The sequence below is a fragment of the Dendrobates tinctorius genome, unplaced genomic scaffold, assembly GCF_039654945.1.
Source record: "Dendrobates tinctorius isolate UK_male_01 unplaced genomic scaffold, ASM3965494v1 ptg000060l, whole genome shotgun sequence".
Lineage (NCBI taxonomy): Eukaryota > Metazoa > Chordata > Amphibia > Anura > Dendrobatidae > Dendrobates > Dendrobates tinctorius.
Window position 1 is genome coordinate 46,915,184 of NW_027361728.1, and position 144,179 is coordinate 47,059,362.

At 44.6% G+C, this 144,179-nt stretch overlaps 1 long non-coding RNA gene across 1 annotated transcript; it reads left to right on the forward strand.

Annotated features, from left to right (window-relative positions):
• The first annotated feature begins 27,109 nt into the window (after nucleotides 1–27,109).
• On the forward strand, nucleotides 27,110–89,653 carry LOC141092770 (uncharacterized). Its single transcript, XR_012232907.1, has 2 exons — nucleotides 27,110–27,488; nucleotides 89,022–89,653. It is a non-coding gene; the product is annotated as an uncharacterized lncRNA (long non-coding RNA).
• The last annotated feature ends 54,526 nt before the right edge of the window (nucleotides 89,654–144,179 follow it).

The window sequence follows — 144,179 nt, forward strand, 5'->3', positions numbered from 1 at the left end:
AGAAAGGGTACCGTATCCCTGGATAACAAGTATGGATAGCGTACACATTCAAAATATATGTCTATACAGCATGAGGCAGGCTCAGACGGTGTTAGGCCCAGTATGGATTGCACGTGATTGCACAAAGGTTAGAAAGGGTACTGTATCCCTGGATAACATGTATGGATAGCGTACACATTCAAAATATATGTCTATACAGCATGAGGCAGGCTCAGACGGTGTTAGGCCCAGTATGGATTGCACGTGATTGCACAAAGGTTAGAAAGGGTACCGTATCCCTGGATAACAAGTATGGATAGCGTACACATTCAAAATATATGTCTCAGGAGGCAGGCTCAGACGGTGTTAGGCCCAGTATGGATCGCACGTGATTGCACAAAGGTTAGAAAGGGTACCGTATCCCTGGATAACAAGTATGGATAGCGTACACATTCAAAATATATGTCTCAGGAGGCAGGCTCAGACGGTGTTAGGCCCAGTATGGATTGCACGTGATTGCACAAAGGTTAGAAAGGGTACCGTATCCCTGGATAACATGTATGGATAGCGTACACATTCAAAATATATGTCTCAGGAGGCAGGCTCAGACAGTGTTAGGCCCAGTATGCATTGCACGTGATTGCACAAAGGTTAGAAAGGGTACCGTATCCCTGGATAACATGTATGGATAGCGTACACATTCAAAATATATGTCTATACAGCATGAGGCAGGCTCAGACAGTGTTAGGCCCAGTATGGATTGCACGTGATTGCACAAAGGTTAGAAAGGGTACCGTATCCCTGGATAACATGTATGGATAGCGTACACATTCAAAATATATGTCTATACAGCATGAGGCAGGCTCAGACGGTGTTAGGCCCAGTATGGATTGCACGTGATTGCACAAAGGTTAGAAAGGGTACCGTATCCCTGGATAACATGTATGGATAGGGTACACATTCAAAATATATGTCTCAGGAGGCAGGCTCAGACGGTGTCAGGCACAGTATGGATTTGACGGCCCAGATTACACAGCGGAGGAGCAGGGAGAGGTAAAGATTGCAAATGCTGGGGCCCTGCCCAAGCAAGGGGGGCCCACTCGTGGGCGTCGGTACTGGCACTGGGCCCCTCATAGTACAGCGGTGTGTCTGACGGCGGGTGTGCACCACCACCGTCAGAGACACTTGATTGCACTATGAGGGACCCTGTGCCAGTGCCCGCGCCCAAGAGTCGGCCTACCCACCTGTCCAGGGCAACGGCACTCGCACGGTGTCGTGCGGTAGGTGGTGACCCCGGCCATGGGGGGGGAGGCAGCACAGTTAGGGAGTTTTAGAAAGTGGCATATGTTGATGTTGGACATTCAGCTGATGCAAAAGGCAAAATAGGTCAAGTCCCAGGAAGAGGTGGACCAAAGCAAGCCATTTTTCTATCACCCTATGTGTCATCAGGGGAAGGTGGGACAAAATCCTTGGAAACCCATGCATGGTTCATTTTAATGAAGGTTAGATCATCCACATTTTGGGTTGACAGACGGGTCCTTTTTTCTGTCAGGATTGATCCAGCTGCACTGAAGACTCTTTCCGATAGCACACTTGCAGCTGGGCAAGCGAGCTCCTGTAAGGCATATTGTGCCAATTCAGGCCAGGTGTCCAGTTTAGCGGCCCAATAGTCAAAGGGGAATGACCTGTGTGGGAGAACATCGATATGGGAGGAAAAGTAGTTTGTTACCATAGTTGACAACTGCTGTCTCCTGTCACTTTCCATCGATGCAGTATTACCAGTTGTGTGAGCGGTATTTGAAAAATCAGTCCACAACATTGTCATGAAACCCCTGTCTCCAACGCCACTTCTGCTGTGTGCACCACGAACACCTCTGCCAAGCTGCCCCCGGCCCGTACGGCTCGTGTGAGAACCATCACCGCTGCTGTGTGCTGGGAATGCCTCAAGCAACCGATTTACCAGAGTTGCTTGTTTATTAGCCAATATTAGGTCAAGGTTCTCCTGTGGCATGATGTTTTGTAATTTGCCTTTATAGCGTGGATCCACGATGCTGGCCAAACAGTAGTCGTCATCGTTCATCATTTTGGCAATGCGGGGGTCCCTTTTTAGGATCCGCAAGGCATAATCTGACATGTGGGCCAATGTTCCCGGTGTCAATGATGCACTGCGAGTGCTGGGTGGAGGAGCACTTTCTGGCAAATCCACATCCCTCAGTCACGCACAAACCCTGTACCAGACCTTGCCACGCCAACATTTTCACTTGCCCCACGAGATGCATCCTCCTCCCCTAAGTAATCATCCCCATCATCATCCTCCTCCTCCTCTTCTTCCTCCACCTCGTCCAGGAGAGGTCCCTGAGCAGACAATGGCTGAATGTCATCAAGGATTCCCTCCTCCTCTTCCTCCTCATCAACATTGGCTGCAGACGCCTGCTCCTTAAGGTGCGTCAAAGTTTGCATGAGCAGACGCATAAGTGGGATGCTCATGCTTAGGATGGCGTCGTCTGCGCATACCAGCCGTGTGCATTCCTCAAAACACTGAAGGACTTTACAAAGGTCTTTCAGCTTCGACCACTGCACACCTGTCAACTCCATGTCTGCTCTCAAAGTGCCTGGCCGTGTATCCTCCCACAAATGCATTATGGCCTGCCTCTGCTCGCACAGCCGCTCCACCATGTGCAGGGTGTAGTTCCACCTTGTTGCAATGTCGATAATGAGGCGGTGGTTGGGAAGGTGGAGCAATCGCTGCAGCTTCTGCATACGAACGGAGTGTACAGGCGACCGGCGGATGTGCGCGCACAGTCTTCGCACCTTCTGGAGCAGGGCTGTTAACTCCGGATAATTTTTGAGGAAGCACTGCACCACCAGGTTCAAGGTGTGAGCCAAGCAAGGTATATGGCTGAGTTTTGAAAGGGCTATGGCTGCCACAAATTTACGGCCGTTATCACTAACTACCTTGCCTGCCTCAAGATGTACACTGCCCAGCCATGACTCAGTTTGTCGCTTCAAGTACTCGGCCAGCACCTCGACGGTGTGTCTGTCGCCCAAACACATCATCTGCAACACAGCCTGCTGACGCTTTCCACTAGCTGCTCGATAGGGGGACACATCGTGTGCAACAGTGGCAGCTGCAGATGGAGTGCTCGTACGACTGCGCTCTGTGGACGAGCTTTCGCTTCTGGAGGAGGAGGAGGAGGAGGGTCGAACGCCTACAGCCAACTGTTTCCTATACCGTGGGCTAGGCAGCACTGTCCCACCACCGCTGTCCCCTGTGGACCCTGCATCCACCACATTAACCCAGTGCGCAGTGATGGACACGTAACGGCCCTGGCCATGCCGACTGGACCATGCATCAGTTGTGAGGTGCACCTTTCCGCTCACTGACTGCTTGAGTGCATGGACAATGCGGTCTTTCACATGATGGTGGAGGGCTGGGATGGCTTTGCGAGAGAAGAAGTGGCGACTGGGTAGGTCATAGCGTGGTACTGCATAGGCCATGAGTTCGCGGAAAGCTGTGCTTTCCACCAACCGAAAGGGCATCATCTCAAACGAGATTAGTTTGGCAATGTGGGCGTTCAAACCCAGTGTACGCGGTTGAGAGACTGAGCACTTTCTTGACCTACTCATAGTGTCTGGGAGGGTGAGCTGGACTTGAGAGCTGCATATGGTGGAAGTAGCGGTGGACAGGGCGGACTGAGAGAGGGTTGATGATGGTGATGGAGTTGGTGTTCTTTCTGATGGCCTAGAATCAGTCTTTCGTTGATATAACAGTGGGATTCCCTGACTGCTGTGGCCTTGCAACGACACCTCAACATTTGCTGCTGTGCTAACCGGTGGGCTTACAGTGGGGGAAACAATGTAGCGTTGCTGACTACCTTCGTTGTGATCAGTTGCACATGTGGCACTTGAGGTTTGGTGTTGTGTCCACGCTTGCAAGTGCATGCTGGTTAAATGTCTAAGCATGCAACTGGTATTCAAATTTTTCAGATTTTTCCCTCGGCTAAAGGTCTTTGCGCACTTCTTACAGATAACCTTGGCCTGATCATGAGGATTTTGTTCAAAAAAGTGCCACACTGCACTCTTCCTACTTTGGCAGACATTGTGCGGCCTAGCACGCTGTGATCTTTTGACCCTCTGGACAAGCTGTCCAGCAACTCTTTTGATGTTTGGAACCTGTCTTTGGAGTGCTCCGGGCCTGCCAGATAACAGCTGTTGCGATGTCGATGTCTGCTGTGGATGCTCCTCATCTGAGCTATTGGAAGCAGCACCCTCTTCCCCCAATGGATGCCAATCTGGGTCAACAACTGGGTCATCCATCACCTCCTCTTCTATGTCATGTGCACCTTCCTCTGTGTCACCGTGTATGGTGGTATAGTGTGCGGGAAGGGGCACCTGAGTCTCATCAGTGTCAGAATCTGGCTCTGTACACTGCGAGGACAATGTAGTGATCTGAGTGAATGTACCAGCAGAATCATCCATCAGCGGCTGTGCATCAGTGCACTCCATGTCAGATTCATCTTGGCCTGGGTAATTCACCATTTCACTTGATAATCCAGGCATGGTATGTGAAAACAGCTCCATGGAGTAATCAGTAGTATGGCCTGCATCATCCTTCAATCTTGGTTGGGGTGAAGGACACAAGGAAAGGTGTGGTTCATGAACATGAGCCTCCAATGATGACTCAGTGCTTTTACTTTTTACAACTGAAGAAGAGGAGGCGATAGAGCTGGAGGCTGAGTCAGCAATGTAAGACAAAACTTTTTCCTGATGCTCTGGCTTTAAAAGCGGTTTGCCAACTCCTAGAAAACTAAGCGTTCGAGGCCTTATGTAGCCAGACGATGACGCAGGCTCAACACCTCCTGCATTCGGTCCTATTTTGCTCTTGCCACTACCATCAGATCCAACACCATCATTACCAGCTGCCAACCCCCGCCCAATTCCACGGCCTCTTCCACCAGCCTTCCTCATTTTTGGTAGAAATGTAGACAAAATCCAATAAACTATATAGTATGTAGAACAAGGTGTCTATAGGACAGGGGAGATTTTGAATTTCTGCACACACTTTTGGACACTGGACACTTTTGGATTGTGTGAGGCCCACTGATATCTGAGCGCTGTGACAGGCTCGATGGCACAGCTGTGACCTAAGTGACTAGAGAATAAGTGAGATTTTGAATCTCTGCACACACTTTTGGACACTGGACACTTTTGGATTGTGTGAGGCCCACTGATATCTGAGCGCTATGTGACAGGCTCGATGGCACAGCTGTGACCTAAGTGACTAGAGAATAAGTGAGATTTTGAATCTCTGCACACACTTTTGGACACTGGACACTTTTGGATTGTGTGAGGCCCAATGAATATCTGAGCGCTATGTGACAAGCTCGATGGCACAGCTGTGACCTAAGTGACTAGAGGATAAGTGAGAGTTTGAATCTCTGCACACACTTTTGGACACTGGACACTTTTGGATTGTGTGAGGCCCAATGAATATCTGAGCGCTATGTGACAGGCTCGATGGCACAGCTGTGACCTAAGTGACTAGAGAATAAGTGAGATTTTAAATCTCTGCACACACTTTTGGACACTGGACACTTTTGGATTGTGTGAGGCCCAATGAATATCTGAGCGCTATGTGACAAGCTCGATGGCACAGCTGTGACCTAAGTGACTAGAGGATAAGTGAGAGTTTGAATCTCTGCACACACTTTTGGACACTGGACACTTTTGGATTGTGTGAGGCCCAATGAATATCTGAGCGCTATGTGACAAGCTCGATGGCACAGCTGTGACCTAAGTGACTAGAGGATAAGGGAGATTGGATTGCTTTTAAAAAAGCAGTTTGCGGAGCAGTGGGTAAACAGCAATGCCAGCCTGTCAGGAAGCCTTAAAAGGCAGCCCAACAACCAACACCACTGATACACCACTATATAGCCTCTCCTTGCACTGCACACAGTGACTGGTGTGTTGTGCAGGCCAAATTGCTATCAGCAGCAGAAGCAGTTTTTTTTTCTTCTCAGCAGGACAAAAAAAAAAATTGGGATTGCTTTTAAAAAAGCAGTTTGAGGCCCAATGAATATCTGAGCGCTATGTGACATGCTCGATGGCACAGCTGTGACCAAAGTGACTAGAGGATAAGGTTGATTGGATTGCTTTTAAAAAAGCAGTTTGCGGAGCAGTGGGTAAACAGCAATGCCAGCCTGTCAGGAAGCCTTAGAAGGCAGCCCAACAACCAACACCACTGATACACCACTATATAGCCTCCCCTTGCACTGCACTCACAGTGACTGGTGTGTTGTGCAGGCCAAATCGCTAGCAGCAGAAGCAGTTTTTTGGTCTTCTTCCCTGCCTAACGCTCTCCCTACAGAATCAGCAGCAACCTCTCCCTATACTGAGATCGGCAGAAGTAAGATGGCGGTCGGCATGCACGCCCTTTTATACCCCCTGTGGCGCCCACCAAAGCAAGCCAATCACTTGCATGCCCTTCTGAAAGATGGTGGTGACCCGTGCCTATGTCATCACGTTGCCCACAGTGTCCGTGGATCCCGATTGGCTGAAAAAGAGCGCAAAACAAACTTTTGAAACGCGACTTTGGCGCGTAAGTCGCCGACCTCGTGGCCGACCTCATCCTAGGGTCGGGTTTCGTTTCATGAAACCCGACTTTGCCAAAAGTCGGCGACTTTTGAATTTTTTCGACCCGTTTCGCTCAACTCTAGTCTTCAGTGCTTCTTGGGGTTCGCCAATTATTACCGCAAATTTATCCGGGGGTTTTCGCAAGTGGTCAAACCTCTCACGGATCTTACATGCAAAGGTGCGGATGTGAGAAATTGGTCCTCGCTCGCAAAAGAGGCCTTTGCAACGCTGAAAAAATGTTTTATGTCTGCTCCTGTGTAAGTGCAGCCAGATCCGTCCAAACCATTCATCGTGGAAGTGGATGCCTCTGAAGTGGGGGTGGGGGCGGTGTTGTCCCAAGGGCCTGCCACTCTAACCAACCTCAGGCCATGTGCTTTCTTTTCCAAGAAATTCTCTGCTGCGGAAAGAAATTACGACGTAGGCAATAGAGAGCTTCTTGCGGTCAAATTGGCGTTTGAAGAATGGAGGCACTTTTTGGAGGGGGCCAGTCACCCGGTTACGTTGATCACGGATCACAAAAATTTGTCGTACATTGAGTCTGCTAAAAGACTAACGCCCAGACAGGCCCGTTGGTCACTTTTTTTTTCCCGTTTTCAGTTTACGATTACGTTTCGTCCAGGGTCTAAGAATGTCAAGGCTGACGCCTTATCAAGCAGTTTTCAGCCGGTGTCGCCCCCTGTGCCACGTCCTCCATTCTTCACCCTGGGGTTGTGATAGCAGAGGTCTCATCTGAATTGGAACGGGAGATTCAGGGAGCCCAGTCGCTGGCCCCGGCGGCCAAAACGGAGGGGAAGTTGTTTGTCCCAGAGGAACTTCGCCTGAAACTCTTGCAGGAGTTCCATGAATCCAAGCTGAGTGCTCACCCTGGTATTTCGGCCACATGTCTGGCGGTGGCTAGGATCTTTAGGTGGCCTACCCTTGGTTCGGACATAAAAAAATTCATTGCTGATTGTGGGGTCTGCGCTCGTTCTAAAAGCTCTCATAGCCGGCCGGCAGGGGAGCTGATACCCTTGGCAGTGCCCGAAAGGCCATGGACTCACTTATCCATGGATTTTATTACCAATCTCCCTCCATCTAAGGGTAATACAGTGGTATGGGTTGTGGTGGACAGGTTTTCTAAGCAGGCTCATTTCGTACCCCTGTCCGCACTACCATCAGCTGAGACGTTGTCCAGGTTGTTTGTGCAGCATGTGATCCGGTTGCATGGGGTACCCCTGAATGTGGGGTCTGATCATGGTGTGCAGTTTGTGGCTAAGTTTTGGCATGCTTTCTGCAAAAAATTAGGTATGTCTCTGTCCTTTTCGTCTGCATACCATCCTGAGAGCAATGGGCAGACGGAGCGCACTAACCAGTCCCTGGAACAGATCCTCAGGTGTCTAACCTCTGCTAGACAGAATGACTGGTGCGATGCACTGCCGTTGGCTGAATTTGCCTTCAATAGTCGGGTGAGTCAATCCACGGGTAAGACTCCTTTTTTGATCAATTATGGGTTCAGTCCTCATTTTGGTGAGTTTTCTCGTCTGGATTCGGGGTGTCCCGGGGTTGAGGACTCTGTTCAGCGGATAAAAGATACATGGGCAGAAGTCCAGCGGCGTATATCTAGGTCTCAAGGCAGGTATAAGTTTTTTGCGGACAGGAAACGAACACCTGGTCCCATGTTTCGGGTGGGAGAGAAAGTTTGGCTCTCCACGCGAAACATTAAGTTAAAGATTCCGTCAGCCAAGTTGGGCCCCAAATTCATTGGCCCGTACAAGATTGTGGAAAAAATCAATCCAGTGGCGTATAGGCTGTGCCTTCCACCCTCTTTCAAGATCCCTAACGTCTTCCACAAATCTCTACTGAAACCTTTTGAAGCAGTCCGGGGTGACTCCGAGCCTGCTGCTCCTCCTGTTTTGGTCGAGGGGCAGGTGGAGTACGAGGTTGGTCATATCGTAGATTCCAGGTTGGTACGGCGGTCGGTACAGTACCTGGTTCATTGGAAGGGGTATGGACCGGAGGACAGGTCCTGGGTACCGGCCCGGTTGATACATGCTGATCACCTGGTGTGGGCTTTCCATGCTAAGTACCCGGGCAAGCCTGGGGGTCCAGAGGCCCCCCGTTGAGAGGGGGGTACTGTCATGATCTCAGTGCGGGTTTGACTTGCACACGTGGGGTTAATGTATGGAACCAGTACTCATGACTGGCATTTCTGGGGTTAAAGGTTGTGATCCCGGTGCAGGCTTACCTGCACACCTGGGGCTATGATTGTGGCCTCTCCCTGGTTCTGGGGGGGAGGCTTCTTATAGCCTCAGAACGCTCCAATCCCTGTCAGTTATACTTTCGCCCTTGGCATTGTGTGGTGACCCCTGAGTGTGTTAGTGCTGTGTTCTGGTTACTTGATTCTCTGTGTATGACTCGGTCTGTTCTCTGGATATCGCTTTGGATTCTGCCTGGTACCTCCTATGTCTGTTTGGTTTTGATCTCTGCTTGGCCCTGATTATCCGCTCTGTCTCATCCCTGGTACTGTACTGTGATCCTGTGTATGACCTTTGGCTTTGTCTGACCTCTCATTTGTTTATCCCTCCTGTACCTCGTTTAGCACTGCTTCTGTACTCAGGACACGCGCACTGGCTCTATGAGCAAGTGTAGTGCGGTGTCTCTGACACGCTTGAGGAAAAAAGAAGACAAACTCTAGTAACATGTATTATAATTTGAAATCCAAAAATCCATTTTCGGATTTGTCCCTCATCAGTGCAAAGTATTCGATCTGGCTTAGCTGGATGAGTGGACTCTGACAGGAATCTAATGGGGCAACGTCTTTCTTGTGGAGAGTGGCATGTCGGACATGCCAGTGTAGGGAGAATTTTATAGCCCATATAATGCTATTCTCAAACATTAAATCTGAACATATCCTCATTGCAACACTGTTCTCCATTCCCATCCATACAGAGATGCTGGCATACTCCCTGTTCTGGCCATGTGGCATGGTCCCCTTCTGCTGGCAAGTCTCCTCCTTGTGAACTCCCCACTTCCTGACAGCACACCTAGTGTGCACACATGTGCTCCCCCATTCTTAAAGTTACAGCACCTGCAAATAGTAAAATGCCGCAAGATAAATGCTGGGAGGCATTTAATATTAGAGTACATCTGCCAGATGGCTTACAGCCAATAGCTGGGAGGCATCTTGGATAAAATGCTCCCCCCCAAAAGGAGTTGCTGAAACAACAGTATTCATTAGTGTGTATTTTCTCCTGCTAATGAGTTATGAGGTCCCCTGGTCCTGTTGGGGTCATTGTCCTGAACCCAATCCCCTGGTGTGTGTGTGGCTTGTTTCTCAACCTGCCCCTTAGCAGTGTGCGATCAGTGTCTGAACCTGCTCCCTTAGTCCATGTGCAACCAGTGTCTGAACCTTCTCCCCTGGTTCTTGTGCAGACAGGGCCTGAATCTGCTCTCCTCATCCATGAGTTGCCAAGGCCTGAAACTGCTCCCATGGTCTGTGTATGGCCAACCCTGAATCTGATCTGTCTGAGGCTAATGCCCAAAACCTCATCCCCTGTTCCATTTGTATTGAGTCTGCTAAAACTAGTCTCCAAATCAGTCTGAATGTAGCCCAAATCCATGTCAGTAATCATTCTTAAAAGGAGCCAAAAATTATTAGTCTGAATGGAGAACCTTCCACCAAAACAGACCTAAAATATAACTTTTATTTGTAATTATAAAAAGCTTTTAAAATAAAGGCATAAATCATTGAGTAGATCAGACATTGGTGCCAGATAAACTCAAGGCCAGGTCATAATATTAAATAGAAAATAATCTAAGGGAACATATCAACAATACTCCATTTTTGTCACAGTCCTGCTAAGGTTGGCGTGCCGCCATCGCTGAGCAAGGGCTCACCCACACTGCAGAGGGGTCCGGGGTCAGACACGGCCGGATAGTTCAAGCAAACAGGACCTGGAGAAGCTAAAGTCAGTGAGCAGTGAAGAACCTAAGGTCATGTGACCACAAGGGGGTGGGGCTTAGCGTCCTGCTGTCAGAGATAGGCAGAACACTAATACAGGAATTCTCAAAGTCAGACAAACCGGGTCGTACACAGAGATAACAGTAAAGTACAAGGGATGAGACAGAACGGAGAGTCGGGGCCAAGCAGAGATCAAAACCAAACAGACATAGAAGATACCAAGCAGAATCCAACAAGCAGTATCCAGAGAACAGACCGAGTCATACACAGAGTATCAGATAAACAAGAACACAGCACAAACACACTCAGGGGTCACCACACTATGCCAAGGGCAAAAGTATAACTGACGGGGATAGGAGCTTCCTGAGGCTTTAAGAAGCCTCTCCCAGAACCAGGGAGAGGCCACAATCATAGCCCCAGGTGTGCAGGTAAGCCTGCACTGGGATCACAACCTTTAACCCCAGAAATGCCAGTCATCAGCACTGGTTCCAGACATTAACCCCACGTGTGCGAGTCAAGCCCGCACTGAGATCATGACAATTTCCTCACCTGGCAGAGGAGGTTGGCTCCCTAGGAGGAAGTGTTATGGTGCCCCCGTTCAACGTCGGCTAGCCCTATCTGACCATATAAGGAAATTCATCACCACAGTGCTTTAATTAATGATCATATATTTATGTATATCATGTTGTCTTTAATTGAACTAATCATATCTGAAGGTAATCTGCCAATACTTCATACCTAGACCACCTCTCAAGAGAGTACACCCCAAATCGAGTGTTAATGCAAGCTATATCTGACAAGATATTTTTTCACAATATATTTTTTCACATGTGTTTACTTGGAGGCATTTTATCCCTTAGTGTACCATTGCTCACAGAGCATTACAGACAAGTTCAGCAGCACATGAAACCATTAAGAAATTTTCATTTAGCTTATAGAAGAATGTGTCCCAGCCGACATGTTTTCCCCTTCTTTTAAATGAATTCGGGAGTTCATTAGGGGATTCAAGGATTTAGGGGCTCCAATCAGCACCCAATCACTCTGATTGCATAAATAAATTTCTGCCATAGTGTGCCACACTGGAGCCCCTCACTCCAGTGTGGCACTTACTAACAGTAATGTTATTTTTTATCTTCAGTTTCCTAAAATGTATCTCTTTCCACTTGTATGACTTGCTTCTTTAAAAAAATATATCTTCTTTGGGGCCTTTTGGAAGAGGGTCTTCTATTTCAATCTGATCTTACCCCCAGTAAAAAAAATAATTTCCTTTTTTTCGTGATGGTGGGTTGAAGTTTTTTGTTTGGGGATGGTGCATACATTTTAAAACATCTTAAGCATTTTTTGTGTATATACGTAGTAACTGTTATTTAACGTTTTTCAACAGTCAATCATTATTAAACTGTTGACCCTAAATCAACTAAAGAAAAATAATCTGAAGTGGCAGTGATGGCCTCAGCACTCGGACCCCATCAATCGGCAGGCAAATAAAGTGCAAGCCAAATATGAAAAGATGTGTTCAAAGTTTAGTTTCTTTTTAAGGAGCATTAAGGCTATGTACAGATGGCATCGCACAGACACTGGCGTACCTGCATTGTTTATTAAGCAGAAAGCGCGTCAGTAAAAAGCTAGCCATGTTTTTCCTGCAGCATCTTTGAAATTGTGTTTTTTGTCATTTTTTCCAATTGTGTCCTCTTTCTTTTCTTTTTAAATGTATATATAAAATAGTGATGGATTTCAATTGGAAGCCACCTGATGAATCATCAGATCCTTTCTTTTAGCTGCTTCACTGCTTTTGAGGGATAAAGCAGTTAAAAGTCTTTACAAAAGATGGAACATATGCACAGCAAGTCATTTTGACATTTCTGTGCATATGTTCATTCTTTTTTATGTTTTTTAGTGCATTTTCAGGCAGGTTATAGGCGGAATCTGCCTGAAAAGACACATTATGCACATAGTGTCACCTTAGGAAAAATATGTGGTTAAAGTTTTGATAGGCATATCTGTGATTAGCTATTATAGAGACGTCTACTACGGCTGTCATTCCGTGCTCTATTTCATGGGTCATTAAAAAATGTCAGCTTCTTGAATGCATTTCCTTTGCACAACAGCAGATAAAAGGTTATTTATATACTCTAAAAAATAATCAAGAATGTTTTTTTCTTTTTAAGAAGACACCGATGTTTCAATAAACATGCATATGTGCTAGGCAATGCAAAGTGTAACAAAATAAAAAAGTACCAAAAAGTGATGCTTTCAGCTTAGAAAAAAAAAGACAACACTTCTGGGCCAATAAGTCACCCTTTAGTTATACTTGCTATTTACTGCCTTTGTCAAGTGCTATCAATCTGTAACAACAGAGACACTTAAATGGATGTTTCCACGTGGCATATTTGCTGCGGACTAGACGCTGCGGGAAGGGGCGAGTATCCACTGTGTTCAAAGCACTGCCAATCCGGAACATGGAGACAAATGCCGGAGTCAGACACGACGTATAAAAATACGGTCCGTATTTTACAGTCGTAATACGCAGAAATGTTCCCTGAACAGTGATCCGTATGTCATCTGTTGGCAAGGCGTGGCTGCGTTTTTTGCATATGTAAGCATCCATATGAAATCCGTATTGCGTCCGTATGTCGAAATTTTTTCGCCGGCTTGCAAAATGGACATATTATGGATCCCAATGACAGGTTAAAACACAAACGAAAGAATAGATATAGACACATATATATATATATATATATATAATATATAAAGCTGAATGTGTGTGTCTGTATGTTTGTATGTATGTATGTGTGTATGTCCAGGATTGGCATCTGCACCGTCGCAGCTACAGCCACAAAACTTTGCACAGTCAAACGTCTGGACCCCGAGAGCTTCATAGGCTATGTTGTGATGTGAAATTTTAACCCTGCGCGTTCCAGTTCACCAAACAATTTTGCCCCTAGGTACATAATGGGGAAAAAGTGTATGTATGTATGTATGTGTGTATGTCCAGGATTGGCATCTCCACAGTCGCAGCTACAGCCACAAAACTTTGCACAGTCACACGACTGGACCCCGAAAGCATCATAGGCTATGTTGTGAGGCGAAATTTTAACCCTCCGCATTCCAATTCACCAGACAATTTGGCCTATTATTCTTATCATTTCTATGGTGCTATCGTCCTTCTGTAAAGCTGGAAATAACACAATTTATTACCGTGCCAACACAGACCACCCTCTGACACAGACTGCAGGGGGAGCTCAGTATCACACATGATAGGATTAGATACACGGCTCAGCAGTCAGTATCACACAGGAGAGGATTAGACACATGGCTCAGCAGTCAGTATCACACAGGATAGGATTAGATACACAGCTCAGCACACAGTATCACACAGGATAGGATTAGATACACAGCTCAACAGTCAGTATCGCACAGAATAGGATTAGATACACAGCTCAGCAGTCAGTATCACACAGGATAGGAACAGATACATGGCTCAGCAGACAGTATCACACAGGATAGGATTAGATGCACGGTTTTTATGTGCAATATAATCATTATAATTTGTTATAACTAACTACAGTTGGTTACTATGCCCAGGCAACGCTGGGCTCTTCAGCTAGTCAGTTATAAAATCCATAGAAATGTCTGTCCATGGTTGAGTGGAATACTCAAAGGGTACAAACACCCTCTAGCATGAGAACGAGATACCTTAGAACGTGGACATGTGGCACAGGTGGAAATATAGAATATCACATCCCCCTGAATTTTGGGCCATCAAGAGCAACCCATCAAGAGTTCCTTTAACCCCAGGGTGACCAACGAGTACTGATTCATGATGTTCCTCCAATAACTTAAGATGAAGATTCAGGGAAACAAATAATATGCCCCTCGGGACCCCAGATGGCACACTATATTGAGATTTTTCAAACTCAGACTCCACATCAGTACAAAGTGCCAACTCCACCACTTACTTCTGAAGGATAGGCACAGGTTTTTCTCAGGATTGTCCCTCAGAAAAACTCCTAGAATAAGCGTCAGCCTTAATGTTTTTAGAACCAGGGCGAACAGTAATGAAAAAGTAAAAACCTATTGAAAAACAATTACCAACGAGCTTGTCACATTGTAAGTCATTTTGCAGACTCAAGGTACAGGAGATTGTTATGGACTGTAATCAGAGGGTAGATAGCGCCCTTCAAAAAGTGCCGCCAGTCCTCAAATGCTAGTCTAATATATAAAGCTCAATGTGGGTGTGTATGTATGTATGTCCGGGATTGGCATCTGCACCGTCATAGCTACAGCCACAAAAATTTGGCACAGTCACACGTCTGGACCCCAAGAGCATCATAGGCTATGCTGTGTAGCAAAATTTTAACCTCGCGCATTCCAATTCAGCAAACAATTTTGCCCCTATGTACATAATGGGGAAAAAGTGAAAGGAAAAGTGTTGGGAGCAAATTGACAGCTGCCAGATGTGAACAAGGGGGACTTAAAGAATGAGCGCGATGGCGCCAAACAGTATATACCGTACAGTTGCTAAGGTGGGCCCTGACATGGGATACTCACCACACACGGTGATATGAACACACACACAAAATGCGCCACACACTACCACCTGCTTCAACACATATACCACCCTCAGCACACATTTCACCACACATACACCAACCTCACCACCTAAAAGTCGAAACACAAAAGTCGCCACTCAAAACTCGCCACACTGTCCCAGAGCTGTTTAAAAGATGAAAAATGAGCTGTGATTGGTTGTTTTCTTTGTAGACAGTTGTGGTAACTGAGGCCAATTATTCTTATCATTTCTATGGTGTTATCGTCCTTCTGTAAAGCTGGAAATAACACAATTTATTACCGTGCCAACACAGACCACACTCTGATACTGACTGCAGGGGGAGCCCAGTATCACACAGGATAGGATTAGATACACGGCTCAGCACTCAGTATCACACAGGATAGGATGAGATACACAGCTCAGCAGTTAGGATCACACAGGAGAGGATTAGATACACGGCTCAGCAGTCAGTATCACACAGGAGAGGATTAGACACATGGCTCAGCAGGCAGTATCACACAGGATAGGATTAGATACACGGCTCAGCACTCAGTATCACACAGGATAGGATTAGATGCACAGCTCAGCAGTCAGTATCACACAGGAGAGGATTATACACATGGCTCAGCAGACAGTATCACACAGGATAGGATTAGATACACAGCTCAGCAGTCAGTATCACAGGATAGGATTAGATACGCAGCTCAGCACACAGCATCACACAGAATAGTATTAGATACACGGCTCAGCAGATAATATCACAGAATAGGATTAGATACACAGCTCAGCAGACAGTATCACACAGAATAGGATTTGATACATGGCTCAGCAGTCAGTATCACACAGGATAGGATTAGATGCACGGTTTTTATGTGCAATATAATCATTATAATTTGTTATAACTAACCACAGTTGGTTACTATGCCCAGGCAACGCCGGGCTCTTCAGCTAGTATATATATATATACACTCACTGGCCACTTTATTAGGTACACCTGTCCAACTGTGTGTTAAGACTTAATTTCTAATCAGCCAATCACATGGCGGCAACTCAGTGCATTTAGGCATGTAGACATGGTCAAGACAATCTCCTGCAGTTCAAACCGAGCATCAGTATGGGGAAGAAAGGTGATTTGAGTGCCTTTGAACGTGGCATGATTGTTGGTGCCAGAAGGGCTGGTCTGAGTATTTCAGAAACTGCTGATCTACTGGGATTTTCACGCACAACCATCTCTAGGGTTTACAGAGAATGGTCCGAAAAAGAAAAAAAATCCAGTGAGCGGCAGTTCTGTGGCCGGAAATGCCTTGTTGATGCCAGAGGTCAGAGGAGAATGGGCAGACTGGTTCGAGCTGATAGAAAGGCAACAGTGACTCAAATTGCCCCCCGTTACAACCAAGGTAGGCAGAAGAGCATCTCTGAACGCACAGTGCGTCGAACTTTGAGGCAGATGGGCTACAGCAGCAGAAGACCACACTGGGTACCACTCCTCTCAGCTAAGAACAGGAAACTGAGGCTACAATTTGCACAAGCTCATCGAAATTGGCCAGTAGAAGATTGGAAAAACGTTGCCTGGTCTGATGAGTCTCGATTTCTGCTGCGACATTCGGATGGTAGGGTCAGAATTTGGCGTAAACAACATGAAAGCATGGATCCATCCTGCCTTGTATCAACGGTTCAGGCTGGTGGTGGTGGTGTCATGGTGTGGGGAATTTTTTCTTGGCACTCTTTGGGCCCCTTGGTACCAATTGAGCATCGTTGCAACGCCACAGCCTACCTGAGTATTGTTGCTGACCATGTCCATCCCTTTATGACCACAATGTACCCAACATCTGATGGCTACTTTCAGCAGGATAATGCGCCATGTCATAAAGCTCGAATCATCTCAGATTGGTTTCTTGAACATGACAATGAGTTCACTGTACTCAAATGGCCTCCTCAGTCACCAGATCTCAATCCAATAGAGCATCTTTGGGATGTGGTGGAACGGGAGATTCACATCAGGGATGTGCAGCCGACAAATCTGCGCCAACTGTGTGATGCCATCATGTCAATATGGTCCAAAATCTCTGAGGAATGCTTCCAGCACCTTGTTGAATCTCTGCCACGAAGAATTGAGGCAGTTCTGAAGGCAAAAGGTGGTCCAACCCGTTACTAGCATGGTGTACCTAATAAAGTGGCCAGTGAGTGTATATATATATATATATATATATATATGTATTATATGTGTATATATATATTCTTTCTATTCTTTATTAAACCTGTCAGTATGATTTTACTGTATTGCAAAATGAATTGCCGGCTTTTGTTAAAGGACACTGGGGCATGTTTCTCGCAAGTCACACGTCTGGTCCGTGTGTAATCCGTAGTTTTCTCGCCCCCATAGACTTGCATTGGCATATTTTTGGAGGAATAGAATGACAATCGCAGCATGCTGCGATTTTCTTAGCCTGTAAAATAAGGCCAAGAAAAAAAAATCAGCTGATGGGAGCTGCCCCATAGATTAACATTGGTCCTTGTGCAATGCGTGGTTTTTGCGCCTCTCACTTGTCCGTGTTTCTCTCTAGTGTGACTCCGGCCATACCCTACTCGTCAGATGTGTTTGTGTCATTGTTTTTGCTTTGTTTAATTGCAAACAGGCATAATGGAGAAGAAATCTCAAACTCCGGCCTGATTAGCCATTGTACAATGTCAGAAGCAGTGCATGCCAGTAAGTGCAACAAATGTTCAAGCACCTACTGTACTGGCAGAATGATGAAAAGCAAAGGACAAAATACAGAGGAATCAAATACTGATATATCTTGAACATGTTTCTTATCTAAAAGAAGTTTTACTCCTCGTGAATGAGGGCAACAAGACCATGTTTTTAATTTGGCCATAGGTGAAATGTCCAGGGCATTTTTTAAAACTTTTTTCTTTATTTTTCACATTACAATATGCAACAGTTATCGAGAATGAGATATATTATAACATTGCTATTATGGTAGAAAATTAGTAAGTTGTTATTTCAAAGTAAAGATTAAGTTACTGAGGATATTATTATTATTATTAATTTATATAGCAATTGATTTGACAGTTCCTTTATTGTAAAAGGCATCCAGTTAAATATACTTCTTTTACTTCTTTAAACGTTTTCGGTCATACAATTGACCTTCATCAGAAACGGAATTTTTTCACAGTTGGTTTTAACTGAGAGGAACTGTAATGGAAAATTCCATATATTATTATTAAAGAACCGCTGTCATAAGTAGGCACTATTCAGTACTGGGTATATTCATTAATAATGTGGAGAAACAGACGTCTGGGAAGCAGCAGCTACTGAGGATGAAAGGACACCATTCATGTAGGAAATCACCAGACCCACGGGTTTGACACCTTGGGTTATACAGGGACCGGTAGATCCAATAATTGGTGTGGGTGTCCAGAAATTTGTACTGTAATATATTCATGAAACTATCCTGTATTGTTTGTGACAGGCATGAATGTCCACAACTTGGTGCTTTGATTATCCAAATGGCCTGTCCTGCCCAGGGAGGCAAGTGTGTCACAGGGAGAGTGAACGCACTGTTCAGGAGAAGCACTGAGGGTGCAGAGGAATAGCGCTTGGTCTGTGGCTGGACGCTTGTGCTGCTGGTATGAGAGACGTCTCTCATGGAATTTTCCATTACAGTTCCTCTCACTTAAAACCAACTGTGAAAAAATTCCGTTTCTGATGAAGGTCAATTGTATGACCGAAAACGTTTAAAGAAGTAAAAGAAGTATATTTAACTGGATGCCTTTTACAATAAATGAACTGTCAAATCAATTTTTCTTTTGAGTGCCAAGTTTTTGTACTACATTGTTAGTTGGCTGGATACCCGACTTGTGCACCTCTCTCCTCATTGAGTGCCGTGTTTTTTCTATTTTACCATTAGGCTGTGTGCCCACGTAGCGATTTTTAAGCGTTTTTGCCGCGATTTTCGGCGCGAAAACGCTGCGAAAATGTTTAAAAATCGTGTACAGAACGCCCCCCATGCATTCCTGTGGCATTCCGCACATGCTGTGCTAATGCTGCGCTCTTTTTCCGCTGCGGAATCGCATCGCGGAAAAAATTGCAGCATGGTCATTCTTTTGTGCGGAATCGCAAAGAATTGCCGCGATTCCGCACCCATAGGAATGCATGAAATCACTTACTTTCCGCATGTGGCTATGCCCACCATGCGGGAAGTTAAGCGTCTCATGTGCAGTTGGTACCCACGGTGTGGAGGAGAGGAGACTGTCCTCCAGGCCCTGGGTACCATACCCCTGTAAAAAAAAGAATAAAAAATAAAAAATCGGGTTATATTTACCTTCTGACGTCCCGCGCTGCATTCCCGGTCTAAGCGTTCCCTGTAATGCCTTGCAGCAAGGTGCTGTGATGACGTGGTCTCGCGAGATCGCTATAGTAACGCGAGACAACGTCATCACAGGTCTCGCAAGGCATTACTGGGAACGCTGAGGCCCGGGATGGCAGCGTGGGACGTCGGAAGGTAAATATACCCTGATTTTTTATTTTTTTATCATTTTTAACATTCTATCTTTTACTATTGATGCCGCATAGGCAGCCTCATTAGTAAAAAGCTGGTCACACCTGTCAAACACTATGTTTGACGAGTGTGACCAACCTGTCAATCAATTTCCAAGCGATGCTTCAAATCGCTTGGAAAGTGCTTGAGAAAATCGCGGCATAATCGTGAACAGAATCGCGGTAAAATCGCAGTGAAATCGCGTGGAAGGAGTCTGGTTTCCAATGTGCGTTTTAACACGCAACGTGGGCACATAGCCTTACTGTAATTCCATGGTGCTGTACATGAGAAGGGGTTACATACAAAGTTATAGATATCATTAACAGTAAACAAATTTACAATGACAGACTGGTGCAGAGGGGAGAGGACCCGGTCCTTGCGGACTTACATTCTATGGGATATCTGACAATAGCTTTCACAATTGTCATGAGTTCTGTTTGATGGGTTAGGCTGTCCAACACTGCCTGATAGAAGAGATCGTGGAAAGTACTTGGGAGTATCATCTGTCAGTGTCGACATCTTACTCCTGTCCTCCATGTCTCGTGTTGATGTGAGCGGGGCCATTACCATTATCATGTGTGCAGCTGCTGCGTCCATCTGCAGAAAGTCTTCCAGAGGTCCAGAAACTGGGATACCGGATGTAGATGACAGAAGCTTCATCTGTAGACATTGCACTGTAATTCAGACCTTCTTTTGGATTAGTAGGTTGGCTTCTTTGTGAAAAACAATGATTAGAGAAGTGAAGCTCAGCGCCACACGTCTTACTCCATCAGCTTCCGGGAACGCCGGATGGGAACATTTTGCATACATTTAATTTGCCTATTGAAATGATTTTTCTGAGCAGTAATAATTTAATTTTACATATTATTGCTCAGAACACTGTTGGTAATAGTGTAGCATGCCTACACAATTTACATAGCATTCAAAGAGAATAGAATAGCCATGCTACTGTGATGGCTCCGAATACCAAAGCCAGCTATGCTATTAGTGTAGCGCAGCAACTGTCATGTTGGCGGCTACTACATACATTTTTAAAACACACTAGTAGCAAAGAGCAGTTAATACTGTCATAGAAATTAGTCTTCCCTGCTGCTTATTGTGTTAAACTAATGCAAAACCGTAAAATTCTCAATAATTGAGTAACATCTATATTTATTACACATGTGCGAGCCTGATATAGCCTGCATTACTTGCTGGCGTCGCGAAAGATGTAATGATTTTCTTACAGCCATAAGGAGCTTACACAGAACTCAGGTAAGCTTCTTTTCCACAAGTAAATATCAGAGCCAGCTAGGCAAATCTTTTCTGCAAAGATAGACAACAAATATTTGTGTGCCAAGATTACTGTAAAGGTTACTGTAAAGACTACAATCATATTATGAGTTATATAACATTCCGCAGAAATATCAAACGATCACGTTTCTCAAGTATAATCCAAATGGAGAGATCACAGAGCAATTTCTCTTGACACATATGGATTAAGGGCAAAATAACTGTTTATCTAGCCAATTCAGATAGATAGAGAGATAGATAGAAAAGCTAGAGCAGCACCAGAACCATAGGGGTGCAAAGCAGGGGATGGCTGGCAAATTTTAGCCTGGGGTGCAAGCACATAGCACTGGCCCATGAGTTGCATTGGATCATCTTTTACCTGCTTACCTGAGACTGTTGCATAAAACAGAGGTATCAAGTAGAGTTGAGCGAAACAGGTCGGTCAGATTCAAAAGTCGCCGACTATCGCCAAAGCCGGGTTTCATGAAACGAAACCCGACCACAGTGTGAAGTTGGCCATGCGGTCGGCGACCCAAGCGTCAAAGTCGGGTTTCGTCGAATGCTTGCACGTGACTTTTTTCAGCCAATGAGAGAAGTGGAGCGTAGCGTAGCGGGAGTGTAGGGAGAAGGAGAGGGTGAGGGAGAAGAGAGAGATTTTACCGCCTCTGGGGTTAAAATTCATGCCAGGTGTGTTTACAGTCCTCCACTCACTGCCGACTTTTCTCCCCATTGACTTGCATTGGGTTTCGTGTTTCACGACTTTTCCCTATAGTCGGCCGATTTCGTTCGACTCGACTTTTGAGAAAATCGGGTTTCATGAAACCCGACTCGACCCTAAAAAAGGCAAAGTCGCTCATCTCTAGTATCAAGGCTTTAAAAAATGGAGGATGGTGCTGTTTTCATATTGGGATCTACACACAATTGTCATTCTATATACATTATTGAGCTCACTCACATAGAAGGACTAAGAATTAGTATTTCCATTTATATCGCTTTAGATGTAGTTGGTGCAGCATATTGCAGTGATATAAGACCATAATAACACTATAGTATAACTAGTTGTCTCTCTCAGACACGGTAAATCATCAACCCTAATACAAATCTAGTAGTCCACTACACCACAGTCACAACTGAGTGGACTCGATACATCACACTCTTACAAAATCATAAGAAAAATCTCTCTACCACCATTGAAAAACATAGCAAAAACGCATCCATCTGAAAAAGCTTATAATTTACAAACAGTGCTTCTTGTCTGCAGGAAACTTGGGATACAATTAAAAGCGTGGAGCAAATCTAGAATAACGGGTTCTCTACTTTACAGTTTCAGCATCAGACAAGTGAATATATTTGGAAAAACCCATAAAAACGTATTCAAAGTTAACACTCTGGAAACAGAATCAATCCTGCCAATAATGCTTACATCCAATTATCTTTATGCCAGGTATATGTTTTCTTTAGCAGTTTAGTAGATGATGTTTTACTATACTTTTATGACTAAACGTATACCCGGCGCAAGGAAAGTCAAACATAAGCTTTTGTGTATTATGTCTGATCATCACAGTCAATGGCTCCTCGGTGCTTCTGAATACTCCATTTGTATCTTTTCAAGCATACATGTTCGGCCAAAGGGAGATAATAATGTGTTTTCTATATTAGGAACAGGCCGGTGGAATTAATATGTAAAATCGAGAACCCCAAAGCGTTCATTTGTGCCAGTGCCGGTTTGGGCATTAATTACACTTGTCTGTTCCTAAAACAAATTTCATCATTCCCACATTTGTGTGTTAAACCCATACATGAAAACATGGTACTGATGTCATGAGTGTATGTGCTGTGTTTCCGTTTTTACCATCAGTGTTTTTCTCGTATAGATACAGTACGAAGCTTCTTCCATCCTTTGCAATGTTAAAGATATATTGCCCACAGATGGTACACTGATGCCATGCCTCTGCAGGACGGGGTTTTCATGGACCCATAGCCATATATTAGCACTTTTAGTCTGTGATACCAGAAGAAAAACAGACATGTCTCCATGAGTTTTGCATGGACACGCGGGCTGTGAAAAAAGTGCTGTATCTGCGAAAAAAAAAGGATAGAACATGCACGTGCAACATGGATGTCTGAATGAGGCCAAAGGCAGATACCAAAGAGAATTTACAGATTTCCTAAATGTGCTCCAAACATGTGAATTTGCTTTTATACTCAAACTGTTCTAGCCACACGCTTCCACACACCACAATGCACTATTACATACAGATGCACAGCGACAAACATATACAGTATGGAAACAATTCAGGGTCAGACTGGAACTAAAGAGCCGCCCTAGATACAAACCAACAACAGTCCACATACAATATCATCCTTGCATAATGAGTGGTGAAAAAGAATTGTTTTATTTGGTCATTTACCCAGAAACAAAGATAATTAGAAGAAAAGTTAATTTAGATAAAGTGCTTTGCTATCTCTAGCACTCGCATTGAGAATGAATAGAGTAGAAAGTGCACATGCACGACCTCCGCTCCATTCAGATGGGAGTTATTGATGAGCGAGTATGCTCGCTACTCGAGTTTTCTGAGCATGCTCGGGTGTTCGAGTATTTTGGGAGCACTCGGAGATTTAGTTTGTGTCGCCGCAGCTGCATGATTTGCGGCTGCTAGACAGCATGAAGACATGTGGAAATTGTCTGTTTGCTATGTTTGTCATAGAGTAAGGGATCTGAATTTTAAAAAGTTTGTAGCATCTAGTGTGTTATTGGCCACAAAAAAGTCTTCTGCTATCAACGACATACAGTAAGGGACCTGGCTTTAAAAATAGTTGATAGCATCTAGTATGTTATAGAGGCCTATCCATAGGACACCAAAAAGTCTTCTATTATTAACATCAGTAGCATAGCTACCGGGGGGCAGAGGGGGCAGTTGTCCCGGGCCCCGCACTCTGAGGGGGGTCACCCCATGCTCATCGAGCTGATACAGTTACATTCTGCGGCAAAGCAAGGAGAATCGATCTCTCTGCACTGACGCCCGGCCGCTATGGGCCCCTAAGCAGGTGGGGAGGCCCTATGCCAGCAGTGGGCCACCCGTCCATCAACGCAGGGTCAGCTGTATTGGCTAGATGCCAATACAGCTGACTGCAGTGATGAGCTTTAGGCCGGGGTCACACTAACCGATGCAAAATATGGTCAGTATTTTACATGCGCAATACGGATGACAGACCCCTAAATAGTGCTCCGTATGTCATCCGTAATCAAGGTGTGGTCGCATATTTTGCGCATGTCAGCATCCGTATGTAATCCGTATGGCATCTGTATGCAATCCGTATGGCGAGATTTTCTCGCAGCCTTGCAAAATGGACATATAATGGAGCCCTATGACAGGGTTTCTAAAAGACACCGGGTGCGTATTTCTCGCAAGTCACATGTGTGGTCCGTGTGTAATCCGTATTTTTTGAGCGCCCATAGACTTGCATTGGCGTATTACGGCCGTAGTACGCTGACAATCGCAGCATGCTGCGAGTGGCACGGAGCGTAGGATATGGAGGAGAAATATACGCCTGGTGCGAGGGACCCCATAGAGAATCATTTGTCCGTGTCTAATGCGTGCTTTTTGCGCCTCTCACTCTCCCGTATTCCTCGCCAGTGTGACCCCGGTCTTACGCTCCCTCTACCATCATCCACTTGTCAGTGTCTGATGTCACTGACTCCGACACTGACAGCAGGCCCAATGATGTCAGTACTCGGCAGGGGCGGACACAGACTGTAGTGGGCCCCTGTGCAAGAAATTTTTCGGGGCCCCCCCTGCCCTTCATAGAGCAACAAAGTTATTTGTTGTTATCTAATATTGAGTCTATGCAGGGCTGGATATATCTGTAGGGTGCTGCTGGGCTGTGTTTATTATTTGCCAGTTGCAGCCTCCAAATTATATATACAGGCCAGCACAGCCTCCAAATAACATATGGTATACAGCTCAGCATAGCCTTCAGTTAATATATACAGCCCAGCACAGCATCCAAATAACATATACAGCCCAGCATAGCCTCCAGTTAATATATACAGTCCAGCAACAGCCTCCAGGTAATATATACAGCCCAGCACAGCCTCCAGTTAATATGTACAACACAGCATAGCCTCCAGTTAATATATACAACACAGCATAGCCTCCAGTTAATATATACAGCCCACCACAGCCTCCAGGTGATATATACAGCGCCCAGCATAGCCTCCACTCCAGTTAATATATACAGCCCAGCACAGCCTCCAGTTAATATATACATCCCAGCACAGCCTTCAGGTAATACATACAGCTCACCACAGCCTCCAGGTAAAATATACAGCCCAGCATAGCCTCTAAATAACATATATAGCCCAAGACAACCTCCAGGTAATGTATATAGTCACCCCCATTTCCCTTTTTTTCATAATGCTCTCCCCATATGCGCTCTACTTTTGGCATAGCTCTTCTCGCCCTATGTGCCCCCCACAGTTTATGCTGCCTCTCCCCATGTGCCCCCCCATTTATGCTGCTTCTCCCTCTATGTGGGCCGCCCAAGTCATGTTTCTTCTCCCCCATGAGCCGCCCAATTCATGAGCAGCCAAGCATCTCCCCCAGGGCCCTCCCCCATTCATGAGCAGCCATGCTTCTCCCCAGGGCCCCCTCATTCATGAGCAGCCAAGGCCATGCTTCTCCCCAGGCCAGGGGCCGACCATTCATGAGCAGCCAGGCCATGCTTCAGTTCTCCCCCAGGATGGAGACCCCCAAAAATAATGCCTTCCATGCTTCAGTTCTCCACCAGGAGCCCCCCAAAATCATGCCTGCTTTGGTCCCAGACCCTCAGTCCTGCTCAGCTCTGGTACTCTTACCTGGAGCAGGCAGGGCAGGCCAGACCAAGAGGACTAAGAGGAGAGAAAGAGGGGAAAGAAAGAACAGAGAGAGAAAGAAGTAAAGAAAGAAAGAACAGAGAAAGAAAGAAAGAAAGAGAGGGAAGAAAGAAAGAAAGAAAGAGGGGACAGAAAGAACAGAGAGAGAAAGAAAGATTCTATAAAGATACTATAGTAGCCCGGCTCCCATTGTATGCCCACCTGAGCCTCCCGCTGCAGGACATATCATGATCCGCTCACATGGCCAGCATTCCTGATTCCAAGGCGATCCTGCTCTCCGCGCTGTTGGAGGAGGACATGGTGATGGATCTGAAGCATTCCTGGTTCCGTCAAAATCTCCTCATGAACTTACCTCATTTCCGGTCAGCTTCCAGCACATCACTTCCGGGGGAATGTCATGTGTGAGTTTTAATGTGCTCCTCGGGGCTCTGCCGTGTACTCCTGTGTCCGTGGGAAAAGCCCACTTTGTATGCCTCGTACACACTTGGCTCCGCTCCGTACATCCAGTATACATATGGCTCCACTCCGTACGCACACGGCTCTGCATACACACACGGCTCCACTCCATACACCAAGTACACACATGAATCCACTCCGTACATGTGCGGCTCCGCTCCATACACACGGGACTCTGCTCCGTACGCCTTGTAGACACGGGGCTCTGCTCCGTACGCCCCATACACGCGCTGCTCCACTCTGTACACATGCGGTTCCACTTCGTACACCTCGTACACACGTGATTCCACTCCATACACCTCATACACACATGGCTCTGTACACCTCATACACACGGGGCTCTGCTCCGTACACCTCGTACACACACGGCTCCACTCCATACACCTCGTACACACACGGCTCCGCTCTGTACACCTTGTACACACGGGGCTCTGCTCTGTATGCCCCATACACGCGCTGCTCCACTCTGTACACATGCCGTTCCGCTCCGTACACCTCGTACACACACGGCTCCGCGCCGTACACCTCGTACACACACGGCTCCGCGCCGTACACCTCGTTCACACACAGCTCCACACACCTTGTACACACATGGCTCCGCTACGCACACATCGTACAAACGCAGCTCCATACACCTCGCACACACACAGCTCTGCTCTGTACACTTCATACATGTGCAGCTCCGCTCCGTACGCCTCATGCACACGCGGCTCTGCTCCGTACGCCTCATGCACACACGGCTCCTCTCCGTACACCTCGAACACACTTGGCTCTGCTACATCCACACTGTAAAATCCTCCTGAACCCTCACAGAAACTTTACCTCATCCAGTACCAGCCATGACAACCAGCACAGCAAAGTCCTGCAGAGTGCAGACAGACACAGAGGCAGACACGGCCCCTGATCATGTGACCCCTGACTCCTTCCCTCTCACAGGTCCTCTGCGTACAGACCACACACAGCCGAGCCACATTATTGCAGGCACAGCATCTATCTGGGATGGCAAGCATGGCTTCGGTGGATGGGGGGGTGTGGCGTGGCGTGGCGTCTCAGTGCAATGGGAGACGGTTGGAGCCAAGAATTAGCCATGCGTTGCTGGAGGCTGGAGGGGCCCCCTCTCCCCCGGGGCCCCCGTGCAATGAACGGGCTGCAAGGGCGGTAGGTCCGCCCCTGGTACTCGGTGCCTGCAGTAGGAGATGAGCAGGAGCAGGGAGCAGCACAGGGACCAGAAGGAAAGAGGTGAATATTTAGTTTACTAGAGGTGTGCCCGATGCTATCGCATAGGGAGGGAAGTGTGTGTGTGAGAGTACATATGTGTGTGTACATGTGTGTGTGTGAGTACGTGTGTGTGTATGTGTCTGTGTGTGCCGCAGCTGCCTGTCCACCCACCTCTGTGCAGTCACAGCCAGCAAGAAAGAGGGTGGTTTGCGGCCTGTGCTGGAGATGTGAATACATGTGAGTACGTGTGTGTGTGTGTATGTGAGTACGAGTGTGTTTGTGAGTACGTGTGTGTGTATGTGAGTACATGTGTCTGTGTGTATGTGAGTACGTGTGTGTATGCGAGTACATGTGTGTGTTTATATGAGAGTACGTGTGTGTGTATATGTGAGTATGTGTGTATGTGAGTATGTGTGTATGTGAGTACATGTGTGCATGTGAACATGTGTGTATATGAGAGTACAAGTGTGTGTGAGTACGTGTGTGTGTATATGCGAGTACGTGTGTGTGTATATGTGAGTACGTGTGTATATGTGAGTACGTGTGTGTATACTGTATGTGAGTACGTGTGTGTGTGTGAGAGCGCATGTGTGCGTGTGTATGTGAGTACATGTGTGTTAGCACGTGTGTGTGTGAGTATGTGTGTGTATGTGCATACATGTGTGTGTGTATGTGAGTCCATGTGAGTGTGTGCGTGTGAGTATGTGTGTGTATGTGAGTACGTGTGTGTGTATGTGAGTATGTGTGTACATGTGTGTGTATGTGTGTACATGTGTGTGTATGTGTGTACATGTGTGTGTTTATGTGAGTACGTGTGTGTATGTGAGGACACGTGTGTGTGTGTTTGTGAGTTTACGTGTGTGTATATGAGTACGTGTGTGTGTATTAGTACGTGTGTGTGTATGTGAGTGTGCATGTGAGTACGTTTGAGTGAGTACGTGTTTGAGGGAATATGTGTGTGAATATGTGTGTGTACGTACGTGTGTGTGTATGTACATATGTATGTGAGTATGTGTGTGTATGAGAGTATGAGTGTGTATGTGAGTACGTGTGTCTGTGTGTATGTGAGTACGTGTGTGTGTATGTGAGTAGGTGTGTCTGTGTGTGTATATGCGAGTACGTGTGTGGGTATATGTGAGCAGGTGTGTGTGAGTACGTGTGTGTATGTGAGTACATGTGTGTGTATGTGAGTACATGTGTGTGTATGTGAGTACGTGTGTGTATGAGTACGTGTGTGTGTATGTGAGTACGTTTGTGTGTGTATGTGCATACATGTGTGTATGTGAGTACATGTGTGTGTATGTGAGTCCGTGTGTGTATGTGAGTCCGTGTGTGCATGTGAGTCCGTGTGTTTGTATGTGTGTGTATGTGAGTATGTGTGTTTATGTGAGTATGTGTGTATGTGAGTACGTGGGTGTGTATGTGAGTACGCGTGTGTGCATGTAAGTACGTGTATGTGTTTATGTGAGTTTGCATGTGTGTATATGAGTACGTGTGTGTAAGTACATGTGTGTATTAGTACGTGTGTGTTTATGTGAGTACATATGTGTGTGTATGTGAGTACGTGTGTGTGTGTGTGTATGTGAGTACGTGTGTGTGCATGTGAGTATGCGTGTGTACATGTGAGTACGTGTGTGTATTTATGTGAGTTTGCGTGTGTGTATGAGTACGTGTGTGTGTATGTAAGTGTGTGTTTGTATGTGAGTACATGTGAGTGAGTACGTGTGTGTGTATATGCGAGTACGTGTGTGTGTATATGTGAGTACGTGTGTATATGTGAGTACGTGTGTGTATACTGTATGTGAGTACGTGTGTGTGTGTGAGAGCGCATGTGTGCGTGTGTATGTGAGTACATGTGTGTTAGCACGTGTGTGTGTGAGTATGTGTGTGTATGTGCATACATGTGTGTGTGTATGTGAGTCCATGTGAGTGTGTGCGTGTGAGTATGTGTGTGTATGTGAGTACGTGTGTGTGTATGTGAGTATGTGTGTACATGTGTGTGTATGTGTGTACATGTGTGTGTATGTGTGTACATGTGTGTGTTTATGTGAGTACGTGTGTGTATGTGAGGACACGTGTGTGTGTGTTTGTGAGTTTACGTGTGTGTATATGAGTACGTGTGTGTGTATTAGTACGTGTGTGTGTATGTGAGTGTGCATGTGAGTACGTTTGAGTGAGTACGTGTTTGAGGGAATATGTGTGTGAATATGTGTGTGTACGTACGTGTGTGTGTATGTACATATGTATGTGAGTATGTGTGTGTATGAGAGTATGAGTGTGTATGTGAGTACGTGTGTCTGTGTGTATGTGAGTACGTGTGTGTGTATGTGAGTAGGTGTGTCTGTGTGTGTATATGCGAGTACGTGTGTGGGTATATGTGAGCAGGTGTGTGTGAGTACGTGTGTGTATGTGAGTACATGTGTGTGTATGTGAGTACATGTGTGTGTATGTGAGTACGTGTGTGTATGAGTACGTGTGTGTGTATGTGAGTACGTTTGTGTGTGTATGTGCATACATGTGTGTATGTGAGTACATGTGTGTGTATGTGAGTCCGTGTGTGTATGTGAGTCCGTGTGTGCATGTGAGTCCGTGTGTTTGTATGTGTGTGTATGTGAGTATGTGTGTTTATGTGAGTATGTGTGTATGTGAGTACGTGGGTGTGTATGTGAGTACGCGTGTGTGCATGTAAGTACGTGTATGTGTTTATGTGAGTTTGCATGTGTGTATATGAGTACGTGTGTGTAAGTACATGTGTGTATTAGTACGTGTGTGTTTATGTGAGTACATATGTGTGTGTATGTGAGTACGTGTGTGTGTGTGTGTATGTGAGTACGTGTGTGTGCATGTGAGTATGCGTGTGTACATGTGAGTACGTGTGTGTATTTATGTGAGTTTGCGTGTGTGTATGAGTACGTGTGTGTGTATGTAAGTGTGTGTTTGTATGTGAGTACATGTGAGTGAGTACGTGTGTGTGTGAATATGTGTGTGTACATACGTGTGTGTACGTACATGTTTTTACATGTGTGTGTGTACGTGTGTGTATGTTCATGTGTATGTGTGTACATGCAAGTGTGTGTACATGGTGGGCTGGCAGCAGCGGGTCCCTAGCTATGCCTCTGCTGTCAAACAGTAAGGGACCTGACTTTAAAAATGGGTTGTAGCATCTAGTGTGTTATAGAGGCCTGATCCATAGGACACAAAAAATTCTTCTATTATTAACTGTAAAGGACATGATTTCAACCCCTTTACCATCAAGGGTGTTTGCACGTTAATGACCAGGCCAATTTTTACAATTCTGACCACTGTCCCTTTATGAGGTACTATCTCTGGAACACTTGAATGGATCCCTTTGATTCTGACAATGTTTTCTCGTGACATATTGTACTTCATGAAGGTGGTAAAATTTCTTTGATATGACTTGCGTTTATTTGTGAAAAAAACGGAAATTTGGTAAAAATTTCACAATTTTCCAACTTTGAATTTCATGCCCTTAAATCACAGAGATATGTCATATAAAATACTTAATAAATAACATTTCCCACAGGTTTACTTTACATCAGCACAATTTTGGAACCACATTTTTTGTTATGAAGTTATAAGGGTTAAAAGATAAACAGCGATTTCTCATTTTTACAACTTTATTTAGGGTCCAAATCACATTTGAAGTCACTTTGAGGGGGGTCTATATGATAGAAAATACCCAAAAGTGAAACCATTCTAAAAACTGAACCCCTGAAGGTGCTCAAAACGACATTCAAGAAGTTTATTATCCCTTCTGCTGCTTCACGGGATTTTTTGGAATGTTTAAAAAAATGAACATTTAACTTTTTGTCACAAAAAATTTACTTCAGATCCAATTTTTTTTATTTTGCCAAGGTTAACAGGAGAAACTGGACCCCAAAAGTTGTTGGTCAATTTGTCCTCAGTATGCTGATACCCCATATGTGCAGGTTAACCACTGTTTGGGCGCATGGCAGAGCTCGGATGGGAAGGAGCACCATTTGACTTTTCAATGCAAAATTTGCTTGAATTGAGATCAGATGTCATGTTGTGTTTGGAGCGCCCCTGATGTGCCTAAACAGTAGAAACCCCCCACAAGTGACCCCATATTGGAAAGTAGACCCCCTAAGAAACTTATCTAGATGTGTAGTGAGCACTTTGAACCCCAAAGTGCTTCACAGAAGTTTATAACGTAGAGCCGTAAAAATAAAAAATCATATTTTTTAACAAAAATGATATTTTCGCCCCCAATTTTTTTATTTTCCCAAGGGTAACAGGAGAAATTAGATGCAAAAAGTTATTGTGCAAATTGTCCTGACTACGCCGATACCCCATAAGTGGGGGTATACACCAATTTTTTATTTTCCCAAGGGTAACAGGAGAAATTAGATGCAAAAAGTTATTGTGCAAATTGTCCTGACTACGCTGATACCCCATAAGTGGAGGTATACCAGATTTTACTGTTATAGTTTGCAGGTGCCATGACCCACTGGGAGAGCCCATGAGGTGCCAAAATAGCAGAACCCCCATATGTTGACCCTATTTTATGAACTTCACCTCTCAATGAATTCATATAGGTGTGCAGTGATCATATTGACACCATAGGTGTGTCACAGAATTTTATACCATTGGGCAGTGACGACAAAATAGCTGCATTTTTACCACCAAAATTTTGTTTTAGCCAAAGATTTTACATTTTCCCACAAGAAGTTGGTAACAATGGCAACAAAATTTGTCCCACAATTTCTACTGAACGTGACAATAACCCATATGTGGCTGTACAGTGCTACTAAGGCTGGTTTCACACTTGCGTTTTTTAGAGCTGCGCCATATGCATTTTTGTGCACATGCGGTTTTTTGTAGTGTGCACCTAGGCGCGCTGGACGCAACCTGTTGCATTTTTGGTCCATCCGACCTGTCTCAAAAAAACGCATGTGCACGTTAGCCCATGGAATGTGCAAAAAACAGCATTACAGTCTATGGGAAAGCACGCGTGCGCTAGGACATGTGCACGCATGTGTTTAAAATCGCATGCGTTTTTTCCGTTAACATGGTGACAAAATGGTTAATCGCATGCGCAAAAAACAGCAAACGCATTCAAAACGCATGATGCGTTTTTTGCATGCGTTTGGTATGCGCACGAGGCGCAGCACAAAAAACGCTAGTGTGAAGCTAGCCTAAGCCATGAGAAGAGAAACTAGGGAGGACAGGAGTGCTATTTGCCTCTTCAAGTGAATGGGTCTGTGCACATGTCAGTGTGTTTCCATGGACCATGTGTCTGTGGGCAAAACATGCTGACATGTCTGTTTTTTAATGTCAGTACGGGCCATAAAATGTTCCTCACACGTGCATACACATAACACATTGATGCCTTCCATGTGACATGCATCGGCACCGGGGAAGAAGTGTTACAGTAAGTGCTGTTCCCCGGCACCAGGAGCTGAACATGCCCCTGTGGGCGATCGGCTCGAGCAGGGGAGAATGATTAGAGTTGCATTTAATTAATAAAAGAAAAAGTAGGTGGCAGCTGATGGAACTATAACTCCCATCAGCCTACCACTGCTGCTGCTAATAACAGTGACAGCAGGAGCGGCAGATGCGTGTATTCATCTGCTGCTCCTGCGCTGTAAATACGTTAATTTAAAAAAAGGCATGGATTCCCTCCTATTTTTGATAACCAGTCAGACAAAACTCACAGCTGGGGGCTGCAACCCTCAGCTGTCAGCTTCGGCAAGGCTTGTTATCAAGAATAGAGGCATCCCCACGCTGTTTTTTAATTATTTAAATAAATAATTTAAAAAATGGCAAGGGGTTCCCTCCCATTTTTGACAATCAGCCTTGCTAAAGTTCACACCAAGGGGCTGGTAAGGGGCCATGGATATTGACCCACCAGCCTAAAAATAGCAGCCCGCTGCTGCCCAGAAAAGGCAGATCTATTAGATGCGCCTATTCTGGCACTTTGCCCAGCTCTTCTCACTTGCCCTGTAGCGGTGGCAAGTGGAGTAATATTTTAGGGGTTGATGTCAAGCCCTCGGCTTAGTAACGGAGAGGTGTCTATAAGACACCCACATTACTAATCCTATAGATGTATTGAAAATAAAGACACAGCCACAATAAAGTCCTTTAATTGAAAATAATGACACAGACTCCTTTATTAATCTCAAAAAAACTATCCTTACAACCACCCCTTATCCAAGCAAAGCCCTTAATCTCTTGAAATAAAAATGAAGTAAAAAAGCAATAATATACCATACCTGTTCATCCTTGTGTCCCATGCTGTAATCCATGTCTGGGGGATATATAGTTTTCAATCTGGATGATGGCAAGATGCGACCGTCCCGGCTGAAAACCACTGATGAATGAGCTGCTGGGAATGCAGCGTCAGTGACCAGTGGTGACGTCATAGAGGTACCCTTTGGTCACGGAGCTCCGCTCACAGCTGGGCTGAGTTACGGTGACTTCAGTTAGATGCTTGCTAGCACCATGAGCCTTGACTGGCTGTATGTGCTAGCAGGGATGCTATCGCAGCTCAGTGTGGCTGGGAACGGAGTTCAGTGATCAAAGGTAACCTCTATGACGTTGCTTGGATTAGCCGTGGTTGTAAGTTTGATTTAATTGAGATTAATAAATGAGTCTGTGTCATATTTTTTTCAAATAAAGGACTTTATTCTGGACTTTATTTATTTTTTGATCGCTTTCTATTCTGATTTTTGGGAGACAGAATGAGCAAAAACCAGCAATTCATGAATTTCCTTTGAGGGGTGTTAATACTGTTCCGTGTGTGGTAAAATTGATAAGGCAGTTTTATTCTTTGGGTCAGTACGCTTAGGCTACTTTCACACATCAGGTTTTCGGCATCAGGCGCGATCCGGCGTCGTGCCGGAACGCCGGATCCGGCAACTGTTTCGTAAAACCGGATGTGACGGATCCGGTTTTCTGCCGGATCCGTCTTTTTCTTGACAGACAAAACCAGATCCGTCTCATCCGGTTCATCCGTTTTTCTATCCGTTTTTCGACGGATTACGCCGGATCCGGTTTTTAAAATTGACCCTTGTGGCCTTCCGAATGGGATTGGCTACTGGAAAACTATATATAGCATGTTCCTACAGCCCTTCTTTGACAGGTTGTAGAGGAGAAAGTGCAGGTTGGAGAGAAGAGCAAGTTACTGGCGAAGATGGATGTTGTCATTGGAAATATTTTGAAGAATTTGGCGGATTTTACAGCGGAGGCAAATCGTTTGAGGGTGATTGTTCTGGAGAAGGAGAGAGCGAGACAGCAGCGCATCAGGCATCGTAGACGACGTTTGTGGATCCACCCCATCACAGCCAAGAGAATGACGCGTGGGGTCTATTCTACACTATGCATGGACCTTCGACGAAACCCGGATAAATTTTTTGGATATGGTAGGATGAAAATGGAGAATTTTGATTACTTGGTGGAGCGCATTGCACACCTCATAAGAAAAGCGGACACCTATTGCCGCTTCTCTGTTTCACCCGCAGAGCGTCTGATGGTGACTTTAAGGTAAGCCACATAGAGTTTTTACCAGAGCCCACAACAGAGAGGTGTATTGAAATTGCTGACAAGTTTCAACAGATATGTCAGTTTCCAAACTGCTTGGGCGCTGTGGACGGGAAACATATCCGCATTGTAAAGCCAGCCGGATCGGGATCGGAATATTTCAATTACAAGAAATATTTTTCAATTGTCCTCATGGCCATCGCTGACGCGGAATACAAATTTATTGCGGTTGATATTGGGGCCTATGGCCGCTCCAATGACTCTCAAGTTTTCAAACTGTCTGCCATGGGGCGTAAACTGTATGGAAACACCTTCCAGTTCCCACCACCTAGACCGCTGCCGCAAACATCTGGTCCACCTATGCCATTTGTCTGTGTAGGGGATGAAGCCTTCCAGCTGTCAGAACACCTTTTGAAACCGTACTCTAGCAGAGGATTGACAAGACCAAAACGCATTTTTAATTACCGCCTCACAAGAGCAAGAAGAATGGTTGAATGTACCTTTGGTATTCTGACAGCCAAATGGCGGGTCCTATTGACTGCGATCAACCTCAAGACAGAAACTGTGGACGAGTTGATCAAAGCGTGCGTGGTACTCCACAATTTTGTTATCTGCAAGGAACCCATTTCCATTGAGGACACCTCTGAAGAAACCACCTTGCAAGATTACCATGACATTACCACTAGAAGTTCTGTGACGGTTTCAGTAATGAGGGACAATTTTGCACTATACTTTGTCACCTCAAGGCAGAGTACACTGGCAGGATGACAGAGTGTGAAAGATTTGTGCCCAACCAAACTTGTGTACCTTCTGTACCAACAGTATATACCTTTGCCAACCAAAGTTGGCTATCTTGTCATGGTCTCTATTTTTAGCTTTAGGCCACAGGTGTGTACCTGGTTGTGTTTTATGCAAAGTATTTCACCTTTTAACAAAAGTTGTGTACATTGTTAGGAAATCACCAACAATAAACACAACTTTTTAGGTGAAATACTTTGCTTCAAACACAACCAGGAACACAACTGTGGCAAAAAGCTAAAATTTTCCCACAGTTATATACCTAGTTTTGAATACCATTTCACCTTTTAAATACCCTGTATTTAACCTTTTTCGCCGCAGAAAGAAATGACAGACAACCAGTGTAAAATAATTTAACTTTTATTGAAAAATGTTTTTTTTAGTAAACTTTTTTAAAATTTTAATAAACTTGTTTAATAAAACTTTGAAACTATAAAACTGAAACCATAAAACTGGTCATTTCTATTTAAATACACACATTATAAATCGGTGTAGGGTGTAGTGGAAATACTGCTGTAGGGGCTGCGAGACACTTCGACACTGGGAGTGTGGAGAGAGGACTGGGATCGTGGTGGGGAAGGAACAGTTAGAGGTGAAGGTGTGGAAAAAACTACAGAATGGGTGGACATGTGGGAAGCAGAAGAGGTGGTGGAGGGTTGGGCAGGGACTGTAGGAGCAGATGATGTTGATGGCAAGTTGTATGGGGAAGGAGTTTGGTACGGGGCAGGTTGCTGGAAGTGGGGAGATGTCTGGTACGGGGCAGGTTGCTGGAAGTGGGGAGATGTCTGGTACGGGGCAGGTTGCTGGAAGTGGGGAGATGTCTGGTACGGGGCAGGTTGCTGGAAGTGGGGAGATGTCTGGTACGGGGCAGGTTGCTGGAAGTGGGGAGATGTCTGGTACGGGGCAGGTTGCTGGAAGTGGGGAGATGTCTGGTACGGGGCAGGTTGCTGGAAGTGGGGAGATGTCTGGTACGGGGCAGGTTGCTGGAAGTGGGGAGATGTCTGGTACGGGGCAGGTTGCTGGAAGTGGGGAGATGTCTGGTACGGGGCAGGTTGCTGGAAGTGGGGAGATGTCTGGTACGGGGCAGGTTGCTGGAAGTGGGGAGATGTCTGGTACGGGGCAGGTTGCTGGAAGTGGGGAGATGTCTGGTACGGGGCAGGTTGCTGGAAGTGGGGAGATGTCTGGTACGGGGCAGGTTGCTGGAAGTGGGGAGATGTCTGGTACGGGGCAGGTTGCTGGAAGTGGGGAGATGTCTGGTACGGGGCAGGTTGCTGGAAGTGGGGAGATGTCTGGTACGGGGCAGGTTGCTGGAAGTGGGGAGATGTCTGGTACGGGGCAGGTTGCTGGAAGTGGGGAGATGTCTGGTACGGGGCAGGTTGCTGGAAGTGGGGAGATGTCTGGTACGGGGCAGGTTGCTGGAAGTGGGGAGATGTCTGGTACGGGGCAGGTTGCTGGAAGTGGGGAGATGTCTGGTACGGGGCAGGTTGCTGGAAGTGGGGAGATGTCTGGTACGGGGCAGGTTGCTGGAAGTGGGGAGATGTCTGGTACGGGGCAGGTTGCTGGAAGTGGGGAGATGTCTGGTACGGGGCAGGTTGCTGGAAGTGGGGAGATGTCTGGTACGGGGCAGGTTGCTGGAAGTGGGGAGATGTCTGGTACGGGGCAGGTTGCTGGAAGTGGGGAGATGTCTGGTACGGGGCAGGTTGCTGGAAGTGGGGAGATGTCTGGTACGGGGCAGGTTGCTGGAAGTGGGGAGATGTCTGGTACGGGGCAGGTTGCTGGAAGTGGGGAGATGTCTGGTACGGGGCAGGTTGCTGGAAGTGGGGAGATGTCTGGTACGGGGCAGGTTGCTGGAAGTGGGGAGATGTCTGGTACGGGGCAGGTTGCTGGAAGTGGGGAGATGTCTGGTACGGGGCAGGTTGCTGGAAGTGGGGAGGTGGATGGTGCTGGGGAGGTGGATGGTATGTAATAGGAGGGGGAGGATGGAAAGTGGCTGGAGGGGGTGTAGATGTAATAGGAGGGGGAGGATGGAAAGTGGCTGGAGGGGGTGCAGGTGGAGGAACTACTGTGGTGGGAGGAGGAGGTTGGGAGGTAACTTGCTGGAGAGCAGCGTGGCATGAATGCATTACATGCATCTGCTGGGCAGGAGAGAGCGTTTTCATGCGCTCCACAACAGACCTGAAAAAGGTGTGGTTTGGCGAAGATCTTGCTTCTGAATGCATGGTTTGCAGAAGTGTCTTCACCTCCAGAATGCTGGAGTGGATCTGCTGATAGCCTGCGGAGATTTGCTCTGACAAGACTTTTAGACAGTTCTGGAAAGATGCATTCAGATGCAAGAACTCTGGGGCATAAGTCTTTTCCTGACCCCTCTGCCGCTGCCGCCCAGTACCCGCAGGTGTACTAGAGGTGGCAGGGGCAGAAGGGTTGGGTAAAGGGAAAGCGATCTCCTCACCAGCAGCTTCATGTAATGTAGGCGGCCACGATGCTCCTGTGCTGGTGAATGGGACAGATGGGTCGAATGTGTGGGAAGGCTGGGAAGGTGCAGATGTACCGGGGCGGTCGAAGTGTCCCTCGGTGCCGGTCTCCTCAGGGATCGCCTCAGAAGGGTCCAATCGTGCAGGCTCCCGAGTGCTGCTCACCGTGCTGTGGAATAAAGAGAAAAAAAAACAATTAAAATACTGACATGGTATGGCCCTGGCTGAAAAAAAATTTTACATCTAACATTTGTTTTCACATGTGGTGTGTAATATTTACCTTCTGGTGACCATTGTTTCCCGGAGGAACGACAGGGCTTCTGCGTACTTGTACTTGCTCCTGCGTCCTCCAGATCCACTCAGGGCCCGCATCTCTTTATTGAACTCCTTCTTGAAACGATCCCTCACAGACCGCCACCGATTCACAATTCTGTTCCCTGAAACGAGAAAGGAGTGGTTAGTATACAACATCAGTGTTTCCCAAACTCCAGTCCTCATGGTCCCCAGGGGTCATGTTTTCAGGATTTCCATAGTAAATAGAAATCCTGAACACATGATCCGTGGGGACCACGAGGACTGGAGTTCGGGAAACACTGGTTTACATCAAGCAACCGGTACTGTATATACTTACGCTCTGTAATCTGGGCCCGAACATCGAGGTCCTCCCAGCGGCCCACAAGGAGCAAACAGATTTCCTCCCAGAGTCGTCGGGTAACGATAAGGTCAGCGTGGCGGCGGTCAGCCATATTCCAGAGCGGCTCCCTTTCTCGGACGAGATCGATGAGGTGGTCCACATCAAGTCCTCCATCCTCACCGTCAGAGTCGGGAGCACGCTGTGAAGGCTGTTAAAGAAAAAGACAAAAATAACGCCTCCACATAAGAAATGAAATAAAAAGTGCAAAAAAACAAAGCAAAAATATTTATACTTACACGCTGGTGACCGCCACGTTGCTGTCACCGACGACCCTGGGAGGCACTGCGAGGACCTCTTGGCCGAGCACCAGATTGGGAAGACTAGAGAAGAAAACAAAAAATGTTATGTCTTTGGATGTAGGCATTTGTTTGCTGTGTGTGGTCTGCAGAACATTGTTTTCTATGTGTTGTGTGTAGTGTGATGTTGTGTTTCTGCGTTTGATGCAAAAAACTTACCAATTGTGAGCCCACTCCAGGTGTCTGTCCACCCCTTCCTTCTTCTTCTGGGAGCTCCTCTTCATCTTGTGAATCCTGTTTTGAAATAAAAGGCAATGAATAGACATATATAACAGAGAAGATGGATTTTGGAAATAAAAACTTACCGTCAAACGCTGACGATGCGAGGGAGGGCTCCCAGAAGATGATGTGCTGTCTTCCTGGTGGCCACACTCCATGCCTGTGGGTGGTGTTCCAGCTGCTGCCATTGCTGCTGCTGCTGCTGCTGCATCTATTGGGCGGCTGTTGAATAAAGAGAAACAAAGGGCCAATGAATATCTTGATATTCAATAGCCCTAGTTTGGAGGAATGGGGGATTTGATAATTACCGTCTCTCATCTGCTGCTGGCCTCCCCTCCTCAGCATGTTGCATTTGCTGCTCCATTTGGGGTGGTTGTGGTGCTGATGGTGCTGCAGTGGTCTCCTGCCTTCTCCTGCTTCGCTTGGTTGCTTTCTTGGGTGGCATGTTGGGTGTGGCTGTGGGTCCCACTGTCTTGCTTTTATATATGTCTTGTGGGCAGAGCTACTGAGCATGCTCAGACCAAAAAACCGGATCCGGCGCATTGCGGCACTCATAGGCTTTCATTGTGTGAAAAAGCCGGACGCGCCGGATCCGGCGTGTCCGGCTTTTTCGCCGGAGACAAAAAACGTTACAGTAGCCGTTTTTTCCAGATGCCAGATCGCGACACATTGCCGTATCCGGCGAAAACCGGATGAAACGCATGGCCATCCGGCGCGATCCGGCGCAAATGCAAGTCAATGGGGGGGAAACCGGATCCGGCATTGCATTTCGCCGGATCCGGTTTCTGTCAAAAGCGCCGGATCGCGCCTGACGGCGAAAACCTGATGTGTGAAAGAGGCCTTACAGAGATACCTCATTTATATTTTTTTATTTTTTGGTGCTTTTATATTATAAAAACTATATTGTAGAAAAAATAAATTATTTTTGCATCCCTTTATTCTGAGAGCTATAACTTTTTCATCTTTCCGCTGATGGAGCTATAAGGTGGTTTGTTTTTTTGTTTGATCGCAGTATTTCGGGAGTTAAAGTGCCGGGAGCAGTCTGTCACCGCTCCTGGAACCTAGTGCCGGGTGTCAGCTGTCAGAATCAGCTGATACCCGGCGGCGATTAGCCGTGCACCCGATGAGCGTGGCCGATCGCGATGATGTAATATTCCGTCCTTGGTAAAATTGGCCCAGGTCACATGGACAGAATATTACGTCTGATGTCAGGAAGGGGGTTAAAATAGTTTGTAGCATCTAGTGTGTTATAGAGGCCAGATCCATAGGCAACAAAAAATTATTCTGTTATTAACGGCATACCGTAAGTGACCTGACTTTAAAATAGTTTGTAGCATCTGGTGTGTTATAGAGGCCTGATCCATAGGCTACAAAAAATGTCTTCTGTTCCTTGTGGCATACAGCAGGGGACCTGACTTTAAAATTGTTTGCATCATAACTTATTTGTCATACAGGCCTCATCCACACTCAAACAACTCTTTTTTTGTGACTAACAATGCAGCACACCATATTTCAAATTTTAATTTACTGTCGCTGAAATTCAGCTGTTTGCAGAGGTGGTTCAGAGTTTAAAATGTAATTTTTGGTTGCTAATATTGTGCTCCTACCACACTTTCTGAGCAACATGACTGGGAAATAGCAAGGCCAGGGTGGAAAGGGAATTAGGCTTGGTGTTCAAGATGTATGTGGGGTAGGTGGCAATGTTTGTGAAAGCACTAGTGAGGCAACATCACATCTTATGCAAAAACAACTGACAACTTATGTTACTGGACAGGCTACACCACTACCTTTCCTTGGCAGACACACATTGGTATGCCTTTTCAATGTTGCCCAGAAAGAGCATGTGCTCATGTGGATGGAAAGTGCAGGTTCAAGTTGCCTCTCCTCCTCTTCCTCCACCTCAATATCACACACTGGACTGTCCCCAGTTGTGGCACCCAAATCCCCGTTGCTTCCCCCTGCGTCCCAGCAATCCAACTGTTCAACTGACTGTACGGAACCAGAGATGGGTCAGTCTGAATAGCTGTACACACATTCCATGCCATGGTCACCAGAAGTGTACTCAAAAGCAATACAGAGTTAAGAGGAGGAAATATGCATCAATGCCCAAAATGTTTTTAGCTTGGATCCGGGGCAGGACGAAGTATGGTTTGAACAGCATAATGACCTTTGTCATCAGATGTTAACCCTTGAGAGGAGGTGATTCTGATGAGACTCAGATATCTAGGGCTCATGCAGACTGTACTTTGCTGTCAGGGCAAGAAGAGGAGGAGGGTGACTCCAAGGGTGAGGAATGTGATAACACAGAGGATGATGATGAGGAGGTGTTAGACCCCAGTTGGCGTGAACATAGAGGCACACAGCTGAGTAGGTCATCTGAGGGGGAAGACAATGAGGTTACATTGCACCGTCAATCGCAGCCACAAAAAACAGCAGCGTTTGCGGGTCTGCAGCTCACAGGGGTGGCAAGTGTAGCCTAGCCTTGACCTTTTTTGACATTGCAAAGGATGAGCCAACTCACATAATCTGCCAACTTTGCAAAAAAACTGAGTTGAGGTAAAAAGTGAAATAATTTGACTACTACATGTAAGGCCCTTCACATGCTCAATCAACATGCTTTACTGTGGGAATCCCACTGTGCAAAAATTCTGACCAGCTGACTTCAACAACCATCAGCCGCTCCATCAATCGCATTTGCTGCTTCCTCCTCCTCCTGTGTTACCGTGCCAACGATTGGGATGCAGGTCTTTGACCTCATAACCTCGGTTCTTTACCCGCTCCAGTCATGCTGACTGAGAGGCCGCCTTCAGCTGTAATAGAAGCAGACATGCCTGCTGTTTTTAACCAATCTCAGAGAATGAGCACACCACAAGTTTCTCAATCCACAGTAACATCTCCACCTGCCCCTCTCTCATGGTCCAGCAGTTTGCTAGTTCACTGTACTCTGCCATCTCTCAGCACTGCAGTCATCCCACAGTTTCGCAGTTATAGTCACGTAAAAGATCGTTTCCTCCTACACATGACAAAGCTAAGAGGTTGAACGCCACCATCTCCAATTTCTTGGCCATGGAAATGCTGCCTTTCCACCTGGTATATGCAGAACGTTTCCCAAAGCTGATGGCCATCGCAGTCCACAGTACCAATTACCAAGTCACCATTATTTTTCTAAGAAAGCTGTGACTGCGCCACACCAGCATGCCGCAGACAACATCACCCATTCCTTGACAAAATATCTGTCAGGGTGCATTTCACCACAGACACTTGGATGAGTAAGCAAGGCCAAGGGTGTTACATCTCATTGACTGGGCACTGGGTGACTGGTGGCTGTGAGGAGAGGTGCTGCTACACAAGTCTTGGAATCCTCAAGGCTTGCAGGCCAAAACTCTACATGTAACACTTCCTCCACTGCTTCTTCCTCCTCTAGGGCCTCCACCTGTGCCCTCAACCTCTTCCTTAATGAGTTACGCATTCCAACAGTGCAGATCGAACCCCCACCACCTCCATACTACACAGCCTGGGCTCAACGCAATTAGGCAGTCTTAAAATTGATATGCCTTGGAGACCAGTACCAATTACCAAGTCACTATTACTTTTAAGAAAGCTGTGCCTGCGCTACACCAGCATGTCACAGACAACATCACCCGTTCCTTGACAAAATCTCTGTCTGCCAGGGTGCATTTCACCACAGACACTTGGACGAGTAAGCATGGCACTGGGTGACTCTGGTGGCAGTAAATAAATAATTTTAAAAAAATGGCATGGGTTCCCGCCTATGTTGAATAACCAGTCAGGCAAAATTCAAAGCTGGGGGCTGCAACCCTCAGCTGTCAGCTTCAGCAAGGCTGTTTATCAACAATAGAGTGATCCCCACATTGTTTTTTTAAATTATTTAAATAAATAATAAAGAAGGCAAGGGGTCCCCCCATTTTTGACAACCAGCCTTGCTAAAGCAGACATGCTGGTAAGGAGCCATGGATATTGCCCCCAGCCTAAACATAGCAGCCTGTAGCTGCCCAGAAAAGGCACATCAGTTAGATGCGCCAACTCTGGCACTTTGCCTGGCTCTTCCCACTTGCCCTGTAGTGGTGCACATGGGGTTAATATTTATTAGATGTATCTCACCTTTGTATTGTCTGGTGACATCAAGCCCATGTATTAGTAAAGGAGAGTTGTCTATAAGATATCCATTACTAATCCTAAAGTTGTATCGTAAATAAACACAGCCAGAATAAAGTCTTTTATTTGAAATAAAACAAAACACACTTTCACTTTTTTATTTAAAAATAAAAAATACAGTTATACTTGCCTAACACCTATTGCACCAAAGCCCATGTCTTCTGTAATAAAACAAAAATAAAAAAGCAACAATATCCCTCACTTATCCGTCGTTCTGTACAACGCCGTAATCCATGTCTGGGGTACAAATTGTTTTCAACCTGGACGGTGTCAAGATGTGACCGTCAAGGCTGAGAACCACTGGTGACTATAGGTGATGTCATCGAGGTTACCTCCGGTCACTGAGGCTGCGTTCCCAGCTGGGCTGAACTGCTGTGACCTCAGTGAGATCCCCGCTAGCACTATGAGAGTTTTTCATGGGGACCCTTCTATTCTTGTTAAAGCTGATAGCTGATTGTTGCAGCCCCCAAATTTGCGTCTATGGACATCACTATCATAGCAATGCAGATGGGAGGTTAAGGAATCTGCAGTCTCAGTGAAGGCTGTGATCATATTATATAAAAAAAAACTCCCAATAGTAATTGGAGTATGAATTCTTTATACCATATGTAGAGACCATAACGTGTGGGGCAAGACTACACTCAAGTAGATGAGAAAAAAAAAAAAGTGTTTTATCAGCTCACCCACATGTAGACAGGGATCCGCAGTATGGAAGACAGCGGTGCAGCAGGAAAACCAACTGATCACAAAGGAAGATCCAGCTCCATGATATCCATAAAAAATATTTTTTTCAAAATTAATAAAAAATTTTTTAATACAACTGGCATAAATGTCTCAAGCCCCCTATGGGGAGGTATATAGTAGCATACGTGTTTGAAACCTTGAGGTTCTTAATATTTTAATGCTAAACAAACATAATCCTCAATCTTATATAACCCACCCTGTTAAATCAAGTGAGCAAGGTAGCCTATCATTAGTGCATAATTGCAGCTGCTAAAAGAAACTCAATAAAACACAACTAACAATGTTTTCAAAAACCTTTTCATCACTCTATGTACTGGAAGTAAAAAAAAAATCATTCATAATGGTATGTCAAGTCTTACATTCATGCCCAACGGAGCCTTAGTTTGTAGAATATATATGCACCAAGATTCCTTATTGAGGATTTTTTTTTTTAATGAATTATGAATAAAAAATAATTTTATGGATATCGTGGAGCTGGATCTTCCTTTGTGATCGATTTGTTTTCCTTCTTCACCCCTGTCTTCCGTTCTCTGGATTCCTGTCTACATGTGGGTAAGCTGACAAAAACACCTTTTTTTCTCTTCTGTTTGGCCGAGCCTGCCGGACCCGAACATCACATATAAGCACATCCATTTGTCCCCTGAAAGTGTGGACCACCTAACTTTCATCAAAATGACCATGTCTTGGCTCGCCAATGACTTTTGCACTCCAGATTAGGCGATGATGTTGTTTTTAGTGTTATGCATTGATCTCGCATTATTGCAGTCTGTGCCACTTTTGTCGTGGCTTCTGTGCCTTCTGTTGCTACTGCTGCTGATATTACAACCAATTTTTTGAGATGTGGAGACTCCAAGTTGGGTCTCCATCTGATGAGTTGCTGTAGTGGAAGTTGTGTCAGAGGCCTATTATACTGTTTCTACTCTGTGAAAATTGATGCCACTTTAGTGGTGTGTGTCAATATTTTTTGAAATGTGGACAATCCAAGTTGGATCTCCATCTGGTATGTTGCCTGTAGTGGAAGGTGTGTCAGACTTATTACACTCTTTCTACTCTGTGAAAATTGATACCACTTTTTTGGTGTGTGACAATAAATTTCTGAAATGTGGAGACTCCAAGTTGGGTCTCCTTCTGGTGGGTTGCCTGTAGAGTAAGGTGTGTTAGAGGCCTATTATACTGTTTTTACTCTGTGGAAATTCATGCCGGTTTATTGGTGTGCGACACTATTTTTTTGAAATGTGAAAAAACCAAGTTGGGTCTCCTTCATGTGTGTTGTCTGTCGAAGTAGGGCTCCCAGACAGGCAGGCCTGCACTTACTTTCACTCAACTCCCTGTGTTTCTATCCTTACATTTTTAAACCAATAGTACTCAATGAAACTGATGTTTGATCCATCTGAGTGTGGCTGGGAGATAAAACTGGATCTGTTGCATGAGGTATCAGAGCTACCAGCAAAAAAGGCTCACACCACTCCCTTAACAACCAGGTCTTCATTGAAACTTCAAATGAAAGCTGTAAATGCTGCTACAGACCCTAATATATCATGCATGTCCCATGGCTGACTGCTGCTGTACCAGTAGCAAATTGTGGGACAATTGATGTCACTTTTCATGGTGTCTGCCCATAATTTTCTCTGTTTATGAAGCTTTTTGTCACCCCTTAAGGTGATTTGGTTGGGCCTCATTGAATCTAATAGGGTTCCAATACATTCATCGAACCTTTTGCCGAGCATGTTCTGCGAACATTGAGACGGCCGAAGAACCAAACCAAACCTTGAAAGGTTCGCTCATCTCTAGTCAGGATGAGGAACATAAATTATTGGTTTAATGTGGCAAGTGGGAAGATAATTACTGTAGGGGCCCACCAGGGGTCATTACAAGAAACGACCTGGAAACCATCTGCAGAGACTTTGAAGACTTAGGCAAGAAAGTGAAAGAACTGGGAGCGCAGGTGGTCTTCTCTTCCATCCTCCCAGTGGATGGCCATGGAACAAGGAGGTGGAATAAGATTCTGCAGGTGAACAACTGGCTACGTCGATGGTGCCGTCAGCAACGATTTGGATTTCTGGATCACGGAGTGAACTACTTATATGATGGACTACTTGCTAGAGATGGGGTGCACCTTACGAAGACTGGAAAGCATGTATTTGGAAGTCGCCTTGCTACACTTGTAAGGAGAGCTTTAAACTAGAACAACATGGGAAGGGAAGCAAAAGACCAGAAAAAGCCATACACCTGACAAATGCTATTGAGAACTCTGCTATTAGAAGTGGAAAGGAAGAACAAAGACGAAAGAATCTAATCAATAAAAATATTGGAGAAAGAGAAACCAATCACAAACTAAAATGTTTCTCTACTAATGCACAAAGCATGGGTAACAAACAAGGAGAATTGGAACTACTAACACAGGAAAAGAAATATGATGTCATTGGAATCACTGAAACTTGGTGGGACAATACACATGATTGGAATACAAGACTAGAAGGATACAACTTATTTGCAAGAAACAGACTTGATAAACGAGGAGGGGGTGTCGCATTGTATGTTAGAAACGTGTATATCTGCACAGAGATTGAAGCTTCAGAGACGGGGAGTTCTGTGGAAACTGTTTGGGTAAGAATACAAGGACAGAACAATGGAAAGGACACCATTGTAGGCATTTACTACAGGCCGCCTGTGCAAGCTGAAGATATGGATGAACTCTTTATGCATCAAATGGCCAAGTTCTCCAAAAAATATGACATAGTTGTCATGGGAGATTTCAACTATCCAGAAATTTGTTGGGAATCTCTCTCAGGCAAAACTAACAGGTCAAGGAAATTCTTATCCTCTCTTGCTGACAACTTTATCTTCCAAAAGGTAAGGGAGAAAACAAGGGGAACTGCTACCTTGGATCTAATCCTTATAAACAGGGAGGAAATGGTTGAGGAGGTAAAAGTGGCTGGGACCCTAGGAGGTAGTGACCATGCTATTTTAGAATTTTGGATAACTAGAGGCGGAAGACCTGTGAAGACTCAGACATCAAGGTTAGATTTCAGAAAGGCAGATTTTAAGGGATTCAGAAAGAGAATTGGAGGGATCCAATGGCTGGATATCCTTAAAGACAAAAATGTCCAGGAAGGATGGGAAATCTTGAAAAATGAAATTCTCAAAAGCACAGTTGTTAACAATTCCGAAAAGAGGGAAGAATAGGAAGCATTTAAGGAAACCAGGATGGATGAACACAGAACTTAAGCACATGCTAAAAAGGAAGAAAAAAATGTTTATAAAATGGAAAGAGGGAGGCATATCTAAAGAAGAATATAATGCGGTCTGCAGAACCTGCAGGGCACAAATCAGATTACCTAAAGCTGAAAATGAATTGAGGCTTGCAAGAGATGTCAAAAGCAATAATAAAGGATTTTGGGGATATGTCAAAAGTAAAAGAAAAGTCAAAGATGCTATAGGATTTTTACAGGATGAAAATGATGAAATGGTAAGACAGGATGTTGAGAAGGCTGAACTTTTAAATTCCTATTTTGCATCTGTTTTCTCTCAGAAAGGAAATGTAACATCAACTGTTATTCACTGTCCTATTAAGGGAATAGAAGAATCCAGGATATCTATAAACAGAAAGATAGTGAGGAAACACTTAGCTAACCTAAATGAATTCAAGTCTCCAGGTCCAGATGAATTACACCCCAGAGTATTGAAGGAGATAGCATAAGAAATTTTTGAACCACTCTCCATAATTTTTGAAAATTCGTGGAGAACAGGAGAAGTCCTAGAAGACTAGAGAAGAGCAAATGTTGTTCCTATCTTCAAAAAGGGGAAGAAGGTAGACCCAGGCAACTATAGGCCGGTGAGTCTGACTTCTATACCAGGAAAGATCTTTGAACAAAAATATTAAACAACATGTATGTCGGTACCTGGATAAGAATGAAGTGATTAAACAGAGTCAGCATGGGTTTGTAACTAATAAGTCATGTCAGACTAACTTAATTTCTTTCTATGACGGTATCACTGATTGGGTGGATCAAGGAAATGCTGTAGATATATTATATCTTGACTTCAGCAAAGCATTTAACAAAGTCTCTCATACAATCCTTATTGAAAAAATGACTAAGTATGGAATGGACAAGGCAACTGTTAGGTGGATTCATAACTGGCTTAGTGATCGGACCCAAAGAGTGGTCGTAAATGGCTGCACATCCAGTTGGAAGAATGTCTCAAGTGGGGTACCACAGGGCTCTGTCCTGGGCCCTGTATTGTTCAACATCTTTAGCAACGATTTAGATGAAGGAATTGAGGGTAAACTGATTAAATTTGCTGATGACACAAAGCTAGGAGGGATAGCTAATACTAGAGAAGAGAGAGAGAGGATTCAAAAAGATTTAAATAAACTGGAGAAGTGGGCAGCAACTAACACAATGGTTTTTAACAGGGAGAAATGCAAAGTACTACATCTGGGCAATAAAAATGAAAAAAGCATATATAGAATGGGAGGAATAGGGCTAAGTGACAGCACATGTGAAAAAGACTTGGGTATACTAATAGATCACAGACTGAATATGAGTCAACAGTGTGATGCAGCAGCAAAAAAGGCAAATGCAATTCTAGGATGTATTAACAGAAGCATACAGTCTAGATCACGTGAAGTCATTATTTCCCTCTACTCCTCTTTGGTCAGACCTCATCTGGAATATTGTGTCCAGTTTTGGGCACCACATTTTAAAAAAGACATTAACAAACTGGAGCAAGTTCAGAAAAGAGCGACCAGAATGGTGACCGGTCTGCAAACCCTGTCTTATGAGGAAAGGTTGCAGGATTTGGGAATGTTTAGTTTGCAAAAGAGAAGACTGAGAGGAGACTTAATAGCTGTCTACAAATATCTAAAGGGCTGTCACATTGTAGAAGGATCAACTTTATTCTCATTTGCACAAGGAAAGACTAGAAGCAATGGGATGAAACTGAATGGGAGGAGACACAGATTAGATATTAGAAAAAACTTTTTGACAGAGTGATCAATGAGTGGAACAGGCTCCCACAAGAAGTGGTGAGTTCTCCTTCAATGGAAGTCTTCAAACAGAGGCTGGACAGACATCTGACTGGGATGATTTAGCGAATCCTGCTTTGAGCAGGGGGTTGGACCAGATGGCCCAGGAGGTCCCTTCCAACTCTACGATTCTATGATTCTATTACTGCTTTCATTTAATTTACTTTTGAGGATACTATCTTCCATGGTGGACATCAAAAGAAGGGTGCTGTTACTGGGCAGGGTGGCACTATATTGCTTTTTTTCTTCATCTGACATAGTGTAGAAGTCAGGGGAAACAGTGGAGAATGTGCCATGGAAGCGATCAGCAACAGATAACTGTGTGTTGCAGGAACGAGTCCTGGTTGGAAGAATCGATGGCGGTCTTCATTGGATGAAGTAGAAAAGCAAAGATGAAGGACTTCAACTACAGACATCACCAGTGAGTCAGTGTGTTACTTGTACACTTGCACTATACACTGTATACTATGTGCAAAGCTCCTGTGTATAATGTCACCGGTAGTCACTGATTTACCTGTACACTATATACAGAACTCATATGTATAATGGCACTGGTGATCTCTGCATTATCTCTACATTTACACGATATGCAGAGCGCCTGTTCATAATGTCACTGGTTATCACTGCATTACCTGTATGCAATACACACTGAATACTATATACAGAATTCATGTGTATAATGTCACTGTATTACCTGGACACTGACAATATATATAGAGCTCATGTGTATAATGTCATCAGTGGTAATATTAGTGTTATTAGTATTGTAGTACTCGGTCAGTATATGGTGGTAATATGCAATCTGTTCATGATGTGGTGGTATTTATCTCTCGCATGTGGTATTATTCAGTCACTATGTGGTCTGGTCATGGTGTGACTGTATTAATCCCCTGTATGTGGTAATATTCAGTCACTATGAGGTATGAGCATGGTGTGACTGTATTTGTCCCTTGTATATAGTATTATTTGGTCACTATTTAGTGGTAAAATGTGATCTGGTTATGGTGTTTCAGTATTTGTCCCCTGTATGTGGTATTATTTCATCACTATGCGGTGGTAATATGTGATCTTGTCATGGTGTGGCAGTATTTGTTCCTTGTATATGGTATCATTCAGTCAATGTGTGGTGATAATATGTAGTCTGGTCATGGTGTGACAGTATTTCTTTCTTGCATGTGGTATTATTGGTCTTGGTATAGGGTAATGTGTTGTGTATGGATGTCACTTGCTCTCTCTGATATCAATAAGGAGAAGACTCTTGATTTCCAATAGAGATTAAATACTTGGGAGTTTAACCTCTCCCGACCTGTGTCTATTATACAGTAGCAAATATGCACTTACAGGGGCTCTATGGTGAAAACCAGCAATCACCTATTCTAAGGCCATGTTCACACATTCAGTATTTGGTCAGTATTTTGTCTAAGTATTTGAAAGCCAAAACCAGGAATGGATGATAAATTCAGAAGTGGTGACTTCTTTTTATTATACTGTACTTTGTTGTAATCCTCGTTTTGCCTTAAAAATATTGATGTAAAATACTGATCACATACTGAATGTGCGAACATGGCCAAAGGATAAGTGATACGTTATAGATTGGTGGGGGTGCAACTTCTGGGACCTGCAATGATCTGCAGGATGTGCAACTTTTATCCCCACTAGTATGGAGCATCATGTAAGACTCGACCACTGATCAATTCATTTTCTAAGGGGCTGCATTTGGCTTTTTCTAGAAACCCCCAAAGATAATGAATGGAGCAGCTGTCAGACATCTCACCTACTGCTCCATTTTAAAATGGGGATAAAAGTGTCCTGTCAGGGGTAAAAGTTCCCCATTCTTCCGATAATTGCAGTTTCCAATGGTTGGCTTACACTGATCAATAAGTTATTACCTACCTAAACTGTGGATCGGTGATAACTTGTTTTCATCAAAGAACCATTAGCACAAAATACCGTAATTGTACATCACAGTTATGGTGGTGCAAACTAGATGTGCAGGAGCCGCCTGTGTTTTTCAGTTGAAGCTCCACTATATCGAGGATAATGACTAACAGATATTTTCATATAGCTGTAGGGTTGGCCCCTAGGGTCAATTCCCACTGTGGGCCACAGACACCCCGACCCTGATTGCATCTGCAGCATGGGTAAATATTTTCCAATTTATTATCTCTTCTACATATCTACCTTATAACTGATACTTGGTACAGTGATATAAATAAATCATGTGTAAAATTCTATAAAATATTAATAAAATTGCTATGTATACATGGATCGACCAAATAAGAAGATACATAACCAGTACACTGTATAAAGTGTTTTGCCTTTTTTCAGAAACCAAAGATTTTGTCTAAATCCAACAAATTTCTTAAATCCTTTTAAATGCAAAGCAACATTCTCCCGGCTGACAGCCACAATGTCTATTAGGTCTTGAATCACATCAATCGTTTACAAATCTACTATTGACATTTCAGTGTTCACATCATACTCCCTCAGGGGGAGGGTTGTCAGTAAATTGTAATTAGTGGTTCACATTTAAATATGATGTAAATTCAGATAGTTACCAGTGAAGTAGGGTTGTTTGAGGTTATCTAATTAATTTAGACAATGATGGTTCTTGTCTGCTTTAATTTTTATAGCTAATCACACAAATTGTTAAGTAATAATAACCCATCTGACTAACATGGCTTCTAACATTAGTCTAATGAAGCAACCGCTCATCATAGCTATCTCTTCTGAACTAAATACAGTGTATGCACAAAAGCTTTATGCTAAAAAGCATATTGTCACGAAGTGACTGACCAGTGTGACATGACCCAATGGTTGGTTACCAAACGGCACAGCAGCACAACGCCAATGGAATTTGGGAGAGGTAAGGCCCTGACAATAGGGAATCAGGGACGGGCACCTCCTGAGCTCCACCCTGTGTTAGGCGTCGGGTTCCTGCCACTGCACAGCAGGAATCCAGAGCCTCACTTCCAGCGGTCTCCCATTCCTCTCCAGCCGCAGAGGAGGTTGCTCAGCAAACTCGTCGGTCCAGGCGCTCTGCCTAGACCAGCTCCGTGGGTTTGCTTGCTGCTGCCACCTCTGGCACAGCTATGTCAATACATGCTGCTTAGCAGCGAGATTCTCCAGGGACTAAGCCCCCATGTTGGGCCACTGAGCATGCCCGTGGAGTGATCTCCCATTGGAGATCGAAGGTCACGTGCTCAGGTCCTGCTCCTGTTCGGATTGGCCCATCCGAGAAACCAGGAAGGTCCCGGACGCTCGCGGCTATAAAAGGTTCCATGCGCTAGGATAAGACTGTATTTACAGACTATGTGGAGTGAGTGATGTATGCACGCATGAATGTCTCTGGTGAATGACTCATTAAGAAACCCCTACCCTTGGTACGCATATGTTGTGCAGCCTGGCCTGTTAGCACCCAGGCTTAGACGTGGGTAGGACAGAGGATGAGTCAGACATCAGTCCTCATCAGGGACTCGGCACGCCTCAGTGCACGTGCTCCATAGCCAGCGTCTATAGCGGCGTTCACGGCAGCGACACCGCACATTCTGTGGGCCTAGAAGGACTCTAACCCCGTGTCCTTGGGGTAGAGTTCTGTGGCCTTACACTGTGTGCTCTTTTGACTGGGCTCTGTGAGCTTAACAGGATCCGGCATCTACGTTCAGTGGTTGTGCGGCTCTGTGCTTTAACAGAGTTCTCACCTGTTCACATTGGGTGACGTAACCCACGTGTGACTGGTTTCACACCACTTAATTCTTCCGCCATTACTTAGCAGCAGTGTACCACCTCTGCACGGTGGACCCCGGGCTGCGAACGCACCTACTATTATTTTATAATTTGGTGCGTTCCGCCAGCCCTAACATTATCCTAGCGCCAGGGTCTGGCTAATAATGGAGGACGAACAACGACTGCTGCAGTACATCCGGCAGCTGCAGGGCAGGTTGGCAGCTCTCGAGCGTCCAGCCTCAGCTGCGGATTTTACTGCGGTCGCTGTTCAGGCAGCCACAGAGGCTGTCTCCCGTGTGACCACTGCCATCCCTGCCCCGACTTTGTCCCGCCTCCCACTGCCCGAGAAGTTCTCAGGTGATAGTGCCTCTTGTAGGTGTCTCTTGAGCCAGTGCTCGATACAGCTGGAGCTGCTGGCAGCATGATTCCCCTCCGAGCTGGCCAAAGTGGGATTTATTATTTCCCTCTTGTCAGGCAGGGCTTTTGAGTGGGCCACACCGCTGTGGGAGCGTGGTGATCATGTGGTGCAGAGTGCCTCTCGGTTCCTGGACACTCTGAAGCATGTCTTCCTGGGACCGCGAGTCACCCATGACACCGCGCTACGGCTGCTGGCATTGTCACAGCGTTCGGCCATGGTCAACCACTTTGCCATCCAGTTCCGGATGCTGGCCTCGGAATTAGAGTGGCCAGATAACGTCCTCATTCCGGCATTCTGGAGAGGTTTGGCTGGTCATGTGAAGGACGCTCAGGCCACCATGGAGATTCCTGCTACACTGGAGGAGCTTATCACCGTCTCCACCTGTATAGACCTTCGCTTTACCGAGCGAAGGTTGGAGCGGACCCAGTGTAGGCAGAGGTTTAGGTTGGCACCCAGTTTTGCTAAACCTCTGGAATCTCCCGATCGGGCGTCCGAGCGTCAGGGAGCTTCCCGCGAGGGATCCAAGCCCCGGCCTGCTCGAGTCCCAGTGATCTGTCATGGTTGCCGGCAGTCCGGTCACTTTGCCAACCAGTGCCCACAGCGGCTGGGAAGATGCTCACCCCTAGTGGCCGTAGGAGGCGGCTCACTAGAATCCGCGGCGTTTTCCTCCAAGTTGTCCTTTAAGGGGACACTTGGGTTTGGTTCTTCCACTCTGGCGATGGAGGTTTGCTTGGATTCCGGAGCGGAGGGCAATTTTATGTCATCTGCCTTTGCTCAACGGCATGCTATACCCCTGGTTATGATGTCTACCCCAGTCACGGTCAGAGTAGTGAATGGCGTGCCCTCTCAGATTACCCACTAAACCGCTCCACTGTTACTCTCGGTGTCACCATCTCATTCAGAGACGATATCCCTCCTCGTCATGCCCGAGGGGATCGACCAGGTCCTTCTAGGGGTCCACTGGTTGCGGTATCACTCTCCCCATATAGAGTGGTCCTCGGGGAGAATTCTTGGTTGGAGTAAGTCATGTGAGGGTAGATGTCTAAGGGAATGCATCCAGGTTGCCTCCACCGAGGTCCCCTGCAGATCTTTCCTTGCTTCCCAAACACTATCGACAGTATGCGGACGTGTTCTCCAAAAAGGCGGCGGAGACACTTCCACCGCATCGCCCCTATGACTGTCCTATTGACATCTTGCCTGGTGCTGAGCCTCCTCGGGGTCGAGTCTATCCCCTATCTCTCCCGGAGACAGAGGCCATGTCTCAATATATCACGGAGAATCTGGCAAGAGGATTCATTAGGAAGTCAGTGTCATCAGCGGGGGCGGGATTCTTCTTCGTCCAGAAGAAGAGTGGGGAACAACTACGCCCTTGCATCGATTACAGGGGTCTTAACGCCATCACCGTTAAGAATAAGTATTCTCTACCCCTGATATTGGAGCTTTTTGATAGGCTACGGGGAGCGAGAGTGTTTACCAAACTTGATCTGCGGGGGGCTTACAACCTGATTCGCATCTGTGATGGGACGATTGGAAGACAGCATTTAACACCAGAGACGGGCACTATGAATATCTGGTGATGCCCGTCGGGCTCTGTAATGCCCCAGCCATCTTCCAAGACTTTGTGAACAATATCTTCTGGGATATGCTTACCACCTCGGTAGTAGTCTATCTGGATGATATTCTCATCTACTCTCCAGATATTGACTCCCACTGGAGAGATGTTTGCAAAGTTTTCGACCTCCTGCAGGCAAACTCCCTCTATGCCAAGTTGGAGAAGTGTGTGTTTGAGCAGGAGTCCTTGCCTTTCTTGGGCTATATCATCTCAGCACAGGGTTTGGCCATGGATCCTGCCTAGCTACAGGTGGTGATGGATTGACAAGAAACCCATTCTCTCAAAGCGGTGCAGCGCTTTATGGGGCTCACAAATTACTATCGCCAATTCATTCCCCACTTCTCAACTTTGGTAGCGCCCTTGGTAGCCCTCACCAAGAAGGGTGCAAACCCCAAGTTGTGGTCAGAACCTGTCTCCAAGGCCTTCTCCTCTATTAAATCCCATTTCGCTAGCGCTCCCATTCTACATCGCCCCGATGTGGATAATCCCTTCATTCTGGAGGTGGATGCCTCTTCCGTCGGTGCTGGAGCGGTCCTGTTCCAGGTCGGAAGCACCCATGCTTCTTCTCCAACACCTTCAGACCGGCGGAGTGGAATTATTCCATCGGGGACCGGGAGTTGCTAGCAATGAAGTTGGCCTTTTCAGAGTGGAGACACCTCCTGGAGGGGGCTCGTCACCCTTTCCAGGTGTTCACCGACCACAAGAATTTGGTCTATTTACAAACAGCCCAGTGGCTGAATTCTCGCCAGGCCAGATGGTCCTTGTTCTTCTCCCATTTCCACTTCACCCTGCATTTTCTCTCTGGGGAGAAGAACGTCCGGGCCGATGCTCTCTCCCGCTCCGTGGTGTCATCGGAGGAGGAGGAGTCTCGGCTTATAGTCCCATCTGAGATCATGAGGACCGTGGCTCCAATTGCCCTCGAGTCTGTACCTCCAGGCAAGACTTTTGTCCCTGCCTATCTGTGACTGGAGGTCCTCTCTTGGGCTCATTCGTCCAGGCTGGGTGGACATTTTAGGACTAAACGGACCTCTGAGCTTCTCGCGAGGACGTACTGGTGGCCGCATATGTCCCGTGACGTCAAGGACTATATACGGGCATGCATCTCTTGCGCCCAGTATCGTCCCTCTCGGCTGGGTTACTCTACCCTCTGCCGGTGACTGACAGGCTCTGGGAAATGGTCGGTATGGACTTTGTGGTGGGTCTGCCCAAGTCCAGTGGCAGCACCGTCATTTGGGTGGTCACCGATCATTTCTCCAAGATGGTGCATCTGGTACCACTCTCTCGGCTACCTTCGGCACAGGGCCTGGCAGCATTATTTATTAAACATGTATTCCGCCTGCACGGCATGCCGGATAAGATTGCCAGCGACCGGGGTACTCAGTTTGCATCTCGGTTCTGGAGAGAGCTCTGTTCTCTGCTTAGCATAGAGCTAAATCTCTCCTCGGCCTATCATCCCGAGACGAACGGGCTGGTTGAAAGAGCCAACCAGACCCTAGTGACATATCTGCGACATTTTGTCTCGGCCAGGCAGGATGATTGGGCACCCTTGCTGCCGTGGGCGGAGTTCGCCTTGAAAAACGCTGTGGACGACTCCACCGGTCAGACCCCATTCCTCTTAAATTACGGGCAGAATCCGCGCGTCCCCGTGCCCATGCCCGTGTCGTCCACCGACTCTAGGGTGGCAGACTGGGCGGCGGAGGCACGTGACATTTGGGATCGCACGCAGGATGCTATCCGGGTCTCCAAGAAGAGAATGAGGTCCCCCGCTGATGCACACTGGCACCCTGCTCTGACTTTTGCCCCTGGCGACTTGGTGTGGCTCTCCGCCCGAAACATCAGGTTGCGAGTAGAGTCCACTAAGTTCGCACCGCGCTACATTGGCCCCTTCAAGGTCCTCGAGCAGATCAGCTCTGTGGTCTACCATCTGGCCCTTCCACCACACTTGGCTATCTCTGATACATTCCACGTGTCCCTCCTTAAGCCTGTTCACTTGTCCCTGTTCTCCGAGTCATCTGCCGGGACATCAGACTTGACTTCGGACGAGTTTGAGGTCAATGCCATCGTGGGATGCAAGGTGATGCGGGGCAAAAAGTTTTATTTGGTGGATTTGAAGGGTCATGGTACATAGGCTCGGACCTAGGAGCCAGTGGAGAACATCCACGCTCAGCTCCTCATTGCGGCGTTTGAGCGTAGCGAGGCTCAGAGGGGAGGGGGCCCTAGGAGGGGGGTAATGTTAGGCGTCGGGTTCCTGCCACTGCACAGCAGGAATCCAGAGCCTTATTTCCAGCGGTCTCCGATTCCTCTCCAGCCGCAGAGGAGGTTGCTCAGCAAACTCGTCGGTCCAGGCGCTCTGCCCAGACCAGCTCCATGGGTTTGCTTGCTGCTGCCACCTCTGGCACAGCTATGTCAATGCATGCTGCTCAGCAGCGAGATTCTCCAGGGACTAAGTCCCCATGTCGGGCCACTGAGCATGCCCGTGGAGTGATCTCCCATTGGAGATCGAAGGTCACGTGCTCAGGTCCTGCTCCTGTTCGGATTGGCCCATCCGAGAAACCAGGAAGGTCCCGGACGCTCGCGGCTATAAAAGGTTCCATGCGCTAGGATAAGACTGTATTTACAGACTATGTGGAGTGAGTGATGTATGCACGCATGAATGTCTCTGGTGAATGACTCATTAAGAAGCCCCTACCCTTGGTATGCATGTGTTGTGCAGCGTAGCCTGCTAGCGCCCAGGCTTAGGCGTAGGTAGGACAGAGGTTGAGTCAGGCATCAGTCCTCACCAGGGATTCGGCACACCTCAGTGCATGTGCTCCATAGCCAGCGTCTATAGCGGCGTACTTGGCAACGACACCGCGCGTTCAGTGGGCCTAGAAGGACTCTAACCCCGTGTCCTTGGGGTAGAGTTCTGTGTCCGTACTCTGTGCGCTCTTTTGGCCGGGCTCTGTGAGCTTAACAGGCTCCGGCATCTATGTTCAGCGGTTGTGCGGCTCTGTGCTTTAACAGAGTTCGCACCTGTTCACATTTGGTGATGTAACCCACGTGTGACTGGTTTCACACCTCTTAATTCTTCCGCCATTACTTAGCAGCAGTGGACCACGGGCTGCGAACGCACCTACTATTATTTTATAATTTGGTGCGTTCTGCCAGCCCTAACACCCTGAGCCTGTGCCTTTTCTCACGTAACACCCTATGCAGGTCCTTCCCCCTGCTGATGTCAGGATACCTCGTCCCTACTTGTCACCTAGATCGGCTCTGGCTAGTGCACGGGTCGGCAAGGAGCGCTAGCCTCACCTCTGCAGATAAAACACACAGGGGGAATTAATATACACCAAAGGAAATGGGTAACAAAAATACAACACTTAGCTTGTGCACACGGTTGCTTAACTCCACACCACAGATAGCACAGCAATAGGACTCCAAACACCAGACTTGGCTGACACCAGAGAGCTGTTTCTTCAATGGTTGGTCTCCAAAGAGGAACTGTATCACCAAAAGTCAGCTGATGCATCAGGTGACCTTTTAAAGTATTTAGGAGTGGTCACCAGCAACATCAGCTGATCCAGCAGCACTGCAGTAACACCAGCTCGCCAGCAGGGAAAAACTGAATTTAACCCCCGCTGGCCTGAAAGGAAAAAAGTTTTAACGTGAGTGGAACCAGAGCTGCCACAAATCCAAAAATAGATTGTGACACATATAATACCCATAGAGACTAAGAGAGGTAGCACCCTTAACCCCTTCACCCCCAAGGCTGGTTTGCACGTTCATGACCGGGCCAATTTTTACAATTCTGACCACTGTACTTTTATGAGGTCATAACTCTGGAACGCTTCTATGGATCCCGGTGATTCTGACATTGTTTTCTCGTGACATATTGTACTTCATGACAGTGGTAAAATTTCATTCAAATAACTTGCGTTTATTTGTGAAAAAAACGGAAATTTGGCAAAAATTTGGAAAATTTCGCAATTTTCCAACTTTGAATTTTTATGCCCTTAAATCACAGAGATACGGCACACAAAAAACTTGATAACTAACATTTCCCACATGTTTACTTTACATCAGCACAATTTTGGAACCAAAATTTTTTTTTGTTAGGAAGTTATAAGGGTTAAAAGTTGACCAGCGATTTCTCATTTTTACACCACCATTTTATTTTTAGGACCACATCACATTTGAAGCCACTTTGAGGGGTCTATATGATAGAAAATACCCAAAAGTGACAACATTCTAAAAACTGCACCCCTTAAGGTGCTCAAAACCACATTCAAGAAGTTTATTAACCCTTTAGGTGTGTCACAGGAATTTTTTTGAATATTTAAAAAAAAAAAATGAACATCTAGCTTTTTTTCACAAAAAAAATACTTCAGGTTCATTTTTTTTATTTTACCAAGGGTAACAGGAGAAATTGGACTGCAAAAGTTGTTGTGCAATTTGTCCTGAGTACGCTGATACCTGATTTGTGGGGGGAACGACTGTTTCGGCGCATGGCAGAGCTCAGAATGGAAGGAGCGCCGTTTGACTTTTTCAATGCAAAATTGGCTGGAATTCAGATCGGACGCCATGTCACGTTTGGAGAGTCCCTGATGTACCTATACAGTGGAAACCCCCTACAAGTGACCCCATTTTGGAAACTAGACCCCCCAAGGAACTTATCTAGATATGTGGTGAGAACTTTGAACCCTCAAGGGATTTACAGAAGTTTATAACGTACAGCGGTACAATTAAAAAATCATATTTTTTCCACAAAAATGATCTTTTCACCCTCAATTCTTATTTTTCCAAGGGTAACAGCACCCTAAAAGTTATTGTGCAATTTGTCATGAGTACGCTGATACCCCACATGTGGGGGTAAACCACTATTTGGGCGCATGGCAGAGCTTGGAAGGGAAGCAGCGCCAGTTGACGTTTTTGGCTGGAATTGAGATCGGACACCATGTCGCTATTGGAAAACCCCTGATGTACCTAAACAGTGGAAACCCCCCACAAATGACACCATTTTGTAAACTAGACCCCCCAAGGAACTTATCTAGATGTGTGGTGAGCACTTTGAACCCCCCAGTGCTTCACAGAAGTTTATAATGCCAGGGCATGAAAATAAAAAATTTGTATTTTTTCCACAAACATGATCAATTATTCCCCAATTTTTTTATTTTCCCAAGGGTAACAGGAGAAATTGAACCCCAAAAGTTGTTGTCCAATTTGTCCTGAGTACGCTGACACCCCATATGTGGGAGAAAACTACTGTATGGACACACGTCAGGGCTCGGAAGGGAAGTAGTGACGTTTTGGAATGCAGACTTTGATGGAATGGTCTGCGGGTGTCATGTTGCCTTTGGAGAGCCCCTAATGTACCTAAACATTGGAAACACCCACAAATGACCCCATTTTGGAAACGAGAACCCCTAAGGAACTTATCTAGATTTGTGGTGAGCACTTTGAACCCCCAAGGGCTTCACAGAAGTTTATAATGCCCGGGCATGAAAATAAAATCGTATTTTTTCCACAAACATGATCAATTAGTCCCCAATTTTTTCATTTTCCCAAGGGTAACAGGAGAAATTGGACCGCAAAAGTTGTCCAATTTGTCATTAGTACGCTGACACCCCATATGTGGGAGAAAACTACTGTATGGACACACGTCGGGGCTCGGAAGGGAAGCAGTGCCATTTTGGAATGCAGACTTTGATGGAATGGTCTGCGGATGTCATGTGCGTTTGGAGAGCCCCTGATCTACCTAAACTATTGAAACTCCCCACAAGTGACCCCATTTTGGACACTAGACCCCCCCACGGAACTTATCTAGATGTGTGGTGAGCACTTTGAACCCCCAAGTGCTTCACAGAAGTTTATAACGCTCGGACGTGAAAATAAAAAAATCATTTTTTTCCACAAAAATGATATTTTTGCCCCCAATTTTTTATTTTCCTAAGGGTAACAGGAGAAATTAGACCCCAAAAATTGTTTTGCAATTTGTCCTGAGTAGGCTGATACCCTACATGTGGGGGTAAAACACTGTTTGGGCGCATGGCAGAGCTTGGAAGGGAAGGAGCACCATATGACTTTTTCAACTCAGAATTGGCTGGAATTGAGATCAGACGCAATGTTGCATTTGGAGAGCCCCTGATGTGCCAGAAACAGTGGAAACCCCCAATTCTAACTCCAACCCGAACCCCAACACACCCCTAACCCTAATCTCAGCCCTAACCCTAGCCCTAACCCAAGCCCTAACCCTAGCCCTAACCCTAATGGAAAAATGGAAATAAATACATTTTTTTAATTTTATTATTTTTCCCTAACTAAGGGGGTGATAACGGGGGGTTTGATTTACTATTTATGGCGGTTTTTATTTTTGGCAGCTGTCGCACGCTAAAAGACGCTTTTTATTGTAAAAATAGTTTTTGCATCACCACATATTGAGAGCTATAATTTTTCCGTATTTTGACCCACCGAGTCATGTGAGGTCTTATTTTTTGCGGGACGAGTTGACGTTTTTATTGGTACCATTTTCGGGCACGTGACTTTTTTGATCGCTTTTTATTCCGATTTTTGGGACGCAGAATGAACAAAAACCAGCGTTTCATGAATTTTTTTTTGGGGCAGTGCGTTTACACCGTTCCGCGTGCGGTAAAATTGATAAAGCAGTTTTATTCTTCGGGTCAGTACGGTTACAGCGATACCCCATTTAGGTCGTTTTTTTATGTTTTGTCGGTTTTATGCAATGAAAACTATTTTATATAAATAATTATTTTTGCATCGCTTTATTCTGCGAGCTATAACTTTTTTTATTTTTTCGCTGATGATGCTGTGTAGTGGCTCATTTTTTGCGGGACAAGATGACATTTTCAGCGGTACCATGGATATTTATATGCGTCTTTTTGATCGCGCGTTATTACACTTTTTGTTTGGCGGTATGATAATAAATCATTATTTTTTGCTTCGTTTTTTATTTTTATTTTTTAAGGGGTTCTCTAAAGGGGTTAACTAATGGGACAGTTTTATAGGGCAGGTCGTTACGGACGCGGCGATACCTAATATGTGTGCTTTTATTGTTTTGTTTTTTTTTTATTTTCAAAAAATGAATTTATTGGGGAATATTTTTTTTTTTTTTTACTAATTTATTTGGCGATTTTTTTAAAATTATTTTTACACTTTTTTTAAATTTTTTTTTTACTTTATTACATAGTCCCAGGTGGGACCGAAGGCCCCCGTCGCCATCTTGGATTCGGGGGCCTGGAGGAAAGGAGCCCCCCGCAGCAGCGCTGCACATTGCGCTGCCGTGGGGGGCTCAGGGAAGCACGGAGGGAGCCCCCTCCCTGCCGATGCTTCCCTTTAACTCCCGGTACACCGCGATCATGTTTGATCGCGGTGTGCAAGGGGCTAACGTGTCGGGGGCGGTCCGTGACCGCCCCTGACACATTGTGCCGGGTGTCAGCTGTGATAATCAGCTGACACCCAGCCGCTGATCGCGGTAGACGTACTATCCCGTCCATGGGCATAGGGGCCCAGGTCCCATGGATGGGATAGTACGTCGGATGTCAGGAAGGGGTTAAAGGAAAGGTCAAACCCTTTAACAAGTCTTGCAACATAACCAGTAATAAATGCTAAGTCAGTAACTCATCCACAGGCAAGCTGTTTCACGGTGCTTACACTTCATCAGTTTACCTCAGAGCTTCACTGGCTGGATGCTATGCACTTGAGACAACTCTGCTTAGCAACAAAAACCAGATCCATCTTTCTCAGGAATGATGGCTTTTGCTGCAGGAGCCACTGTGTTTCATGAAGTAGCTTCTGGTGGGTGGAATGAGTTAGAGAAAAGAAGGTTTAACAATAATCACAGATGGTAATTCTGTAGAGTAAGAGCATTGAGACTATGGAACACTATGATGTTGTAATGGCTAACTCATTACAAAAGTACAAGGAGGTCCTGGATGTTTTTCCTTGATAAACACAGCAGGAGAAATAAGTAGTGAACACATCAACAATTATCTAAGTGAATTTCTAAAGGTGCTATTGACATGAAATTCTCACCAGATTTCGGTAACAACCCTTCCAATCACAAAAGCAAACTAACAAAACAATAGATGTGCATAAATTTAAGTTATGTGCAATAATGAGAAATGGCACATGGAAAAACTATTGAGCATGCATACTTAAATTATTTATTATTATTACTATTTATTTACTTAGCAACATTGATTCCATGGTGCTGTACATGAGAAGGGGTTACATCAGAATACAAATATCACTTGCAGTAAACAAGCTAACAATGACAGACTGGTACAGATGGAAGAGGACCCTGCCCTTGCTGGCTTAAATTCTACAGGATTATGGGGAAGGAGACAGTAGGTCGGGAGTTGCAGTAGCTCCAATGGTGTGGAGTTGGCCGCTTGGTCATTGCGGGTTGTAAGCACTTTTGAAGAGATGGGTTTGAGGTTCCGTCTGAAGGATCCAATTGTGGTAGATAACCAGACGTGTTGGGGCACAGAATTCCAGAGGATGGAGGATATTCAAGAGAAGTCTTAGAGGCGATTGGATGAGGAGTGAATAAGTGTCGAGGAGCGAAGGCGATCTTGGGAGGACCCGAGATTACGTGAGGAAAGATATTGGGAGATTAGTTCAAAAATATACGGAGGAGAAAGATTATGGATGGCTTTGTATGTCAGTGATAGTATTTTAAACTGGATACTCTTGGAAATTTGGAGTCAGTGAAGGGCTTTGCAAAGATGGGAAGCAGGAGTGTAGCGAGGAGAGAGAAAAATTATTCGGGCAGCAGAGTTAAGGACGGACTAGAGGGGTGCGAGAGTTTTAGAAGGTAGGCCACAGAGGAGGATGTTGCAGTAGTTTAGGCGCGACATGACTAAGGCATGCACATGCATTTTGGTAGAGTGAGGGTTGAGGAAAGGACAGATCCTGGAAATATTTTTGACCTGGAGGCGACAGGAGGTCTCGAGAGCTTGGATGTGTGGTTTGAAGGACAGGGCAGAGTTAAGGGTTACTCTGAGGCAGTGGATTTTCAGGACAGAGGTAAGTGTTTTTATTTATTGTGATTAGAGCTGAGCGAAACGGGTTGGTCAAATTAGAAAATCGCCGACTTTAGCTAAAGTCGGGTTTCGCCGATCGAAACCCGACCATAGCGTGAGGTCGGCCATGAGGTCGCCGAGCCTAGAGCCAAAGTTGTGTTTCAAGTAATGCTTCCAGCGCCTTTTCTCAGCCAATGATGGAGGACACACACTGTGGGCAACGTGATGACAAAGGCAGCGGCCACCACCATCTTAGAGAAGGGCATTGAAGTGATTGGCTGGCTTTGTGTGGTGTCACAGTGGCTATAAAAGGCCGTGACCACCGACCGCCATCTTACTTCTGCCGATCTTAGAATAGGGAGAGGTGCTGCTGCTGATTCTGAATAAGGGATAGTGTTAGGCCGGGAAGAAGAACAAAAAAATTGCTTCTGCTGATAGCGTTTTTCACTGTACAGTTAGTGTGCAGTGAAAGGGGAGGAATTTTGTTGTGTGCAGCAGCGCTGGTGGTGATTAGGCTGCCTTTTAAGGCTACCTGATAGCTGCATGGCTGTGTGCACACTGCTGTTCAAACTACTTTTTTCAAAGCACTCCAACTTTTATTATTTTGTTCTGGTGAGTTACCGAGCGTTCATTTTTTCATACACCGTATAACGGTGTACGCTCCTCACACTCTACCGTGTACTGGCTGGTATCATGGACAAATACAAGCTATCTGTGTGTGACTCTGGAAAAACAAGCCGTGGAGATTTTTCATTTTTCCAGACCTACACCTTATAGAGCTAAACCAAAAGTAAAAAGCACTAATATCCTGAAATAAAAAGTAAAAAATAAACTGCAAATAATGCATAAAGGTAATAATAATAACGGTATTTAGTAAGCATTATTTTGATCAAAATTATGTACAAGCTATGACGTTGCCGTAACGTGGCGGGATGGCTTGTACATTATTTTGATCAAAATTATGTTTACTAAATACCCTTATTATTACCTTTATGCATTATTTGCAGTTTATTTTTTACTTTTTATTTCAGGATATTTGTGCTTTTTGCTTTTGTTTTCTCTGGTTAATGGTCATGTGTTACTATGCCCTTACATTGTGCATACACATTAATTTACTTTCTGTGTTCAGACTCCAGTTCTTTATTCATTTCATTGTGCATTCAGTGCATATAATGGTGTGACCGCCCTCTTTCTGAGCTGGAAAAGCCATCCAGTCTGGCCTATGCTTTTACTAGTAGGTCAGTCCCTCGATCCTTGTTCACATTCACGTCGCATGGCAAGTGAAAAGGTTTTAAATACTAGAATAGGACTGTCCCACAAGGGTTGCCGTGACGTGGCGGGATGGCTTGTACATTATTTTGATCAAAATTATGTTTACTAAATTCCCTTATTATTACCTTTATGCATTATTTGCAGTTTATTTTTTACTTTTTATTTCAGGATATTTGTGCTTTTTGCTTTTTGTTTTCTCTGGTTAATGGTCATGTGTTAATATGCACTTACAATGTGCATACACATTAATTTACTTTCTCAGATCAGACTCCAGTTTTTCACCTTATAGAGCTGTCCGCTTTTCACCTCATAGAGCTGTCCGCTTTTCAAACAGTTTCGTATATCTGCTGTTTCATTATGGTCAAAACTATACAGAGACAGCGTGCGTCACTCCGTGTAAAAATAGACAGAGATAGACAATTTTCCATACAGACAACGTATAGTGGTGTACGCTCCTCACACACTAACGTGTACCGGCTGGTATCACGGACAAATACAAGCTATCTGTGCTTGACTCTGGAAAAACAAACCGAGGAGATTTTACATTTTTCCAGACCTACACCTTATAGAGCTGTCAGCTTTTCAGTTTCATATATCTGCTGTTTGATGACGGTCAAACCTATACAGAGACAGCGTGTGTCACTCCGTATAAAAATGGACGGAGATTGACAATTTTCCATACAGACACCTAATAGAGCTGTCCGATTCTCAAACAGTATTGTATATCTGCCATTTGCATTACAGTCACATCTATACAGAGTCAGCGTGTGTGAGACACTCCGTAAATACATATACAGAGATTGTTAGTTACACAAAAAACGTATACAGCTGAACACTTCTGATACAGTCCCGTATATCTGCTTGTTGGATTACGGTCAAATACATACTGGGAGAGCGTTATTGACTAACAAAATATATACGTAGATTTAATTTTTTTAATACACCTTACACAGCTGGACTCTCCTCATACAGTATCATCTCTCTGCTGGTATTTTTGGTACATTTTCCCAAACATGAGGAAGTATGGTGGAAGAGGCCGCGGACGTGGGCAGGGGGGTGCAGCTGGTAATGATGGTGGTGGTGCATCGGCTGGTTCTGGTAAAAGCACAATAGCAAATAAGGCAGGAGGTGTTGAGCCTGCGTCATCGTCTGGCCCAAGAAGGCCTGTAAGGTTGCCTTTTCTTGGAGTAGGAAAACCGCTTTTAAAGCCGGAGCATCAAGAACAGGTTTTGGCGTACATTGCCGAAACAGCCACCAGCTCTATTGCCTCCTGTTCTGAACGTTCGAAACCTGCAATCACGGAGTCATCAGTGCAGGGTTCTGGTCAGGAAAAACACCTTTCCTTGTGTCCTTCACCCCCACCAAAAGCTAAGGATGCAGCAGCCCACACTTCAGATTACTCTATGGTGACACAGTGACACAGAGGAAGGTGCAGATGACTTTGAAGAGGAGGTGATGGATGACCCAGTTCTTGACCCGGATTGGCATCCATTGGGGAAGGAGGGTGGCGCTGGCAATAGTTCAGATAAGGAGAAGGATCCGCAGTAGTCATTGACATCGCAGCAGCGGTTATCTGGCAGGCCCGTAGCTGTCCAAAAACGTGGACCAAACACTAAAAGAGTTGCAGGACAGCTTGGCCAGACGGTCAACTTTGCACAGCATGCAAGGCCAGAAAATGTATACCATAGTAGGAAGAGTGCAGTTTGGCACTTCTTTGTCCAAAATCCTACTGATGAGGCAAAGGTTACCTCTAAGAAGTGCGGAAGGACCTTTAGCCGAGGTAAACAACTCCGAAATTTGAATACCTGTTGCATGCTTAGACATTTAATCAACATGCAAGCTTGGATGGACTACAAAACCTCAGGTAGCACATGTGCACCTGCTCCGACTGAAGGTAGCCAGCAAAGCTCCATCGCTTCCCCCACTGTAAGACCATCGCCACCGTTAAGCACACCACCAGCACTAAATGTTGAGGTGTCGTCGCAAGGCCAAAGCACTCAGGGAATCACAATGGTTTTGCAACACAACACTGAAACTAGACCATCACCACCAATACCATCACCAACCACCTCTCACTCCGTCCGGTCCACCACTACTTCCCCCATATGCAGCTCTCCAGTGCAGCTCACCCTACCAGACACTCTGAGTAGGACAAGAAATTACTCATCCTCTCATCCGCGTACACTGTATTTGAACGCCTACATTGCCAAACTAATCTCATTAGAGATGATGCCCTACCGTTTGGTTTAAAGCAAAGCTTTCCACGAGTTCATGACCTACGCAGTCCCACGCTATGACCTACCCAGTCAGCACTTTTCTCAAAAAGCCATCCCAGCCCTCCACCTGCATGTGAAAGATCGCATTGTCCATGCACTCAAGCAATCAGTGAGTGGAAAGGTGCACCTCACAACAGATGCATGGTCCAGTAGGCATGGCCAGGGCCATTACGTGTCCATCACTGTGTACTGGGTTAGTGTGGTGGATGCAGGCTCCACATGGGACAGCTGTGGTGGAACAGTGCTGCCTAGCCCACAGTATAGGAAACAGTTGGCTGTAGGATTTCGACCCTCCTCCTCCTCCATAAGCAAAAGCTCATCCACAGAGCGCAGTTGCACGAGCACTCCAACCGCAGCTGGCAGGATTTCACATGAGGTGTCCCACTATCGAACAGCTAGTGGTAAGTGTCAACAGGCTGTTTTAAATATGATGCTTTTGGGCGACAACAGACACACCGCGGAGGTACTGGCCGACTACTTGCAGTGACAAGCTGAGTAATGGCTGAGCACTCTACATCTTGAGGTGGGCAAGGTAGTCAGTGATAACAGCCGTAATTTTGTGGCAGCCATTGTCCGTGCAAAACTCACACACATACCTTGCCTGGCTCACACTTTGAACCTGATGGTGCAGTGCTTCCTTAAAATTTATCCAGAGATAACATCCCTGCTCCGTAAGGTGCGAAGACTGTGCTCGCACATCCGTCACGCAAACGTCTACTCCAGTCGTATGCAGAAGCTGCAGCTATTGCTCCACCTCCCCAAGCACCGCCTAATCATAGACATTGCAACAAGGTGGAACTCCACCCTGCACATGGTTGAGAGGCTGTGGAACAGAAGCAGGCTGTAATGCATTTGTGGGAGGATACACGGGCAGGCAGTTTGAGGGAAGACACGGAATTGTTGGGTGTGCAGTGGTCAAAGCTGAAAGACCTCTGTAAAGTCCTTCAGTGTTTTGAGGAATGCACACAGCTGGTAAGCGCAGACGCCATCATAAGCATGAGCATCCCACTTATGCGTCTGCTCATGCAAAGTTTGACACACATTAAGGATCTGGCATCTGCAGCGGAGGAGGAACAGGAGGAGGAGGAGGGAAGCCTTGCTGACAGTCAGCCATTGTCTGGTCAGGGAACTGTCCTGGACGAGGTGGAGGAAGAAGAGGAGGAGGAGGATGAGGGGGATGATTATTTTGGGCAGGAGGATGCTTCTCAGGGGGCAAGAGAAAATGTTGGCATTCCAAGGTCAGGTACAGTGTTTGTGCGTGACTGTATGGATGTGGATTTGCCAGAAAGTGCTCCTCCACCCAGCAGTGACACCTGGAACATTGGCCCACATGTGCGATTATGCCTTGCAGATCCTAAAAAGGGACCCCCGCATTGCCAAAATGATGAAGGATGACGACTACTGGCTGGCCAGCATCCTCGATTCACGCTACAAAGGCAAATTACACAACATCATGCCACTGGAGAACCTAGAGGTAATATTGGCTAACAAACAATCAACTCTGGTAAACCATTTGTTTGAGGTTTTCCCAGCACACAGCAGCATTGCTGGTTCTCCCACGAGCCATAGTGGGTACAATGGAAGAGTTGTTCGTGGTGCACACAGCTGAAGTGGCGTTGGAGGCAGAGGTTTAATGACCATGTTGTGGAATGATTTCTCAAGCACCGCTCACACGACTGCTAATACTGCATCGATTACAAGTGACAGGAGACAGCTGTTGTCAACGATGGTTACAAACTACTTCTCCCATATTGATGTTCTCCCTCACAGGGCATTCCCCTTTGACTATTGGGCCTCTAAACTGGACACCTGGACTGAATTGGCACACTATGCCTTACAGGAGCTCGCTTGCCCTGCTGCTAGTGTGTTATCTGAAAGAGTCTTCAGTGCTGCTGGATCAATCCTGACAGAAAATGGACCCATCTGTTGACCCAAAATGTTGGTGATCTAGCCTTCATTAAAATGAACCATGCATGGGTTTCAAAGGATTTTGTCCCACCTTCCCCTGATGACACATAGGTTGCCAGAAAACTGCCTCGCTTTTGTCCTCCTCTTCCTCGGACTTGCCCAATTCCGCCATTTGCAGCAGCTGAATGTCCAGCCTACACATCAACATATGCCATTTTTTAAACCTCCCTAACTGGGCTGACCACCCCCCCAAGGGCTGGGGTCAACATCTGGTGCACCCGGGCAAGTGCTGTTGCTCTGAACAGGTGGATGGGCCCACAGATGGCCGACGGCACTGGCACAGGGTCCCTCATAGTACAATACAGTGTCTCTGACGGTGGGGGGGCCCACTCGCCGTCAGACACACCAGCGTACCAGCCTGTACCATCGCCTACGAGTTTGCCCCCCTGCTTGGTCATTTCCACAGAACTTGTAAGTTGCAATACTTATCTCTCCCTGCTCCACAGCTGTGTAGTCTGGGCAGTTAAATACTTCACAGGGACGGCCACTAGAAATTTGGTGTATTGATCGATGATGGTTAAGATGTAGCTATGCCCTGTCCTGCTGGCCTCTACCTTCAGATGATCAATGAAAAAACACAAAAATTGAGCTTGATTTGAGTTGGTACACATGCAGCATATGATTGCATGTTCACATGGCCGAAAAGCATACAAAACCTACTAAAGCCAAAATGAAAAAAAACCCTGCTGTAATTAAATAAGTAAAAAGCAAAAGTGCATTTAAATCATACACAGTTCTTAGTGATACTGTATTTGATCAAAGATAGCATAAAAACCGTCCAACCATCGACAAGGTGACTCTGTGGTTGGGGCGGTCCTACACTGTCTAATATTAAAAACCTTATCATGTGTCAAAGTTGACATCTGTGTGAATAAGGGCAGACAAGGCCGGGTCCCAACCACTGGACACCAGTCAGGGGAAGCCTTTAAATACAATTTCCAGCTCAGGAAAGGGAGGCCACACCCCAGTTTGCATAGAATGCAAAAATACAAAGAAAAAACACAAAAATTGAGCTTGGTTTGAGTTGGTACACATGCAGCATATGATTGCATGTTCAGATGATCAATGGCTACCATTTGTAATGGACGTCAACTTACAAGTGGATGCAGTGGTGCTTTATAATCACCTTTCACAGTTGTGATAGTCACAGACATGTGACATTTCTGCCACCATTTTTCAATGTCTCCTCTCATGCCAATCCAATAGAATCACCTACGGCCTGTGGCTTCTGTTTTTTGCACTCCAAAATGACCAGACACATCATGATAGGCAGTGAGGACCATGTCTACATCTCTCCCTGTGATCACAATTTTATGGAGACGAGTAACGGTGATGTGATCCACGCTACTGTGATAAAGCAGTCCTTTCTTCACAAAGAACCGTTTTCGCTGTCTCCACAGACACAGTAATTGAGGGTCTGCATCACCTCTGCAACATCTACAGGGAGGTTTTCCCGCGATGAGTAATTCCCAAATTTCTGCTAACACTTGACTTTCCGTCTGTACTTGTATCCTTGTAGTTTCCAGTAGAGGAGAGTATGGGCTGGCTTACTGAGATTTAAATATATATGAAGATTTAAAAGTACCACAACACTGTATACTGTTGTACGCTTCGAATACCTTTCCCTTTTTTCTACTTTTTAAATTCTGGTGTAATACATAGTGAGCCTGTGAGTGTCTGTGTCTGACTCCGGAAGTATAGACGGAAATTTACAATTACCCCTAGACTGGATACACCTGGTATGTGCTGATACAGTACCTTTGTTCAAAATTTTTTATTACGGTATCATCCATAGTGAGTGAGCGTGTGTGGTTTACGCCTTCTATGTAAACGGTGAATCGGAGATACCAATTTTTACCCTATACTCGATACAGCTTGTATCTTGTTATACAGTACCTTTGTTCGACATTTAGTATTACGGTCAAATCGATACTGAGTGAGCTTCTGAGAGTGACTACGGGACAATGTATACGGAGATTTCAATTGTACCCTATAATATATATTTGCTATCTTGTTATCCAGTACCTTTTCTACAACATTTTTTATTATGGTCAAACCCAGACTGAGTGAGCATCTGAGGGTGACTCCGGAAATATATACCGAGATTTCAAATTTGGCCAATACTGTATACAGCTGTATGCTTCTGATACAGTAACCTTTTTTGCTATTTAGATTCTCGTGTAATCCATTAAGAGCCTGTGAACGTCTGCCTCCTGAAATGTATACGGAGATTCAGAATGTTTACACTATACTATATATACCTTGTGTCTAGTGATACTGCACCCTTTTTCAACTTTTTTTTTTTTTGGGTAATCCATACTGAGACTGTGAGCGTCTGTGTATGACTCATGAAATATATACGGAGATTTACTGTTATCCCTAGACTGTATAGAGCTGTACGCTTCTGATACAGTACCATATATCTGCTGGTATTTTGGGTCAATTTTCCAAAGCATGAGGAAGTATGGTGGAAGAGGACGCGGATGTGGCCTTGGGGGGCCACCTGGTACTGATGGTGGTGGTGCATCTGCTGGTAGTGCCAAAAACACAATAGCAGCTAAGGCAGGAGGTGTTGAGCCTGCATCATGGTGTAGCTCTGGAAGGCCTGTAAGGCTCCCCTTTCTGGGAGTAGGTAGACTGCTTTTAAAGCCGGAGCATCAGGAACTGTTTTTGGCTTACATTGCTGAAACAGCCTCCAGATCTATCGCCTCCTCTTCTGAAGTTTTAAAAAATGCAAGCACTGAGTCGTCAGTGCCTGCTTCAGGTCAGGAGCAAACTTTTTCCTTGTATCCTTCACCCACACCAAAAGTGAAGGATGCAGCAGCACACACAACAGATTACTCCATGGAGCTCTTTTCACATGCCATGCCTGGGTTAATTAAAAATGGCTCCCATCATATACTGGAGCATTCCAAATGGGGGACATCAGACACTGAAGCATTAGAAATGGGGCTCATTATATGCGGAGCATTATTAGGGCCCATCATACACTGGAGCATCATCCATGAGGCCCATTATATACTGGAGCATTCCAGATTGGGGACATCAGACACTGGAGCAGCATTTATGGGGCTCACTATACACTGGAGCATTAGAAATAGAGCCCATTATATATGGAGCATTATTAGGGCCCATCATACACTGGAGCATCATCTATGAGGCCCATCATATACTGGAGCATTATAAATGGGTCAGATCAGACACTGGAGCAGCATCTATGGGGCACATTACACACTAGAGCATTAGAAATGGGGCCAATTATATATGGAGCATTTTTTGGACCCATCATACACTGGAGCATCATCCATGAGGCCCATCATATACTGTAGCATTCCAAATGGGGGACATCAGACACTGGAGCAGCATTTACGGGGCTCATTATACACTGGAGCATTAGAAATGGGGCCCATTATATATGGAGAATTATTTGGGACCATAAGACACTGGAGCATCATCCATGGGGCCCATCATACACTGGAGTATTCTAAATGGGGCAGATCAGACACTGGAGCTGCAACTATGGGACACATTATACACTGGAGCCTTAGAAATGGGGCTCATTATATATGGAGCATTATTTGGGCCCATAACACACTGGAGCATTGTCCATAGGGACCATCATATACTGCAGCATTATGTGGAGCTCATCATATACTGTATGGAACATTATATGTGTTAGGGCTGGCGTAACGCACCAAATTATAAAATAATAGGTGCGTTCGCAGCCCGGGGTCCACCATGCAGAGGTGGTACACTGCTGCTAAGTAATGGCGGAAGAATAGAGCAGCGTAAAAACAGTCACACGTGGGTTACGTCACCCAATGTGAACAGGTCTGAACTATGTTAATGCACAGAGTCGCACAACCGCTGAACGTAAATGCCGGAGCCTGTTTAGCTCACAGAGCCCGGCCAATAGAGCACCCAGTGTACGGCCACAGGAACTCTACCCCAAGGACACGGGGTTAGAGTCCCTCTAGGCCCACTGAGCACGTGGCGTCGCTGCCGCGAGTGCTGCTATAGACGCTAGCTATGAAGTGGAGCACATGCACTGAGGAGTGCTGAGTCCCTGCTGAGGACTGATGCCTGACTCAACCTCTGTCCTACCTACACCTAAGCCAGGGCGCTAGCAGGGTAGGCTGCATAACACATGCGTACCAAGGATAGGGGTTTCTTAATGAGTCATTTACCTGAGACATTCATACGTGCATACATCACTCACTCCACATAGTCTGTAAATAGTCTTATCCTAGCGAATGTTCGAGCGGCCATGCAAGCTTTTTATAGCCGCGAGCATCCGGGACTTTCCTGGCTTCTCGGATGGGCCAATCCGAACAGGAGCAGGACCTGAGCACATGACCTTTGATCTCCAATGGGAGATCACTCCACGGGCATGCTCAGTGGCCCGACATGGGGTCTTAGTCCCTGGAGAATCTCGCTGCTGAGCAGCATGTATTGTCATAGCTGCGCCAGAGGTGGCAGCAGCAAGCAAACCCATGGAGCTTGTCTGGGCAGAGCACCTGGACCGACGAGTTTGCTGAGCAACCTCCTCTGTGGCTGGAGAGGAATGGGAGACTGCTGCAAATAAGGCTCGGGATTCTCACTGTGCAGTGACATAAATCCGACGCCTAAAACAATATGTGACTAGTGTTGAGCATTCCGATACCTCAAGTATCGGGTATCAGCCGATATTAGCGGTATCGGAATTCCGATACTGACTTCCGATACTTTTGTCATATCGGATTCCGGAATCGGAATCGGAAGTTCCCATCATGCTATGAGCCTGCTTGCTTTGATTAAGCCAATGGGAATCCTCCGAAGTGTGGGCACATCCTGTTAGGCATGTAGGCATGTTAACTATTGGCATGGCTGTGATTGGCTGCCGAAAAGATGTCATGATGCACTATAAAAGCCACCGCAGCCGCCATTTCTGGTTCACTCTGCTGTGAATTCAGTTAGGGACAGGCTGCTGTAGAAGACTGTGAGGGACAGTTAGAAATAGCGATTCCACCAAACATCTAGTGCTTTACCCAGGCTACATAAACCACCACTGTAGCCTTCTTTGCCCTAGCAGCAGTGTTCACAGCTGTCTGCAAGGGATGTGTGAGTGCAGCTCACGCTGTGGAGTGGGTCCTGCAGCCACGTCAGGCTGTAGGCCACCCAGTGTGATCACTGCTGCCTCATACATCTTTTAATTTTTGAGCTGCATTTTTTACATAATTTCAATCTAGTGTGCTTCCATCCGTATCCATATACGTTGGTTGCAAACAATAGTAGACAGCGGAGCCTTTCTGCAGCCTTTCAGTGCTAGTGTCCACTTTGCTGCACTGTTCACGGCTGTCTGAGAGGTCTCTGACTGTGTGTGAGTGCAGCTCACGCTGAGTAGTGTGTCCTGCAGCTACGTCTGGTTGTAGGACGCTCAGCGTGTCACTGCCTCACACATTTTTCTTTTATTGCAGCTCATTTTTTCTTCTATTAGTGTGCATCCATCCGTCTCCATCTACGGTGGTTGCAAACACTATATAGGAGTACACAGCGGAGCCTTTCTGCAGCCTGTCAGTGCCAGTGCCCACTTAGCTGCACTGTTCACGGCTGTCTGAGAGGTCTCTGACTGTGTGTGAGTGCAGCTCATGCAGAGTAGAGTGTCCTGCAGCTACGTCTGGTTGTAGGACGCTCAACGTGCGTCACTGCCTCACACATATTTGTCTTTGAGTGCAGCTCATTTTTTCTTCTCCTATTAGTGTGCATCCATCCGTATCCATCAACATTGGTTGGTTGCAAACACTATATAGGAGTAGATAGAGGAGCCTTTTTTTCTGGCTTGTGCCCTGCCGGCGCAGCCAGATTAGTATTACCCAATTTTTTTGGAGCCTCATCTTTTGCGTTGTAGGTTACCTGCCTGCATTGTAATAGCTCCAAAAAGTTGGTGATACTATCAGTTTCAATTCTTTGTTCACATACTTTGAGTTTGTTTCCAACAAAGAAACCACAAAAAAAGTTCACCAAACACTACATTTGGAACTTGTGTAGGCCACATCAGCTCCTATTAAAGGACACACACACTTCATAAAATTAGTGTTTCTTGTACCTGTAACCAGCTGTTCAGGAATAAGCACACTAAGGCCCCCCTTTGTACTTTTCTGCCTATCTTAAGCAGTCTGGCAAGATGAAGAAGGCAGGGAGTAAGGCGCGTGGGCGTGGAGTTTCAGCAGGGAGAGGACGTGGGGATTCTGCAGGGAGAGGACGTGGGGATTCTGCAGGTAGAGGACGTGGGGATTCTGGGCCTGCTGCGGGCACCAGTGGATCAGCATCCCCCAGTTTTAGCAGGCAACAGTCCTTTATGCGCAGCTTTGTAGGACCTCAACGTACCCCACTGCTGCGGGAGGAACAAATTGAAGCCGTTGTCGGATGGATGGCAGCTAACGCATCGACTTCAATTACTTCCACAGCCTCTCAGGACCAGAGCACAGAAGAGCAACCATCTGTCTCTTCACCACCTGCCAAAGTGCCCAGGCAGTCAGAGAGACATGGACAGGAGCCATCACAGTCTCTACTTCTGTTCTCGGAATCTGTTGGCTTGGAAAGAGGGGGCCAGCCAAGCAGCATTCCGGAATGTGAAGAAGAGGGAGTATGCAGTGATGCGCAACTTCTTTGTCCCTCTGAATCTGAAGAGGCGAGTGGGCCAGTGCCTATGGTCAGCACACCTCAGTACGCATCAGATGATGACGAGACTCAGTTGCCACTTTCTGGTGCGTACGGTGCTGGCGAGACAACCCCGGAGAAGCAGCTGTTTGAAGAGGGGAGGGAAGATGATGAGGTCCTTGACCCATCATGGCGTGAGGAACAGGAAGGTGGTGGGAGCAGCTCGGAGGAAGAGATTCTCCTACCGGCCAAAACAGGAGGCAGAGGGAGGGGGAAGACTTGGTTGCCTGTACCCTCCACTTCGGCACCCGTTAGGAGCATTCCTCATTCCAAAGGCAAAACGGGCGCTCCCAAGACTTGCAGTGCGTGGTCCTTTTTTGACACAGTTGCAGATGACATTTGCTTTGTCAAATGCAAGCTGTGTCATCAGATAGTCAAAAGAGGGAGAAATGTCAGCAACCTCAATACCACAAATATGTGGAAACATGTGCGCACCAAGCACGAGTTGGAGTTGCAGAGACACCCTGAAGACGTAGGCCAACGTACAGCACCACCTACCACCTCTTCAGTTCGTGTTGGGGCCTCTTCCTCCACCTCACACACTGCTGGTTCGGCTTCCTCACAGGATCGCCAAGGAAGAACCTCTGCCACTGTTGTCCGGAGACCCTGTCTGATTCCACCCATAGCAGCACGTTCCCATCCATCACAGCCATCGGTAGCACAGGCATGGGATAAAAGGCGCCCTTACTCGGCAAACCATCCCCGAACACAGTCTCTGAATGCTGGCATTGCCAAACTTCTGGCAGTTGAAATGCTGTCATTCAGGCTGGTGGACACTGACACCTTCCGGGACTTAATGGCATTGGCAGTCCCCCAATACAACGTGCCCAGCCGCTTTTATTTCAGCAGGTGAGCCGTCCCTGCCCTGCAGAAACATGTTGAGGGCAAAATAAAACATGCGCTACTAAACGCCGTTAGTAGCAAGGTCCACCTGACCACCGATGCGTGGACCAGTAACCATGGACAGGGACGATACCTTTCCCTCACTGCCCATTGGGTCAATGTTGTGGAGCCGGGTACAGATCTGGAGAATGGCGCTGTACGTGTTCTTCCAACGCCACGGATTGCAGGACTCCAGTCTGTACACATAGACTTCTCCTCCTACTCAAGTTCCTCAGAAACAGCAGAGCAGGAGCCTGTTACGACCGATATGAGCACAGCCGTGGCCAAACGTCAACAGGCTGTACTCAAATTAATTTCTTTGGGGAATCGAAGCCACACAGCGCAGGAGCTCTGGAATGCTATCAAGCTGGAGAGCGATGTGTGGTTTGGGCCAGCGAATCTCCAGCCGGGCTTGGTAGTGTGTGACAATGGCCGAAATCTGGTGGCAGCTCTTGGCCTAGGCAACCTCACACACATCCCATGTCTGGCACATGTGCTTAACTTGGTCGTGCAGAGCTTTCTGAGGGACTATCCGGATCTTGATGCACTGTTGCACAAGGTCCGCATAGAGTGCGCTCACTTGCGGCGTTCCAGCACGGCAAGATCGCGCCTCGCTGCTCTGCAGCGACGATTTGGCCTTCCGGAACATCGCATCATATGTGACCTACCCACCCGGTGGAATTCAACGTTACATATGTTGGAGCGGTTGTGTGAGCAGCAGGCAGGATGAGGAGGAGTCGATGGAGGAGGAAGACATCTCTCCAGAGGAGGCAGGTACACAAACCTCTACTCAGTATGTACAGCGAGGGTGGGGTGATGCAGAGCAGGCCGAGGTCACGCCTCAAACAGGGGACAGCGGTTCTTTTGCAGTTGGGAGTCTGCAGCACATGGTTGATTTCATGCTGCAGTGCCTGAGAAACGACCGCCGCATCGCCCACATTCTCGTCTCGGCTGATTATTGGGTGTACACCCTCCTAGATCCTCGCTACCGGGACAGCGTACAAAGGCTCATACCAACGTTGAACCGGGAGCGTAAACTGCGGGAGTACGAAGAGTCACTGGTGCAGTCCATAATGTTTTCCATTCCACCCGACAGCATTGTTGCTAGTGCTTTACAAAGCAGCTCTGTGCGTCGAGGCAGTGGAGGAAACTCTGCACAAAGAGGGAGCAGAGGCAGCGCCGCAGCACAAGGCAAGACCACTATGGCCCAAATGTGGCAAAGTTTTGTGTGTCCACCACAATTGTCTACACCATCAGCGACGCCTCGAGTCAGCAGGAGGCAACGCTTCCGTCAGATGGTGTCAGACTACATGTCTTGCCCTGTCACTGTACTCCCAGATGGCTCTTCCCCCTTCAAGTTTTGGGTCTCTAAGCTGGATACATGGCCAGAGCTTAGCCAGTATGCATTGGAGGTGCTGGCTTGCCCTGCTGCCAGTGTATTATCGGAACGTGTCTTTAGTGCCGCAGGTGGTGTACTAACAGACCGTCGCACGTGACTATCTTCCGATAATGTTGACCGGCTGACTTTTCTGAAAATGAACAAGGCCTGGATCTCCAAAGACTTTGCCATTCCTCTTACACACTAAATTAGTGGTTGGCAACTGTATCCAGGTCTGCTGGTGTGTTCATTTTTCTACCACCTGAACTATAATCCCTGTGCTTCAACACAGCCAGTTGTCGCTCAGATGTGTCGTCTGCACAGAGAAACACACTAGCTCCTGTGTTAGTGGGGTTCAGTAACGCCAGCTGATCCCCTGCTGTGTGGACGGCAAAGTCACCAGCTCCATCAACATTCAAACCACTACTGATTTTTAACCTTGCCCAACTTAGGTCTCTGGCTCCACTGTCTCTACTATTTCCCCTGACCTCCAACCCCACCATCTACATCTCTGAAGTGGCGTCAGCACAATCTACACTTGTTCCTGTGTTCCTGTGGCTCAGTCCCATCAGTTTATCCCCTGATGTGTGTCCGGCAAGGTCTCCTGCTCTGTCCACATTCCCATAACCAGTAGTGGGAATGAGGACAGAGCTGGCGAACTTGCCGGACAAACATCAGGGGATCAACTGACGGGACTGAGCACCAGTAACACAGGAACAAGTGTAGATTGTGCTGACGCCACTTCAGAGATGGCGGGGTTGGAGGCCAGGGTAAATAGTAGAGACAGTGGAGCCAGAGGCCTAAGTGGAGCATGGTTAGAATCAGTAGTAGTCAACAACCTCCATAAAAACCGCTGCCCATTGGCCTCTGCATGCGGCATGCGTAATCCTGGGCTCCAACAGTGTCAGTTGGTGTTCAGAAGTGTCGTCTCCACAGAGCCAAACACATTCGTTCAAGTGTTAGTGGGGTTCAGCACTGCCAGCTGTTCCCCTGCTGTGGAGATGGCAAGTCTCCTGCTGCCTTCACCTGCCAAAAGCAACAGGCCCCAGCCTGCTCCTCGCCTAATCCTGGGCTCCAGCAGCGTCAGTTGGTGTTCAGAAGTGTCGTCTCCACAGAGCCAAACACATTCGTTCGAGTGTTAGTGGGGTTCAGCACTGCCAGCTGTTCCCCTGCTGTGGAGATGGCAAGTCTCCTGCTGCCTACACCTGCCAAAATCCAGTAGGCCCCAGCCTGCTCCACGCCTGATCCTGGGCTCCAACAGCGTCAGTTGGTGTTCAGAAGTGTCATCTCCACAGAGCCAAACACATTCGTTCGAGTGTTAGTGGGGTTCAGCACTGCCAGCTGTTCCTCTGCTGTGGAGATGGCAAGTCTCCTGCTGCCTTCACCTGCCAAAAGCAACAGGCCCCAGCCTGCTCCTCGCCTAATCCTGGGCTCCAACAGCGTCAGTTGGTGTTCAGAAGTGTCGTCTCCACAGAGCCAAACACATTCGTTCGAGTGTTAGTGGGGTTCAGCACTGCCAGCTGTTCCCCTGCTGTGGAGATGGCAAGTCTACTGCTGCCTACACCTGCCAAAATCCAGTAGGCCCCAGCCTGCTCCACGCCTGATCCTGGGCTCCAACAGCGTCAGTTGGTGTTCAGAAGTGTCATCTCCACAGAGCACTGCCAGCTGTTCCCCTGCTGTGGAGATGGCAGTCTCTCCTGCTGTCTCCGCATTCCAAAGACAGTAGGCCTCTGCCTACACCCTCCTATTTCCTGGGCTTCAACACAGCCAGTTGTAGCTCGGAAGTGCCGTCCACACGGAAAGAGACACTAGTTATGGGAATGTGGACAGAGCAGGCGACATTGCCGGACACACATCAGGGGATTAACTGACCGGACTGAACACCTGTAACACAGGAACAAGTGTGGATTGTGCAGACGCCACTTCGGAGCTGTAACTGGCGGGGTTGGAGGACAGGGGAAATACGAAAATCAGTGAAGCCACAGGCCTAAGTGGAGCTTTGTTAAAATTAGTAGAAGTCTACAACCGATCTTAAAATTTCTTCAATGCAGCCTCAGCCTGCTCCGTGCGTTTCCCTGGGCTTCAACACAGCCAGTTGTTGCTCGGAAGTGCCGTCTTCACAGAGTAAAACACTAGCTCCTGTGTTTGTGGGGTTCAGTAACGTCAGCTGTTCCCCTGCTGTTTTGATGGCAATCTGTCCTGCTGCCTCCCAATTGACAGCACATCAGGCCTCAGCCTGCTAAGTGCTTGTCCCTGGGCTCCAACATCGCCAGTTGCTGCTCATAACTGACTTTGGCACGGGTACTCCCTCCTGCCCAGCTTGGTTCCAGCCCTGCCTGCTGTTTCCGGGAAGTGTCAATGTCAGTTTGCCACCCCAAGTTGCCATGTCGTGTTGCGGTTGGGTTAGCCGAGGCTAGGGTGCCAGCAGTTTAGGTGCTTCCTATGTGGACTGCGGGTTCTGGTAAGAAAGGCTTGTTCCGTAGTGCCAGTAGGACAAGCACCCCCTGTAGGACTGTGTGATTCGGTAACTGTTGTCAGCTTGCGGCATGCCAACTTTGCTTTTCAGGGGTAACTTCTGCTACCCCTCCGGGTTCCAGCACCGTCAGCTGGTTCTCGTCAGAGCCTTTGGCCTAGGTGCCTCCATCTCGGTATCCGAGTTCCGGCAACGTCTGCTGGTCCTTGGTAGTGCTTTGTAGCACAGGTACCTCCTGCTTAGTAACCGGGTTCCAGCACCGTCAGCTGGTCCTCGGTTGTGCCATTGGCTCTTATTCCTTCTGCTGCCCCTCCGGGTGCCAGCACTGTCAGCTGGTCCTCGCTATTTCCATTTGCTCTTGCAGCTTATGCTACCCCTCCGGGTTCCAGCACCGTCAGCTGGTTCTCGTCAGAGCCTTTGGCCTAGGTGCCTCCATCTCGGTATCCGAGTTCCGGCAACGTCTGCTGGTCCTTGGTAGTGCTTTGTAGCACAGGTACCTCCTGCTTAGTAACCGTGTTCCAGCACCGTCAGCTGGTCCTCGGTTGTGCCATTGGCTCTTTTTCCTTCTGCTGCCCCTCCAGGTGCCAGCACTGTCAGCTGGTCCTCGCTATTTCCATTTGCTCTTGCAGCTTATGCTACCCCTCCGGGTTCCAGCACCATCAGCTGGTTCTCGTCAGAGCCTTTGGCCTAGGTGCCTCCATCTCGGTATCCGAGTTCCGGCAACGTCTGCTGGTCCTTGGTAGTGCTTTGTAGCACAGGTACCTCCTGCTTAGTAACCGGGTTCCAGCACCGTCAGCTGGTCCTCGGTAGTGCCATTGGCTCTTGTTCCTTCTGCTGCCCCTCCGGGTGCCAGTACCGTCAGCTGGTTCAAGAGGACAAAGAACAGGAAGACAACCACCAAGATGCAGAACAACAAGAGAGAGAAGACAAAGAAGCATAAATAAACAAAGCAGAAGAACATTAAGCATAAGACTAATACTCTGAGCAAATGATATTATCTTATTTATAAGCAGAAGAAGACTAAGCAGTGTATGGGGGTGAGTCCGTTCCTCCTCGTGGTGCCCCTGGAAAAGGCCTGCTGCTGCAGGCCAAACTGAACGCGGACAAATCCTGTTGTAAATCTTTTGTGACAGGCAGAACGGAAGGTGTAAACTTCTAACTTTTCTAGATAACAACTACAGGAATGCCTGACACAAACAAGAATATGATGAAGAAGAATAGGAAGAAGATGAAGAAGTTGAATATGTAGAATAATAATTGTTGAATAAGAAGAATATGAAGAATGTAAGAAAAGGAAGAAGAAGAATGTAAAAAAAGGAAGTAGAAGAATGTAAAAAAAGGAAGAAGAAGAAGAATGTAAAAAAAGGAAGAAGAAGAAGAATGTAAAAAAAGGAAGAAGAATGTAAAAGAAGGAAGAAGAATGTAAAAGAAGGAATAAGAAGAAGAAGGTAAAAAAAGGAAGAAGAATAAGAAAGAAGAAGAAGACATACATGTCTGGCAAAATATAAATGAGGCTAACATAGTCAATATCTTTGTAACTCCTAACGTCTTTAAAAAAAAAAGTTTAATTCCTGCTATTCCATTTGATTGGGCTAAACCTCTATGGCTTTAATGTCTCCTCCACCTCCCACAATACATTCTACATTATTCTTAGTTTTTCTTCATGGAGAATTAACCTACAAGGAAAGAAAGGTTTTTTTTTAATTCCGATATTTTGGCCCCATTGACTTGCATTGGTTCCCGGTATCGGAATCGGCGATACCGATACTTTTTTTTAAGATCGGCCGATCCATTCCGATCCGATATTTTCAAGTATCGTCTGGTATCGCTCATCTCTATATGTGACCAATTATTCTGTATGGAGAAATATATGGGGCTCATTATTCTGTATGGCGCACAATGTGGTGGCCATAATACTGTTTGGAGTAATATACTGTCCTTTTTTTGAGCTATTGTACAATTTTAAAATAGATCAGTCATGTCATGTAAGCAGTGAAGTATTTGTCATTGTACTATACCTATATTTCTGTGCTGTATCGGAGCATCATGAGTTGTGGTATGTGTTAAAGGGGCACACTGACACTCTTTGGCCCAGGGCACATGAAAACCTGGAGCCAGCCCTACCCCCCACAACTGTAGCCAAATAACCCCCAGTTTTCAATGTGTAACTAATATTATGAAGTAAATTAAGGATGACAAGCTTCAGTAATAAGAATTTATGTTTTTGGCATTGAAATGGGCACTGTAGGTGTGTTTACTGTCCTCCACTCCCTGCCGACTTTGCTTCCCCATTGACTTGCATTGGGTTTCGTGTTTCAGTCTGACACTGACTTTTCCCTATAGTCGGACGATTTCGTTCGACCCGACTTTTGCGAAAGTCGGGTTTCATGAAACCTGACTCAATGCTAAAAAAGGCAAAGTCGCTCATCTCTAATTCCGATAAATAGATCAGGTAGGGAAGATATGTGAGATGGAGGAAAGATAATTAGTTCAGATTTGTCCACATTGATCTTGAGGAAGTGAGAGGAGAAGATGGAGAATATGGCTGATAGACACTCTGGGATTCTGGATAGCAGAGATGAGACATCTGGACCAGAGAGGTAGATCTGAGTGTCATCAACATATAGATGGTATGGAAGCCATACGACTTTGAGTTTTCTCAGGCCAAGGGTATAGATTGAGAAGAGAAGGGGTCCTAGGACAGAGCCTTGAGGGACACCAACAGAGAGAGGGTGAGATGAGGAGATAGTGTCGGAGTAGGAAATGCTAAATGTGCGGTTTGTAAGGTATGAGGAGATCCAGGAAAGGGCAAGGTCTTTAGCACCAAAGGAAGAGAGGATCTGGAGTAGGAGGCAGTGGTCAATTATGTCAAAGGAAGAGGACAGTTCAAGAAGGAGGAGTATAGAGAATTGTCTGTTAGCTTTGGCTGTAGGTTAGTCTTTAGTAAGTTTTGGTCAGGGCAGTCTCAGTGGAATGGTGGGGATGGAAGCCAGAATGTAGGTTGTCGAAGAGCGAGTTAGATCTAAAGTGAGAGAAAAGTTCAGAGTGGATGTGCTGCTCAAGGAGTTTGAAAGCAAATGGGAGCAAAGAAATAGCGCGATAGCTGGACATAACGCTTGGGTCAAGGGATGGTTTTTTGAGAATAGGTGTGATTGTGACTGATTGTGACATGTTTGAAAGCAGAGAGGAAGGTACCAGAAGTTAGTTATAGGTTGAAGAGATGGCTTAGGGATGGGATAAGTGTGGTGGTGAGGTTGGAGAGAAGGTGGGATGGGATGGGGTCAATTGCCCAAGTAGTGAGGTGTGATTTGGATAGAAGATGAGCAAGCTTTCCTTCAGTGATTTTGGAGAGGGAGCTTATGGAGTTATGGCATTGGTCTGGTAAACAAAGGTGTTGTGGTCGTCGGACAACAAAGACTTTCTTGTTTGGTCTATCATATTTTTGAAGTGCATGGCAAAGTCCTCGGCAGAGATTAAGGAAGTTGGAGGGGGCAATGGTGGGCGGAGGAGGGAGTTAAAAGTATTGAACAACTCTTTGGGGTTGTGGGAAAAGGAAGACACAAGGGATGTAAAGTAGGCCTGTTTAGCAGATGTGATAGCTAATTTGAATGTGGAGAAGTCATCTTCCGAAAGCCGCTCTGTAATTCTGAATACTTGCCAAAGCTTTTTAGTGAAGTTAATGTGCCAGGGTTGTCTATTGATTTGTCACACTCTGCTATGACAGGGGCCACTGAGTCAATGGCTAATGCAAGAATGGCATTGTAGACACTAGTGACAGTGTATGTATCGTGTAGTGAAGATATTGGGGACAGCGGTAGAATAGAGTCAGAGAGTGTGCGAATGTCTAGATGTGTGAGATTTCTGTGGGGGTGTACAAGATGGTGGACATGGGTGACAGGTGAGGAGGAGTGATGAGCAGACTGTAGTCACAGGAACATCAAGTGGCATGGAGATGGTCTTATAACTTTTACTTTAACATGTTTGTCTATAATTTTCTTTCCAATTTCCTGAGACAACGCTTTCTTTCGCTTCCTCTGGTCCATGTTGAGTGTGATGCACACCATGTCACCAAACAGCACAGTGAGTATCTGTAGCCCTCTATACAGCCCCGCTCACTGAATCCAAGATTGTAGACATGTGATGCTCCTTAGTGGACACCCCTTGATTTAACATGTCCATTTTGTCACATTATTTCATTATTTTCAGGGGTATCGCCATTTCTGTCTAGGCCTACTTCATGAGTTTTCTTTTTAAAAAATTCTGTGAAAGTATGGTCGAAAAGCAATGTCTGACTTTCATTTTTTTCATTTTCATAGATTTTTGATTTATTATTACTTTTGTCAGATTCAAGTTATCTCTGTGACCATTGTGGGTTTTTCTGTCATTAAACGAGGGATAACAACAATTTTGACCACATGTGTATATTGCTCAGGTGTAACTTTGGCACATTGTTCTGCAGGGGTGGAGAAGATGACGTGGCACCTTTCTGGAGACCCCTGTTGTTTTAAATGTATGAAAAGTTACTGTATTCTGTGTGAAGAAGATGTTGTTATCCCATTTGTCCTGTTGTTCATCTGTAATGTTCACCATAAATATTGTGCCCCCATCCATAAACACCAAGAATTATGCAAAAGAAACCAGTAAGCTTATTTCTTGCTACCTTCTGTTCATAAGTTTGTTTGTCAGTAAAAAGGACTGTATTTTTACCAAGTGGTCTGGTTTTCTTATATTGTTTCTATAGGGCTCCAGTTCCACATCAACTGTGGCAGAACTGTCCACAACAACCCCATCACACACACACCCAGGCAGGACACCATTTTTATGTAGCATACTGGGGCGTGAAATACAAGTGCTCCGCCCATGACTACTGACCGCACCATATTACACTTCCACACAAACACTCGTCAAATGCATAAGGTTTCATGGGCTCTTTCTATGAACTTTGATCTATAGTTCCTTTTATAAAGTTTTTATTTGACTCAGGTCAAATGATTGGCTGGACCCTTCTAGCAGCATTATTTTCTTTCTCTGAAACCAACTGAGTTTCCTTGGCTGTATGTTTGGGAACAGATTTTTATCAAGAATGTCTCTGTACATTTGTGCATTTATCCTTTCCTCAAGTATATGAAGTCTGTGAAAGCTATATGCTGAAATACAACCTCACACCATGATTTTCCCACCACCAAACTTTACTGTTGGTATGGTGCTTTTCGGGTGATATGCAGCACCATTTATCCTCCAAACATGGTGACTCTTATGGCATCCAAGTAGTTCATTTTTGGCCTCATCTGACCTGACAAAATTCCTTTGGTATTTGTCAGGCTAATCTAAATGTTGTTGTGCAGACTTTAGTCATGCCTGAACATGCTTTTTGTCCAGCAAAGATGAGTTTGCTTACAGACCATGGAGGCTGAGTGCATTACTTACAGTTTTCTTTGAAACAATTGAAACAGCAGATTCAAGTTATTTCTATAGCACTCCACAGATGGTCCTTGGCTCTTAGACAACTTTTTTCATAATTCTTTTCACCCCTCTGTCTGAAATCTTATGGAGAGCAGATGGTTGTGAACGGTTTATAGTGAATTTATGCTCTTTCCACTTCCAGATTACGGCACCACCAGTGCAAATTGAAACCTTCAGTAGTGTAGAGATTCTTCTGTAACCAATGCCATCAGTATGTCTTGCAACAATAAGGTCTCAAAGGTCTTGAGACAACTTACTGGTTTTACCCATCATGAAATATTTCTTGTTTGGCACCTGTATAATGAGACACTTCTATAGGCCATTGGTGGTACCAGCTGTTATTATTTTTTACTAAGTGGCAGGATTGCTTTTTAACTACAGATTTCAATTGGTGTCATTGTTTTCCATGGCTTTTTGCACCTCTGTTTCTTCATGTGTTCAATACTTTTGCCCTGTGTAACTTTCCATTATTACACATAACTTAGTTTGTGGACATCTATGGTTTTTGTGTTCTTTGCATGTATGCATCTGGTGAAAATGTCATGTGACTAGCACCTTTAGAAACATATTTACCTCTAAAATTGGTGATGTGTAACATACATATTTCACCAGCTGTATAACATTAAGAGTCATGGGTGCTAGATTCTGTGATGAGATGTTGATCCAGGAAACTAGTCTGATCACCATATATGAAGCCAGGAAATAATTTTTCCCCTAATATGGGGCAATTATCATTTGCCTCTTGAAGTTTTTGCTTTGGATCAACATGTTTGGTTATAGGTTGAAATCAATGGACTTATGTCTAACTTAAAGCTTAATAATTATCAAACTATAACCAGGCAGTACCATACAGATAAGAACAGTAACAATAACACAATCAGTACAAAATTAGTAGTCAAGCGACAGAGGTCAGGCAGCCAAATGGTCAAGAAAAAAAGATCCAGGGGTTAAGCAGACAAATTAGCAGGCACAAAGTTGAATCATAACTCTTTAGGTCAGTCTGATAATAGCACCACAGAACAATATCTTCAATTCAGAAACTCATAATTTGAATGTCACACTGGAGATTTCAATAGGGCACTGAACTCCTGACTGGCTAGCAAGGCCAATAATTATTTTAAAGCTTTCAAGTCCTGTTGCAGGAGTGGAAACCAGTAAGTATGTTATCTTGAGTTAAGCAATTCCGATATATTGGCAACACTACATGCCAGAATTTCAACTCTATTGTCAACAACTTATGCTCATGTTGAGTAATGCTGGCTCTATTAAACAATTATTTGTATATTAATGTATATAGAAAGGTATCGACTATATAGTGGTCTTCTTTAAAACCACTATATCCCTTTTAACTATAATCTCTGACACTAATGATTAGAAATGTTAAAAGAACCTGTGTTTCTCAACAGTCATATTATGGTACTACTAGAACTACTTTAATTTTAACAATCAATATTTCTTCCCTAGATTTTGAAGAGTTAACAGTTTTCTTATACACATCAGTCTGCCCATATAAAATTAACATCCTCCAATGATTAAAATAGAAATAGCGGTTGTGATGGTATTTCTACTACCCATATGAGAAGTAGTGAGTTAGCATTATGGATGATGGAGGCATAAGGAAGAATTGAGCCTGATGGATACGAAAAAGAGAATCATTAGATGATAGATTGTAAACAGGTGAGTAGTCAAAATTGTGAGAGATTGGGAGTGATAGACAAAAGGTAATTATAATTATAATCCTCACATGTGCTACACTCTTAGCTGATGGATAAATGAGACCAAATTTTACATTTGGACATGTCCACTTTCCTATTTTCAACATGCCTGGTCAAAGTCAAGTTTTCCAGTTGTCATAGCATATAACCAGCATCCAATTTAATGCATACATCCATCTATACATTATTTTGAGAAATACAAATATTTGCAATGTGCCTTTCTCACAATGGACTCGAATCATGACCATCTGACGAGAGATAAATATAATTCAAAATTGTTTAGAATTTTTCTTCATATCTCTAGGCAGCAGTGAGAATGTAGATGAGAATTTGGTCATTTCACATCATATTTGAAGTTGGAGAAACAATGCATTTTGGAAATGTAACAGCATGAAGTTGCATCAGTTTTGGGCTGTATATATTTCTACCAATTTAAAGGTAGGAGATGTTGGACATTCAGGATATTTGGAAAAGGAATTTAACAACCTCCAGCCTTGCCTGCAATTCCATTAAGTAATATTTTAAGGATAAACTGTTACAATAAAGGCATAGTTCTCTAACGTAAAAATTTACTGAAATTCTTTTATATGCTTTGCACTGTCTATAAGAATTCATGCTCCCTTCTGTGGTGTCTACACTATGCTACTAGCTATGAATTGCATCTAAAAGTTGTAAGAATTCACTTTTACCTCTTTTCTTTCTAGAAAGTCTGCTGGTGACTGAATTCTACAGGCCAGAATCTTTTATTACAGATCTCCGATAACTCTTGATTAAGGTTAGCAGTTCTGTTCACTTTGTACGTACCCCAGTTGGAGGTTAATCTTCCACTAGCAGCAGTGAATTATAGATCTACCTCTGAAGGAGAAATGATATAAACTGTATGGCAATCCTAAATATGAAGAATGGAAATCAACAGGAGCCGACACTGACTCTTACTCTGTACATCCAGAGAAGCGCTTTTCATTTCAATTTTGTGGACTGCAGAGAAAGTTCTACACAGCTAGTATAATATATACATATATAACTTTAATATTCCCTAGTTTTTAATAGAAGTTACTGTATTATAATAAACTAGCAATCTTGAAGATTTTGTGTATATTTTGTTTGTAGCACAATAGATTTTTGGGATTTTTTATAACTAAATTGTCTGTGTGCTACGGTGAGAATAACCTACAGTAGTTTCGAAAAGCTCAGTTTGACATTTTACATATTTTTGTTAGCTTACTCTTTTCTCTTATTCTAAAGAGTTGATTGCATAAAAAAGAGAACTTTACTATTCTATTCTAAAGAGCAAAAGGTAAATAAAAATGTACTGGTTACCCAGAGACCAAAAGAACACTTTTTGCCCTCAATCAAGTGAATTGGTGCATATTGATAAGAAGTCAGGACCTTGGAACTGTTTTCCAATACATGCACCAAATGTGCATTAAAAAAATTGTGAGGAAAGAATGGTTGTAGATGATGAGGAAAAAGCTAATATATGAGGAAAAAGCTAATATATTAAACACATTCTTCTCCAAGGTATTCACAGTGGAAAATTAAATGCTAGGTGAAATGCCAAGAGACAAAGAAAATCCTATATTAAGGGTCACTTTAAGAAGAGGTGTGAAACCAGCTAAATAAGATTAAAATAGATAAATCTCCGGGTCCGCATGGCATACACCCATGAGTACTAAGAGAACTAAGTAATGTAATAGACAAACCATTATTTCTTACATTTAGGGACTCTATAGCAGCGAGGTCTGTTCCACCGGACAGGCGCAAAGCAAATGTGGTACCAATATTAAAAAAGGGCTCTATAAGTGAACCTGGAAATTATAGGCCAGGAAGTCTAACCGCTATTGTTGATAAAATGTTTGAAAGGTTTCTGAGGGATGTTATTCTGGATTATCTCAATGAGAGTAAGGGTACCGTTACACTTAGCGATGCACCAGCGATCCCGACAATGATATGGATCACTGGTGCATCGCTAAGTGGTCGCTAGTGAGCTGTCACACAGGCAGATCTCACGAGTGACATCGCAGGGGTCGGGGGTCGGTTCTTACCTGTCAGACGCAGCGATCCTGACATCCTCCCGCCTGCGTCCACGCATCGCTCGTCGGTGCCAGAGGAAGTCCAGCAGGAAGTGCCCGACGAGAAATGATCCAGGACCTTCTCGCGTGACCAGCGATGAGCAGCGGGGGAGCCGGTCTGAGTTATGTATCACACATAGCGATATCGCTAGCAATATCGCTGCTACGTCACAAAATCGGTGACGTTACAGTGATATTGCTAGCAATATCGCTATGTGTAACGGGGGCTTAACTGTTTAACCCCATATCAGCATGGGTATATGAGGAATTGCTCCTTACAAACCAATCTAATCAGTTATTATGAAGAGGTAAGATATAGACTGGACCAAGGTGAGGCATTGGATGTGGTATATCTTGATTTTTCCAAAGCGTTTGATACCGTGCCACACAAGAGGTTGGTACACAAAATGAGAATGCTGCATCTGGGGTAAAATGTGGGTGAATGGGTAAGTAACTTGCTTAATGATAGAAAGGAGAGGGTGGTTATAAATGGTATATTCTCTAACTGGGTCACTGTGACCAATGGCATACCGTAGAGGTCAGAGTTGGGACCTATTCTCTTAAACATATTTATTAACGATCTGGTAGAAGGCTTACACAGTAAAACATCGATATTTACAGATGATACAAAACTATGTAAAGCAGTCAATAAAAGAGAAGATAGTATTCTTCTACAGATGGATCTGGATAAGTTGGAAACTTGGGCCAAAAGGTGGCAGGCAGCAGCTGCCAAGGAAACCAGGATCATGGGGTGCATTAAAAGAGGTCTGAATACACATGAAGGCATTTTATTGCCTCTGTACAAATCCCTGGTTAAACCACACATGGAGTACTGTGTAGTTTTGGGCACCGGTGCTCAGGAAAGGTATAATGGAACTAGACAACAACAGCAACAAAATTAATAAAGGGGATGGGGGAACTACAATACCCAGAGAGATTAGCAAAATTAGCATTATTTAGTCTAGATAAAAGACGACTGAGAGGACGATCTAATAACAATGTCTAAGTATATCAGGGGACAATACAAATATCTCCCCGAGGATCTGTTTATACCAAGGAAGGTGATGATCACAAGGGGGAATTCTCTGTGTCTGGAGGAGAGAAGGTTTTTCCACCAACATAGAAGAGGGTTCTTTACTTTTAGTGCAGTGAGAATCTGGAATTCCTTGCCTGAAGAGGTGGTGATGGCGAACTCAGTCGAGGGGTTCAAGAGAAGCCTGGATGTCTTCCTGGAGCATAACAACATTGCATCTTACAGTTATTAGGTTCTTTAGAAGGACATAGATCTGGGGATTTATTCTGACAGAATATATGGTGAACTGGATCGAGAAATGTCTTATTTTAGGCCTTGCTAACTGTTACTATGTTACCATGTTTCACTGCCAACTAAGTATGAAAGCATCCTAGAAGTTAATAGTATTTGTATGCATCCCAATATGGGAGATATTTTGTTTATTTAATAGGTATGAGTGAATGAGCTCAGTGAAATGAGGATGTGCTCAGCACTAGTGAGCATTAGCAGGTGCTTGATTCAAACTTGAATCCCAGCCCCGCATGCTTGATGCCTCTTACATAGCCAATAAGCAAGCTGAGATTGCCTGAGCATCACTGTAATACCATAGACATCTTGGTAGTGGCGTTACTGTGATTGGCTTGCCATGTGACTTCATCAGGTGATATTAAAGGACAGGAGCCTCCAGGCTCAGCACACTGATTCCATTGCACAGCTCTGTGACAGTTATTAGAGGGAGAGTGTACTTGTCCAGGCGTGTGTGGGCACAGTTTAACAAATCAGAGTCCTGTAGTGTGAACACTGGTGCTGAAGATGAACCATCATATTACCAGTCCTTGTAAGGGCTAATTTGGTGCTTTGCTGTTTGTAACAATTACTTTCTGCATTTATTCTATTAATGGAGAGAGATTTGCAGGAGCAGGGAGAGTAGCTAAATACAGTCTATAGGGATTAAGTCTTTTCAGTCAGTTGCTAAATACAGTTGTGGCCAAAAGTATTGACACCCCTGCAATTATGTCAGATAATACTCAGTTGCTTCCTGAAAATGATTGCAAACACAAATTCTTTGGTATTATTGTCTTCATTTAATTTGTCTTAAATGAAAAAACACAAAAAAATTGTCCCAAATTGGATATAATTCCACACCAAACATAAAAGAGGGTGGACAAAAGTATTGGCACTGTTCGAAAAATCATGTGATGCTTCTCTAATTTGTGCAATTAACAGCGCCTATAACTTACCTGTGGCACCTAACAGGTGTTGGCAATAACTAAATCACACTTGCAGCCAGTTGACATGGATTAAAGTTGACTCAACCTCTGTCCTGTGTGTACCACATTGAGCATGGAGAAAAGAAAGAAGACCAAAGAACTGTCTGAGGACTTGAGAAACCAAATTGTGAGGAAGCATGAGCAATCTCAAGGCTACAAGTCCATCTCCAAAGACCTGAATGTTCCTGTGTCTACTGTGCGCAGTGTCATCAAGAAGTTTAAAGCCCATGGCACTGTGGCTAACCTCCCTAGATGTGGACGGAAAAGAAAAATTGACAAGAGATTTCAACGCAAGATTGTGCAGATGCTGGATAAAGAACCTCGACTAACATCCAAACAAGTTCAAGCTGCCCTGCAGTCCGAGGGTACAACAGTGTCAACCCGTACTATCCGTGGGCATCTGAATGAAAAGGGACTTTATGGTAGGAGACCCAGGAAGACCCCACTTCTTACCCCGAGACAAAAAAGCCAGGCTGGAGTTTGCCAAAACTTACCTGAAAAAGCCTAAAACGTTTTGGAAGAATGTTCTCTGGTCAGATGAGACAAAAGTAGAGCTTTTTGGGCAAAGGAATCAACATAGAGTTTACAGGAGAAAAAAAGAGGCATTCAAAGAAAAGAACATGGTCCCTACAGTCAAACATGGCAGAGGTTCCCTGATGTTTTGGGGTTGCTTTGCTGCCTCTGGCACTGGACTGCCTGACCGTGTGCATGGCATTATGAAGTCTGAAGACTACCAACAAATTTTTCAGCATAATGTAGGGCCCAGTGTGAGAAAGCTGGGTCTCCCTCAGAGGTCATGGGTCTTCCAGCAGGACAATGACCCAAAACACACTTCAAAAAGCACTAGAAAATGGTTTGAGAGGAAGCACTGGAGACTTCTAAGGTGGCCAGCAATGAGTCCAGACCTGAATCCCATAGAACACCTGTGGAGAGATGTAAAAATGGCAGTTTGGAGAAGGCACCCATCTAATATCAGGGACCTGGAGCAGTTTGCCAAAGATGAATGGTCTAAAATTCCAGCAGAGCATTGTAAGAAACTCATTGATGGTTACCGGAAGCGATTGGTCGCAGTTATTTTGGCTAAAGGTTGTGCAACCAAGTATTAGGCTGAGGGTGCCAATACTTTTGTCTGGCACATTTTTGGAGTTTTGTGTGAAATGATCAATGTTTTGCTTTTTGCTTCATTTTCTTTTGTGTTTTTTTCATTTAAGACAAATTAAATGAAGATAATAATACCAAAGAATTTGTGTTTGCAATCATTTTCAGGAAGAAACTGAGTATTATCTGACAGAATTGCAGGGGTGTCAATACTTTTGGCCACAACTGTATATGCCTGCAGCAGCTAACCACATTTTTATTTTTTGGATTAAAAAACTGACTACATTGTCATCCATAGAGAATTTGGTATTTGCCAGTACATTTGTGTTATATAACACTGAAAGAAAAATTAAAACATTTTTCTGGATACAATTACTCATCATATGCTACTATGTGCTCTGTTGTACATTTTGGTGGCACACAACTCTCACAAAAATCGTTGAAACATTTTTCTGGATTCAATTATTAATACAGATTATTTTGGTGTTATGTAACACTCCCAAAAAGCATTGAAAAATTTATCTGTATTCAATTCTACACCCATATAATATTTTGTGCTCTGTGGTACATTTCAGTGGCATATAACACTCCAAAATATTGTTGAAGATTTTTCTGAATTAAATTACTCATCCATAGAGTATTGCATGGTCTGTGGGCAACAAAGAAGGCAAAATCATGAGAAACTCTCAAATGAGTGACCTGAGGAATATCAGAGCCAGAGGAAGCTGGGTCGACAGTGAAGGTGGCAGGAGCCTGTGGTCTGGAACCAGCCGCTTTCCTGGAACCACCAAGGCCTGAACTCAGACTCAACCCCAGGATGTGCCCTTCACTGCTGGTGTTTTTGCTTACTGTAGACTTGAGAACCATGATCAAGGAACTGATGAGTAGACTGAGGGGACTAGGCTGGCTGTAAGATAAAAGGAGATGAGCCTGGAGAAATGCTAGAGGGTCCTCTAGCCGCAAGGTACCGATAGTTGCATCTCAGGGGAAGGTTCTTGTGTACAACCGGCAGCAGAGATGCGGTCTATTGAACAATTTTGGTCTCATCTTCACATTTCATTCAACCAGCAGGCAGTAGAAATGGAACTCTTGCCTCGAAGTCTGCAAGAGCTGACAGCTGTAACCAGGATCACATTCCTAAAAATAGAGGGTCAACTGTTATGCTGTGGCTGTGATCTCAGAAGGAAGGGTGCAGTATTAACACTTTTGAGGAATGAATGGGCCTGGTAGAGACTCCTTGAGGTGTATCGGGAGAAATCTACTACCACCCTCAAGATGGTCCTTGGTGTTCCCTATGCATGAGCAGCCAAATGTGCAGGTGACACAGGTAGCTGTTGCCTATTTCAAAGGGAATCTGACTACAGAAAGCAGGCGGAGGCAATTACCCCAGCCTTAAGAGGAAGGAGAAGAAGCTGACACCAGAAGAGAATCACTATTACCATGCTTATTTTTTTACTGACTTTGCACTATGCTGCCTGTTTTCAGAGTGCCCCCAAAAAATAAATAAAAGAAACAGTGCTGGCTATCGCCTCCTCCTTTATCTCTTCCACCTACACTGCCACCTCTATCTCCTCCTCAATCTCCTGCTCCAACTGGACCTACGCCTCCTGGTTCAATATTATAGTTTTTTTATTTATGTTATTCTAAGTAATTTTAATATTCACATTTGTTTGCAGGGCAATTGTCCTGCTCTTACCCTAATTTGTCTTCCTCCTGCAGCCCCTAGCCTTTACTATGACAATTTTACAGCCAATTTTATGCACCGAACTTTGGGTCCTCATTGACTTTTATTAGGTTCGGGATCGGGGTCAGTTGTGGATATTATAATGTATGGGTGGCTGTGGTAGCCATCATACTAGGAGGATAGTGTGAAGAGGAGGCAAAATTTTGAGAAGACAGCACAGTGGACTGTATGAAGGAATAGTTATAGAGTGGGAGTTAGCATGAAATTGGGGTACACTATGGAGAGAAGTTAACATGGAAGAGGATATTGAAGTGATATAAAGAGTGTAAGGAAAACGAGTGGACAGGAGACAACGATGTTATAGGCAGTTGATCGTAAGGGTGGACATTGTGGCTATTATAGATGATAAGGGCCATCAATGTGGTGATTATAGCTCAATAAGGCACAGAGTGTGGCTATTGTAGCTCATAAGGGCAGACAGTGTGGAGGCCATACACCAAAATAGGCTTATTTAGGGAATAGAAACTTTCACGCAGAGGGAATTTTAGTAACACTCATTTTAAAGGCACTATGCTGGGATGTGTTGCAGAGATTTGGAGGAAAGGGAAATCTGCAGAGATGTGCTATTGCTGTGAAAAGTCATCATGGGATCTGGACAAGGAGATGAAAAGAAAGAACAACGCAAACAGACGATGCCATCTATAAGGTTCTTGAATGTAAATGTTTATTTGTGATACTTCCAGTATGTCATCACTATTGTGGTTCCTGTATAGTCCACAGTCTAATGATAGCTGTTAAAAGCAAATCCCAGTATCTCTTTACTATTGTTAAGAATATACTGGGGAGTTGTAGGTTCATGCTATACCAATATATAAAGGGTATTTACCATATTTTTCAGACTATAAGATGCACTTTTTTTCCCAAAAATTTTTGTGGGAAAATGGGGGTGTGTCTTATAGTCAGAATATACTTACAAGTAGTGTGGGGGCAGCAGGAGTCAGGCGATTCTGCGGTAGTCCGACGCTGCAGGGCGATTATCACACTCTCTTCCAAGCCTGATGTGGCAGTATTCGGCAGTGCACAGTGGTGTGGGGCTCCTCCGACATTTTCTGAAAGGCCGGAGCCCCACATATCCCCTCCAGGAAAATGGCCGCCGGGTCAGCACCTGTACAGATTGAGATCTCGGCAACGAGATCTTGTCCCGAGATCCTGGGAGATGAGATCTCAATCAGTGACCTGGCGGCCATTTTCCCAGAGGCCATTTTACTGGAAGCGACTGCATAGCAGCAGTGGAGATGTCTGAGGCTCCGGGCTTTCACAAAATGTCGCCAGAGCCCCTGACTACTGAGCACCAACAAACCTGCCACACTAGCCTGGGATGGGATTTCCTGGAGGCCAGCGCTTCACAGAAATGAATCTGCGGGGGCTCTGAGCTTTCAGAAAATGTCGGCAGAACCCCCGCACCACAAGCACTGCAGGACCTGCCTCACCAGTCTGGGATGGGAGTCATATCATTGCTGGACCACCGAACACCCCCTGTGACAACACTCACCAGCACTACTGATTTCCCCCGGTAAGCTGAATTCAGACTGTAAGACGCACCCCCATTTGACACATTCATTTTTTTCCCTACTTTCCTTCTGAAAATTTCGGGTGCGTCTTACAGTCTGAAAAATACAGTATTGTATGTACTTTCTATGGCTATTGTGATCTTTTTATTTACTGATAATGATTTTGGTTTTATGTTCATGCATTGATGATGGTTCTTGTGCTAAATACATCCCCATCAATTTTGTTTCAAGTTACATATGTCATAAGACAGATGTAAAACTCGAAGTATCCATTTATCTATAATAGGGTTTGTTATTTTTTATCTTGGACATCTGTCAAATGCTGGAAACCATAGTGGAAAGCCCATGGCCCTTATTATAGTTGAGCACTATTAGTTTCCATGATTATACTTGTGACTGACGTGTAATCTATAGGATATTAGGTATACATATCGCTAATTGTCCCTTGAATTATGTAAATGGTCTGTAAACAATCAATGATTCCATAACTAAGTTTGAAATTATACTCCATGTTAATTCACACCCCTAAAATTCAACACTTTTTTACTTTTGCCATTAATGTTTTGGTGAAAAATGCTACAATTCTAGTGGAAGAGGTCATCTCAGAGCTCGATACTTGACCCATCAGAGGACAGAAGGTTGTCGGGGGGTTAGGGGTCATGTTACTTTATTCTCTGATCTATTCATTTGCTTATGGGTAGGGTTGAGCCACCATTGGCTTAATTTGCTTAGGGTACTAAAATACCTTCTCCAAGCCCTGCACCAAATAATTGTGTTACTAATAGTGATAGGCGAACCAATCTGTTTGGTGGGAAGATTATTACTGGCAGTCAGAGAACTGTGGTTCCCACTCTGTCAGCTTGAGCCAGCAACTGTGAATGGCAGTGAAAAGTTTAAGTCTGGTCACAGAAGCATTGTATGAGAGAGTACTACTTCCATCAGCCTACACCAGATACCACTAAAATCATCGAGAACAGGAGAAGCTGACGAGAGTATTCATCAGCCATCACCTGCGCTACAAATAAATGAATAAAAAAATGGTGTGGGTTCTTTCAATTTTTGATTACCAGCAAGGCAAAACAGACACCTTAGGGCTGCAATCCTCAGCTGTCAACTTTTGTCATGGCTGGTTATTAAGAATAGAGGAGTGGCCATGCCATTTTAAAATGATTTAAATAAATAATTTAAAAAAAATGCTGTGGGGTTACCCCATTTTTTATAAACAGCCAAGCTAAAACCAACAGCTGGGGGCTGGCATTCTAAGGCTGGTAAGAGGCCATAGATATTGCCCCAACCTTAAAATAGCAGCCCGCAGCCGACCCAAAAAAGGCACATCTATTAGGTGCGGCAATTCTGGTGCTTTGCCCAGTTGTTGCCACTTGTGGTGGCTTGTGTGGTTCATGTTTGTGGGATTGATGTCACCTTTGTATTTTCAGGTGACATCAAGCCCAGCAGTTAGTATTGGAGAAGCATCTTTAAGATGCCTTTACATTAGTAACCCCATAGTCATATCATCAATGACAAAACACAAAGAATAAAGTCCATTATTTGAAATAAAAATACACACCATTTTACAAATTTATTTAAAAATAGCAAACACAGTTATACTCCCCTTACGCCCATTCCATTGAAGCCCTGGTCCCCTGGAAAAAAAAAATAATAAACAAACACAAATCCTAACCTAACATCCATTTCCTTGAAGTCCTGGTCTTCTGTAAAAAAAAATCATAATAAAAAAAATCCCTCACCTACCTGACATACTGTACCATGCCATAATCCATGCCTGGGCTAATTGGTTTTCAACTTGGACGGTGCCAAGATGCACCTCTCCAGCCTGAACACTGCGAGAGAATGAGCTGCTATGAGCACATTGTCAGTGACTTGGGGTGACATCACCAATGTTACCGCAGGTCACTGAGGCTGCATTCCCAGCTCATATCAGTGTGAGCTGGACAGATGAACTGCGGTGACCTCAGTGAGATCATCGCTAGCTCTGTGTGAAAAAGTCTCTCTGTGCAGTGATGAGCTCAGTTAATTCATCGCGGTACACTGCAAAAAATTCTCCCTTATGAGAAATATATATGAGAGTATGTATAGCTCATCTATCCCAGGTCAGAAACTGGCAAATCTTGCAAAGCACAGTGCATGCACTGAGGGCATTCTTAAGTCTGCAGTCACACAGAGTGACTGCAAACTTATCTATTTGGAATGTACAATATCTTTAAGGTTGAAAGCAGAGTTCATCATGTCCCCATTGCACCATATTGTTTATAAATAATTTCAAATGTAAAATAAGAAAAACTATTAAATACATTTTTAAAAAAGTTTCATAAATACATAAAAGACATTACATTTTATCATCACTGTTTACAGTTTTTCCAATTCACACAATATTCTTCATGGCCTAATGAAAGCGAGTGTATCTTTGTACATCATTTGTGTAATTAATATTAATTTTGTAGTAAATGTCAGGACATAGATGGAACACTTGCCAGGAGACAATTACTATGTTAGATATTGCACAGCTATATTAATTATCTGGAATTTGGCAAAGGCTATAAATTTCAAATAAGGCATCATGAATCTATACAGCCTTTAGAGATATTTAAATGGCTTACTGAAATTAATAAGGCAAAATGTAAACTGTTGCAATACATATCTTTTGCCTAAGACTTGTGATTAATTGTATCAGAGGGAATGATTTTGTACAGATTGTATCCTACTAGATGTAAATCTATAACAATACATTCAATATGAGTATCTGATCACAAGGATCTACCTCAAATGGGCCCTGCGTATGACAGTATCAATATGAGGTGCTGCACTTTTTCCCATGCTAAGTCCACCAAAAAAGTTATCGGTTGTTCCTTTGGAAGCAAGATGTCCACACAACTTCAACTTCAGACTTATTTCATGGTCTCACTGGGTGACATTACACCATTTATACCATTCCATAAATATCAGAAATATGAAGATCCAACTCTAGGCCACACACCAATCAATATGACCTGCTCTTCGTTTCGTGGCCCCATTCTCAATACATAGAAAAAGCAGCTTACAACTTGACTGTTGAGATGTGCTGCTGTGATAGCCGAGCACAACTTTATTTCAAATGAATGAGATCAGCTCTACTGCACAAATGGGGTAGAGTTCCTACTAGTCCCACTCATTAGTAGCATTATGGATATAGTGTAATTTTCAGTCACATTCTCACAAGTATGAATTGACTGTGCCACTTCTTTCTGTGAGTCATCTTCATTCTCTGATGCTTCAGCAGTGAGGCAAATGGTGCCGGGTGAGGTTATTTGAGGAGAACCGTAAATCGAATCTTAAAATGTTTTGATCTGCATGAAAGTGCAGATTTCTGGAAACTCAACTTGATCCCATGCAGATAGATCTGCTCATTTGTAGAAAAGGGTAAAGGTTTCTTTTGAATAATAGCAAGCACACTTTTAGAAATGCAAGAAGAAGTGATAGAGATCTTTATAAATTGTATACGTTTTTATAAAGCAAACTGCATCATTTATTTGTTGAAACTGAAATATCCCTTTAAATCTACATCCATTTTTTAAGAATTGGTTGAAACACATAGATTACACTTTATTTGTTGTAGAAGACAATTTAGAAGGCAGATGTAATGTCTGTGTGTTTTGTGATATACTTGTGAGTTTATGCTTTATTTATTTTTGCTATATATTGTGACACCTAAAGTGTGATACACTTGCATTAGTAATGGCACTTTAAGCCCTAGATGGTACAAAGAAACAAATGTGTGCCACAGATTGTCATTGTCATTGAAAGCCAAGTTGAGGGAGATAGGAGATAGCATGAAGTGCTTCAAGCTATTTTATAGTAACACATAATTTTTTTTGACCTGCTAAATATACATCAGTGATCCTTCTGTGGTGTGTTTTTATTTAAAAGAAGAATGGTAGGAATCTAAATGTATACAGTACTTTCTATTTATCGGTATGTTAGAAAATTAAGTATTTTTATAGGCTGTATACTTAATGTATAAGCAATCACCAGCTTATAAGTAGAAATATTATTGATAAATAATTACTGGTATTTATACTGGTGCTGAAGCTGAACCATCGTACTAACAGTCCTAACAGGAATAATTTTGTGCTTTGATGTTTGTATCAGATGGAATCTGCATTTAGCCTAGCGAGGAAGAGTGAGTTGCAGAAGAAGGGAGAGTGGCTAAATACAGTCTCTAGGCAGGAATTAGGGATTTTCAGTCCATTGCTAAACATATAACTGGAGCAGTTATAAATCCTTTTTATTTTTTGGATGCAAAAATTCACAATATTGTCATCCATTTACTGTTATGTGGTCTGTGGTATATTTCAATATTATATAACACTCCCAAAAAGTGTTGAAACATTTTTTCTGTATTCAATTACTTATCCATATATTGTAACTTTGTCTGTGGTAAATTTTGGTGTTATTTAACAGTCCCAAAAAGTGATCAAACATTTTTCTGTATTCAATTACTCATCCATACACTATTACAAGGTCTGTGGTATATTTTGGTGATATATAACAGCCTAAAAAAGGGTTGAAAATTTGTCATACATATAGTATTTAAAGCTTTCTGTGAAATTTTGGTGGTATATAAGATTAAAAAAATGCATTTAAAATTTTTTCTGGATTCATTTAGACATCCATGCAGTATTTGATGCTTTCTGTTACATTTTGGTGATATATAAGACTCAAAAAGCATTGAAAATGTGTCTGAATTAAATCACTTAAGCAATCGAGTATTAGATAATTTTTATTAAATTTCTGTAGTATGTCAGACTCCAAAAAATGTTGAAAAATGTGTCCGTATTCAATTAGTCATCCATAGAGTATTAGGTGCTTTCTGTTAAATTTCAATGGTATGGGGGGCGTGGCCTGACCATGGCTGTGTGAAGAAGCAGGTGTGACGACTCCTGGAGTGGACCCTCTGGGTCGTGGCACCAACCCTCCCAGGGCGAGCTGACCTAGTGAAGACAGTGAGTGTCAGGGGCAAGCCCCAGGGGGTGAGGTTCCATGACTGCTGGCACCAGGCGGCCAGCTCACAGGAGACACGAGTGGGTGAGTGTGTCTGCAGGACGTGTAAAGTGTTAACACAGGAACACGTGGTATACAGTGACTTCGTATGTCCGGGTGTGAGTGAAGCAGGATGCGTGCGAGAAGCACGTTAGAGCACTGAGTCAGGCAGCAGGTGTGCCAGGAGGTGTAACAGTGTACAGGAGCAGGGTGTGTGCCAGAGGGCACAACTGAGCATAAGACGGAGTAAAGGATCAATGTGTGTGCCAGGAGACACAACTGAGTATGAGACAAGGCACAGGGTCCGGGAGTGTGCCAGGAGGCAAAACTGAGTATAAGACAGAGCACAGGATCAGTGTGTGTGCCAGGAGGCACAACTAAGTACAAGACAGAGCACAGGATCAGAGTATGTGCCAGGAGGCACAGCTGAATGTAAGACGGAGCACAGGATCAGAGTGTGTGCCAGGAGGCACAACTGAGTATGAGACAGAGGACTCGAATACAGCGCACAGCCAGGCAGGGACACGGCAGACCAAGCCAGGAAGCACAGCAATAATCAGGCACCTCCCCTTGGAAGAGGTAGCCTGATAAAGCACATGATCACGAGAGCTTCCGCATCAAGTCCTCCAGTACCATAGAGAGGACTGACCTGGAGACTGAACTGAGAAAAGCGCGCAAGCACAGACATAACATGGAGGAGACAGGAACCTAGGTACGAGAGGTGCGCGTGTGCACCCGGCGGAACCCCCGGAGTGACCGCGGCTCTGGGAGAGATGACGTCAGGACCGAGGTCCCGCCCCCCAGGTGAGTGCGGCGTGACAGCAGGACTCTGCAGCTCTGTTGACCCAGGACTTTGAAGCTCTGCCTATCATTCACAAAGACACCCAAGATGTCCAGGAAAACGAAACCAGTTCCAATACCCTGTCACACTCCTGGTCTGTGACCAGGAAGCACTAAATCTGACCTTACCAGGCTCTTTTGGAGCTCAGGGAAGCATGGTAAGGATTCCTCAGTAATGGCTCCGGGACCGCAGCAGAAGACGCCGCCTCGTGACTCCCCACCACAGACACTGAGTGTACAAGATTCCTAGCGTCCATCACTTTCTCTTGGAGAAGTGGACATACAAGGTTTCACTTATAGTGAGACAGGAACGGAGATGCAGCATACTGGAGAAACTGGGGAGAGATGTGAGTCAGCAAACATGAGTTATGTAGACACGATGCAGCCGCCTCCCCTCCCCTCTACACTTACTACTCAGAGTGAGTTACAGTGCATCAGAGACTTAATTCAAGCCCTACCATCTAAACAAGACCTAGATGCTCTGATACAGAGGCTTGAGGCTTCCCAGGAACAGTCCCTGAGTTCTATAAAAAAAGGACTTAGATTCTCTGAAAGAGGGAGCTGTGGCTAATGATGAAGCTGTGTTCTCACTAGAAAGCAGAATGGCAGCCCTGGAGAGGGAAGTGGGGAGGTCTCAAGCTCATATTCTGTTGCTTACTATGCAAGCTGATGATCAAGAGAATAGGGAGAGACGAAATAACATCCGTCTTAAGGGCATTCCTGATTCCATCTCCTCAGATGCCCTCCTACAGAAGACAATGGACATTTTCAATATAGTCACACAGAAATCTCCAGGATCTGTTTATAAGATTGACAGGCCCAATCGACAGCGCTAACCCACGTGATGTCTTATGCAGGCTACACTATTTTACGGCTAAAGAGGCCATCATTCGTGTTGCATGGTCTCATGGCTCAATCTCTATGGAAGACACAGATTCCCTGATGTGTCCAGCCACACACTTTTCATGAGGAAGCAGCTCCGTACCCTCCTTTTGAAGATTAAAGAAACAGGTGCCTCATACAGATGGGGGTACCCTTTTTACCTGATTGTAAGACTGGAGGCTTGCCTCTACTATTTATGGAGAAAGGAAGATCTGGAGGGTCTGTTTGCTTTCTTAAACATTCCACCTATTCTGATCCCCGACTGACTATCCATGGAGGACTTTGTTAGAATTCCCACTCCGAGACGTCGAAGATCTGAAAGTCAAACCCTTCCTACAGGGCAACTGGGAGACAAAACAGGTCTGGGGCAACTGGAGCCTCCGGGGAGATCCCCAACTTGAATATCAGACACTCCTATTTTTTTGTTTTTGGTATACATCTGTGGGTCATAAAGTGGGCTTTGAGTGGTGGGGCGAGTCTGATGGCACAGTTTGGGATTAATATATGGTCTACTTCCTTCCAATCGTTCTTACCTGGGAGTTTGATCTCCCTGGTAAATTACAGTAACTGCTTTTCTTTTTGCTCCAGAGCTGATAGTGTTACTGTTGTGCTTTCTATTTGCAGCCCTTAATTCACAAGATATAAATGGTGACTGGGATGAGAAAAAGGATGAATAGGATACAGTAAAAAGGGTCTTGTCTCCCTGATGTGTTGGATGGGTGAGGGTGGAACCTGTAATATTAAAGTTGACGGTGTTTTGGTTACTACTGGGTCTGCGGGGCTTCACCACGTGGTTGTCTTCGTCCCCTAGGATCCCCCCTGACTTTTCAGTGGGGATCTGGTACTCCTGCTAAGTCCGGACAAGGCTTATTAAGCCTCCTTCTGTCTGTGCATTTAACTTATTGTTAGCCTTTATCCTTTCACTTATCTATCATAAACCTATGTGTTTTGAGTTTACTGTATTTCTTTAAAAACTTTTAATTTACCCCATACTTTTCTCTCCCTTTTCTCTCTTCCCCCCACTGGGCAATGTCTCTCAGTTGGCAATCAGAGCTGAAAATAGGCTCGCTAAATGTGAATGGTCTTCATGATGCAGGTAAAAGGTCAATCATGTTTAACTATCTGAAGTCTAACCTGATTCATATTGCCTTCCTCCAGGAAACTCACCTATGCACGGTCAAACCGTTCAAGCTTACGAATCAATGGTACCCCACAGCATATCATGCCTTCTCGGCAGATACCAAGTCATGTGGTACCAGTATAGTGGTGGCGCTCTCTATTCCGTGGGAGTTTGGGGAGTCTCGCAGTGATGATGCGGGCAGGATGCTGTTGGTAAAGGGTAAGATTGCCTCTCAGACATACACTTTTGCTTTGCTAAACCTCCCAAACACCGGTCAGATTTCTACGCTAGTGAATTTTTTGGAACATGTTAATGATTTTGCTGATGGGACTCTGATAATGGGTGGCGACTTTAATGTGGCTCTGGAGCCTGCCCTTGACAGATCTGTAGGGAAAACATTGGTGTCTGATGCTGCCTTACGCAGACTGCGACGTACCTGGAGATAAAGACTTTTCATTCTATTCTACAGCTCATGATACATACTCCAGACTTAACTATTTCTTATATGACATGCTGATCTTGCACGACTGCGGCGTGCAGACATTGTCGCTATAACATTCTCGGATCACGTTCTGGTGATGATCTCGGTCTCCCTCTTCTCTCTGGTTCCCAGACAATATCAATGGAAACTGAACACTTCTTTACTAGATTATCCTGTGGTGTTCGGAGCGGTTATAGAGACTTTAACTGAATATTTTTCCCTAAACGTTACGGGAGACTCCTCCCCGACCATGGTCTGGGAGGCACATAAATGTGTCATAAGAGGTGTGCTTGTAAAACACGGAGCTAGATTAAAAAGGGAGAGGGAGGCTGAGATTGCTGATCTGTTGATATGACTCAGGGACCTAGAAATGCGCCAAAAAAAGACTCTGACAGTTGATGTGAGAGACTCACTGCTCACAACGAGGGAAGCACTTAGGTCTATATTGATCAAATAAGCAAAGGGACTCCTTTCCAGATGTAGGCGGCACTATTATGAACACGGAAATAAGGCTGGGAAGTCGCTAACCAGGGCTGCAAGACTGCAAAAGGCTGCCACATATGTCTCAGAAATTGTACCATCTACAGGGATCTCCCGATTAAAATTCCCTATTGAGATAGCCTCTGCCTTCCAAAAGTATTATGCCTCTCTGTATAATATAAATGATAGAAACGCTCACTCCAACCAATCAAAATTCAGGTCTCGTATTAGAGAATACATTAAAACCTCGGGACTGCCTTCTCTTCAGGAATCTGAGATGGCGTCCTTGGAAGAACCAATCACAGACCAGGAAATCACATATGCAATTTCCTCTTCCAGGTTGGGGAAAGCTCCAGGCCCGGATGGGTTCTCCCTTGCTTATTATAAAAAGCTGTGGGAAAAGTTGACCCCTCACTTAAAAATGCATTCAACGCCATGGCGGTGACCCCGTCGCCTCCAGAAGATGCTCTTAAAGCAATTATAACAGTGATCCACAAGCCGAGGAAAGACCCCTCACAGTGTTCCAGCTACCGCCCAATCTCATTACTAAATGTAGACACTAAGCTATTCACTAAGATTTTGGCAGCTAGATTGTCTCCCCTAGTGTGTTATGTCATTCATCGGGACCAGGCTGGTTTTGTGTTGGGGCGAGAAGCTCGGGACAACACCATCAAAGCAATAAATCTAATATATAAAGCTAAACTCTCTGGCTCCCCCTTAATGTTGCTCTTGACGGACACAGAAAAAGCATTTTATAGAGTTGATTGGACATTTATGGAAGAAACTCTGATTCATATAGGTCTGGGAGGGAAGATGCTACAATGGGTGTTGTCCCTGTACTCGACACTGTCTGCTAGGGTGCCGGTGAACGGCATCCTCTCTGACTCTTTCAGAATTAAAAATGGCACCCATTAGGGTTGTCCCCTCTCCCCATTAATATTTGTTTAGACTCTTGAACCCCTGCTTAAACGCATAAGAGCAAATATACTGTAGATATAGGGGGGAGTAGAAGTGGGATCAACCATGCATAAAATCGCAGCTTATGCAGACGACTTGCCGTTTTTCATTACTAAACCTGAGATTTCCCTCCCTAATGTCACGAAGGAGTTGGAGAAATATTCCAATCTCTCAAATTTTAAGATTAATCAATCTAAATCGGAAGCTTTGAATATCAATTTATCCCCCTCACTTTTGGACCGACTAAGGGCTGCTTTTGGTTATAGGTGGTCCTCACAGGCCTTGGATTATTTGGGTTTATGTATTACAGCAGATATTCAAGCATTATACAAATGTAATTTCCTGAACCTTATTAATTATATTCATACACATTGTGACAGATGGGCAAAATTAACCTTTACTTGGTTGGGCAGATGCCAGTTGTTTAAAATGAATGTACTGCCCAGAATTCTATACTATTTACAGTCTTTGCCTATTAAAATATCTTCTTTTTTTAAGTCGATCAATAGGATCCAAACTACATTCATATGGAAAGGAAGAGGTTCACGACTTAGACGTTCGATGTTATGTAGGCCTAGGAGGGTGGAGTGGGTCTCCCTGACATTAAGTTATATCATCTGGCGAGTCACCTCACACAGGTTGTTGACTGGTGTAGAAATGGGGAAAATAAATTATGGGTACAGATCGAACAGAGCTTTACACCCTCTCCCTTGGGTGGAGATAAAGGACCTGGAAGGCTTGAGGAACCATCCTATCATAGGGCCTACATTATATAGTTGTGACAGTTACTTGATACGATCAAAAGTAGTCCCTAACGACTCAGCACTCACACTGATACTAAGTCACCCGACCATTAAACCACGTGTTTCAGACCAAATATTCAAGTCATGGATCGAGGCAGGAATTGACAGACTGGAGAGTTGGGGTGATGGGGATAAGTGGCCATCAACTGAATCTCTTGGAGCTATGTCTGCTCTGATCTCTCTTGGGTTTTGGAGATGCTTACAGCTCAAACACTTTTTTAGTAGGCTCCCTCCTAAAAATATGTTTTGTAAAACTAGAACCCTATTTGAAAATATCTGCATTGGTTCCGGCACATATAGACATGCTTTGTCTAGAATATACGCAATGCTAATCTTGTCGCCAGAACCGACACCACCCCCTTACATGACACAGTGGGAGAGCAACTTGGGGCTAGATCTTAATACAGAGCAGAGAGCTAGAATATTCACTCTCGCACATACAACATCAATCAGTTCCAGGTTTCAGTAGGCAAGCTATAAATTGTTGACGCGCTGGTATAGAGTCCCCACTCGCCTTCATAAAATGTTTCCATCCTTAAATCCTTTGTGCTGGAGGTGTGAAGAGGCAGAAGGCTCACTTATTCATATCTTTTGGGAGTGCAGATTGCTCAATCCCTTTTGGTCTGGGGTTAGTAGCATAATACGTAAAGTTACAGATTACGAGGGCGAGTTGAGTCCGGCTCTGTTTTTGCTGCATCACTGCGGGATCCCCACTAACACTTACAGGCACTCTCTTCTAAGATTCCTGATAATGGAGGCTCACACCTGTAATCCCCCCTGGCGTGGAAGAGAACAGTATGTCCCTCGGTTGCCTTATGGATCACAAATGTGAATGACCTAATGCATATTGAAGATCTAACTGCGTCCTTACATGATACCTATGCAAAGTTCAGAGATACTTGGTTTAGCTGGCTAGAATATCAACATCAAAGGAATATAGATCTTATTGTAGAGAGATTGTATGAACAGTGATTACAAACGAAAGAAGACAGCGAGCATTGAACGGTGGTCTTCTTCACTCCCCGTTACCCTCTGTTATCCTTTTCTTTTTTTTTTTCTCTCTTCTCTTCTTATTAAATTTCTTTATTGAGTAGTTTATCTTCTCTTTCCATCTCTTTTCTTTATTTCTTCTAATACCGTGTAAAGGTGATTAGTTATTTTGTATTGTTGATACACACAATATGTAAGAATATTGATGGTCCAGTCACTGACTTTTATTGCTGTGTAGTATTTGTTATATTGTTCTGATTTTTCTGAAGTAAAATTCCATAAATAAAGAATTATAAAAGAAATAAAAAATTTTCATTGGTACATAACACTCAAAAAAAGCATTCAAATATTGTTTTTGTATTTAACTCCTTTACCCCAGCGAGTGGTTTACATGTTAATGGCCATGCCAATTTTTACAATTCTGACCACTGTCCCTTTATGAGGTAAAAACTCTGGAATGCTTCAACGAATCTTGGCGATTCTGAGATTTTTTTTCGTGACATATTGTACTTCACGTTATTGGTAAAATTTCTTTGATATGAGTTCATTTATGAAAAAAAATGGAAATATGGCAAAATTTTGAATTTTTATGCCCTTAAAACAGAGAAATATGTGACACAAAATAGCATTTCCCACATGACTACTTTACATAAGCACAATTTTGGAAACAACATTTTTCTGCTAGGAAGTTATAAGGGTTAAGAGGTGACCAGCGATTTCTCATTTTTACAACAAAATTTAATAAAACTTTTTTTAGGGACCACCTCACATTTGAAGTCACTTTGAGAGATCTATATGGTAGAAAATACCCAAAAGTGATACCATTATAAAAACTGTACCCCTCAAGCTGATGAAAACCTTATTCAAGACGTTTATTAACTCTTCTGGTGTTTCACAGGAGCATAAGCCACATGGAAGGAAAAAATGAACATTTACCGTAACTTTTTATTCACAAAAATAATATTTTAGCAACTTTTTTTTTCACAAGCGTAGAAAAAGAAAATTGACAGATAAAGTTGTTGTGCAATTTCTCCTGAGTAAGAAGATACCCCATATGTGGGGGGAATTCACTGTTTGTTCACACGGTAGGGCTCGGGAGGGAAGGAGCGCTGTTTGACTTTTTCAAACCAAAATTGGCTGGAATTGAGATCGGATGCCATGTCGCATTTGAAGAGCCCCTGATGTGCCTAAACAGTGGAAACACCCCACAAGTGACCTCATTTTTGGAAACTAGACCCTCCAAGGAACTTATCTAGATGTGTGGTGAGCACTTTGAAACCCCAAGTGCTTCACAGAAGTTTATAACGTAGAGCCGTGAAAATAAAAAATCATTTTTTCCACAAGCATGATTTTTAGTCCTCAATTTTTTGTTTTCCCAAGGGTAACAGGAGAAATTAGATCCCAAACGTTGTTGTCCGATTTGTCGTGAGTATGATGATATCCCACATATGGGGGAGCTTGGAAGGGAAGGAGCGCCGTTTGACTTTTTCAAACCAAAATTGGTTGGAATTGAGATCGAACGCCATGTCGCATTTGAAGAGCCTCTGATGTGCCTAAACAGTGGAAACCCCCCACAAGTGACCCAATTTTGGAAACAACTGTAGACCCCTCAAGGAATACATATATAGGTGTGTGGTAAGCACTTTGAACCCCAGAGTGTTTCACTAAAGTTTATTATGCCCGGGCATGAAAAAAAAAAACATTTTTTTTTCAACAAAAATTATCTTTTAGTCCCCAATTTTTAATTTTCCTAAGGGTGACAGGAGAAATTTGACCCCAAAAATTGTCCTATTTGTCCTGAGTACACTGATATCCCATATATGGGAGAAAACTACTGTTTGGGCACATGTTGGGGCTTGGAAGGGAAGTAGTGACGTTTTGGAATGTAGACTGATGGAATGGTCTTCAGGCATCATGTTCTATTTGCAGAGCCCCTGATGTGCCTAAACAGTAAAAAAAAACACAAGTGACATCATTTTGGAAACTACACCCCCAAGGAACTCCTCTAGATGTGCCTAAACAGTGGCAATGCCCAACAAGTGCCCCCTTTTTGGAAACCAGACACACAATGATCTTATCTAGATTTGCCTAAACAGTGGCAATGCCCATCAAGTGCCTCCTTTTTGGAAACTAGACCCCCAATGAATTTATCTAGATGTGTGGCGCCCCTGAGGCTCAGTCGCCACAGTGGTACTGCACCTTCTCCTAAGGTGTGGTGCCCCACCAACTAGGTAAGTTGGGAACTCCTTTCCACAATCCAACACCTGCACCCACACACAGGATAGTTCAGCAATGGACCAGATTGCGGCTCCATGCTTAGAGGATAGCAGAGCACCTTTCGTGGGTCCTTGCTTTGTAACACAAGATGTGCTGGGAGATGAGTGAAGTTAGATATAAAAGAGTGGGAAAGTTTAGAATTACAGATCAGTCTGACGGGAGGTCAGAGAAGTCGGAGGGTCAGTCAGTCAGGAGAGACTGAGGACGGATCCCTAGAAGGAGGGATGGAGGAAGAAGTGCTGCAGCTGCCTCAGTGACCTGAGCCAGCTGGCACGGGAAAGGAACAGAAGGAGAAAGACGTAGAACAGCAACCTAAGCTTCCACAAGAGAGAGAAGGAATAGCGCGGAACGAAGGAGTAAGAGAACAGAGAGAAGTTGTGGGTTGGAAGAGGAACCCTGCCTATAGGTTCTCAGCTCAAGGCCGGGGCCCGGTCCCTGAGGTTGTATGGACACTTATGGTTCTGTAGCAGACACCGGTGGAGTAGTTGGCTGTAAATGCACTACTCCAAGACTTGGGGCACAACAACAACTGAATAGAGAGCCAGGACTCTGGAGAAAGGAGTCCCCGATAGAGGCTACAGCTGTCTGTCATACAAGTAAAGTTGTTAGGAACATCTGACAGGAGGAACTCCAGAGTACCACGGTACTGGAGCTCTTCACACTACAAGGCGCAATAGAGGAGTCGTTCAGGAAAGGTACATGTTGGCGGAGTGTTGGAGAGGAGAAGCCTGACTTGCCCGGGAGGTTGATAGAGTCTCTGCCCCGGAGGACATGGCATGGTGGCAGGCACCAGTGTGTACCACAAACTGTGAGTAAATCTTTGGAACTACAAGCCCTGGTGTCCTCCATTCACTTGTGCGCCAACGCCGTCAGCACTGCTACATCTGGGTACCAACATTCCTCACACTGCCTGCGCCTATACACTGCCCTGGGGTTACAGCTTCACCTGTGGGGAGCTACACCATCTATGCTGCAACACACCATCAGCCCCAGAGGATCTGCACGCGGAGTTGGCTTAACATCTTGCTTGCCAAACACCACAGGTGGCGTCACAAACTATTCCATTCCACTTAAACTACATTAGCTACAAACTGCCGCTGATTTGGGCACCCAGGGCCACGGACTGGGTCACAGCTGCCGCAACACATCCCACTGACACCGGCCCGGTGCCGAGTACCCCACAGCCCTGGGACGGAGGGCGGCCCAATTTTGGCATCACGAACAGGATGACGAGACCCGATGCCATAGGGTTCTGTGGGCCTGAAATTTGGGAGACTTTGTGCTTTTGAACATGTGCAGAAGACCTGATTTAATAGACTGTAAAATGAACATTAGAAATTTCCGCTGGCGCGGAGAAGGGCGTGAAGAGATGGGAGATCCTAGGAAAAGACCACGAAGAGTATTGGGCCTTCCCTGCCTGAATTACTTTGTGACAGCGACATGGCAAACCCCCCGAGGGGTTCGTATACTGGCTTGGTATGCAGGCGCTGGAAGAAGATGCCGCCTTCGGAAGGAGGGGCAGAAGAAGCCAGTGGCGGGAAAGGGGCCGAGGCAGGAAGAAGAACGCCAAAGCGCCATTTTGGAGAGTGAGGGAAGGAGGCCTGTGGAGCGCGGGGAAACGGATCTCCCTGGCGCCATGGCTGACAGCTCAACCCAAACTCCGGAATGAACCACCAACAACTAGAAGATGATATTGCTGAACTGACCACCCATCTGCGGCTGAGGCAGGAGGCCTTGGAGCAGCTGAGATGGCAGCGCATCACAGAGAGGCCACGCCTGCGGTACCCGCTCCACCGGTTCCTGCTACCGCTGCACCGGACTGTTCCCTGGCAGCATTGATTTTCACTTCCACGCTGTCCGTGCTGAGTGCCGCTTGCTCGAAGAAGTCACCGGAGGACCCTGGAGCTGAGACCGTGATCCCGCCCGGACCTGTTGTGGCTGTGCAGGTCCCGACCGAGGCCCCCGTGGACCCAGAGTCGCCACCGGCATCGGCACCCGGACCAACCATCCCGGTGGTCCAGCCTGCACCAGATCAGAGGCTGCACCGCTAGGAGGCCCCAGGTATGTCGGATGTCCCTCCACCTGGGAAGGCCCCGGGGTGCACTGCAGTTGCAGCGGCTGGCCAGGTCGTACTGGATCTGGTCTGGGACCAGGATGCTAGTTTTGTGGGTGAGAGCAGGACCCGGGAAGAGCGGGAGGATGAAGAGAACTGGGTAGGAGGCCGGGTCACCATCCGACAGCTGGCAGCGGAATACCGGGAGAGAGAGCAGAGAGAGAAGGCTGTGCTGGGCCCGGATCTGGCCCGGAAAGAGAGGGCCCGTGCAGGTCATTAAGGCCCCCGGGATGCAGCCGGATGGGGGCAAGTGCTGAATGTAGACAAGGAGAAGGGTTTTGGATTTAGTGCGGACCCCAAGCGAATTAGTGACTTGTTCTTCAACCGGAGGGATGTTGAGCCACATCTGAGAAAGGGACATCCTGACAGAGACCTGCAGCCTGGGGAGTATGTGACATTCACCCGTCATGAGGGGCTCAGGGGGTGGTATGCCCTGAATGTACGGCGTATCCCAGAAGAGTTGATTGAGAGGTACAAGCCGAAGCGACCAGTTGCTGCTCCTCCACCCACCGTTGCCACCCAGACTGTTCAGGTACCTGCTCCCAGGAATCAGGCTGCTTCTGCATCAGCTCCAGTGCGGCAGCCCAGACCAAAGATCCCTGGCTTGACCCCTTGGGAAGAGGAGTACTTAAAGATTGCCAACGACTACTTTGAATCTGGTAGCAGTTCCAGTTCAGCTTCCAGAACCCCAGGAGGGGATCAGCATTAGAAGATTTCTCAAAATTCTCGTTACCCAGGAGGGTTTGTTTGCACCAGTTGTGCCTTTTTCTATTTTTCTATTTTTGCTATCATGTTTTTCTGGTAGCACCTTTAGTTGCCCTGTTTGATTGGCAGCATTGTTCAATTTTGAACTAGCGATCATGAACTTGGAGTGATCCAAAAACTTTTATTGTAAATAGTTGCACCTCTTTAGGAGCCCTCTCTTGGTTTTACATATAGAGACACTTTGTGAAGATAATGTTTTTGCATGGACACTTTTCGAAGATGATGTTTACCTCAAAGGACACTGCAAGGGATCCCGGCTGGGAGCGGTGTCCAGCACTTACAAGAATAACTGTTGAATGTTTTACTGTGAAGTATTTCATAATGTGTTTTACAAGAGTATTAGTAACTGAGAAATGGCTTTTATAGAACTAGCTGAAGAACCCGGTGCTGCCCGGGCATAGTAACTAACTGTGGTTAGTTATAACAAATTATAATTATCCTCCATCCCATAGTCCCGTGCCCATATACCCATCATACAAATCCACCATCCTATAGGCCTGTGCCCATATACCCATCATACATATCCTCCATCCCATAGGCCCGTGCCCATATACCCTTCACACATCCTCCATCCCATAGTCCCATGGCCATATACCCATCATACATATTCGCCATCCCATAATCGAGTGCCCATATACCCATTACACATCCTTCATCTCATAGTCCCATGCCCATATACCCATCATACATCCTCCATCCCATAGTCCCGTGCCCATATACCCATCATACATATCCGCCATCCCATAGTCCAGTGCCCATATACCCATCACGCATCCTCCATCCCATAGGCCCGTGCCCATATACCCATAACACATCCTCCATCCCATAGTCCCATGCCCATATACACATTATACATCCTCCATCTCGTAGTCCAGTGCCCATATACCCATCATACATATCTGCCATCCCATAGTCCAGTGCCCATATACCCATCATACATATCCTCTATCCCATAGTCCCATGCCCATATACCCATCACACATCCTCCATCCCATAGTTCCGTGCCCATATACCCATCATACATATTCGCCATCCCATAGTCGAGTGCCCATATACCCATCACACATCCTTCATCTCATAGTCCCATGCCCATATACCCATCATACATATCTGCCATCCCATAGTCCTGTGCCCATATACCCATCATACATATCCGCCATCCCATAGTCCAATGCCCATATACCCGTCATACATATCCTCTATCCCATAGTCCCATGTCCATATACCCATCACACATCCTCCATCCCATAGTCCCGTGCCCATATACCCATCATACATATCCTCCATCCCATAGTCCAGTGCCCATATACCCATCACACATCCTCCATCCCATAGTCAACCATTATGACATCATAATGAGCGGCAGGGCTTGCAACCTATGATGACATCAGAGTCGCCATGGCAACCATTGTGACATCATAATGAGGGGTGGGGCTTGATATACACACACACTGCTTCCCCAGTATGTAGATAGGGGCATTATGACATCATAATGAGTGGCGGGGCTTGACGCGCACACACTTTTTCCCCAGTAAGTAGATAGGGGCAAAATTGTTTGGTGAATTGGAATGCGCAGGGTTAAAATTTCACCTCACAACATAGCTTAGGACGCTCTCTGGGTCCAGACGTGTGACTGTGCCAAATTTTGTGACTGAGGCTGCGACGGTGCAGATGCCAATCCCGAACATAAACACATACATACACACATACATACACACTTTGAGCTTTATATATTAGATTAGGAATGTCTGATCTAGAGATGAGTGATGTGAATAAAGAATTGAAAGTAGACAGGTGACGGATCACGTACTTGCGGTCAGTGTCTTGCGTCTAGAAGAGACAGTGAAATTAGAAAAATAAATGTGTACTAGAGAAAGAAGATGAGAGAAAAATGTGTTGCAGAGAATAGCACTTTGAATTGAGAATTGCACTTAGAATTAAAAATTTTAGAAAGAATTTAAGATAGAATTGTTTGTAATGTTCAAGATGAGTACCTCCTATACTAGGAAGATTAGTATAAGAAAAGTTTGCTATGCATTACAAAATTTTTGTATGTTTCTTTGCTGTCTAATTTGTTATCTTGCAGCCCATGGACATGCTGTGTTTAACGGGGGGGGTATGTGGCGCCCATGAGGCTCAGTCGCCACAGTGGTACTGCACCTTCTCCTAAGGTGTGGTGCCCCACCAACTAGGTAAGTTGGGAACTCCTTTCCACACTCCAACACCTGCACCCACACACAGGATAGTTCAGCAATGGACCAGATTGCAGCTCCATGCTTAGAGGATAGCAGGGCACCTTTCGTGGGTCCTTGCTTTGTAACACAAGATGTGCTGGGAGATGGGTGAAGTTAGATATAAAAGAGTGGGAAAGTTTAGAATTACAGATAAGTCTGACGGGAAGTCAGAGAAGTCGGAGGGTCAGTCAGTCAGGAGAGACTGAGGATGGATCCCTAGAAGGAGGGATGGAGGAAGAAGTGCTGCAGCTGCCTCAGTGACCTGAGCCAGCTGGCATGGGAAAGGAACAGAAGGAGAAATACGTAGAACTGCAACCTAAGCTTCCATAAGAGAGAGAAGGAACAGCGCGGAGCGAAGGAGTAAGAGAACAGAGAAGTTGTGGGTTGGAAGAGGAACCCTGCCTATAGGTTCTCAGCTCAAGGCCGGGGCCCGGTCCCCGAGGTTGTATGGACACTTATGGTTCTGCAGAAGACACCGGTGGAGTAGTTGGCTGTAAATGCACTACTCCCATCCAAGACTTGGGGCACAACAACAACTGAATAGAGAGCCAGGACTCTGGAGAAAGGAGTCCCCGATAGAGGCTACAGCTGTCTGTCATACAAGTAAAGTTGTTAGGAACATCTGACAGGAGGAATTCCAGAGTACCACGGTACTGGAGCTCTCCACACTACAAGGCGCAATAGAGGAGTCATTCAGGAAAGGTACATGTTGGCGGAGTGTTGGAGAGGAGAAGCCTGACTTGCCCGGGAGGATGATTGAGTCTCTGCCCCGGAGGACACGGCACGGAGGCAGGCACCAGTGTGTACCACGAACTGTGAGTAAAGCTTTGGAACTACAAGCCCTGGTGTCCTCCATTCACTTGTGCGCCAACGCCGTCAGCATTGCTACATCTGGGTACCAACATTCCTCACACTGCCTGCGCCTATACACTGCCCTGGCGTTACAGCTTCACCTGTGGGGAGCTACACCATCTATGCTGCAATACACCATCAGCCCCAGAGGATCTGCATGCAGCGTTGGCTTAACATCTTGCTTGCCAAACACCACAGGTGGCGTCACGAACTATTCCATTCCACTTAACCGACATTAACTACAAACTACCACTGATTTGGGTGCCCAGGGCCACGGACCGGGTCACAGCTGCCGCGACACATCCCACTGACACCGGCCCGGTACCGAGTACCCCACAGCCCTGGGACGGAGGGCGGCCCAGATGCACCCCCTTTTTGGAACTAATCTACTGTTTCTTGTTATGTAAATTTAAGTAAATTAGTAGGGTATGGAGGTGTGGTACAGTTTCAAGCAATCTTTCATACACAGGCAAGGTTTCTCGGGGCAGGTGTCGCATTGATAAATGGTGTCCTTGCGTATTCCCCTTTTGTAAGTCACTTGGCACATTTTTTGCGACTTACCGCTTTTCCCAGTTTGCGGGACCACCCCCGGGAAATGCTGGCCTGGTACCATATGAGCACCTTCAATTCCAGAAGTACTGGGGCCCGCTGCTTCCTGAGTGCCAAATATCAGGGCCTTAACCACTACCTCCTGGAACTGAAGGTACAACGTATTGATGTGGACTGCACATCGTGACAGCAGGAAAGCATTGAGCATTGCCATTTGTACAATGTGCACAACCAGCTTTTTGTACTACACCTTGGCATTTCTCAAAGCACTGTTCAATTGGAGGAGTAGATCAGAGAGATTAACCCCCCATGTTTTTGTTGTTCCCCAGTACACAGTCCGGTTTGCAGACCTGTGTAGAGGTACTTTGTGCAGTGCTGAGGCACGGCCATCACTGTGCATGGTGGCCAAGAGAAGGACACCCCTCTTGTCCTTGTATTTGACCACCAGCAGGTGGTCGCTACATTGGGCTCTGCTGTCACCCCTTCTGGCCATCTGCCCAAGTAGCGTTTTTGGGAGGCCTCTCTGATTTTTGCGGACAGTACCACAAGCTGCGGTACCTCATGCAAAGAGTGATTTGATCAGTAGGATGCTGGTATAAAAGTTATTGGTGTAGAGGTGATAATCTTTATCCAGCAGTGGGTGCACCAAATCCCACACAATTTTCCCACTCACTCCCAGGACAGGAGGACATTCAGGGGTTTCAATCCTGGTGTCCTTTCCTTTGTAAACTCTAAACCTGTGGGTGTACCCTGAGGCACTCTCACACAGTTTATAGAGTTTAATTCCATACCTGGCCCTCTTACTGGGCAAGTACTGATGGAATCCGAGCCTTCCCTTTAAATGAACTAAGGATTCATGCACACAGATGTCCCTTTGGGGCACGTAAACTTCAGCAAACTTTTTGTTGAAGTGTTCAATGACCTGCCAAACTTTGAACAGACGGTCAAAGTTGTGGTCATCTAGTGGGTGACACTGTGAATTATCGGTATAATGCAGGAATTTATGGATGACATCAAAATGTGTCCGGGCCATGACCATTTGAAACACTGGAGTGTTGTATAAAATATCAACACTCCAATATTGCCAAATTTCTGGCTTCTTCAGGATCCCCATGTGAAGGACCAAGCCCCAAAACTACATCATTTCATCTGTGTCTACAGGAGACCAGTTAGAAAATGATTAACCGGGGTTTTGTCCCAAAAATTGGTAAGCATATAAATTAGTTTTTTTCCATGAGGTTAACAAAATCCTCAGAGAAAAAGACTGAAAAAATCTATTTCTGTGAGGCCGGTGGTGTCAAACTTGATTCCTGACTCTGCCGCAATATCAGGAATCAGTGGCTCGCAGTTTTCAGGGGGCGAGGTCCATATGGGCTCCGCAATGGGGTGCACTGGTTCATCTTCATCTTCTGGAATGGTGGGTGCTGCCTCATCTTCTGTCCTGGGACATCTGCGTGGCGGTTCCGCAGGACCCGAGGAGGAAGATGAGGAGTAGGAAAAGGAAGAGGATGAGGATGAAGAATCTGAGAAATAAAGAAATGTGGGATCTTCTCCCTCGCTATCAGTGTTGGAGGCAAGGAAAGCATATGCCTCCTCCAGTGAATAGCGCTGTTGGGACGAACGTGATGAGCGGGACATTTTTTTAATGAAATATGGTGCTTATGTCAAGTACTTTATTTTTAACTCTATGTGTGGGGGGATAATGCTTGGTGCAAATTTGTCAAAACAGAAAAAGCTAAAAGAAGAAAGAACCAGGGAGAAAAAATCGTCTGTGAAAAGAGAAGTGTAAAACAGCAGGCATGAGCTCTGGTAAGTGAACTGTTTCACTTATCAAAGTTCAGCAGCTGCTGGATGTGCACACTGAGGTGGCAAAAATAAAAGTGCCTAAAACAGAAGGCATGAGATCTGATAAGTGAACTCTTTCACTTATCAAAGTTCGGCGGCTGCTGGATGTGCGCATGGAGGTGGCGAAAATAAAAGTGTCTATAACAGCATACACGATCTCTGATAAGTGAACTGTGTCAATTATCAATGTTTGGCGGTTGATGGATGTGCGCACAGGGGTGGCTCAAGGGGGGTGAATACTAAAAATGGAAAACAGCAGGCACGAGCTCTAATAAGTGAACTGCGTCACTTATCAAAGTTCAGCGGCTGCTGAATGTGCACGGGGTTACGCAAAAGGAGGTGAAAAAGCAAAATGGAAAAGAGCAGGCATGAGCTCTGATAAGTTAACTTCGTCACTTATCAAAGTTCAATGGCTGCTGGATGTGCGCATGGAGGTGACACAAATGGGGGTGAGAAAGAAAAAGAGCATGAGTGTTGATCGGTGAACTGTGTCACCAATCAACTCTCGGCTACTGCTAAATGTGGGCATGGAGGTGGTGCAAAGGGAGTGTGGAGGGAGTAAAAAGGGGGAAGGGGGATTGGGGTGTATGAAGAGAGATCGGGCAGGGATCAGAACACTTGCGGTTGTTGTCTCGCTTCTTTTTTCACATCGATCCAGCCAAAAAGAGCTAGCCCTGGTGACACCGATGCTGCTAGGCACCGACCTATGATTGGAGCTCACAGCTCCGATCCTAGGCAGTTCACCGGTAGGTCACAGCAGGGAACAGCGCAATCACACCTCGGCTGTGCCCTGTGATTGGCGCGATCGACGATTACATTGATAGCGCCAATCAGCAGATGAAGGCCATGCGAGGCCTTTCCTAGGTACTGGCCAAGGATCAGTGCTCGTTCAGCACAAATCTTAGGCCAGTCCCGACAGGCACAGCGCAGTAACATTGCGGTTGTGCCCTACGATTGGCGAGATCGATGTGATCATTGATCGCGCCAATCTGAGATATTTTTTGTGTTGCCAGGTAACGGCCTTGGATCGAGTACATCGGTACTCAATCCTAGGCTGGGATATCACTGTTTCAGCCAATCTGATTGTCTGAAACAATGAGAGAGCCTGCGATTGGCTGTTCAGAATTGAATAGCCAATCAGAGCGATCATGAAGATGGATGGGTGGGGACACCCCCTGGGATGCCGACACCATCTTCCCTGAGGGAACATGGTGTCAAAATTTTAATGCGATCACCGCGTCGCTGTGTCGCATTAAACGACATGACCTACTATTCCATCCATAGTCAGACAGGCCCAGGTCACATGGACGGACTAGTACGTTGAATGGCACAGAGGAGTTAATTACTCATCCGTAGAGTATTACATGCTGTGGGGTACATTTCTGTGGTATATAGCAGTCTAAAAAGTGTTAAAATTTTTTTAATAATATATTTCTTATCCATAGAGTGTTAAGTGCTTTTTCTTACATTTTTGGTGGCATATAACACTCCAAAAAAGTGTTGAAATTTTTTTCGATATTCAATTACTCATCCATAGGGTATTACGTGCTCTGGGGTATATTTCTTTGGTATATTACACTCCAAAAAAGCTTTCTAAAGTTTCATGCTAAAAGATTACTCACCCAAACAGTATTACGTGCTGTGGGGTACATATTAGTGCTACATAGTAGTCCCAAAAAGTGTTAAGAAAATTTTCTGTTTTCAATTACTGATCCACAGAGTATTGCATGCTCTGGGGTACATTTTTGTGATATTTAACACTCTTTGTGGTGTTCCCATCTTGTACCAGCACGTGTCCAATAACAGCACCATGCCCTTACTAACATGGTTACTGGGATCGTCCATTTATTGACCAACAATCAGGAAAAGTGCTTTTGGACAGAGCTGCATCATCTTCCTGATGTCACACTGAGAAAACATTGTAGAGGCCAGAATCGGGTCCCATCCTTGCACGGCACATGTGCTTCCGATGCCAAGGATTACAAGCCCTAGTTCTATAAGGGTTTCCTCCACCTTTTACATCAGTTCTTGCACCCCATCCTGCTACTTCTTATCTTCTATCTCCAATGTGCTATCTCAGATTACATTGTCCACATCAGCCGGAAGCTGGAAGCTCTGCAGCACTTGCTCACTGAAGCAAGCAGCACTGAAGCTAATTTGTCTCGGAGACAAACCACACATTGCAGCAGAGTTATTGAAATGAATAACAGACCAAACAGATCTGTAGCTATCACCGCTGAACCTACAACCAGGCAACTTTGTAGTTCAATACTTTCTTAAAAATTTCAAGATTTGCCAGAGTTTTTGGTGAAGGTACACAAGTCAGCTACAGCTGCTGCTGCTCTGGCAGTATTGCATCACCACATGCCACCTCACCGACTGGTGTGCAATGTGACCCTGCACTGGAACTCCACACTGCACATGCTGGCAAGGCTTTGTGAGCAGCAGAGACCAGTTGTGGAATACTGCATACAACACGCCAGTTGATAATCTGGTTAGTCTCCACACATAGCAACTGTAGAGTAAACATGGATGTCTAACATTCTCCAAGACTCTGAGGACTCTAAGAAGATGTGAGTGGCAATGACGCCATAATCTGCACAACTATACTACTTCTGTGCCTATGTAAACAGTCACTGCTAACAATAAAATATAAATGCTGGCATGCTTATTATCATCTGCACAGTGCGATTTGAGTAACTATGAGGAGGTAGAAGTTAAGTAGCAGGAAGAGAAGGTACAGCTGCTGGTGGTTAGCGCAACAGAGGCTAGTAGCCACACAACCTTTGTCACGTCTCTTCTATGTCGATGGCCTGAGAAGAGGAATGAGAAGGAAGAAATGGAGAAGAGGATGAAATAGAGAGTAGTCATCATGGTGGAGACAGTGAAGTGTTGGCTGTAGGGACTTTGGCACATATGGAAGACTTTATGTACCGCTGCCTTTCCTGTGACCTCAAATTGCATTCATCTTGACCAAAATAACTACTGGTTGTTCACCATGCTAAACCCATGCTACCAGGAGAATATTGCAAATACTTTTTCCTGAGGTGGAGAGGTCTTCTAAAATGGTGCTATACCAGAAGGCCATTGTGGAAAATAGGTTGAAAAAATCCCATCAGACAACACTAGCAGCAAAGAGAAAGAAATGTTGCCCAACCACAGAGGAGAAGCAAGGCAGAAGCACACCAGATACAGCAGAGGCAGCGTTCCAGTATCAAAGGCCTGGTCCGGTTTTATGACACCCTACCACCGTCCAGGCCCTGATGATCGGGCATTGTTGACAAGGAGGGAAAGGTTTCTTAACATTTTTTTTTCCTGTAAACTCCAATTTTTGGTCGATTTTGAATGTTTTATTGTCAGTCCTTAAAGTGGAGTAAAAGTTCGACACCATTGTTATTATCAGCAATCTGGCAGTCAGAGATGCTTTCAGGGGTCTTCCCTATGCTGTTCTGCTTCCAATCAAAACTTTTTTTCATCAATTTCAAAATTTTCACTGACTCCCCAACTACCTTATAGGGTCTGCCATAAAAATGCTTGTACTGTATTTTGTATTGACTCCCATTATACTCGTCACTTGAAAACAACATGAAAGCATTAAGAATTGCTTTTTTTGAGTAACGAGCATCCAAGCATTTTATTGCTCCCTCATCTCTATTAATTACTTGTCTTTAAACTCCAATGAAATTTGCTAGAAGATGTCAACATTTACCAATATACATAATCATTCATTTAATAACAAATAGCTTTCCTATCCAAATTTGTTGAGCAGTTTTGCAAGAATCTTTCCTAGCTGATAAAGTCATTTAGTGTAGGAAGAGCAAAAGCGTGAAAAGGCTCTATTCACACAGCAGATTTCTATAGTAGACAGACACTTTCCTAAATTACATGGTCAACTATTCTCAGAGCAGGCCAATGTTAACTCCAATGACTATCTGGATTTTGGAAGCAAAACGTGTAGCAACCGTCTGATTTGTATCCTGGCTTAGATTTGAAAAGCCATTGGCCTCAATCATCATTGCTGTTTCTTAACTTTTCTGGAGTAATTTCACCTTTGTAATGGCTTTAGTATTTGTGCCACTTTTAAAGTTATTTTCCTGTTTTAAGTCTTTTTTATTATTTATGTATTTATTATTAATCCTCTACAAGTTTGCTTTTCCAGATGCTTTGGACAGATTCATCAAAAGCAACTTATGCCCAATCTCACATTTTAATGGTGCATCTCACTTCAGTTCCCACCTGGAGTGATGTTTCTAGATGTGTTTTCAATTTGTTGCTGTTTTGCAACTTTTTTAAAGGATTTCTGACTTTTGGTGCTAAAAAGCAGCAAAAAACAGTTAAAAACAAAAATAAAGAGCATGTTTGATATTATGCCAGCCTCACGGACCACTTATGCCATTTTGAAGAAAATGTCAGAGAATACCAAAAGACAAAAAAAAGAATAATGTCTTCAATAAATCATAAATTATGAATCTGGCCCATTGCCTTCGCGTGTCAATCTACTTAAGCACAGATTTAGAATATCAGTCGCACTAGAGTTTAAATAGCAAATATTCTAAGCACAAAAAGAATTACATTTCAATCATTAGAAGCTTTGACTATATCTAAATTCTTGTTTATGTCAAATTTGTTCATATATTGAGAACAAGGTTGTGAATACAATACCTAACTGCTACTCTACTATCATTTTGGTTAGAGTAGTTTGTGAGACAGCAGAGAACAATTTGGCTCTGTTGAGCTGGAATCATAAAGCCTTCATGACGGGAGCTTTTTTCGGTTTTGCATTTTCGTTTTTCGCTCGCCTTCTTTCCAGAACCATAACTTTTTACTTTTCCATCAATATAGCCATGTGAGGGCTTATTTTTTGCGGGACACGTTGTACTTTTGAACGACACCAGTGGTTTTACCATGTCATGTAACAAAAAATGGGAAAAAATTCCAAGTGCGGTGAAATTAGAAAAAAAGTGCAATCCCACACTTGTTGTTTTGTTTGACTTTTTTGCTAGGTTCACTAAATTCTAAAACTGACCTGCCATTATGAGTCTCCAGGTCATTACGAGTTCATGGACACCAAACATGTCTAGGTTATTTTTAATGTAAGTGCTGAGAAAAAATTCAAAAGTTTGCTTTAAAAAAAAAAAAATTGTGCCATTTTCCAAGGCCAGCAGCTTCGCCATTTTTCGTGCTCTTGGATAGGGTGGGGGCTTATTTTTTGTGTGCCAAGCTGATGTATTTAATGGTACCATTTTGGTGCAGATACAATCTTTTGATCGCCCGTTATTGCATTTTAATGCAATGTCGCGGCAACCCCAAAAAAGTAATTTTGGCATTTTGATTTTTTTCTTGCTACGCCATTTAGCGATCAGGTTAATCCTTTTATTTTTTGATAGATCGTATGATACTGAACTTGGCAATACCAAATATGTCTATGTTTGATTTTATTTTTATTGTTTTATTTTGAATGGGGCGAAAGGGGGCTGATTTGAACTTTTATGTTTTTTTATCTTTTTCATATTTTTAAAAGCATTTTTTTTACTTTTGGCATGCTTCAATAGCCTCCATGGGAGGCTAGAAGCTGCCACACCTTGATCAGCTCTGCTACATAGAGGCTCAGATCGCCTCTATCTAGCAGAATTACTGCATTGCTGTGAGCGCCGACCACAGGGTGGCTCTCACAGCAATCCGGCATCAGCAACCATAGAGATCTAAAGGAGACCTCTGGTTGTCATGCTGACACACCAATTACCCATGATCACGTGACGCGGATCACCAGCGAGCGCATTTCCGCCGGATGTCCGGAAGAGCGCATTATATTCCGCTGTCAGAGTTTGACAGCGGCATTTAACTAGTTAATAGCCACGGGTGGATCACGATTCCGCTCACGGCTATTGTGGGCACATGTCAGCTGTTCAAAACAGCTGACATGTCTCTGCTTTGAGGTGAGCAGTAAGCGGTTAAAGACATGCTGTTGAACTGGCAATCTTATGTCAATTTACTATCATGGGTGAAGAATGTTGAGGATAAAGCTGAAACATAGAATGAGATAAAGTCCAGTTTCCATTATTTAACAGATCTCTGCAGTCAGTATACCAATGTACTCAAAGCGGTTACATGAAACAAGGCTTATTTTCATACGTTATCACTCTGAAAAAAATATTAATGTTTGGTCATTGTATTCTTTCCTGTGACAGCAATCAAATAAAGAATAGATTATATCTTTAACACTGACGTGGGATTTGTAATGACTTTATTGTATACTCTATTTGGCACCCACACCAGAGGCGCAGGAGTGCACACAAGGACATCAAAGCCAGAGAGAAACTCCTATAGTGTATTCCATCAGGGACTCCTAACACCTCATGGACAAACTCTTCATATCAAGAGCGACTATGTGAACAAGATCTGGGATTGTGTTGAAACAATAGGTAGCATCTATAAGTAGCACTTTATATTCTTTTTGTACTTGTCATCTACCTGCACCTGAATTAAGAAACAATAAAATAACTTTCATCTATTTTTGGAGTAGAATTTGAAAGTTCTCTATTTGTATACTCCATACATTGTCTTTAAAGAGATGCTATCATTAAAAAATGATCTATTGTTTAAATCAGATTTTTGTGTTAAATATATTTAAAAAATGCCCCTTTTTTCCCCTAGCACATTCCGTATTAAAATATTGGTGGAGGATATGAGTAGCAGTCTGTGCTGCTGTATCAGATTCAAGAAATCAAGAGGATGTGATGAGGGACTAAATCATGCAGTTTATTCTCAATGTGTTTCGAAGATGAATCAACTTCTTCATGAGAAAATCAAAAGGTGTTGAGAATAGTGATGGGCAATCCCCTGAATGTTTAGGTCCAGTGGGTTTGGCCAAACATTTTTAAAAAGTTTGGTTAAGGTATCAGACTAATACCCGAAACCAAACTCACAACCCATTCAGATGAATGGGGGGGCAGGAGCATCCATTGTTTGCCACTCTGTTATGTGCATGACAGTGTGGCAAACACTGCCTCTGATAATGACAGCATGGCAAAGACTGCCTCTGATCGATGGTAAGATTATTACTGCCAGTCAAAAAGCTGCAATTCCCACACTGTCAGATGACAAACCCACAAACCCATTAAAAAGTGGCGCTGAGTAATAAGGACCCTTAACTGCTGTCGTTCAAAGGTATATCGGTGGTCATTAAGGGGTTAATTTGCAAGAGCAAATGCTGTACATATTATTACAATAATTAATTGTACATTTTTCATTTTTTTAAAGTTTATATTTGCTGTTCCCCCTAATGTTTCTTTGGCATAGAGATTCCCCCTTAAGTTTAGTTGAATATGTAGCAGATGTAATAAAACATATGTGAGTGACAGCAGAATGCAAATTCATGCATGTGGGATTAAGCTCATGTGATGATACTGCAATTATGCCTACATTCAAAGTTCCCCTCTAGAACTGTTCACACACTGAGCTCTGCTGCATCCATTAGAACTATACAAAGACACACTGGGGGCTTTTTTGACCCCCCTACCCTCTCACCTCCTTCTCCCTACACACTCTCTGTAGCGTGAGATTCCAGTGTGTGATCCTGCCCCTCCCTCAGGAATGTGGTAATTAGCAGAATACAACCCATTGTCTCCAACATGTGGCTCTGTGGATGGGATTTAGAATCTAACCATTAGGGCCTAACTTGACCCCAGTTTATGTTATGAGTATGAGAGTTACATATTTGGGCTGTGCATTGACAGAGCTACTCAGCCTGTGTTGTCTTAGACTCCAGCTTCAGCGGAATCCAAGAAATGGATTGCCGTGCCACACCGGTACCCCGAGTTTAGGCTCAACTGAACCACAACATCATGCAGAGTTAGATGATTGTTATGAGCTCATTTTCTGCTCCACCAGTTGAGAGTTCCCCTTTCATTCTCCCTCTGGTGGTGACAGGAGGTAGTGAGGTTGGTTTAAGTGGTAGTGATCTGCCACCTGGTGAGGAAGATAGCGATTGGATCTCTGGAGTATTCGACTGGATATAAGACAGCTGACACCCTACCCTGTTGCTGGTGATTCAGTCTGCTTCTCAGGTCTAGGACTCAGCTCTGTTCCAGTCTTCTCAAGATAAGTTTGTTTTTTGCTAATGTTCACGCTTGCTCGTGTTGGTCTTTTCAGTTTTTAGTGTGGTCAGCCAGCCCGGCTGGGCTGTGCTGAATTTCCACTCTTATTTGCCAAATTGCCTTTTTTTTGTCCCTTATTAGATTAGTCTCTTTTTGCTCTGTCTCGTGCTGATATAGTGGGAGAAGTCTAGTGACTTCAGGGTTAATTTTGCTATCAGTTGTGTTGGACATTTTGTAGGGTTTTTTGGCAGACTGCAGACAATGTCTTTCCTTTCCTGTCCTTTCTAGTTAGTTTGGCCCCATCATTTGCTCAGCCTATTTTCCTGCCTTTGTTTGTGTTTTCATCTTGCTTCACGGTCAATACATGTGGGGGGGCTGTCTTTCCTTTGGGGTCTGCTCTGGGGCAGTTAGTTTTCCTCTTTTCTTGCTTTAGGCTTATTTAGTTCTCCGGTTGTGATGAGGCGTCTAGGACCACCGTAGGAACGCTCCATGACTGCTGCTAGTTGCTTGTTAGGATCAGGGGTCTGCAGACTGCATATTTACCAACCTCTTTGGTTTTCGGAGATATAGCTTGTGTTGCTTTTTATTTCCTCCTCGGCTACCCTTTCATAATAAATGATACTATGTGCGTCGCCATACAACGTTCCCTCCCCGAGATCTGATAATTATAAGTTTTGTAGCAAAATGTTCATTCTGGCAGAAAGAGGATGGTTTCCATAACTCAGCCCCCTTTAGTGATGCCACCACCAGGAGGTATAAGTTAGTCCCAGCTCAATCTGGAGAAGTCTTGCCTGGGAAACCTGAGATACAGAGAGGCTGTGATGCACTGCGATATATCGCCCCTCCCCTGACCACATGGACTGCCTGAAATGACTTAAGCAAATTGTAAGTGCTTCTTCTTCTTTAATCCCTGTTATTTTGTAATTGTCTTGTACATTCTGTACATTAATTGTCTCATATTGTAAAATCTTTTCATACCTTCTGTAAACACTGCCTACCTTTTCAGAGTAAAATATAAAAGTATATAGCGGGGGTGTCTCAAACCAATGTCAAATATTTAGAGGTAGCAAATTGGTATATCATGATCAATAAAACATAACCTTTAATGATTCTTTAAAAACCATACATCAAATCAAAACAAACATGTGCCAGAGTGCAATTGTGCAGTGTTCTAATAAAAACAAACCGTTTTGTACTAAATAAGGTACCATATGGCCCTGGACATTAACGTATTTCTTGTCCAGGTGTTTCAAAACCTGGAATCTCCGACCATATGAGCCTTGTATATTTGTAATTGTGTGCCGACCAGGCCTTTATGTTATCAGAATTAATATTACTTAATAGACATATATCCAGCCCGTATATAAATTAGCACAGCATATGTACAGCATCGGTCAAATGCATAAGCATAAAATCACCTCATGAGCAAATTGTATCCATTTATGATACCACTATAGAAACTGAGACCGCTGTACTTATCTTTAAATGCTTCTATAAAGAACGGATGATCAGGTAAGGTCCATCTGAAAACCCAAAATCGTGACCCGATCTCCAGACTTGTCACCCAACGCGTTTCGTCGATGCCTGACTCATCAGGGGTATTGTGACACCTTCTTCTGGCGCATAGCACGCCCGTTGTGAGATAGCTGCCTTTTATAAATCGCGGCATACCGCGGCTTGTTGCCGTTTCCGGTTGCCCCATACAGTACTTCCGGTTTGCGCATGACGCCGGCATCTGCTCAGGCAACTTGCCCCACTTCCTGGGTTTTCCTAAACAGGCGCCGCGCGTCATGTTGAGACAGGAACCGACCATACCCTGCCCCACTTCCTGGGCGTAACCGGGCATGTCAGTCTGCATATCAAGATATTGCGTGATTGGTCTAGGCAGTCACCTGACCATCACGTATCAATAGGAGCCGCTCACTTTATTTTATTGCATCAATCTAATAGTGCAGCTTCATTTAATCAATCATAAATGTTGAATGCGTCCCCCTATCATTATTTATACGGGACCCGAATTATTAAGTCATTTTATGATTGCATAGGCGTTATGAATCAGTACAAAACGCCAACACCCATATTATGGACATTGACAGGAATTATCTTGTGAATGAAAACAAATTCATTACACCCCGTCATAGGAAAAGAAGCAGAAAAAAGAGTCAGGATACCAACTGCAAAATATGTGTGATGTGGAAATTATTCATTTAGGGTGCCAACCTCCGCGTGAGGTAGGGAACAGCTAGTTAGGGACCTATAGGGCCAGATTTAGCGGGCACCCTTTCTATAATTCCGACAGATATATGGAGGTTGGTGGTATCCCCTTCTTATGCATGCAATAAAATTAAATTAAATGAATAATTTCCACATCACACATATTTTGCAGTTGGTATCCTGACTCTTTTTTCTGCTTCTTTTCCTATGACGGGGTGTAAAGAATTTGTTTTCATTCACAAGATAATTCCTGTCAATGTCCATAATATGGGTGTTGGCGTTTTGTACTGATTCATAACGCCTATGCAATCATAAAATGACTTAATAATTCGGGTCCCGTATAAATAATGATAGGGGGACGCATTCAACATTTATGATTGATTAAATGAAGCCGCACTATTAGATTGATGCAATAAAATAAAGTGAGCGGCTCCTATTGATACGTGATGGTCAGGTGACTGCCTAGACCAATCACGCAATATCTTGATATGCAGACTGACATGCCCGGTTACGCCCAGGAAGTGGGGCAGGGTATGGTCGGTTCCTGTCTCAACATGACGCGCGGCGCCTGTTTAGGAAAACCCAGGAAGTGGGGCAAGTTGCCTGAGCAGATGCCGGCGTCATGCGCAAACCGGAAGTACTGTACGGGGCAACCGGAAATGGCAACAAGCCGCGGTATGCCGCGATTTATAAAAGGCAGCTATCTCACAACGGGCGTGCTATGCGCCAGAAGAAGGTGTCACAATACCCCTGATGAGTCAGGCATCGACGAAACGCGTTGGGTGACAAGTCTGGAGATCGGGTCACGATTTTGGGTTTTCAGATGGACCTTACCTGATCATCCGTTCTTTATAGAAGCATTTAAAGATAAGTACAGTGGTCTCAGTTTCTATAGTGGTATCATAAATGGATACAATTTGCTCATGAGGTGATTTTATGCTTATGCATTTGACCGATGCTGTACATATGCTGTGCTAATTTATATACGGGCTGGATATATGTCCATTAAGTAATATTAATTCTGATGACATAAAGGCCTGGTCGGCACACAATTACAAATATACAAGGCTCATATGGTCGGAGATTCCAGGTTTTGAAACACCTGGACAAGAAATACGTTAATGTCCAGGGCCATATGGTACCTTATTTAGTACAAAACGGTTTGTTTTTATTAGAACACTGCACAATTGCACTTTGGCACATGTTTGTTTTGATTTGATGTATGGTTTTTAAAGAATCATTAAAGGTTATGTTTTATTGATCATGATATACCAATTTGCTACCTCTAAATATTTGACATTGGTTTGAGACACCCCCGCTATATAATTTGTATTGGTTGGACATGGCAGGATTCCTTGTTACAGGAATAGACACCAATCAGTGGATTAATGAAGCGAAAGACGTATTTTCAGATGGTACCTTTACACAAAAAAAGTATATACCCTCTTTCAGTGCTGCTTTTAAAGAGTTGACCAAGGTTTATAAAGAACAAGTTACTTCGTGGTGGGAGGTACAGAGCTTGGAAAGTTATATAAAAGCAGGAATAGTTCCCCGCCATCTTAGAATATCAATTAACTTTGGTTATAGATATAAGAATACAACACTATTGGCCAAGTTAGAGAAAGAAGCAACTGATAGTTCGTTGAAACTTATGAAAATACTCCTTGAGGAGGAGAAGTGTATGTTAAGTAATATTAACGAACGTCTGAGAGATCAGATAGAGGTCACTAAGAAATTTTCTGCAGAGGCCGAGTTTACGGTGAAAGAATCTAGTCTACAAAACATTATAGAAAAATTTCAATATCATCTTAAAGAAAGGAAACATAAATATTTTATTCGGGATTTACAAGAATTCAGGGATAATAAAGCATATTCAGTATATTACGGAAAAACTAATAGACCGCAGGAGACTGATATATCATCTTCAGAGGCTGAGTTTTCTGATTCAGAAACGAGATACAAACCCGGAAGAGGGAGAGTAAGGGGAAGGGGGGGTCTACGTGCGGGGAGAGGATCTGGTCGAGGTTCCCCACAGAGGGATCATTTTTTAGACACAAGCTACCCATTAAGAAACAGGTTCAACGGCAGGAACCCCGTATAGACAATCATATAATTAACCTTTCCTCGAAATCCCTCAGTAAAGAACAGATGGCGGTTCTCAGTAAGGGGATGTCTTTTGTCCCAACATCTGATTTTGAATGTTTTGAAATGACTAAGGATTTACAGCTCTTCATCCGTAAACTTAAGTGGAAAAAACACTTTATAAATATGGATAATAAAAGCTGCGCAGAATTGGGTATAGAGGGAGATTTACTTAATGATGTGAGATTTTTGTTCAATTTGGGGGATATGAATCCCAATGATTTGGGTGAGGGACCATTCACACAATTAAAAAATAAGAGTAAACAAATGCCACCTATTAGCAATGATATAGGGGCCCTTGACATATTTGCCAACTTGGTATCTAGAGATATCAAGGAACTGGGTAATGGGAAAAAAAGACGATTCCATAACCTCACCAAGTCTGAGATGGATGGGCTTCTGGAGCTGGAGAGAGACAATACTCTAATAGTGAAACCCGCAGATAAAGGGGGGAATATAGTGTTGATGGATGTAGCACAGTATAAAACCATGTGCTACTCACTGTTAGATAGATCTATGGGGTATGAATGAATGGAACATAACCCCACAAACACTTTTTTAAATGATCTTAAGAAGTTGGTGAATGGGGCCTTTCAAGCAAAACTCATTGATAAAAATGAGAAAGATTTTTTGATTCCACAACACCCGACTGTGGCAACATTCTATGCTCTGCCTAAGGTTCATAAAGGCCTTTCGCCTTTGAAAGGCCGACCGATTATATCGGGTATAGGAAGTCTAACCCAAAATCTGGGTATCTATGTAGACAAAATTTTAAGACCATTTGTTATATCACTTAGTTCCTATACAAGGGATACCACCGACCTTTTATTGAAACTTGACCACATCGAATTGGACACCGATATGATATTGGGTTCAATAGATGTAGAAGCCTTGTATTCATCCATTCCCCATGATAAAGGTCTGATGGCTGCGGACTATTTCCTTAAGACAAGAGGCGTCCAATGTACGAGACACAACCTGTTCGTTATGCAGGCCTTGGAATTCTGTCTCACGAAAAAAAATTTTCTCTTTGATGGCAGGTTCTTCCATCAGCTCAGGGGCACTGCGATGGGCAACCCTTGTGCGCCATCGTACGCAAATCTGCTCCTGGGCTGGTGGGAGGAAAATGTCATTTTTGGTGAGCAGGTCGATGTGGCGGAGGACAAAATAGTGCTATGGCTCCGCTACATCGACGACGTATTTGTTATTTGGAGAGGTGATGAGAACAGTTTTAGAACTTTTGTGAAAGATCTTAATATAAATGATATTGGTCTTAGCTTCACATGTGAGGTTAGTGCCAACAGACTACCCTTCCTGGACATAGTCATTAAGAGGGGAGAAAATGACCGTATAGTCACAGAAACATACAGGAAACCTACCTCTACGAATTCCCTTCTAAGATGGGAATCCAGTCACCCAGTCCCCTTGAAAAAAGGTATTCCTAAAGGTCAGTACCTACGCATGAAAAGGAATTGTACTGATCAGAGAGACTTTAAGAGACAAGCAGATGACCTTAGATCTCGTTTTCATGAACGAGGATACCCAGATGACATTCTCAAAGGGGCCTATAAGTCTACGGTAGATAAGGAAAGAAAAGAACTACTTATACCCAAACAGCAAACCAATGAAGACAATATCATAAGGTTCATCACCACTTTTTCCAATGGGGCAAATGAGCTGAGAGCCATTATGAACCGACATTGGCCAATACTATGTATGGACAAGGATCTTGGAGGCTTGATCTCGGACAATCCACAAATTACATTTAGAAGGGGCCGCTCCTTAAGGGATAGGTTGGTCCGCAGCCATTATACCCAGAAAACCTCATACAGCTCAACATGGCTAGGTACACAGCCGAAAGGCTGTTACAGATGTGGTAGCTGTAAATATTGTACCTCTATTCAACAGAGCAAAGAATTTCAGAGCAATGTCACAGGAAAGATCTACCCTATTGGTCAATTCATTAATTGTAGATCAATAGGAGTGGTATATAAAATCACCTGTAGCTGTGGCCTTGAATACATCGGCAAGACCAAGAGGGAGCTGAGGGTTAGGGTAGGCGAACACCATAGAGATATAATTCATAAACGTGATACACCGGTAGCCACCCATGTCAATCAAAGACATAAGGGTGACGTGAAGGCAGTCAGTTTCATGGGCATAGAAAAGGTCCCCCAAAATCCAAGAGGAGGTGATTGGGATAAACGCATACTCCAAAGAGAAACCTATTGGATTTTCTCATTACAATCTGTATATCCCAAAGGACTGAATGAGACACTATCCTTTTCTTCCTTCTTGTAGGGAGTTCTAATAGGGCTTTTTAGTTCAGGGAGAGCCGACGAGAAGTGGGGGCGCCATTTGCGCAGGAATTTAGGGTGCCAACCTCCGCGTGAGGTAGGGAACAGCTAGTTAGGGACCTATAGGGCCAGATTTAGCGGGCACCCTTTCTATAATTCCTACAGATATATGGAGGTTGGTGGTATCCCCTTATCATGTTCCCACATGCTTTATGCCTCCATTAGCCCTCTGTGTCTGTACTGTTACACACTTAACATTATGACTGGTCCATACAATTCAGGGTAACTGTTACCACCCACCTTTCGTGTCTCCCTCTTTCCTCATAGACTGTAAGCTTGCGAGCAGGGCCCTCTTTCCTCTTGGTATGTGTTATAATCTACTGTATGTGATTATTGTTATGCTGTAATGTCTATTGTCTGTACAAATCCCCTCTGAAATGTAAAGTGCTGCGGAATATGTCGGCGCTATAAAAATAAAATTTATTATTATTATTATTATTATGCATGCAATAAAATTAAATTAAATGAATAATTTCCACATCACACATATTTTGCAGTTGGTATCCTGACTCTTTTTTCTGCTTCTTTTCCTATGACGGGGTGTAAAGAATTTGTTTTCATTCACAAGATAATTCCTGTCAATGTCCATAATATGGGTGTTGGCGTTTTGTACTGATTCATAACGCCTATGCAATCATAAAATGACTTAATAATTCGGGTCCCGTATAAATAATGATAGGGGGACGCATTCAACATTTATGATTGATTAAATGAAGCCGCACTATTAGATTGATGCAATAAAATAAAGTGAGCGGCTCCTATTGATACGTGATGGTCAGGTGACTGCCTAGACCAATCACGCAATATCTTGATATGCAGACTGACATGCCCGGTTACGCCCAGGAAGTGGGGCAGGGTATGGTCGGTTCCTGTCTCAACATGACGCGCGGCGCCTGTTTAGGAAAACCCAGGAAGTGGGGCAAGTTGCCTGAGCAGATGCCGGCGTCATGCGCAAACCGGAAGTACTGTACGGGGCAACCGGAAACGGCAACAAGCCGCGGTATGCCGCGATTTATAAAAGGCAGCTATCTCACAACGGGCGTGCTATGCGCCAGAAGAAGGTGTCACAATACCCCTGATGAGTCAGGCATCGACGAAACGCGTTGGGTGACAAGTCTGGAGATCGGGTCACGATTTTGGGTTTTCAGATGGACCTTACCTGATCATCCGTTCTTTATAGAAGCATTTAAAGATAAGTACAGCAGTCTCAGTTTCTATAGTGGTATCATAAATGGATACAATTTGCTCATGAGGTGATTTTATGCTTATGCATTTGACCGATGCTGTACATATGCTGTGCTAATTTATATACGGGCTGGATATATGTCTATTAAGTAATATTAATTCTGATGACATAAAGGCCTGGTCGGCACACAATTACAAATATACAAGGCTCATATGGTCGGAGATTCCAGGTTTTGAAACACCTGGACAAGAAATACGTTAATGTCCAGGGCCATATGGTACCTTATTTAGTACAAAACGGTTTGTTTTTATTAGAACACTGCACAATTGCACTTTGGCACATGTTTGTTTTGATTTGATGTATGGTTTTTAAAGAATCATTAAAGGTTATGTTTTATTGATCATGATATACCAATTTGCTACCTCTAAAAAATAAAAGTACTAGCTTCGTTTCTCCATGCTCTATAAACGTATCTTCACATCTCTGAAGTGAATTAAGCTACTAATTTGGGTTGGCTTTGAACCCCTTAATTAACAAATCAGAGCTGGTGGCAGCAAAGTGTGTTCTGGGCTAGTTGGGCAAAGCTGGCAGCGACTGAATGGATTTTAGAAATAGGTTGCCTGGCTGCGGCTAGGAGTATTTATAAATGCCTGTCCGGTGACTATTTTTCCTAGGTGCAGTTCCCTGACTGACCTGAGGGTAAGGGGGAGCCGGAGAGTTGTGAGTTCCAAAGCGGAACTGGAAAGTGGGACATGCATAAATCCCTGCAGTTCATGACATATTGGTGGCAGAGGTGGGATAACTAAAATAAGCCCCCTTGCTGTTCTTTTATCACATTGGTGGCAGCGGTGGGATAACTAAGATAAGCCCCCCCCTGCGATTGTGATATCTGTGTAGAGATTTTCATGACAGCTCATAAAATTTGGATTCATTCTATAAACAAAGAAAATCTTTTTACTGAGATAGAAGATAGCTAAAGGTGTGATAGACAGTACAATGGTGAATCTATAAAAACACTGGGATAGGCATAAAGAATTAAAAAATTACAGAGACCTGAAAATTTAACATACCTTTTTGTTCACTCAATATCACTTCTCTAGTCTTGTTGGACTCTGATTTTTCTCTCTAAACTGTTGTTTATGAAGTTTTTTCATCTCGAAATATAACACATTATTTAAAGGGTTTGTCTCATGTTCACTAATGGTTAAAATTGGAAGTGCTTGTAAATACAAGATACTTAAAAGCTTACTTCTTACCGAATATCCTGCAATGAAGCAGACCAGCAGGAATATAGCGATGCAACCACTAGGTGGCAGCGGAATAGTCAGAGAACTGAGTCGATATCAGAGAACAACACAGTAGAAAGGGAAAATTCAAGACATAGAGTCATAAGAGAGCAAAAGGTCAGTGCTGGTCAAAAGCTTAGCTAACAGATGGGTGAGAAAGGATCAGGTCAGGGATGAGCTAAAGTTAAATACCGGGGAGTCCAAACACACAGGGAGATAAGGAGCAGGGTCAGGCAGTAGGTAGGTCCACAGAAACGGAAAGGGTCAGATAAATGCAACAGCTTATAAGGAAACTCACCAGAGCAAGCTTAACATGCCGAAGGTAAGCAATATGCAGTAGGGCAAAAAAGTATTTAGTCAGTCTCCAGATCTCAACCCTATAGAAAACCTTTGGAGGGAGTTGAAAGTCCGTGTTGCCAAGCGAAAAGCCAAAAACATCACTGCTCTAGAGGAGATCTGCATGGAGGAATGGGCCAACATACCAACAACAGTGTGTGGCAACCTTGTGAAGACTTACAGAAAACGTTTGACCTCTGTCATTGCCAACAAAGGATATATCACAAAGTATTGAGATGAAATTTTGTTTCTGACCAAATACTTATTTTCCACCATAATATGCAAATAAAATGAAAAAAAAACAGACAATGTGATTTTTTGGATTTTTTTTTCTCAGTTTGTCTCCCATAGTTGAGGTCTACCTATGATGTAAATTACAGATGCCTCTCATCTTTTTAAGTGGTGGAACTTGCACTATTGCTGACTGACTAAATACTTTTTTGCCCCACTGTATATTGCTTACCTTCGGCATGTTAAGCTTGCTCTGGTGAGTTTCCTTATAAGCTGTTGCATTTATCTGACCCTTTCCGTTTCTGTGGACCTACCTCCTGCCTGACCCTGCTCCTTATCTCCCTGTGTGTTTGGACTCCCCGGTATTTAACTTTAGCTCATCCCTGACCTGATCCTTTCTCACCCATCTGTTAGCTAAGCTTTTGACCAGCACTGACCTTTTGCTCTCTTATGACTCTATGTCTTGAATTTTCCCTTTCTACTGTGTTGTTCTCTGATATCGACTCAGTTCTCTGACTATTCCGCTGCCACCTAGTGGTTGCATCGCTATATTCCTGCTGGTCTGCTTCATTGCAGGATATTCGGTAAGAAGTAAGCTTTTAAGTATCTTGTATTTACAAGCACTTCCAATTTTAACCATTAGTGAACATGAGACAAACCCTTTAAATAATGTGTTATATTTCGAGATGAAAAAACTTCATAAACAACAGTTTAGAGAGAAAAATCAGAGTCCAACAAGACTAGAGAAGTGATATTGAGTGAACAAAAAGGTATGTTAAATTTTCAGGTCTCTGTAATTTTTTAATTCTTTATGCCTATCCCAGTGTTTTTATAGATTCACCATTGTACTGTCTATCACACCTTTAGCTATCTTCTGTCTCAGTAAAAAGCTTTTCTTTGTTTATAGAATGAATCCAAATTTTTTGAGCTGTCATGAAAATCTCTACACAGATATCACAAGATTGACCCTCCGAACCTATGTACCAAATAATGAAGCGAGATGCGAACCATTCGAGAGTCGACAATACGTCCAACTTCATATTCTGTTTATCCATTCACAGAAACAGGTGAAGGTGGAGACTCAGTAGAGGAAGTTACAAACAATTTAAGACGGGACCAATGAAACACATTGGGGATACGAAGAGACAGAGGCAAGCTTAATGAAAGGCAACTGGATTGACCACCTCAATGATCTCGTAATGACCAATAAACTTGAGACCCAGCTTGACGGATCGGGCTGAACCAACACAGGAGCAGACATAAACCACTTCTTCAATGCTATAAATGCTTCAACTGGCAGAGGCGACCAGACTTTAACACCTTAACCCCCAAGGGTGGTTTGCAAGTTAATGACCCGGCCAATTTTTACAATTCTGACCACCGTCCCTTTATGAGGAAATAACTCTGGAATGCTTCCATGGATCCCAGTGATTCTGACACTGTTTTCTCGTGACATATTGTACTTCATGTTAGTGGTAAAATTTCATTCATATAAGTTGCGTTTATTTGTGAAAAAAACGGAAATTTGGCAAAAATTTCGCAATTTTCCAACTTTAAATTTTTATGCCCTTAAATCACAGAGATATGGCACACAAAAAACTTAATAAGTAACATTTCCCACATGTTTACTTTACATCAGCACAATTTGGGAACCCAAATTTTTTTGTTAGGAAGTTATAAGGGTTAAAAGTTGACCAGCGATTTCTCATTTTTATAACACCATTTTATTTTTAGGGACCACATCACATTTGAAGTCACTTTGAGGGGTCTATATGACAGAAAATACCTAAAAGTGACACCATTCTAAAAGCTGCACCCCTCAAGGTGCTCAAAACCAGATTAAAGAAGTTTATTAACCATTCAGGTGCTTCACAGGAATTCTTTTAATTTTTTAAAAAATTAACATTTAATGTTTTTTCACAAAAAAAATTACTTCAGGTCCAATTTTTTTTATTTTACCAAGGGTAACAGGAGAAATTGGACTGCAAAAGTTATTGTGCAATTTGTCCTGAGTACACTTATACCTGATATGTGGGGGGAACCACTGTTTCGGTGCATGACAGAGCTCAGAAGGGAAGGAGCGCCTTTTGCCTTTTTCACTGCAAAATTGGCTGGAATTCAGATCGGACGCCATGTCACGTTTGGAGAGCCCCGGATGTGCCAAAACAGTGGATTCCCCCCACAAGTTACCCCATATTGGAAACTAGACCCAACAAGGAACTTATCTAGATGTGTGGTGAGAACTTTGAAACCCCAAGGGCTTCACAAAAGTTTATAACGTACAGCCGTACAATTAAAAAATAATATTTTTTTTTAAAAATGATCTTTTCACCCCCAATTTTTATTTTCCCAAGGGTAACAAGACCACAAAAGTTATTGTGCAATTTGTCCTGAGTCCGCTGATACCCCATATGTGGGGGTAAACGACTATTTGGGCGCATGGCAGAGCTCAGAAGCGAAGCAGTGCCATTTGACTTTTTTTTAGCTGCAATTGAGATCGGGCGCCATGTCGTGTTTGGAAAGCCCCTGATGTGCCAAAACAGTGGAAACCCCCCACAAGTGACCCCCAAGTAACTTATCTAGATGTGTGGTGAGCACTTTGAACCCCCAAGTGCTTCACAGAAGCACGGGCGTGAAAATAAAAAAATCATACTTTTTCCACAAGCATGATCTTTTAGTCCCCAATTTTTTTATTTTCCCAAGGGTAAGAGGAGAAATTAGACCCCAAAAGTTATTATCCAATTTGTCCTGAGTACGCTGATATCCCATATGTGGGAGAAAACTACTATATGGGCACACGTCAGGGCTCGGAAGGGAAGTAGTGATGTTTTGGAATGCAGACTTTGATGGAATGGTCTGGGGGTGTCATGTTGTCTTTGTCACTTTGAACCCCCAAGTGCTTCATAGAACTTTAAAATGTAGAGCTCTAAAAATAAAAAATCATATTTTTTTCCACAAAAATGATATTTGCCCCCAAGTTTCCACTTGTCCCCTTCCTGAATGCGGATAAGGTTAGATGCTCCCCTGAGATCCAACTTGGAAAACCACTTAGCCTCAGATAATTGGTTGAAAAGATCTGGAAGAGTGGAAGAGGGTAGGTATTTCTCACTGTAATCTTATTTAGCTGCCAAAAATCGAGGCAAAGGCGTAAACCTCCATCTTTCTTTTTAACAAAAAAGAATCCAGCAGCCACAAGAGAGACAGCGGGACAGATGTGACTTTTGCATAAACTTTCTGAGATATAATTTTTCATAGCAGTGCGTTCCGGGCCATAAAGATTGTACAAATGGGCCTTGGGCAATTGAGCACCCAGAGTAAGATTAATAGTACAATCATAGCGACAATGTGGTGGCAGGACATCAGCCTCTTTTTCAGAAAACACATCTCCAAAATCTTTCAGGTACACTGGAATACCCTCCAGATTACCAGAAGGCACCAGAACAGCAGAAAGACAACCATTAGAACAATTAGGACCCCATTTCACAATATCACGAGATTCCCAGTCAATAACAGGATTATGCAACTGTTATCAAGGGAATCCCAACACCAGTCCCGATGGAAGGTTATCCAGAACATAACATGAAATTCGTTCCTGGTGCAGGGAACCCACCTTGAGGAGAAACTCCTCCGAGACAAACTTAGCCACATTTTGAGCCAACGGTGTCTTATCAATGGCAATGATATGGATGGGAGTCTTTAACCTAACTGTCCCTAACCTACTCTTGGACACCAGACTAGAGTCAATAAAATTCATGGATGACCCACAGTACAAATAAGCTGAAGTGGGTGTGAACCATCTCCACACCAAAGTTCCACCTTTAACAGAATCTTTTGAAATGAGGAAAATGGTACCTGAGTGTCTGGGTGACCTCCTCAACAGTCACCCAGACTTAAGCATTTCCCGGCAACTTGTGAATTGGTGGACAAGAGAGACAGTCCTTCCAATGTCCCGGATTTCCACAATAGAAACATAATTTCCCTTTGCATCGCCACTTCCTCTCCTTATCCTTGAGGTTAGTGGCCCTAAACTCCATAGGCTCCGTATTTGGCATCACGTTGGACTTAGCAGGGTATACTGGAACCTCTCACTGGATAACTTCTCTCTCCTGAAATCTCCGATCCAAGCGAGTGGCCTCCTCCAAAGAACTGGGTGGCCGATTGAGAGCCAGAAAGTCCTTGAGATAATCCGAAAGTCCTTTCCTGAACTGGTATCTCAAAGCAGAGTCATTCCAAGACACCTCGGAGGACCACTGTCTAAACTCTGAACAGTACCATTCTGCAGTAAGTTTACCCTGGGAGAGACCCATGATCATGTCCTCTGACACTCTGACCCAGTCTGGTTTATCATAAATCAGTTCTAAGGCCTCAAAAAACCTATCCACAGACATACTTTCAGGGGCAGTAAAAGGTGGGGATAAAGCTCAAGTCTGAGGACGCTCCCTGAATAAAGACATAATTATTCCCACCCATTAACTCTCATTTCCTGAGGATCTAGGTCTAAGGGAAAACAGTAACTTACAACTCTCTCTCAATATATGAAACTTCTCCTACTCTCCAGAGAAAGTATTTAGGAGCCTGATCATAGGTTCGGGAGAGTGCAAAGAAACATCAATGGGATCAGATGCCTAAAGGCTGATTGTGTCATGGAAACTTGAAAAGATTTAACTGCTTCAGAAAGTTCCTCCTTGAATTGGTTATGAGAGGTGGCAAGGGCTCTAAGTTCTACGGACAAATCCTGCATTATTTTGGTCAAATTTGACATCTGATCTGCAAGAGTACGAAGAGGTCCATAGAGAGAAAAAAAAATTGCATGGCCAGTTATTATGTCATGCTGTAATACTGAGGGTTACTGCAGAGTAACACAAACTCCACTAGATGGCAGCAGAGTGGAGGATGAGCCGAATATCCTGCAATGAAGCAGGCTAGCAGGAATACAGTGAAGCAACCGCTAGGTGGCAGTGGAACAGTCAGAGAACCAAGTTGATGCTAGAGAATAACGCAGTACAAAGTAAAAACCCAAGACACAGAGTCAGAAGGGCGCAAAAGGTCAGTGCTGGTCATTATCTGAGCTAACAGATGGGCGAGACAGGATCAGGTCAGGGACGAGCTAAAGTCAAATAATGGGGAGTCCAAACACATAGGGAGATAAGGAGCAGGGTCAGGTAGGAGGAAGGTCAACAGACACGGGGAGGGTCAGAGGAACACAGCAGGACAGATCGGGAAACTCAACAGAGCCAGCTAAACACGCTGAAGGTAAGCTTTATAACTGGCACTGCACACAGGTAACAGCATTAGGTAGTGGCATTTTCCCACAGTCCTGAGGTCACCACAGTTCAGCCTGGCTGGGAACCCAGCCTCAGTGACATCACTGAGGCTGTGCTCGCAGCATCTCACTCACCAGTGGTTCTCAGCCTAGCCGATTGTATTATGGCATTGTCCAGGTTGAAAACTAATTCTCCCCCAGACATGGATTGTGGTGGGACAGAACGACAGACAGGTATGGTATACTGTTTTTTTATTTTACTTTTAATACAGGAGATCAAGGGATTCAGTGGAATTAGGCGAGGTCGTAAGTAGAGTTGAGCGAAACGGGTCGAACAATTTCAAAAGTCGCCGACTTTTGGCAAAGTCGGGTTTCATGAAACGAAACCCGACCCTAGGATGAGGTCGGCCACGAGGTCGGTGACTTATGCGCCAAAGTCCCGTTTCAAAAGTTTATTTAGCGCTCTTTTTCATCCAATCAGGATCCACGGACACTGTGGGCAACGTGATGACATAGGCAGGGGTCGCCACCATCTTTCAGAAGGGCATGCAAGTGATTGGCTTGCTTTGGTGGGCGTCACAGGGGTTATAAAAGGGCGTGCATGCCGACCGCCATCTTACTTCTGCCGATCTTAGCATAGGGAGAGGTTGCTGATTCTGTAGGGAGAGCGTTAGGCAGGGAAGAAGACAAAAAAACTGCTTCTGCTGCTAGCGATTTTGCCTGTGCAACACACCAGTCACTGTGTGTGCAGTGCAAGGGGAGGCTATATTGTGGTGGATCAGCGGTGTTGGTTGTTAGGCTGCCTTCTAAGGCTTCCTGACAGCTGCATTGCTGTTTCCCCACTGCTCTGCAAACTGCTTTTTTAAAAGCAATCCCAATTTTTTTTTTGTCCTGCTAAGGTACTGAGCGTGCATTTATTCACACCATACAGCGGTGTACGCTCCTCACACAGTACCGTGTAACGGCTGTTATCACAGCCACAGTGAAGCTATCTGTGTGTCACTGTGGAAGGATAAGTGGAGGACTTGTTCCGTTCTTACAGACCTACACTCTAGGGAGATTCCTATTCTGCCCAATTCTACAATTCACTTTTTTCACACCTGTGCCATCGAGCCTGTGACATAGCGCTCTGATATTCAGTGGGCCTCACACAATCCAAAAGTGTCCAGTGTCCACAAGTGTCTGCAGAAATTCAAATTCTCCCTTATCCTGTAGTCACTTTTTTCACACCTGCTGCATCGAGCCTGTGACATAGCGCTGTGATATTCAGTGGGCCTCACACAATCCAAGTGTCCAGTGTCCACAAGTGTCTGCAGAAAATCTAAATCTCCCTTATCCTGTAGTCACTTTTTTCACACCTGTGCCATCGAGCCTGTGACATAGCGTTGTGATATTCAGTGGGCCTCACACAATCCAAGTGTCCAGTGTCCACAAGTGTCTGCAGAAATTCAAAATCTCCCAGAAATTCAAAATCTCCCTTATCCTGTAGTCACTTTTTTCACACCTGTGCCATCGAGCCTGTGACATAGCGCTGTGATATTCAGTGGGCCTCACACAATCCAAGTGTCCAGTGTCCACAAGAGTCTGCAGAAAATCTAAATCTCCCCTGTCCTATAGACACCTTGTATCTTGTTTTACATTACTATATAGTTTGTAGGATTTTGTCTACATTTCTACCAAAAATGAGGAAGGCTGGTGGAAGAGGCCGTGGAATTGGGCGGGGGTTGGCAGCTGGTAATGATGGTGTTGGTGGTGGATCTGATGGTAGTGGCAAAAGCAAAATAGGACCGAATGCAGGAGGTGTTGAGCCTGCGTCAT